Source organism: Rhopalosiphum maidis, chromosome 2 (assembly GCF_003676215.2).
Source record: "Rhopalosiphum maidis isolate BTI-1 chromosome 2, ASM367621v3, whole genome shotgun sequence".
NCBI lineage: Eukaryota > Metazoa > Arthropoda > Insecta > Hemiptera > Aphididae > Rhopalosiphum > Rhopalosiphum maidis.
Genome location: NC_040878.1, coordinates 72,071,301 through 72,215,479, shown reverse-complemented (window position 1 = coordinate 72,215,479; position 144,179 = coordinate 72,071,301). Strand labels below are relative to the sequence as shown.

Genomic DNA, 144,179 nt, shown 5'->3' with positions numbered 1-144,179 from the left:
TCCAAATTATAATTTTTTAGCTGCAATAGTCTTGACTTGTGTATTTTATATATTTGTATAACATCGCATATAATAATATAGTAATACTGATTATTAGTATTTCATTATTATGATAATATAATATGTTTGTGCATATCAACAAAATGTATACCTAATAAGTTTCCATGAATAATATATATTTTTGGATTAATATACTATAATATTCTTCGTTAAAATATCTAATTTTGTTTAAATTTTATTTTTGAATGTCTATATTTATTATATACAAAAAAATTGTAATATATTTTTTAGAATTTAAAATTTTAGTAAGAACTATTTATGAGAATCTTATCCTAATAATAATATCATGCATTAGGTGTAAAAATTTAAATTGTATAAGTATTTATTTACCAGATAATTTGTAAGCTTTTGTGATTTTTTTGAATTTTGTCATATTTGAACTACAAAATCATAAGAAGATGTATGTGTTGTCTTCGTCTTACTAATGTAAAATATATTCATGTTTGTTTAGTATAACCCAGCTTATACTGTAAGATATAATAAAAGAGACAATTTATTTTTCATAAAACCCAAAGGTAAAAATATTATCTATTATGGTATCATAACTGAGTTATAGCTATGTAAAATATTAAAACTTTAAAATGATTATTACAACTCTCTTTAAAATGTTAATATCAATGAAATATAAAATTATATTATTAAAATTGGTAATTGTTAAAATGGACCTATGACATATTGGTGCAGGTGTCCATGCCAGACAATGTAAATTTCTGGACAATTAACTTTGCAGTCGTTATAAAATTGCTCAGTTAACCAGGTAGATCTAGAGAATAATAGCTTTCTTTATCGAATACAATGAGGTAATTCAGAACGGAATATTTTTAGGTTTTAAATTGAATCCACGTATAGTTTAATACATCTTTGTTAACTTGTTGACATATTAATATTTTAGTTGAATCCGATAATGTGCGTAAATCAAGGGTATATGGACTATCGAGAACCATTAATACAGCTCATCTTGAGCGTTTGATTAGCGTAAGTATTGTAATTTTTAGTTCAGAGTAAATGTTCAAACTTATCAATAAATCATGAAATTTTGATTTATTTCAAACATTTTAGATTTCAATTTGTTACAATAAAATAATTAAATTAGGATTTTCTTTTAGATGTTTAATTAAGACCAAAATTATTCTAATTCAAATGTATATTTTAATTTTAATAACTTTTTAACTGATTTTAATCATTCAATATTCAATTAAAATTATAACTTTTAGATACAATATTTTTGCTTGATATACTCGTACTTTATATATTTATGTAACATTGCATGTAGTAATAGCGATATTTTTATATTGATTAATCGTAAATTATAATTAGTATAAGTGCAGCTGTTGTAATTCATAGTATTTACCGTGTTATCTATATAGATCAATGCATATGCTCTGCAGACACACATAAATAAACGGAATCGCTGACTAAAAATGAAAAACACAATATCTTTTTGCACAAGAATTTATTTACAAGAAAAACTATTTTTTTTAAATCTATTTGATCACGTGTTTGCATAAAGTGTTCGGTTTTGTCTATTTACTTGAATTGAACAATTGTTATTTTATTTTCATGAACTATGCAATATTAATTTATCATTCGATTTTTTACAAATAAGAAAATTATATGAACTGTAAACGCTCGAATAATACTCCATATCAAAAAATAAACTTTATATATTTGAAATGTATAGCAATATAATGAATTATGAATTATGATACTGATCATAATATTTTTTATATTATATGTAATAAATGAATAGGTAAACTACTTAGTATATACTTAGTATACTTATCAATCATAAATCAAAATCAATTATTATTGTTAATTTTACAGTTATTAAAAAACAAATTTATATTATTAAAAAGTTAGCCAAGTGGATACCGCACTGAACGCACTGCTTTATATTAGGTGGTATGTCGTGTGGGTCACTATTATAGATCTGTGAAGTTATATTCAATTAATATATTTTCATTGTAATCAAAAACGATTCTGAGCGGAAACGTTCTATTAGCTTATGATATCAAGTGATACATAATATTTTTTTAGATATAGCTAATTAAATAAGTAAATTATTTTACTTTTAGTAGGTTGATATAATTTTTTCGAAAATATTGCTTTTATTATATTATTACTATTTAATTATTATAATAATATAATATGTTTGTACAATATCATATCAACTTATATTACTCAATATTTAATATTATCTTTCTGTAAGTATTGTAAAACAGTAAAAATAGATTCATAGTACCTATAAATAGATAATATTTTTAAATAAATCAAAAATGGTAATGTGTATAATTAAATTTATAATAATATAAAATACACAAAAGTTTAAGTTCCATGAATAATGTTTTAAATCATAATATTTGATGCACCGTATTCATGAGAATGTATTTATATTCTTTATAAATTATTGCTTGAATAAAAATAGAATTAAAATTCTATCGTTTTTATGAAAAACGGAACAATCTCATAAATGCTTTTTTCAAAAAATCACCGCTCTTATGTGGCGAATAACCTCAAAACAGAAACTTATGCAAGTACCTATATTAATTATTATTTCAAATACATATACGACCATCGTAAAACTATTATCTACTTATTAGTCTACTTACGTTACACCTCACGACTAGTTAAAAATTAATATCAAATCAAATTAAACTATCTTATCAATTAAAATTGAACCAAAACACCGTACTAATGAAAACAAAACCATTAGGAAGCCAATTAAGCGAATCCAATGGGGTCGATGTTTTCAATTAAAATTTCATCGAAGTTATCTTACCTAAGCTTCATAAACGTTTAAGTTCAAACGAATAAACGCCTCTATCTAAAACTATTAAAATTAATAAAACATACAATTTTCAACTCATAATAAATACGCCGCTTTATCACAAAATGAAGACGCCGAAATGGAAACCAATGAAGAAAACTAACTAAACTACTACCACCAATATTTATTAAAACCATAATTTAAAACCTACAAGCATTTTTCATAATACTAAATAAAAAAATAGATACAACTGACAAATTTACTTGCAAAAGCTCTTCCGAGTTGTACCACCTCTATAAAGACTATAAAGTCTCAAATATTCAAGATATATAATACTAAACCACATCCTCATCTCAATATCGTCACTCTACTGTCCTTCTGATTAAAAAATCATTCCTTATACATTTTTAGATTTAATAGTTTCAATATGAATTACTTATCAAGAATCTTGTATTCAAATTTTAAAACTCAGATAAAAAAAGAAAAGTTTTTATGAATTTGTAACTACCAAATAGCTTATAATTTTTTGCAATTTTGACGAATTTTGTCAAAATTCTAACTTCAAATACATACAAAATAAAGATTATGCATTTTTAATATTTTTATACAGAAAACGATAATTTTTATGTTTAAGAATTTATTTTGTGGGATCTTTTATTACATTTTCAAGAATTTTAACCCAGCGAATAACTTTTGATCGACATTTATAGAAAAAAACAAATAAATTCTCAAACCAAAAAATCAGCGGTCCCTACTACGTAACCTTTAAAATTAAATTGTACATACTAAAATCCTAAATTCTATAAACAGTGAATAAAATGAACGTCACTTTTTATCTTATATTATTATTTTTATATTTTTAATTGTTATCATTAAAAAAGTACGCGGACCGCAAGTAATTTTCAAAAATTACTAGTAAATACTAGTAAGCACCGCTACTATAAATAATTTAGAGATAAAAAATTTTGAAAATGTTATTGTATAATGAAAATGATAATATAATAAATATAATAAATTATTTTGGTGAAAATTAAAACTATCTATTGTTTTTTTTTAGAAATACAATAAAATATCGATATATAATAAAATATTGAAATCGATTACTTGATTGACTGACGAAGTTTATTTTAAAATTGATTTGATGTCTACAATAATTGTTGAATAAGTTCATTGTTTTTCCATTTCCTAATGACAATTTTAATTACCAATCAACTATCGATAATTATTAATTACATATTTTTTTAGAGTTTAATAAAAAATTATTTTTTATTTTAATATTTATGTTAAAAACACAAAACTGGAACTATTGAACCTAAATATTGATGTGTTATGCTTTAGTAAGACGTAGACAATATAGTATATTTTTGTTCAGCATAATCTATTGATATTATAATTTTAAAGTGAATTATAGCCAGGCATGTAAAAAATTGTAATCTAAAATGGTCATAACTCACTTTTAAATTATAATATTAATAAAAGCCTAATATGAGATGATCTAAATAATATCCTTACCTATAACTTTGATGATAGGTAAGTAAATTTACACTAATATTAAAGCAGCTGACAATATAAAATGGATTCGGTTGAACGCAAACGTGGGGCGAAATTTAAGAACGTACTATTTCCATTTTACATTTTTTTCACAAATCGTGACTTTCTATTTTGAATTACTAAAAACTCGTAGAAATATTGTAAAAATAACAAAAAAATTCATAAAAATCCATTTATTTAATTTATGAATACATTATTTATAACTATATAATTTTAATTTTAATGTAGTAATTCATAATATAAATTACTGAATTGCATACTAACGTCCTATTCCAACAAATAAAGTAATAATACGTTTTAGTCTGATTTATGGATATAGTTTCTATTTTGCTTGATACATTAAGGATCTAGTTATAGATATATACATTTTTATTAGTTAAATTATACTTTTTAAAAATTGTATTATTTTAGAAAGGTGAAAGGTGTTAACAGTCTTCGAAATTAATAATATCAATATGATATCACTGTCCATCGACACTTTTGGCGCAATTCACTATTAATAATCACAATGCTTGGTGTATGATGATAATATTTTAAGATATGGAAATAAATAAATAAACCATTCGAGAGATGGTATTTTGCGCCAAAATATAAAAATATAACATGTATTTTGGGTCATATCTAAAAATTAATTTTAGTTATCTGAACGACATTTGAACTTTTTTTTGGAATTTTAGTATACTTGTATACATTTATTTATAATCATAATATGGCTGACTTTTATACTTTGAAATTATACTTATTTAATACTTTTTTTAATTACTTTTCATAATTTTCTAGCAATGTATGACTATTAAAATGAACTAGATTAATCAACGCTTCAAAATAAAATATGTTAATCTGTAAAAAAAAAAAATGTTTAGTTATTTTATAATTATATACATTTATTTATAATAATTATAATATAATTGATTTTTATATCTTTTTTTAATAACAAGAATTGTACTTATACTTACTTTTTTAAGTAATGTTCTAGAAATGTATAACTATTAAAATGAACTTGATTGATGATTAAAAATACAATATATTCATCAGTAAAAAAAATAGTTTAGTTATTTAAAAGTGGCGCAAATTACAATTGTTGAAGTTACAAGATGGCGCAGACTACATAATGCTCTTTTATTTAGTTTTATGTGGCGCAAACTAAAACCTTAAAAAAGGGGTGCACATTACCAAAATTAAATTTCAAATGTGGCGCAAATTACATAAATATTTTTTTCTCTAGGTTGTTTTTGGCGCAAATTACATATGCCCAACAATTCAAATTAATTTGTATAAATTTATTTATTATTTAAAATCTACAAAAAAAAAGGTTTTATGTATTTTAAAAATACTAGAAACAGTACATTTTGTGTTTATTTTAATTTCGTTTGCTATAATTCTAAGGCCCAAAAGTTCATGCATTCAAAAGTATCAAAATATGCATGCAAATATGATGCGCTAAATATGCAATTAAATTTTTTTTTTACATTAAGTTTTTTTTCGTTTTTGGTGTAAATAATAATTAAATGACGGGGAAAATATGCATAATTTTAATATGATATAATATGTTGTATTTACTTCAAGAATTAAAATTTACAACTATAGGGGCTTTGACAAGTTTTCGAGTACAAATGAACGGTGATTATCATCAGCCAACATATTTTTGTAAAGAGATAAGCTTCGTTCTGCATCAACAGAAAAAATTGGCTATACTTGAAATGTATGAAGTTATTAATTTTAAGATCTTTTGGAAGGCCGTATCATCATCAGGATATAAATTACATAGTATTAAATTATAAAAGTAATACCTTTAATTTTAATCAGGTTATTATTTTATATTGGCACAGTGGCGGTCTATCCCAAAAATGGGCCTATGTGCAAAACTAAAAAAAAAGAAAAATTAATAAATAAATTAATTAATAACTCATTCGGCAACTTTTTGATACACTCGGTAAAAACATCCAAATGCTCAAACTTCTGGGCTTTATTTATAATTAAGAACATGGTACGTTTTAAAGTGAAAGAAAAATAGTTCGTCTTGTAAAAATATGAGGAGTTAGTGCGTTTTTTGCACCTATTTAATTTTTAAACAACTATTCATCACGGAAAATAGAACGTTTTGATTTTTTATAAGGCATGGAAATAATACATTATGCCACAATAACCTATTATTATATTTAAATTAATATGGGCACGTTTTGGTTCAATTTGACCACGCCCATGCCATTCGATTCCTTATTCATTTTTCCCACGAATCCATGTATTTATAACTCAATTCATGACATTTTGGAAATAGTAGGTACGTTTTGAAATGTCGCCCCTCACTGATCTGCTATGTTGTACGCATATAAGACGGAGGCATCACATGCTGGTGTAGCGTCCTCTTAATAGTAACATATTTGGTATAAACACGTATTGTTATACATCGATAAAATTCATGTAATTTCGAAGAAATATTCTTATTTACTTTGAATTGATGTGTACGTTTCACCGAATTCTATTAATTATATAAATATAAGAAACACTTCCCAGAATAGTCTTATTAATTTTAATTATTTCATGACAATTCAAAATTGTTTATGAATATTCAAATGTGTCCGTTGCAGTTCGAAATTTTACCTATAGATACATTAATTCAGGTATGGCTTTTTCATCTAAGATGAACATTATATAACTTAAACAATATTTATCTAGGTGAGATAATATACATGCAGTTATTATATTGATAATTTCATGATTGAACATTATCCTCTAAAATGATAAATGTCGTCAATAACTAATGAGCTTAATAGCATTTGGAGATATTTTTTTACAATGTCCTTAGTTTTTTTGATCAAAATTAAGTATTCTTTTGTTTTAACTTTTCCCCTTACTTAGGCCTCAAATTGTGTACATACCAACGGCTTATCTTTTACTAAAACAAAATTGTTTTAGTGACGTAGTGGTATTACCACATAAATAATATTCATCATATGTTTCTTATAAAGATATTAATTTATATGTATAAAATACGATTTAGAACATATAATCATTTTTATGTTGTTATTATTATTAATTATTATTATCTGTTTTCTACAAATTTTTACCATACACAATCGGGAACCTGTTTTCAAGCTATAGCGTTAGACGTACTAAAATCATATTAGTCGACCGGTTTTGAACAAAGCGAATTGGAGGTGGGATTTGCAACTGCTGATGAGTATATGAATTTTAATTATTTATCAAATTACCTTATTTTATTAGTATCTCTTTTGGCGTTCTACTGATCACTCGTTCATTGTTTATTGTTCCTACTTATCGTACAAGGTACAAATAAATTAAGTCAGACAAATACACTGATTATTGTGGTAGTTACTAGTTTATTCTATCAATAAACTAACGTCAAAATAATAGAAGCCATCAACAAATTAACAGGTAATATAACTGCACATTTTTTTCATTTAAATTATTTCCACGAGTTTTTTTATTTCTATACATATTAATAAATTATACATATTTATTTTTCTATAATATTATTTAGAAATATAAATAATACATATTTTAACTATAGTTTACTTGTCTGCTTATCAAATACATTTTACCTTGAAATCATGACCTAGACCTTCAGTATAACATATCGATTCTCACTATTTTTATAAGTAATTTTCAGGATGTAATCTAGAGTCGTAATTTAACTTTTTGGGGGATGTTGTTTAGTATAACTGGTCAATTATAACATTAACTGGCCAATTATAAAAATGAAACAATGTTATCCCCCTCCATTTCATAGTTATATTTTTTCCAAAAACAATTTTAACATCATTTTAATATTGCATAAAATATTAAAGTATACATTTGGTTCCATTATTCGTTAGGTTAATGATGTAATTTGTTTTCAAATTTTACTAGAAAATTATTTCTGCATTGAAATATAATTAGTGTATTATAAATACTTATATAGATATTTTTATATTGTATACCTGTCTAATTACATAAACTAAAAATGAAATTAATTAATTTTAAATTTGAATTAAATTTCAATAAAATTACAAATGTTTTATCTTATCTAGATAATATCTGGTAAGTGATCAACTTTATGGATAAATAATGTATATTTAGTATTAGTTATAAATATAATAGATCCCTTCTTCTAGTTTTTAAATGACGTGAATAATAAAGTTAAAATTGTAAGTACCAAAACAACTTGTAAAATACCATAGGTACCATACATGTAACTAAATAATACCAATGGTAGATAAGCAATATTTTGAAAAATGTACGTTTAAATGAATCAAGATGGAAAGTTATTGACGAACATAGCTGGTAACCATATACATATTAATTAATCATTATTTTCTCATAATTATTGATTGTTTTTTACAACATGATTGATAAGATATCTAGAAATAAATCTATAAAATCGAACAATTATAACAACTAATTTCTTACGCATTATATTATATTTGGTATGTCAATTTTAATTTTTAAATATTTCACATAACGTATTCTTGTGTATTCTAATTGAAGTATTATGGATAAAAGTAACAAACAAATTGAAATTGTATTTTGTTGCTTTATTATTATTATTATGTTTCTATAAGTAACTAAGTGCATTTATTATTCCATTTTAATATGCCTGAAATATGATTATCGGATAAATAAATAATAATAAATTTAAAAATCATTATTTTAGGGTAGATTAAAGATGATGTATTTCATAATCACCATTTAGAGTATTTAGACAGTCGATCAATAAAACATATTTATAAATTGTATTATATATATAAAGTTGTTATTAATATACAATATATACCTATATGAATTATGATTATAAGACTAAAAGCCATCGATTGATTTTTATATAGAATTACTATTGACGATAGGTATAATAATCAATGGTACCTAATCAGTTTGACCTATTGTAATGCTCTTAGGACACTATTTTAGACGTATATCTATATATTTAATATTAATACTGTATAATTGTATGGGTGTATAAATGTTATTAAATTAATGAAAAACATTATAGGGATTCATCAGTTGACGAAGGCTAGGCCACGTTTATTATATATTGTAAACATTGATTACCTTCGATCAGAAATAATCAATGTCCATGAACATATTTATCACGTAATTATAATCAAAACTGCAGCATAATCAAGAAGTAATCACAGAAGGTAATATATATTTTCGATAATTGAGTAGACTTTAACATGTTGTGTGTTATTAATTTATACAATTGTGTCTTACATTTTTGTGTTTAGGTACACGGTTTGGTTTTCTTAATTGAACATGGACAAATCTAAATTTATTATTTGTATAGTATTCGTGTTCAGTCAGGAGATTGGTAGAAGAGTAGAGGCACAATCCAATAATGGTGTGTTGCATTTCCTAATTATTTAATACTATTGTTTAATCAATGTATATAAAAAGCAATGTGTGTGTAGTTCTACTTTATACTCAAAAAATACTTGATAAATTTTAACGTCAACTTCAGCGATTGTAGATACCTACCAGAAAAATGTAAAGAATAGTTTGCTCCAGATCTATAGGTGGTTCTGAACACTGTTTTTTTAAAATAATTTTATTGAATATATGCAATTTAAATAACTATACCTGTTAACAGTAATAAAAATTGTTTGTTTTTTAATTGTTTATTTTCACGGATGGAATTACGATTAAATTGTTTAGCTTATGCAGTTATTATAATTAAATCAAAAGGCGCTTAGCATTATAATATGCAATTCAATGAATTGCTTGTCCTTGTTAGATTTACTTTAAAACAAGTCAGTATTAATAGTGATTAAACTATCATGATTTTGAATTGAGTATGATAGATTGGACTATTAATGAATAAAGAGAACTAAAAGACTATTGTATTTTTAAAATTAAAATTATTATTTAAAAATTAATAAGTGTTTTATACATGTCAAACTGATAATATTTTTTAAAAATTTGACGAAGTTTTGAGCTATGTGTATAATTTTTTTAAATTATTAGTTTTCGTGTTATATACGATTTAATTTTTTTGTTATATTTACTATTAAGTTAACAAATCTAGGGTTTTCATTAGATATCTAAATATTTTAAAATATTATTTAAGTTTGTTAAATGTCATCACAGTTTATATTACAATTTACATTAGAAAAATAAATGATCATATAATAAACGCTTTTTTTGATGGTTTTAATGTATAACTCTATAGAATACCTCGGAGTTATTTTTTTCCATGTTAATATATACATTTCATCGTATTCATTTTAAAAATAGAATAATTCATAGAAATAACGGAGAGGGCAGTATAATAGGTGTTGACCATACCTTATGATTGAGTAGCTTACTGTAATTTATATGTTATATTTATTTATTGATAAATCGTTACATACGAAAAATAATTTTGAACGAATAAGGTCTATCAGCTTATATTAATCTTTTTTCCTTTTAGTTAAATAATTGTAATTACAAAATTATATTATTTATTAAGACTGGACATATTTTTCAGTCACACGTTTATTATTAATATTAATAAATAGCGATGTAAACGTCCTATGCTTATTCATATACTTAAATTATTTGTGGTTTATCAATATCGAGTTAATAGTTCTATACGATTAATATTATTTTAAGTTCTTTAAACTGATGAAAAAGTAAACGTTTAATTTTCAAACAATTACTATTTTGCTATAACTATTATTTTCAGTTAATCATCCTAAATTAAATTATAATAGGTATTGCTACTTCATTGAATTTAAGCAATTTAACCATTACTTATTTGTTATAATAAAAATAATGTATTACCTTATTGTTTTTTAGAATGTTTCACGCCAAATGATCTCAACGGCTCTTGTATTAACATAAAATCATGTCCACCACTACGAATACTATTAGAAACTCAGAGAAAAAATGCTACTGTTGTCACTTTTCTTAGAAACTCTATGTGTGGATATGAGGGTAAAGATCCTAAGGTATGTTGTCCATTGGAAAATGAACCTCTTTCCAATAACCCTGATACCACTCAAAGGATAACTACTCCAAGACCTAATCCGTCCGGATCAACAGTTTACGAAACCGTTACGTCGATCAAATTGCCTTCTCAAAAGACTTGTGGTCGGACTAATGCTAGCCACATTCGAATAGTCGGAGGAAATCCAGCTGAATTAGGTAAATTAAATCATATTTAATTTTTGAAAAATTTTACAAAATATGTAGTAGTTCTTATTAAGTTTATATAAATTACTCGTTGAATTAAATATATTGATTTTTCAACACATATTTAGGCGCATGGCCCTGGATGACAGCCCTTGGATATCGAGATCTCAGTAGGCCAAGTCCTGATTATCAGTGGTTGTGTGGAGGTACTTTAATATCAGAAAGATACGTAATAACAGCTGCCCACTGCACCGTCGGTATTGGAAATCGAAAATTGTAAGTGTTTTTAATAATACGTCCATTAAGTTTATAAATTAGATTAAAATTCTTTCATTTTATTTACACAATTTGACATAATGAGTATCATATTATGTTCTTAATGTTTTTATGACGGGGTATAATATGTGTAAATGTTGTTAAAAAAAATATGTTATATAGACACTTGGTGAACTTGCAATCATCTATTTTAAAAATATATTTATTATTGCTGTTCATGACAAAATACACACGTTGACAAGTATTTACTAATATAAATATTATCAAAATGTGTACATATGATCCTTGATTATATTATTTTATATTACTAACAAAACAAACACCAACTATACTTCGTGATAAACTGTTTCATCAGCTACTCTATTACCACTTTGTGTTCAGAATTCCAGATTGAAAAGTGGGGTGAATGTAATTTCCTATACGGTAAAAAATAGATACATAATATGTAAGTTCCTAAACGGTAACAACAAGGTACATATGTGATATGTAAGGTTTACACAATAGTACGTAAGTACGTATGTAATTTCCTACACGCCATATAGAATTTAAATCTTTTCTCTTATAAGATATATATTAATTTGTTATAATTTTAAAGTTTCATCACTTGCATGACTATGGGACATTTGTCCTAGGCCCCGCACCATATTTTATAAGAATTCCATATTATTACATAGTTATTTATATTGAAAAAAATATTTCAGTTACATAAATAAGACAAATATTTTAAAAGAACAATATTATAACATATTACAACATCGGGAATAAATCTAAACCATTCACAGCTATGAGCAACGGCGATCTTATTAACATTATTATAAATTATTAGTTTTTAATTGAATAGCTAAACACTTGATACCACTACCACGTATACACGAATCAGCGTCGTCTGTCAACGATTGTAGTCGCCAGACTATTTTAGTTGGTAGATTTCCGATTGTAGTCGCCATTTATGACAAGGGTATGCTAAGAGGAAACCGATACGAACTTTCGATTAACATATTTTTCCGGATTAAACAAAATATATTAATAGCGTTATGGAAGTTATGGTCAAAAATAATATGCATAGCCTACTATAATAGTATTATTCCTGCTGCTGGCTAATTGCATGTTGCGAGTTATTCGGTTTTGTTTTTATTCTTTGTAGATGACATGTGTATACGATACTATATACTTACTATATTATACATGCTAGCCACCAATTTTTTACTTTTATTAGATGTTGATTGAAGAATATAAACTGCTGATGTCACCTGGTGGTAAATATTTTTATTATATTTAAATTTATTATGATTAAACGATAAAATTGTTTCTTTACATTTTATATTATTATTTAAGACCCTTGCAGGCCCAACAATGCGGTGAGACACGCGCATCATCCCTACGTCACAATGTTTATTTTAATTAGAGTTATTGAATTAAATTAATTGTTTTTATTTTTTGTACAACCTTATTAATGACCAACTTTACGTTGGTATCTTGATGAAAAATAAAAACATTTTAATTTTCGTTCAAACCTACCTATTGGAAAAAGAGCCCCGCAAAATTATTTTGTTCAGGGCCCCGCAAAAGCTAGGGTTGGCTCTATACTTTTTCACTATACTTATTTATAACACTCAGTCATGTGTTTTCATTATTTTTTTTAGATATAATATTATGATGTTTAAAAAATTGAAAATCATTTAAAACTAGTAAGTGTTTGGCTTTTTCACTAAACATAAGGATACGTGATTTTTGCTCATCGTCACTTCGTAACAAATATGCACACTACTAATGTTTCGAATAATACTAACATAATTGTTATTATCCAATGTGGTAATGTAAATTGTTCGGTATTGTTTTCTATAATATTTTTATCGGTAATGAAAAGTCATAAATATTTTGTCGAAAAATCGAATTAATATGTCATGTTATATCGATTAGTTAGATATCGTTATAATAAATAACGTATAGTATAGGCACCACGCATAATGATCGAAGCGAGTGCAATTATATTATTACATCATTTACACCTACTTTGCACTGTTATATTTTTTTCATTTAATCAGTTTGATAATTGTTTATATACGAGTACATACCTTTTTCCGTCGTGTAGGAAGTAACATACGTATTTTTTTTACCTATAAATCTCATTTTTATATTCGTGTCGGGATTTATACATCACACACAAACACACACATACACACATATATATATATATATATATATATATATATATATATATAGGATTAACGTATGTCATTTTTTACCTTCTACTCTGGTGTACAAACTTACGATCCCTCGAAAAATATTTGTAGATTTGGGTAATATATATGTATTTTTTTACGTTATTGCTATATAAAAATATGAAAAAATTTTTAGGCACGTATCTACAAACGTATTGTTAAAAAATATGTTCTGGATATTTATTTTAACTGTAAACGTTCATTATTTCATATGCTATTTCGACATTATTACTGTTTCTATTTTTAAATTAATTTTTTTTGATTAAAATAAATCGTTGAAAATAAAAAAAGACAGCTTAAATTTCCAATTATGAGCTGAGCGATGAGATTCATTTTAAAATTACGTGTGCATTTATTTTTATGTTTGTTATCATCTTAGGGCCAGTGTAGGAAAAAATTCGTTGAGTTATAACTCTGAGTGTGGTTTCTGGAAAAAAATTTGATTTTGTTATTATTTTGAAGGGTTAAAAGTAAAATAAAATATACTTAATACAATAATAAAATAATAACTTGATTATAAAACACGGTTACAAAAAATAAATATATTAATTTTAAATAGATTTTAAGCAGTGAGTTGATTCTATAACTTACTATACCATATACCTAATATAAATTATGTCATTGATTTAATTACCGACTATTGTCAAAGGTGATTCAAACAATATATCAAACATTTTTTATACTAAATTAATTTTTAAAAATCATAAATAAATAATATCGTAGCTTCAAACTATTTATTTTTTCAGAGCTGTTGCACATTTAGGTGATTTGAACTTAGATCCTAAGACGAATGACGGAGCTCAACCAATAGATATTCCAATTTCACGTGTCATAACACATGAAAAATATAACGCACAAGAATATACCAATGACATTGCATTATTAAAATTAGAAAATAATGTTAGATTCGATCGTAAGTATTAATTATTAAGCAGTATTTAAGACAATATATTTTTTAAATAATATATTATTATATAACCCGGTCAACGTTGACTCTTCTGTCGGTCGTTCTCCTTTGCATCTTGAAATTTAATATTTGTAATTTAAAATACTTACAAATAAGTTATGTAGAATATAAAACGCTCTAAACTTTTTTAATTAATGTATATTATTATATTATTATTATTATTTAATGCGTACCGTTATTATAAATATGTAAAAAGACATAGATAATTATTTAACTATAAAAAAGTATTTTGTAAATATTGGCGTCTCTATTTTCAAATACATAAACTCTTTTGTTTTTATTACCTATGTATTAGTATCTATATTAAATACAATTGATTTAATATCTGACATTGATTTATAGTATACACTTTTTTCTTTTAGAATTTATTCAACCTATCTGTTTACCCATCTTGTCGCATCATAGAGCCAATAAGTTAGTTAAATCTGTACCGTTTGTTGCTGGATGGGGTGCCACGTCATTTCGTAAGTAAATAAATATAGAGTACATTTACCGTACATTATAAATAGGTATATTAAATATATTTTGTTTTATTAATATTATATGTATTCTGTAGGGGGGCCTAGTACTACAACTCTAATGGAAATTCAGATACCCGTGTTAGATAATGCAGAGTGTAAACGAGCATTTGCTAATAAAAAAGCCGTTATTGATGACAGAATATTGTGCGCTGGATCTTTAGCAGGCGGAAAAGACGCTTGTCAGGTGCTGATTAAAATTATTATATTTTATTATATTATGTATTTATAATATATTTAAAATTTTCATGGTTATTTTAGGGAGATTCCGGAGGCCCCTTGATGTGGCCAAATGGTAATCAATATTATTTAGTGGGTGTTGTGTCTTTTGGATTTAAGTGTGCTGAACCGGGCTATCCGGGTGTATATACTAGAGTGACATCATTTGTTGAATGGATCGCAGATAACATGAATTACAGTTAAATTGAATATTTGTACTGTTTAATATGAATTTTACCTTAGAACGAAACGAAAAAAAACAGACAACTCCATGTAATCGGTTTATTTATTTTTAATCAGTTATCTACTTAATATTAACCTTAATTATTTTAAAAATGATATTATTTGTATTAAAATTATAATTGATTATTTTATAATATTATAACAGATATAAGTGTTTCACGTTAAAATGAAAAAATACTTAATACCTACTTTTATTATTTAATATTATAAATTATGATTTGTGATTTGTGATTTATTGAACCTAAAATAATTAGTTCTTTAATTGAATTTTTATACATACTTCATAGCATGTTGATAACATTCAACTACCTACTTGGTGACGGAGATTATGTTAAGTGGAAAAATAGCTAATGCAAAAAGAATAAAATTATAGGTTTTATAAAAATTCATATTTTAATTTTATGTTTATATATCTGCCGAGAAAGAGACACTTAAAAGTTAAATAGGTACATGTGACTATATACAGAGTAATATTTGTATTGTATGCTATGAGTTATAGTGATACAAAATTTTTTAATCAAATGAAAACCTACCTTTACTTTAAATTATTATGTAGGTGATTTTTTTGATAAGTTTGGTGTTTATATATCGAAATTTAAACGAGTTATTTTTGAGTTATTAAAATGTATTTACCAAGGATAATAATCCTTAAAAATGGTCTTATAAATCTATAAATTATGATATATAATATTAAATTTTGATGAATTAATATAAAAATTTTTTAATTTTAAAATTATCATAGCTCTTTAGTTCCCAAAATTAAATAACTCAAAAACTAATCGTATAAATTTCTGTTTGGATACATTAACATTACAAAAAAAGAAGCCATCCGCTTTACAATTTACAGAAAAATAAAAAACTATTTCTCTATTTAAAATATAATTTTGTATCACAATAGAGAACACTGTTCATTATAAACAATAATTTAAGGATGAACATCTTTTTTATCCAGTTGTATATATTTATCTATAAGTATCTCTTTCTCAACACGTGATACATTATGTTGTATTCGATAATAATTATTGCCTTTATATTTAATAGTTAATAACTTGTACAGTACGGTGTGAATATCACTCTGTATAATATGACCGGGCAAACGGCCAAAACTAATGGTGTTTATAATTATTTATACAACATATTTTATTGTTGGACAGTGGACAACGGAAATATCCCCACTTTTTTACTCCACAAATTATTGTAATTATACATATACCATATAGTATTATACAAATTTACACACACGACACGCATGTATCTGATTCTGCAGAGGCGATTTATTATTATTATTATTATTATTATTATAACTAGTATTCTTTGTCATTGCTATATTAAATAAATACGATTGAAACACTGTTATATGAGTGAATAAAAAACGGTCAGTCGTTCGCCGGCTACCACGTGCGTCGTTTGTCCTATCGTTATTCTAACCTGTCCCAGCGCTAACTAAACAATAATAATATCATGTCTCTGTTATTAATGTCTTGGTATTTTGTATGTTTCGTTACAGTCATTCTGTTTTTGATCGCTCTCCGTACGTGTAGGAAACCAAAAAACTATCCACCAGGTAAAGTCTAAATTTTCAGAATTATTTTTATTTCAACAATGACTTGCTTTAAAATTGGCTAATAAAGTTAGTAGGTATGTAGATAAGTAACATATATCTTGAATCGCATCGTAGTATTCAAATAATTAATTTATTATTAGCTACTGGAGTTTGGTATGCAAGAATCCATGTGGATATATTGTAAAAAAGATCTGTTAGTACTTTCAAAACTATTTTACAAAGAAATAAACTAGTATTGTGAAATTAATAAATTATACTCGTAAATTATAGTTAAAATGTTATGTTTATGTAAATTCTTTTAAAATAAGAATTATAATTTTTCATTTTATATTTACTCGTTTATTTTCTACATTTTAAACACTGTTGCGTATTGTATAATACTATAATATTATAATATGCTTTTATAAATATATGGTGTGAGACTGTCCCAAAATATGTGACATGTACTTTGTAATTTTGTTATTACGTATTTTATTGTTTTACGTAATAAACACATTTTAGTATTTCACATAATATTACTTGAGTTACCTAATAAACAAGTAACAATACACACACTATAATATAATATATTATAGTATGAAAAATTATTAGATACATTATTACAGTTATAGAGTTTTGAAGTTATAAATTTTCTGATTAATGGTTACATAATAATTAGGATAGTTATTATGATGATTAAAATATATTTACAAATACTAATTATAATTATAATACCATATAACCAATTATTAGAGTAGATGGGTACTTGGGTTTTTTTTAGTATGGTTAAATTATAACATGAAATTATTTAGTATTATCGTCATTATTCACTGTAATAATAAAATAATACATTACTATAATATCGTATACCTATTTTTATATATACTTATGAAATTTTGGTATATATTGTAGTATGTATTTACATTACTATATAAAGGTTGCAATATTGTACTCTATAATTACAAATTGGTAGTACTGATTGCGTGTAACTAGCTTACCTATTATATTTTCTAAATCTTATAGAATTCTATGAGAAAAATTGATAAAAGTATTACTACATATTATAATTGATTTATTTTATGATTGTCACAGTGTTATTCATACACTAATTAAAATGTTAATGATATTTTTAATATTTTGTACATCATTTTTTTTATATATATATTTTAAAACATTTAAAATATTATTTTAAACAAATGTATTTAAGAGTATTTAAGTATTTATTGAAAAATACAACATTACTATTATTTTTATCTCCATCAAATTATAGTTGGTAAATAGTTATCAGTTATAGTATAAAAATATTTAATTATAGAAACGGGTCAAAAATATTAAAACGGCCGGTTTGAAATTTGAAGGTCATGTTGTGATAAAAATGTGTGAACAAAAATATGGAATTCAGTTTTCTTTATGGTTTTTTGGCCAAAATGATAATTCACTATTTAATCGGGAACTAACATTTGAATAGTTTTGATAGAACTAGTTTGTCTATATATATATATACAAGGTGATTCAAATTATGCTATAGCCATTTCATCATATAAATATTTATAATAAAGAAAAATTATTAATACGAAGTTTTTTTATTTAGAAATATCTAAAATGATAAGTAATTTTTATAAATTTTTACAATATTTTAACATGGGTTTTGTGGGTCACCTATAGAATTTTAAATGGAAATCTATACTTTTTTACAATCCTAACATGAAGAATTTTTTTTGTAGAATTTCGATACATAAAAATAAAAATTCAAATAGGTAGTAAGTTTAAGAGTTATAAGCATTAAAAGTTTAGATGAGTGGAGTGGTTATTGAAATGCCCCGAAACATGTTGGTTAACATAACTCTGTTCATATAATTTTAAATACTTATAACTCATAAACTGCTCGTCTGAATTTCGATTTTTATATATCAAAATACTACGAAAAAAGTTCCTCACATTATGATTGTAAAAAAAGTGTTTTATGTTTCCATAAAATTGACCCCCAAAAGTATTGTAAAAAAAAATATAAAAATAAATAATCATTTTAGATAATTCTGAATAAAAAAACTTTCATACCAACAATTTTTCTCTATCATGAATATTTTATACTTGTATGATAAAATGGCTGTAACTAGGGCCGCCCTCATAATCAGCCGCCTGGGGCAATATCCCCCTGTTCACCCCCTAAATACGGCCCTGGCTGTAACAAATATTTTGAATCACCGTGTAGGTATACACATTTATAGTTATTTAGTATATGATGTTCAAATGTGTATACCTTTTATTATTATGAATATGTGGGGTTGGGCGTACGAAATTAAAAAATTAAAACTATCTATTATATTTTAGTATCTATGTATTCAAAAAAGATTTAATTTTAGTTATAAATATTTTTTTAATCATTTAGTTAGAATATTATTACACATACTTTTTACACAAACATTGAATTCTGAATAAATATTTTTACTTTGAAATTCTTTTTCCGATAAGTTATTTATATGATAAATTGATAACATTTTTTGGTAGGTATTCTACAATTTTTTAAGGTTAAAACTTTTTTATATATATTTATATATATTAACACTACGTAATATTGTAGTATAATGATTTTCAATTGGATTAGTTTTTTTTTTATAATCATTCCATTTATAACATAACTTTCTTTACATGCCCGTATTTAAGTACTGAAAGTCTGAAACTATACATTTTCATTTTATACTACAGACTACAATATTATATTAATATTATTCAATTATCACTAAATTTAGAAAACCCCGTGAACATTTTTTTACGGGATTTGAATAACAAATTTTAAAATTCTTTGTACAATTTTAGGAGGATTCTGTAGAGATGTAAACTCTAATTTTTTTAAATGATAACTTCCATTTTTTATTGTAAATAATTTAGCAGATAATTTTTCTGAAAAATTTGAAGCATCATGGTCATGATGGTATCTTACAAGTTATTTTTGATTTACACTATTTCGTGTATTAAGGATACCAGTTTCATAATTATGGGTTTGGAAGATGCAAGAATAATAGGAGTTATGGTGATTTGGAAATTTTACTAATTAATATTAACCTATCATAATTTATAATTTGTAAAATTATCGAAGTATATAGTAAGTACTAGATCCAATAAATCTAATTTCTTAAAAAAAAATCAATTTTCTATTTTTATAAAAGCATTTTCATTTTAATATTATGTTATTAAATCATATTTTTTATTTTATTTATACATATCCAAATAATATTATACTTAAAATAAACATTTTAATAATTAAAAACCTACTCGTTCACATTTTTATTAGGTCTATTAGAAATTTCAAAATAATTATCCACTAAATAATTTACATGAGAATCGAGGTACTCATTTTAAACAAAAACACAAAATACTCCTTAGCTCTTAAGTAGTACAAAAGCATTTAAGAATTTGAAAATATGGCCTTTGAATATATTTAAATGTCCCAAAAAGTTAGGATTTCAAATAATTCATTATTAAAGGAAAACATCGGAGTAATAATGCTTAATGGATTTCTTTGTATACAAGTATTAAGTATATACGTTTAGTAATGTATATTAATGTTTGTTTTATTATTTTATTTTTATACATACTTAGGGCCAAAATGGATACCGTTTGTGGGAAATACGTATCAATTAGCTAAACTATCGTCTATCAAAAACGGCCAATATTTAGCTTTAGAGGAACTTCGTCAAAGATATAATTCTGATATTATTGGGTTGAAATTAGGACGTGAATACGTCGTTATTGTGTTTGGAAACGATCTATTGAGTGAAACGTTTCATAGAGACGAATTTCAAGGTCGACCTGATAATTTTTTTATGAGACTCCGGACAATGGGTAAACGTAGAGGTAAATACATAATTAGTTATCACATTAAATGTCGAACTTATAAAATATTTTTTTACTTTATTGAAAAATGTATAAATGCAATTTGAAAATAAAATAGTTAACACAATATTGTTAAAAATAATAATTGCAAGTTCTAGTAATAAATTACTAATAATTAATAAGGTTTTGCCAACAATTTTGATCTTTATACTTGCATTTTTTGAAAATATTTTTTTATGAATTATCCTTTTTATTGAATCTCCTTATACTTACACTCATTATCAATATTTTGGTTTTTTGTACTATACAATTTATAGTATGGGAATACAATATAAAAATATTATCTTAAGTGTAATTTAAAACAAGTCAACGACTAAGATCTCGTGATCTTGTTGAAATTTTTCTTTTGAAATATTATCAATTACTATGTGTCAAACGAATAATTAAAAAACTATGTATATTTTATTAGCATTTTACAATAATATTGTTATTATTATTAATATTTTTTAATAAGATTTTATGCATTCAAATAAGAATTCAAAAATAAAGATTTTTTTAAATTATTAAATATTTTAACGTTTATAGTAAGATACGAACTTAAAAACAAATGATTAAACGTGAAAAATAAAGCTTAAAATCTTGATAATTTAAAATATATTTTAATTGTTCATAAATATATTGCATTTTACAAAAAAATAAAGTAGGAATTGCTATAGGAGCCCATTGATCCTAATTATTCATTATATACGTGGTATGCATTAAACTAGGTATAACAATGACCGACGGAGATCTTTGGAAAGTACACAGATCGTTTGCGGTCAGACATTTGAAGTTACTTGGTTTAGGACAAAGAAGGGCGGACGAATTGATTTATGATGAATATCAACACATGGTACAACGTCTAATTGATACGACAGAAAGTGTAACACCAACTTTACACTTGCAATCAGCTGTAATGAATGTTTTATGGGAGCTAACAGCGGGCACCAAGTTTGAAGACCCTAAGTTGTTAGCGTTGATGAGGAAACGAAGTTCAGCATTCGATATGGCTGGTGGGCTGCTTAACCAGATGCCGTGGCTACGGCATTTGGCACCTATCAGGACGGGTTACTCACTCATAACTGATATCAATCAGCAACTTTATTCCTTGATATCTGTAAGATCTCATTAAAATCGTTATATTTTTTATAATTTCTTATATGATTTAAACTTAGCAAATATTCATGATTCTGTATTTTGTTTTGTCTATCCCTGCGTTTTGCATAATATTTTGACACTTATAAGTGTTTTATTAAAAAAAAAAATAAATACCTAACAGTAAAATATTTTCTCTTGTATTGATTAATTAAGAGATAGGTGTGCAATAAACACAAATATCGTAATTTAGAGGTTTTTAATATTAAGTAAGTACCTAATATTATATTTGTGATTTTTCTATGTTAAGCATCCTACTCTCAGAATGAAATTTCCTAAAAATGACAACATCTATTTATTTATTTTGTGTTAATAAATTATTTTATAAAGGTTAATCCGTAAAATACATACAATATTGAACAATACATATATATATATATATTTAATATAGAATAATATTGCGGATCACAAGAAAACGATAACTGACACTACCAGGGACTTTATAGACGCATATTTACATCAAATGAAAAAAGAAGATATACACAATACAATGTTTACTGGTTTGTAGTATGATATATTTAATTGCATGATTAATTATTCAGCATAAATTTAATTTGAAGTATTGTAATTTATAAATATAATTACTCTAATACATTTAAATAATATTATCTTTTTTCATAATTAGTGATTTAAAATCTATGGCATTTAAGTAAAATCTATTAAATCTTAATTATAATTGTATACATCCTCGGAATTGCATATAACAAATAATAATAACAATATAATATCATACATTCGATATTATTATTATATGTTCATTCTAATACATTTTAAAATAATTAATTATTTCAGAAGAACAATTGATAGCTGTTTGTTTGGACTTATTTATTGCTGGATCATCAACAACTAGTAGTACATTGGATTTTGCTATATTGGCTATGGCTCGGTGGCCAGATGTCCAGACTAAAGTTCAATCTATTCTGGATGAGATCCAACCTCCGGGAACGTATATTACAGCCGAACAAATTCTTAAGTAAAATAAATTGAATGGGCATCTTTAAATTATTTATTAATTATATAATTGTTTTCGTATTAAATCTATTTTTAAATATAGAAATCGATATGTGGAAGCGGTGCTTTTAGAGACGAAGAGACTGAATCATGTGACACCAATTATAGGTCCTAGACGTGTGTTAAGAAATACAAATCTTAATGGATATAGTATACCTAAGGTATAATGTGTCTTCAATGCTTATATTTAGTTATAATCAGTTTATATCATGTTATAGTGAAGCATTTTTGAAATAGTTTCCCTTTTATGAATATTTTATTTGCATGAATTTTACCCTGTCCATAAAATATTAAATGTATTTGATGTTTTGAATTTTGATTTTAATATTTTGTAAATAAAATGTTTAGCGATTCAAAAAAAATATAATAAAGTTTTAATTTTTATTCATAGAATACAACACTTTTGATGAGTTTATATTCAGTACACCACAATCCGTTGAAATGGGATGACCCTGAAGTATTTCGCCCAGAGAGGTTTATGGATACAAACGAAAAACTCAATACAATTGAAGACATGTATTTTTTTGGATTTGGTAAATAGTTTAATTTATACGTCTGCATTATGATGTAATTATGCTTAATAAATAATAATAATGCCATTGTTTATTTGTTGTAGGAAAAAGACGATGTCCTGGTGAAGCGTTAGCACAGCGGTTTGTTAGCTTAGTATTTGCCAACTTAATACATGATTTTATTATCGAAATCGATCGGTTACCCGATGGATTAAATTGTGGTATACTTATGACACCAAAGCCTTACAAAATAAAAATGTCTAAAAGAAAATGAACATTTTTAGTGTATTTTGTTTTAACGTTATTTCCTAATTCCCATGGCAATAGCCCAATGGCGGTGATACCGATTTCTGTAATTATGATAAGACAAAAATCAACGCAGATTTTTAAATTATAACTTAATAATAATTGCTACGTATAATCTCCACGTACTTAAATTTTTTTTGAATGTAAATATTTTAGACAGATACATTATTTTCTACAATTTCTATGAATACATATAGTTTATGCATTGTTGAAACGATGTTTTATATTCTGAGTGGAGTGATAAATGTATTTGTTTTAGAATGATATATATATTTTTCGTATGTTCTCATCACCTTTAACATTAAAAATGTTTCGATTTTTAAAGGTGGTTTCTGTTAGGAAATTGGATCTTGTTGGATGTTTAGTGTATCAAAAGTGAAAATAAAAACTGACATTTGTATGCAAGTACAATCATTGAAATGATAAATTTTATTTTTTTCGTTGCGTAAATCAAAGATTAATATTTTAATAACCTTAGATTTAAAATATTTTCCAAATATTTATATTAGAATTTGCTATATATGATATAATTTTGAATATATTTTGACTATTTTGAAATTTTTATAGACATTTGAAATTTACATATTTTTTTGATTTATTCCGATGAAAAAGTATTATAAACAAATAGAAACAATTTTATTCAAAATCTCTAGTAATAATACAAATTTATGATATAAATATGTAACTATTTTGTAGTTCATTAAAATTAAAATTCATAAATTTTTATTTTTAATACTAAGTATTGAAAATATAATACATAATTATTAAATCTAGTTTTTGTATTCAATATTAGAATTCAGAAAAATGTAATCATTAAGCCGTTATTATAAGTGATTGAAGTTAAATTTTTAACTATTTAAAAAATATTCATCATAGAAATTTTTAACATTCAATTATTACTTTAATTTATTATCAATATTTATTCACACTTATTTTTTTAAATAAAATTTTCAATTTGTTTTAATAAAACTATGTAGGGTTTTTAAAAAAAATCTTGAATATTAAATATAATATCACATTTAAGTTATTCTTGTATCAATTTAGAAAATTTAAAAATACAAAAAAATTAATCAAAGTTGTTAAAATCGTGAAATGTTGCGAATTATTTTTGTTTTTAAAAATTTATAAGATATCCAATTTCAAAAATTAAGCCTTCTGAAATGTAACGAAAGGTCTTTTATATTAAGTTGTCCTTACTGTAATGATATACATTATAACATGTATATCATTAAGGATTACATTTAATACTATATTTTTATTAGATTAAATTTTGACTTAAGAAAATAAATTAAATACCTACTATAAAATTATATCAATAAATTTAAATACTCCAATCATTACCTGTACATTAAATATCATATTCTATCACAATAGAATACCCCCCAATAGTTATAATGTGATACATATTCCAGACAAATATTTTGAGTAATGCCACAATCTATGGCTTTATTAACATGATAACATCATCTATAAAAACTCTTACGATATATAAAAACTGGCTTAGTCGCTCACTTAGTTTCCATTCAATTATTGTAAACTTTCAAAATTCATGTTTTTTCTATCATAATTGAATGTTAAAATATTATTTCAATATATTCTCTTATATTTTATTAACTCTTAAAAAATGAACTAATTCGACATCCAATAAGATAATTCCGAAGTGCAAGTTCTACACAAGGTAAGGCGACATCTGATTCAACACCTGTCACGCTTTGTTCTATGAAAAAAGAAAAAACTCTAGTATTTATACCCCTACTAAAATATCACATTATAAGGCAATATTATTTAAATAATGAGTTAAGGTTATCAAATCAAATATTATATATTAAAATGTTTTTATACAAATATAATAATAATCTCAAATTATAACTATTACTTAATGTCTAATTCTTAAATTAACCGACCATTCACCATTATCATGTCCATTACCTTATCTTTATTTCATCATATTATAAAAATCTTAGTATCTCAAAAATACATTTGCCTAATCTACAGTAGACGAATATAATGTATATCATATACAAGTCACAAAATATATTATCTTATTTTATTATTATTATTTCTTTTAGCGTTCTACTGATCACTCGTTCATTGTTCATTGGTACTTATCGTAAAGGTGCAAATAAATTAAGCCAGATAAACTACACTGATTATTGTGGTAGGTAGCAATATATTACCACAATAAACAGAAACTTCAGAATAATATAAGTTATGGGAAAATCAACAAGTAACAATTTTACTTCTTTATTATATAAATTATTTATTTATATGTGCTTTTTATTTCGATACGTGATATAGTTTTTATTTTTCTATAATATTATTTAGATATATAAATCAAACTTATTTTTAACTATAGTTTACTTGTCTGATTATCAAGTACATTTTACCTTGAAATTGTGACCTAGACCTTAAGTATATTTATCAATTCTCATTTCTCACTATGTTAATAAGTAATTTGCAGGATGTTATCTAGAGTCATAATTTAACTTTTCTGGGGATGTCGTTTAGTATACCTGGTCAATTTTAACATTAACTGGCTAATTATAAAAATAAAACAATGTTATCCCCTCCATTTCATAGTTATATTTTTTTGAAAAACAATTTTAAAATCATTTTAATATTACATAAAATATTAAAGTATGCATTTGGTCCCATTATTCGTTAGGTTAATGATGTAATACTATTTTGTTTTAAAATTTTACTAGAAAATTATTTCTTCGTTGAAGTATAAATAATATATAAGTTGGTATTCATGTAGGTATTTTTTATGTGTAGCTATCTAATTACATAAACTAAAAATGAAATTAATTAATTTTAATTCGACTTTGACAAATTAATAGACATTTAGTCTTATCTATAATAGCTGTTAAGTGATTAACGTTATGGATAAAAAAAAAAATGAATATTTAGTATTAATTAGTTATAATTGATACCTTTTTCTAATTTTTAAATGACGTGAATAATAAAATTAAAATTGTAAATACTTGAATAACTTATAAAATACAATACCATACCCATAGTAGATAGGCAATATTTTGAAAAAAATTACGTTTAAATAAACCAAGATGGAACGCATAATAATTGACAAATATATCTAGCAGTAAACTTGTACGTATTAATTATTAATCATTATTTTTTCATATTAATTGATTGTTTTTTACTACATGGTTTAAAAGTAAGGTTCAGAACTTCTTGCATCTGTATGTTTTTTTTGTAGTGGTCGTAGATTATTCTAGGTGAGTTATAAATTTTTTTTATGAAATGGCAAAACTAAATACTAAGTTTAAATTTGCATATTTTGCCATATTTTATTTCGTAGGAAAAGTGCATATTTGAGCAATTTTTAGCACATTTGTGCATATTTCACATTTTTTAAATTTATATTTACGTAAAATCATATTTGGAAAACATTCAAACATTTTTTTTTAATAAATTAAGGTCATAGTCTATTATACCTGACTCGTATGTCTGTTTACGATAGTTTCTTTGTCGCTTAAGAATCAACCTTTTTATTGACAATATTGACAATTGTATCGTTGTGGTAAAACCTAATGACATCTAGATTCTAAATTATACGACGAAATTAAAAGCATTACATGTTCGTTCGTTAATCACGGTTAACTGATTTCATACCAATCATGTCACTCATTTACATTATTTCTTAACTCAGTATAGGTTATTATGATATGTGCCAGTTAATACTATAATCAATTTGTTTTTTTCCACGATTTTTATTATGTACCTACTTAATTTTTTTAATTTTAATATGTGTTTTTAAAAACAAAATTAAAAAATAGCTGCATATTTTTAAGTATATTTCGATAATTTTAAACACAACAAGTCCCGAACATTATTGATAAGATATCTAAAAATAAATCTATTTTGGTAACCAAGTCACCAAGTGTATTATTAATATAATTTTAATATGTTTGAAATATTATTGTTGGATAAATAAATCATAAAATATTTAAAAATTATTATTTTAGAGTGGGTAGATTATAAATTATGTATTTTATAATCACCATGCAAAATTAGCATAGCCTTTTATCACTAAATAACCGGTTCCCTTTTATTCGCATAGCTGTTTTTTACCAAAATGTAATTTTTCAATGAGACGTTTTCGCTAAATATTGTTTAAGAACTATTTATCTAAAGTAATACTTTCTAGTAATAACAATATAAGTCGTTATAAGTAGTAATATTAATAAAATGATATTAGTTTTAAAATCTCATAATAATATACATGTAATTTAAATGTTTTATAAATGTATAGAAAAAACATATTTAATATAATTTGTAATTATTATTACAAATCGTCGTATTAAAAATAGTTATAAGTCATTACAGTAATATAAGTCAATAATAAAACAATTATTTCATTAGATTTTTTTTTTTATTGTATCGGTACTAAGTACTATCAATATAATAAATACATTATTTTCGTAAAAAATACATTAACCTACCATTTTACTAAAAGTAAAATAAATTACTTTAATAGCTATATGAAAAATTATAATATCATGAAATATATTATTTGGTAGAGACTGATAGACTGTTTCCGCTCAGAATTGTTTTTCATTTATAATGATATTAGTATATCGTTGTATTTATATTTAATACACCCATAACAGTGATCCTCTCGAATCCTAATGTACAGCAGACCAGTACCCACTTGCCTATCTTCTATTATATGTATTTGTCTGTATTGTGTCTTAATATTTTTATAAACGTATTATACGTTTATACACTACGTATACACTATATCTCACAATAATTAACTTATCCAAAAAGCTATTAGATGTTACTAATACATTTAAAAGTATACATTTATGGTAACCGACTACTGTATCTATAACTACTTGTACTACAATATTATCTCGTCTGTTGAGCTTTTAAGAAAATAAGTGTAAAAACTTAACTATTATCTATAGAATAATTATATTATGATGATAATTATTTGCCGAGATTTTTGTCGTTAGTCGTCACGGCATAGGCGCCATGTACACGGGTGCCCGGGGGCTAAGGTACCCATTGAAATTATTTTGGGGGGCTGGGCACCCATTAGAATATTGGATATTTATAACGTGTATTTATATTCAAGTTTCAATAATTTTCAAAGAATATCTTTAAGTTTTCAAGAAGCACAATTTAAAATTGAAAACAATCATATCTTTTTTTGTTTAACTTATTATTATTTATAAAGAAGCTATCAATTTGATATACATTTATTTTGTTGTATGGTTATTAATTAATATAATATTTTATAATTAATGATGAAATTGCATTTTTCAGTGTACAGCATGGTTAATATTATCATATTGTATAATTTATATATGTTTATATATTTATGTATACAATGATAAAATCCATAAGAAAATGTTAACGTTTTTAGTTAAGTAGTAAAATCATAAATACATATATTTATGTACACTAATAGGCGCAATTTGGAGAGCCAAAATTAAAATATTAGAAAATTGGATTGTAACTAGCCTTCATGGCGAGTCCGTGCATTTTTTAAATTTTACAGGGAAATTGTTATAGACCAGGGGCTAAGCCCCATCCCCCAAATTGTGCATTTATGTTTATGATACCAAGACTGGGCAAGGCACCCATTTAGTTTTTTAAGCTTGGCGTCTATGCGTCACGGTCTTCTTCGTAAAAAAAATAAAGTGTTTTTTTAAAAACTCTAAAAATGGTACAATATAATATTATAACCACATACAATATGATGATACACGGTAACTACTCTGCAATATTAAATTTACGCATTGTATAATATGTATAATATATACCAACATAATACTAACACACAACACATATGTCCCCATCATGTTGACGTGAGTGTGTGTGTTATTGTAAAGCACAATATTATACGAGTTTACATTATTATATAGCCGATATAGATAGGTACAATAATAATAATAATATATACAAAAACGTCACGCAGTAGTTTCGTAATTCTATTGAATCAACGCGTGTACACGGAACACACAAAACACATACCGTGTCGGCGACGTTAACATAATAAAGGTCTTCGTGGGGAAATTGAAAACACTCGAAATAACAATAATAAAGCCACACCACCACCACCTTGTGTATATATATTATATTATATTATTGAATGTTATAATATACGTGAATAATATAAATAATGAAATATATATGCGTGAAAATTGTTGATGATTATGAGGGGGTGGGTGGTCAGAGCTGTTGACGGAGTAGCCGAAATAATAATAATAATAATAACAACAACAACAACAACAACACCGCACGCGCGGTCCTTTTTCGATCATAATATAATAATATAAAACGTAGGGATTTTCTGCGTGTTCGGTCGGACAAGAGGTGTTTGGAAATAAATACGCACGCCACTCGTCCACTGTATTAAATTCGAGTATCAATACGACGATGTTATAATTGTCGGTATACGTGAACATGGTTTCAGAGGTTCGGTATATTGCTTATAATTACAATACGCGAGGGTATAGGGCGCAGACACCGCCGAACACCGTAAATATAAAGTAATGTGTGTGTGTGTGTGTGTATGCTATTGAGAATAGGAGAGGGAGAGAGAAAGGAGTACGAGTGAGGAAAATAGTGTGAACAGGACGATTTATGATTTAAGCTCGATACTTATTATAACACTATAAACATATTATAATATGTGTGACCCTACTCCCACGCCACTGCGTTACTGCGTTCTACATACTATGGCGCGAGTATATAGGCATGAGACTGCGATGGCGGGGGGGGATTCGGTTCGACATTTTCCAATACACGTGACTGTACACCTATTATATACATATTATATACTTATATATACCTACGGCATAATACGTAATAATTATTATGCATTGTGTTATTACCATTATTGCGCACAATGGTCGAAAGTTTTCGATGGCCGCCCGCGGAATAAAGATGATAAATAATCATAATTAAACGGCGCTACACTGCACGCGCGGCACCGACGATGACTATTCGTCGGATAATCTGCGCGACACGCGTTGTTTATTGCAGTTGCAACACTACTTAAGAACACAACCTGTGTATATATGATATAATACATTGTTCTATATTATAGGTGCCGATTTCCATCCAACGGGGAACAACTCCCGACACACAAAATATCTCGTTTCAAACTTCTATATTCACAACAATATAATAGTATTATTAATTGTAAACACCATAATGTTATTATTAAACCGCATATGCGTATCATGTGTGAATATTGTGTATTATGCATGTGGCCTAAGACACAATTATATTATAACATTAAAATATATTAAAATTATGCAGTATAAACTTGGTATAGGGGTAGAGGGGAATTGGAAAGTAAGTTTACTGCTCTGCTTTTACAGCTTGTACAGTTATATGTGTCAAATCTCGTGTGTATCTCGTAACTAATAACTACTGTAATGTGTCATGTGTGTTAAATATGAATTCAATGATATACGAAATATGATTCTGAAAAAAGACGGTCTGTTAGTTCACATTACTAAGTATATTTCATGATACTTATATACTTGTATTGCTATACGTAGTAATTTATTTTACTATTGGCAATATTGTAGGTTGAATTAAATTTTGCCGAAAACATTGCATTTTAAAATATCATTGTGAGTATAAAATATAATATGATATATAGATATGTTAAAAATTTCAATCATCCACAAATAATATTTTAAATTACAACAATTTAATTAAAATCATAATTATTCGTTTAAATATCCAATTTTGTCTAAATTAAACTTAAAATATTTATAAAAAATATTATGCTTATATAAATTGTAATGTCAGTAATAGTATGAGCTACTTAAAAGGAGCATTTATTTGAATTTCCAACTATAAACATTGGACATTTCGTATATTTTTAATTATAAAATAATTTACAGGTTTCGCAATGAAGATCGAAGAGATAATGAATGAAATTTATTTTATCGATATTTAAAGAGAAAAAATTTAAAAAAATTCGAAGGTTAAATGTTTATAAGTAATCTAAAAAGAGACTAATTAATTTGAAAATACTACCATGTATACAATTCCACTATATTCCACATTATTAGGTGATAATTTTAAATATCTTTTATAATTGCTCGTAAAAATTCCACTTTTCCTCAACTTTTTTTTTTGTTTTTCCGGATTATTTCGAAAATCATTAAAGTACATTTCACTTTTGATCTCCAAAAATACCAACTAAATTTATTTTGATATAAAAATACAACTTCACTACTTCCATCTAATGTGTAAAGAAAATAAACAAAAAATAGGAATTTTTATGTTAAACCAATTTTTCACTAAATTTATTTTCTTATTTTGGGTTATAGGCAATTCAAAAACGAATTACCAAAATAACTTGAAATTTTTACGTAGTGTTTATGAGTATACTATCATTTTTCGTTTATATTACATAATATATTTTTCGAAATATTTTGACTTCCCAAACTATTTATATAGAGAATTGCAATTTTCGATTTTTTTTTCACAAATGTCGATATAAAATGTATGCATGCGTAAAAATGATTGAAAGTTAATTACAAAGCTCCTAATAAGTAGTGCATTTCTCAGTTAAAAAATATCGAAAACTTAAATTAAACTTAAAATTATAAAAACCAAGTATTTTGTATTAAAGAGTTTATAAAACTTTTAATTTTTTATAGCTTAAGTTTGAAAATATAATATCATACCTATTCCACATAAGTATTTCATATAGGTATTAACAAACTGAAAAAAACACATTCAATTATATTTTATAGACATTCGAAGAAGTTCAAATTTAAACAAGATTACGTATTTTAACGATAAATATCGATGTTAATTATTTTTTTATAAAATAAAAACATTGTTCGTGGATACTTAAGACTTTTACGTATATTTTATTATTATGAATTTTACGGTAACCGCCCAAAAAGCGAAAAAAAAATAGCGAATGGAAAAATAGCAAAATAAAAATATTAAAGATAAAAATAACGAAACTAAATTATGGCAAAAAATAATATATCGAATGTTTAGGGGAAAACTCTTGTTTTTATAGTAAATATTAAATAGAGAATAGGGAAAAACTATAGATAATAATATAATCTTTATTTGTCTGTCATTATTATTGTGACTCAAGGTAATATCCATCATCGCCTTTTATCGTGAATAGTGTACATCGTATATCTATACTATATGGACATCAAATAGTTTTGTGCGACTTTTGACATCGTGACAATCGTTGACCAAGTGTTGTGCTTATAATTTTATTTGAACTGTATTTTTTAAATTTGATTTTTGAGTTATGGAATTTATTATATCTAATAAAAATAAACTTTTACTCGTGTATAATAGTTACACTTATAGAAAGGAAAAAATGTACAAGGAATCGAAGTATTGGAAATGTATAGATATACAATGTAAAGGTCGGTTAACAACTACAAGTAATAATAAAATTAAAAAAGAGCCTTCAGAGCATAATCACGTTCCAGATATATGCAAGTTAGAAGTAAAAAAAGAAGTCGAGAGAATGAAATCCCAACAAATAATCGCTTCATCGCAATTAAATCCAGTGATATCAGGTGCATTACCAGATATATCTATTTTAAAACTCACGTTAAGAAGAGTACGCCAACGTAATCATTGTGCACCGCCGAATCCTCAGTCACTTTTTAACCTCTAAATATCTGAAAGGTATACTTTAACTAAATATGGAAGGCAATTCATGCAGTACAATAGCGGCCCATCAGATGAACGTCTTTTAATATTTTTTACCAAAGAAAATCTAGAATTAATGGGAAAATGTAATAATTGGTTCGTTGATGGTACATCTAAGTGCACTCCGACACTTTTTACTCAAATGTACACAATACATGTATTGACAACAAATTCGTTGATACCTACTGTTTACGCTTTATTACCAAACAAATCACAAAACACATATGTACACCTCCTTAATCAATTAAAAAAAAAAATAAATCAACTTTATCACCAAAATTAATTATGTCAGATTTTGAAATGGCACCAATTAATGCATTTAAAGAAGTATTTCCAACTTTAAAACAAAAAGGATGTCATTTCCATTTTTCCCAATGTATTTGGCGTAAAATACAACAAATTCAATATATGGCCCAAAAATATATATCAGATTCAACATTTGCATTACAGATACGGCTTTTATTAGCATAAGCATATGTACCAGAAAATCATGAGATAGATGTGTTTGAAGAATTAATAGATTCACAATACTACACAGATAACGAAAACATTTTATAAGACACCTGGGTAGACCGCCCAATGTGTCAAAAAAAAGGTCGTAGATTACCAAAGTATTCAATAAGTTTACGGAATTGTTACGAATCGGCAAGTACTTTATTGTCAGGAACTAACAATGCAGTAGATGGTTGGCATAGAGGTTTCAGTTCATTACTTGGTTAGTTTTTTAAAAATATTGTTAAAAATATTTTATTAAATTTATAATTTAATTCAATATAATGTATAATGTAATATTACATTTTTAAGGTGCATATCATCCAACATTATGGACATTTATCGATGTGTTGAAAGATTTGAGGACCATTAAACAGGAAAGTTCGTTGCTGGTGCCAAAAAACATAAAAACAAAAAAAATATAAAGATTGTTCAGAAAAAATACGTAATTTAACCTTATCTTACAATACTGACGACAACATTAATTATTTAAAAGGTATCGCTTAACTCTACAAATGTAACTTTGATTTTGTGAATATTTTTTTCTATTATATTTTTATACTTGTACTTATTATAAAATATTTTTTCGCTATTTTTCTTTTAGCTTTTATTTTTTTGATATTTTGGCCTATAATTGAATTTTACTATATCGACGCAATGATATTTTTGATTTTTTTTTAAATATTATCTATTTATACTATTAACCTATTTTTACTGCTTTATGATATTTAAGAAAAATGTTATTAAATCTAGTTAAAACCACGATGAAGTATCTTTTCAATGAGCAAGAACAATTTTCAGAAAATATTAAAAAAATTAACGATGGATCTGAACGTTCTTCGATATGAATGATTCTTAAAATGTGATTATTTATCATTAATTTCAATTTGAAAAATTTAACACACCATTATTTTATATTTAGAAAACAGTGAAAAGAAAAACTTCAGACCTTCATATCCAGCTGGCTATATATAGTAGAATTGGAAAAAATTTGGAAATAAATTTTATTCAATATAACAATTTCAATAAATTTAAAATATATTTTAAGTAGTTGCTTACTAAATTTAAACAAATACAAATATATAATGTATACAAATTATATCGTAGTGCCTATTATAAGTGCCATCATTATAATTAAACTAAATATATTAAGTATATGCAAATACATATTTATCACATAGATAAATCTTTAATAATTTAAAAAAAACAATTTAGTCCCTACTTATTAATTTAGTAGGTATAGCGAACTTACCTGAAATCAGAGAAATATGGGGTGTTTACAATGAAAATCAGATCTCGTCTGCAGTTATAGATCGGGGAGTAAAGACTATAATGATTGACAGCGTAACCTATCGTTATGATACAACGGAATAATATTATAGTTTACTTGATATAAGTTAAGTTGAATGGAAATTAATATTATTACAATATTATTCATTTATTATTATTATTTATTAGACATAACAAGTTTCCGTCATGAAATAACCTTCGTATTATTTTATATTTATCTTGTATTCTGAATAAAACTATTATGTATTAAATAAATATATATGCGATTACCTATACTTTAAAATAAATGTAGTAACACACTTAATTGCATTATTATATTATTAATAGTTTTTTATTTTTTCATATTAATGTACAAAGAATGTCAGTTACAGATTTTAACGTAAAGTGTGTTGTAATTAATTTATATTGAGTATAATTCTTACATATATATATATTACATATAGGTGCATCACGTGTGGTGTGTTTTGCACAATTATGTTAACTATAATAATTTATACATTTTAACATACTTATAAAAAATAATGAACAACAAACCTATTAATACGATGTTCTTTGCATCAGTCATTTACGTTTTATTTTATTTTTAGTTTTGTGTTAGAAATACATAGGTATTAAATAACTAATTAATAAATCAAATTACTTAAAACCAAAAAATGTTCAATGTTTATTATTCATATTATATGTATTTTTCTATTTATTAATACTATAAAGTATAATACTGTGATATTTTAAATCGAAAAATATTTTTATAGTTTTTATAATATAATAGTTTTTGGGTAATTGTATTTTTAGCCGTTATAATAAGTATGATGTTATTCATATTTCATGGACAACTACAATGTACACCTAGTATTTATTGTGTAGTAATGTAATATACATTATATACAAAATAGTTTTTATTTAGTTTTGTGATACATAGGTTGGTTTAATTTTTTCGATATTTTTGGTACTTAAAGTATTAAATAACATGTACATGTAGTTTATAGTCATTACAAACTCGAAAGTCGTGAAATGTTGCACTATAAGAAATGTTTTAAAACCAGTTCGATCATAATATTTTTCAATATTAATCTAGCAGCTGTAGGTAATTTACATAGCCATAAATTCTAAGTACCTAATATATATCCCTATATATCTACTCAAATGCATACGATATTTCAAAAACACTTAATACTTCTTAAATTGTAATCTATACATTTTAAAAATTGGATGAAGTGCACGCCATAATTCTCACAAAAATCGCTCAATTATTGTTTTATTTTACACACAGAGAAGCAATATATTATACTAGAGAACGTATTATGCGTTTAAATTTCAAAAATCAAAACTCATTATCTATGGACAAACTCCCCCTTTTTAAATATTTATGTATTTACAAGAGAATGACCATAATAGTCAAAAATTAAAAATTAAAAAAAAAAATTTAAGTGGTAGGAATCGTGTTTTTATTTTTAGAATAGCATCTTACATAAATCAATTTTCAATTCTAAGTTTATAAACCATTGTTGAATTTTTTCTTTTAATTATAGTCTATAAGAAATATGAATTAATTAACTACTTAAAATCATTAAAAGGCACAATAAATAATTGTATATGATGTTTTCTAAAAAATTTTTATATTTCAAACAACTACATAAATCATTTGATCGGAGTTTTAATGAAGAACAAAGGAAAATACTTATACAGTACTTCTATACATCAAACTGAAAATTTAAAACATTATAATATTGTACTTAACACATAATTTATTGTATACAAAATTATGATATTACTCTTGATTCCTAGGTAGAATGGATTTAACAATGAATAATGATATATATTTTTCTTATAAATATACCTATATAGGTATTTATATAATTTTCTACAAATATTGGTAAAAAATGTATATTAAGTCAAAAATCTTGAACATTTTGAATAAAGTTTCTCATAAGTTTTACATATAAAATTTAACAAAAAAATCTCAGCGTAGAAATTTACAATAATACTATTATGAGCTTTTCTTTTATCAAAATTGGAAGAATTTGTAAAATTATTTTGAAATTAATTCAGCTTGCCATATTATGAATAATAAAATAAATATTTTTAATCGTAATAATATATAAATACATACATAATGTTAATTTAATTTGGCTGACAAAAAAAATCTATACTTAAGAATTAAGATTTTTATGTATAATGATTTATCATTTAATTCAAGTTTAAATACATCCATTATAATGAGGTACTGAATGACCAAATATACTTGCAGACATACAGTATCGACATTTACTGTATAGCAGAGCAATTAATTACTTGCCCACGTTTTGATATTGTTTTTATTTTTAAAAAATCGAGAAGTCACATCATTTTTAGATTATTTTTATATTTATCGTTTATTTTTAAAAGTATTATACAATTTTACCTTCTAAAATACAAACTAGATCAAATTTTTTACTAGAAAAATACCCAAAGTTGAACTGAAAGTATTTTTACTGTTTTAAAAAGTTATGATTGCTCGAATAAGAATAAAATAAAAACAAAACACACATCATTGTAATACATATACTCTATTCAAAAACTATAATTTATATAATTCTATAAATTTTTTATTCTACTCGATACAACAAATCTACAATTCAAGTATCAATATTTACTAGGGATTTTTAAATATATGTAATAAATGATAATATGCAGTTAAAAATTGTAATGCTTATAATTTGTATAATTATTTTCATAAATTAATCCATATAACTAATGTAAGTACGCTTAAGTAGTTCTAGAATATACCTATATGTAGCTATGTGTCTTTAAAACAAAATAAAAATTGTAAATTTATAATCAATATTAATTATAGTACGTTGTGAGAGACGCTAAAAGTAGTTAACGTAACTATGATATACAAATTATTTAACCAATTTTCGTGGTTTTCAAGAGTAACTAAAGTATTATACACAAAGAAAAAATTTGTAATTAAATTTATTGAATTTGCACCTGTCGTGTCGTACGAGTTTTATTTTTATAAAATAATGATCAATTTTTGTTATAATAATTATTATTTATGGTTTAATTATCAATTTAATTTGGACTATTTCCGTGTTTTAGTTTCTAATTTATTATATACTGAAATAATTAAATACCTTGCATGATACTTGCAATACTTTGCACGTGTTTGTCCATCATATCATTTGTTATCAGTATTAAAATCTAATATTGGTTTTATAAAATAATATTTTAATACATTTTATAGGAGGATGACATTCCTATATAGGAAGTTAAAGTTATTACTCAAATGTCACCTTGTTTCTTGTAGATCACGTGATCAGTGTTAGAATTTTTTTTATTATTTATAAAATTAAATAATATTATTCGGGAATTAAGTGATTTTTCAAACAAAAAATAATTAATGAAGATATTTAATAACTACATAACTACGTGAGGAGTGGAGCAACTGAATGTTTTCATCTATTTGGTATATTGAACATGAACCAATTGCGCCTAAAACAAAGTTTTTGTTTAGGGCCAGTGTACCAATTGTGGTCCTTAAATTTTAGGGTCAGTATACCAATTTTATGAAACGTTATTATTATTACGCAACTTAATCACGCAAGTTAAGTACCTTGTATAGGTACAATGTGAAAAAAAATGTATTTATTTATTTATAATATATTATATAATAATACTCGCAAAAAAAAATTGGAGTGTGTTAATATTATAGTAAAAATGTTTAAAAATAAATTATTATCATAATGTAAATAGTTAACCTTTGATTTCGAATAATTAACGGTCAATTAGTACCATGTTAAATGCAAAGAAAAGAAATTATAAATTTTTTTATATTAGATTATGTATTAATATTCGGTTAGTGTATTCATTTATTATATAATTATAACTAACTAATAAGTTTTCCTTATGTAATATACTAATATGTATTGTAAAATGTTTTGAGCGTAATTGGTAAACTGCCGGTATATCATGGGTAACGTGTTAATTGCACGGTTTATGTGGAAAATAGTGACAGTATTAGTATATATATATATATACAGAGACTATATTACTAGTATAGTAGTATCTTAATAGAAATCAACATAATCTTTAACGAATTTTACACACACACACACACACACACACACACACACACATAAACATTATATATATATTAAAATGAAAAGAAAATACAATGAATAAGTAATAGATAAATAAAAAAAAAATACAAATATATATAAGCTATGTACAATGTATTGTAAAGTTAAAAAAAACTTCAATGAAATAGCATTTCAAATATAGTTTCTTGGTTAAGTTGATTAAATTTTTACTAGACATTCTGTTTAAAGGAGTCTGTACAGTATACACTATTTTTACATATTTACACAATAGTAATTCCAATTTAATTATAGTAATACTATAAATTATACATGTATATATTTTTTTTTAATTTCAAGTTACCCACGGAATCTATGACTAAATAGTGACTATGAAGCATAAATAAATAATATTATTATTAAAGATTACTTATATAATTTATTTGTGACACATAAACTACGTACTACGTATAAAAACCATGGACATAATAAATAATATATTATTTAAAGTAGTATAGAAATATACGTATCATCTTGAAATATTTTTTCTTTAGGTGCTTGTGAATTATACAGGAACATTTAAAAATATAGCTTACTAATACAATCATGTAAAACAAACAATATTATTACTAGGTTTCAAAAATGTTGGAACCTAGGTTATAGCTAATGAATGACAAATTACTTAATGATTCAACAAAACGATTTTAACCTTTAATGAAATTCTATTATAATATTGTAGATATTTATTGGGTGTTTAAAGACTTGTTAAAAGTACTTCATTGAAATAATTTTACAATAAAAGCAGTCGTAATGTATTCAATTTAATTATATTAGTATACTAATAATGGTTTTAATAATGTGTATGTTTATTATCTATAGTATACTGCTATAGTAAAGTTTTTAAAATTTTTAAAACTTTTCAGCTTGTATTGATTTTAATATTGTGATATTTTCGTATATATATGTTAAATTAATAAATATAAATAGACTATAATACAGTAACCATTGTGCACATATTTATTTCAAATTATAAGTTTGTTAAAAATTATAATTGTTATAATATATATATATATTTTGTTAAATATTAGTTTAATTATTCAATATTATATTATTTATATTATGATACATTTTATTATTCAATTAAATTATAATTGTGTCAAACTTATTAGTACAACCATCTAAGTGGCTCAATTAAAACAGCTTTTGAATATTATACAAAAGAAAACCCATTATTGTAAGTACTTATAAATGAATTTACATCTATATTTATACTACGATTATATATTATGTTTATAAATAGTGAATATGTTATATTATTATATTTGAATTAAATACTAAAATCGGTAAAATCTACTGATATTTATTTTAATATAATAATAATATAAATATACTGCACATTTTTATATTATGTACCTATGCCAGGCTATAAGTACTGTAGTGCAAATCATGTTTTACTAATTTGTTTATTTCTATACTAGTATTTCTATTCTCTGTTAATTTTATTAGATAAAATAATGGTTAGATTTAGTTGAGGTCAATGAACATTATTTTCCTGTTCGTTCATCAAAGACTGGTTACTCGATCCTTTATTCATCTTGCAATTATAAAATAAAACAATTAAACTATTTCAATATTAACCTTTTTAAAACATACTATACTGTCTATATTTGAATACAGTCGATTAATGTGTAATTATATATAATATATATATATATATATATTAATTGATTTTCATTTAATTATAACGAATTTAAATAGTTCAACTATGTGAACTATAAGTACCTATACTTATTAACTTCCCGTTTGCTATTTATGTATTGATATTATACTATACAGACATAAAATAATATTTATTCAGACGTTTTGATGTAGTCCACTTATTGAGAAAATTCGATTTTACTGATGCTCCCATGGCACAATCGTTTCTATCTAATAGCGGAAAGACATTTTTAACAGTAGCATATCGCATGTTCTAACATGATTTGTAACACACAATAAAATATGAACCTTTTTGTGATATCACATTTCATAATTTGTAAATCATCAGTTTCATAAATTTACTTTTTTCAGCGAGTACACCTTATACTTACCTTACTATTCCTATATACTCACATCACACGTCGTATATATATATATATATATATATTTAAAACAGATTATTACCTTTAGTATTATTTACGTGCTACAACGGTAGAATACGTATAAATCAATTTATGTCTATAAAAATACAAACACACAAGGACGATTATTTCCGACAGCGACAGGAAATGCGATCAACGGAATTGGTCGAGGGATTTAATTTTAATATGTCCACGGCCGGTAAATAGTAACGGGAGAACGCATATTATAATACAATATCTAGTTGTGGGATGCTTATATTATGTACGAGTATATACATATATTATACAAATGAGTATAAGTACCTACAGAACCTATACTGCCGATATCAGTGTATATAGTAGATATACATATTATACTTGGTTGATGGTAATGTGACACCTCCGCAGTCAAAGGATGAGAAAAAACCCGCTCACACACTAATAAGTATGTACATGCGCCTGTGTGCCTATGCCACAGGTAGTATTATTATTTTACACGACGTTCGGTTTTGCGTGTCGTGTCGCTGTAATAATAACACTTTTTAATAATAATCGGGTCGGCGAAAGCGATACGGCAGTAGCAGAGAAAAACGGAACTGCCGTATAATGAACAAAAGGGGCTAAATTCATATGAGGTAATACGAGTAATGATAATATTATAATAACGACAAACTACGCGGGTAAGTCGTATACTCGTTGTAGTCCGCCTGCAGAGCCACGTCGCGCGTCGCCGAGAACTAAATGATATCCGGTCTAGGTCGGCTTGATGTCGCCGTTAATAAATCCGATTAAGCGACTGTAGTACACTTACATGACTTATGTATACATGATGACTCGTTGTGCACGCTCGTCCCCTTTTGTGATGCTTTAATAATAATAATAATAATAATGTACATATACATATGTGGGAAATATAGATTCATAGACCTCCTACATAGTTGTATTATATTATTATATTATATATTTTTCCTATTATTCCTTTCGCTCCATATAATATACACAGTATAAGTAGATATCGTGTAAATGGTGATATTATTATAAATATAATATGCGATGTCTGGAAGTATATTTCCACAGGTATAGTGTGGACGATTTGTATGATATTAAATACCTATTTAATACTGACATTCTTGTCCTGTGCGTATATATTATAAACCTTGTATCCTTATTATTTTTAATCGTATTATTATTATTTTATTGAGAATGACTTGGTCTTAGAATAACGAACTTTTTCATTTGTACCTATGCATAGCTTGCGCCTAAGTACCTACTATAATGATTCTATATAATCTCGTGAATTCTGTATGAATGTACCTATAATATAATAGAATATTTCTTACTTTGACCGCAAACAAATATAGCAAAAATTTATTAAAGTTTCTCTAATAATAAATTCATAAATGTATTTATTTATTTATTGTTTTTTTTAAATTTAATTTAATAATTAGCAAGTTAGACAGTAGTGACGTTATAGTTAAATTTTAAATTATTTATGTAGCGTAATTTATTTAATGTGATACCTATGTATTTGTTGGTCGTTAGTTCGTTATTTCTGCTTATGATTTTTAAGTTACATACTTTTTTTTGTAGAAATACTTTTATATTTGTATGAGATTTTTTGATTTTAAAATATTTCAGAAAAATTAACCAATATTGTTTGTAAAGAGGTTTTACAACTAATGTACTTACTACATGATAGGTATTTATTATAAAACAAATATTTTTTTGTGCGTTTAATGTGTATACAATACAGTTATCTATAGACAAGTTACTCTTTATCAAATATCTGTAGGGCACAACTACAAATAAAAGTAAATTAAATAAATGTATTGACAAACGCCCTAGCGTAGTAGCATGAATGACGAGACTGATGATACTTATTACGGTCACGAATTTAATAGACGATTGAGCAAGCCTCGGGTTCATATCAAATTTCAAAATGTTTCGTCAACGCATAAATCAGGTAATATGTAATAATTTCTTAGCATTACATACCAACTATCTTTTTGTATTAGTATTACTTTATAAACTTAATAATTTAAATAACTGTGTAATGATATTAATTATTATTTAGTATATATTTAAACCTAAAATAGGTAAGCTGATTGTCGAACTTTTTTATACAATGCGGTAAAGAAATATTTGAAACATTTGAACATGAACTTATTTATTTAATATTTAAACGATTTTTATTGTCATCGAAAATCCATAATCAAATAAATCGTAATGCATAAAAAATAAATACATGATTTATAATACCTTAACCTGAAGTTTCAAACATATTACTATTCTTTATGTATTACATAATATCGTATTGCGTCGTCTACACGCGGCATACGATATACGATGTGTATTATCCGGTCAAAAATAGACTCTAACAATCAAATAATACTCCAAGTATATGCTTTATGGGTAACCGTGTAAAAATCAGAAAACCGTGTTACAAAGTTCCGGCAGGACAGACATACGAGTGTCGTGCGACTCGGAAACGCGCACTGACTTACGTACATAATATTATACTATTACTGGATAACGCGCGTCTCGGTCGACGGATTCTTCGACCACATCCTCTGCCACAGTCGCGTACAGTTGCAGTTGAGACCGGCCTCGCGCGTTTCGCTCCTCCAAACTCCCGGCTAACGTGCGATAAATATAAGACAATATTGTATTATTATTATTATAATATGGCTGATTGTGTTACTACTGCGAAACAATAGGCATGTTCTTATTCGGTTGTTACCGCGTGTCGGTGCATTGAAATTAATACCAACGAAGATGACTGTACATAATAATAATAATAATAATATGGACAATATGGTATACAATATACATAATAATATATTATATATACTCCAGGGTTCTTGTATTCAAATTGTGAACTTAGAAGAAATAGGTACTTTATAAAAATTTTCTATTACCTTTGAATTGCGTGAAGACTGTAGAGGTGAAGTGCACGTTTATTTATTATTTTTTACTCGTTATTTGACAAGATATCATAGGATTATTACTTTTAATAATTCTTCGCACAAAATATTATATCATAGATACTACTATTTGACTTGCAATACTAATTTATTAATATATTTTGTAATTTAAAAAAATACTAATGTTCTGTATAATTTTTATACCTACCTAAAAATACATTTTACTTAAATATATTTTATTTTTTTATAAAAAAATATTTATTTTTTCACTTGTAGAAATTATTGTATATTATCAAACAAACAATATATACTCTCACATATTATCTTTGGTTTATGATATTTCAGTTATGTAGTGTACTTTACTATTATTGTACTCCGTAATATAAAATATTTTCATAAAAACAATTAAGTAAATAAATAATTTGTTGGCGATGAACCGAAATATAGTTAATTTTTAATAAAAATATACGAGTATCAGCATGGTAAATCTGAGGTTTGGTATGCCTATTAACTCTATTATAAACTCGTTACGATTGCCGTCTATAATTGACAACATTGACATCGTAAATTTTCTACTTTGGTAGGGCACGGTTAATATGTTAAGTCTGTGGAATGACAAGCGAGCCCGACTGCTGACTTAAGGTTTTCCAGCACGCAACGTGGTAATATGCTATAACGACCGATTCGTGCTTGGCAGGGGTGTGTGACAAGAACAAAAATATGACAATGGAGAAGACTCTGTGACGATCAGTAGAACACCCACACTTACGGTATGTCGGCACACTATAACCAGATTGATATAACCTTCATATTCTTTTTACCTTATCTGTTGTGTATTTTATAAATATACGATATATCTATTATTTATATATTAAATATATATACATCAAGAATCGAGTACTTAACTTTCAATAAGGTAACGCTGATCTAAAGATCGTTAATATTACATACCGAGGTCAAGTCTCCGAGATAGACATAACTTCGCCATAGGGAACACGTCGAACGGTAGCGACCGGTGAAGAGGGGAAGTTACAAACATTATAGTAGTATTGTGGCATAGGTTATAGTGTTAAAATCGGACCCATTATGGTAATTATATATCGTATCGTGTCGTTCAGTCTGTTTGGAGTTTAATATTTATGATATTTAACTTGTATAGTTGGTAGCTTATTGTTACTATCATTTTAGAACCATGAATGTATTAAAGTAAAAATTATGTTTATCTTTATTTTTATGTCAATCGTCACCTTTTGTAACACATTTTTAGATTTTCAATTTCAATATTTTTTCTGGCATAAAAGTAAATCTAGTTGGTAGCTACCTACTTTGGCCAAAAGTAAAAAATTCTCTGTACTTTACTTAATAATTGGGAAAAATAAAAATTAGACATAAACCGGCATTTTTACGAATTTTCATTAATTGTAATAAAATAATTTTGCATTTTAGTGCACTTAAACACTGCGCGATAATAGTTCATATTTGATATAAAGGATTATCTATGTACAAAAATAATATATTTATGAATAGATAATTAAACACTATAAAATATATTATTAATTTTATAAAAACGTTAACTTTTCTGTACTCCAATAATACAATTAAATGGTTCAAAATTCAAAAGAATTACAATTTTTTAATACAGTTTTTACTGACTGGTCTAATAACGCGTTTTATCTTATTATTATTATATTTATAAGATTATAATTAATTTTTAGAACAGTATACTATGGTTACTTATCTACATTGTTTTCACGCGTTGTCGCTGATCGCTGGGAGTGCGGTGGCGGTATTATTAAAAATGTTTGAAAACCGGTTGGTCGAGAATCGAATTAAACACGCGCGTTTTGATAATCAACTGACGTGACGTTATTATTGGACTATAGAATATTATTATCCCTCGACGACCGCGCATCGAACCCGTGGTCGATTGCACACCGTCAAAATAGTTAGCCCCCGTTCTGCAGACAATGCCGAGATTACGCGTGTGCAATGTATACATGTATACAGAAGTGATGTACGGTACGTCGTTATACAATAAAAATAATAATAACAGTGGTAACAAGTAACAACAACGCTGTGCATCGGCGGACCGGTGGTCTGAACGAATGAATGGGCATGAATATTTTGGGGTGCCACTTTTCCTCTGAAATTGACTTTTAATTTGAAGCCGTCAGACCGTGATAAGCCTCTATATACTCGACACTCGGTGGGCTCATCGCGCCTCGAGACCTCCATACAGAGGTGTATACTTGGCTCTGAACAAGGAAATTGGATGTATGGATGATAAAAGAAGAGTGAGAAAAAACAACATTTATGGTGTGGCGAGGAATTTAAATGACAATTTTCCGGTGAAAGCGCATCAATGCTATGTTAACTGCTGCGTGTTTATATTATATGCAATACCACAAACCACTTGAATGTGACCGGTGTACATTATAAACGTTATATTATTTTCGTATGAATAAAAAAAAAATGTAAATCCCTATAGTCAGTCTCTATTGAATATAAAAAAAACGTGGTTTATTTATTCGATATACAATATGTATACCGATATAAATAATCTATACACAACAGTATATTGTACAAGTATTACAGTACCATATTATACGTACCTATGTGAACTGTATAAGTTATAATAAATTATTTATTAAAAATTATTAAAAATAATGTGGTTGTATAATATAGTATATACTTTCAAATATTGTTTGTTAAATGTATAAAGTATAAATAGGTGTCATTAGCAACTATTGAGGCTATTTGAAATTCGAAGGCCTACCTAGTTAATATAACATAAGCTAAGATATTTTTAAATTTAATATTTTTTTAGTGTTTGATTTCAGAATTTTATCGTGTCATTATCGTCATACTGATATTTGATATAATGTAAAATCGATATCCTATTAAGGTGTATTAATTATAATAGTTATAGTATAAACTATAAAGTAGTGTAAACTATATAGTGCATATTATATTTACTTAAATGTTTTTTTAAATGCTACTGAGGTATTTTATTACCTATCTCATAATTTGCTTTTAATTTAAAAAATATTAGTACCTATTAGCCCTAATGTTTATATATATTATCAGGATCTTTTATAAAATAATTCAAATTTTTGTTTTTGTTCTACTGAAACCTTTTTAAATAGAACTTATTGAAATTCATTGAATAAGTATACATGAATAACTATCGAAATTAATAAATATAAACATATAGAAAACATTAGTTACCTAAACAAATATTAGACAACAACTTATTTAACTGCACTAAACATAATGTCATATAAGACATATTGCATAGAAAATTATGGAATGAAATAAGAGAAATTCAATATAATAAAATTTATAAACTAGACAGTAAGAAATGTATAATTTTCTTTCCGTATAAAGCTATTATACGAAGAAACACGTTTAAATAGTGTCGTAATTAGTCAATCCTTAATATTTTAAATTAAACAATTTATTGTAATAGGAAATTAAATTATCATTATAATATTGTGTTTCTATGTTCTTTTGTATGGATGTCGTATTTTTTAATTGATTTTACCAAAATTTAAAAATCAAGTATATATTTTTTATTTTACTATACGTCAATTTAAATGATTACATAAACTTAGAAAGATTTTATGATGAAAATGTAGCATAAAGAATAAATACAAGTGTCATATGCAGTATTACGTTCGTCATCGAAAGATACTTCTAATGTAAAATTAAAAAGGAAATGTAAATATATAATTGTATTGGCAATCTCACTACATCGGTAGTATAGAAACAGTTTTAAATAGGTAAAACAAAAAAGTTAAATTATCTATTGGTAATTATAAACCAAGTCAAAGTTTTGCTGAGGCAGTTAGTGATCCTCTAGATGAAGTTTTAATCAACATACCAAACGAAAGTTCTGTTAAATGCGTTATACAACAGCAAAATAGTAATTCTAATCCTTCTAAACTTGCTTATTTCTTAGAATATTTGAAATTTGAATATCGAAGGTAACCGTAATCGATTAGTTGAATAATAATAATATTATTAATAACAACTTATATGAACCTTATATTAAATTAAACTTTTAATTGCATTTTAAATTTAATTTAAAATTTGAATTTGAATTATAAAATTATACAAACATTTTTATTACTGCTTTGTTAGAACTAATATATATATACATATATATGTATATGTTTATGTTTAAAACTATTCTAAAAAAAGTGAACGACAAAATTTGTTCCCTAATTCCGAGTTTTTAAATGTTGATTTTGAAAAAAAAACCAGTAAATTCAGTAACTAGTTATGTTGGTGGTACCAAATTACTAACAATTAGAGGGTGCTTTGCCAGGGTACATTCCACAGAATTCAGGAGTTAGGTTTACAAACTAATAATATAAATGGCGACACATTTATAGTCATTTTTATTCAATGATAAAAAGCCGCAAGCATTCATTTTTATTCCCTTGAATAGGTTCACGAGGAAAGGATGTTTTTAAACAAATAAGTATTCCTAAAGCGAATGAATTATTAAATTACTTTGACACCACATGTGTAAATGGTCTGTATTAGGGAATTTGTGATAGTACGCATATACAATTAATAGAAAATCAAAACCCTTATTTCTATTATAAACGTAGAGTAGTAGAATATGTTATTGAAGCAACTTAAAATAATAAAAATTCTGCAGAACTCTAACAATGTGGGTATTAATTCGTAAATTAAACTCGAGGTTAGAGCTGATAGGTCAAAAATAGTATTGAGTAACACTGGACAAATAAAAAAAAACCCTATAAAAACATCAAAAATAAATTTATAACAGATTAGACTCCAAACATTATACAAACGTACTAATAACTTCGAGTTATAAGTGTAGAAACATTTTTTAATTTTAAGTGAAAAATAATATAACGACACGGTAAAAGTTATAAAGCTAAGGGTATATTTTTTATTTTGGGTTATCATATTTTTAATATGTTTCCAATGTAAGTAATATTTGTTTTCGTTTATTGTATAATATTGTTGTAAATACAATATATACGGGTTGGTATAAATGTATAAAATATATAATCTATATATTTATATTGAAATGTATTATTATTATATTATGATTAATTATTATTGATTGTATTTATTTGTATGCATAAAAGTATATTAAATACCAATAATATTTAATATAAAGATTTATCAGACTTTTTTTACCGAACTTTTAGATGGAATACTGGGTAGATCAGGACGACCCTTCCCCTTGGAAAGTGTTAATTAATTTTAATAATGTATAATACTTAGAAAAAATTTAATCGGTAGTAAGACATTATAAAGTTTTCGTCTTTCGTCTTTCGACAAAAAAAAAAAAAAATCAATCAATTAAAAAAAAAAAAACAGTTTTAATTATTGTATATTTTTTGTACTATAGTATACTATAAATTCATTCTTTTCTCACTCGAAGTCTTTTCGAAACGATCATACTGAAGTATGAAATACATAAAATAATGTATTATTTATCCTATATTATATTATATTAGTAGGTTAGGTAATACAATTAGGTATACACATTACAATCATTAATAGTGTACCTATATAGGCTATGATATATAGTAGTTACATTTCGTAAATCGTCATTAGAGTAATTATTATTGTGTACACATTATCTTTACATATCCATCTATATTAGGTTTATTTTATAGAGATAGATAGTTAATAATATACACGTGCCAAAGACCGTTTTCAGAGATGACGAAGACTTCGCTATCGGTGTGTATATATTATATTATATACACGGCTGTGGCTGTGTGGTACTTAGATAATAACATTATGATATTATCGTAATATGCAGAACGCGCATGTGTATTTTGATGGGTAGGTAGTGGTAGTCGGGCGCGGAAGGGGGCGACGGAAGCAGGCGAAGGGTTCGGCCGCCAGAAAGCCAGTCCTCCCCACACTCACCGCATCCACACCGAACCAACCACCCCGGAACGGAAACGAGGGGAGCGAAGGACGAGAGGCGACGTGCCGCCGTCACTCACCCAATGGCGCAGGTCTAGCGGCGGATTGGGGGGCGTGGCCTGCGGGCAGTCCGTCGCGTACACGCCCGTTCGGCGAACTACAGGACCCGCGGCACAGCCGTCTTCCGCAGGACAACGTCGCCGTGTCGGCCAGTCGATCGCGCGCAACACGTCCGGTTGACGACCGATCCCAATGCACACACGTCCACATGTATACGCGCAGATGTAATGTTATAATAATATTGTGACGCGATACCGTAATATTATATATTATATTCCGTCAGCACATCGCCCCGGTAATCGCGGTCCGCTCCGCGCTCGTGTGTGTGTCTGTGTATATGTGTGTGGAACGATGACGACGATATTATAAGGCCGTCGTCGTAATATAATAAAGTGCATAAACCTCATTAATTGTTTCCGTTCGGAGCACACAGCTCGGAAAACGGATTTTTCGCATCGGTCCGCGACAAACTGCTATTAACGGTGTTAACCGCGGTGTGGACGGCGTCCCGGAGCGCGATCGGACTTGGTTTATCTTTTCTAATATTGTACACACATAGGCCTATACCGACGGGGGTACTATGATGATGTTGCAGAACCCGCTGTTCCAGGAGTACAACACCGCTCTGTCGCAGTTGCTCGAACTGCACCAACAGCAACACCGGTACCACCATCACCAGCAGCACCAGCACCAACAACATCACATCACCAGCAGACAGCTGCAGCTGCACCGCGCGGCCGGCAACGGATCGTCCGCCGCAGCAGCCGTCGCCGCCACGGCCGCCGGAGTGTTCCAGAGTTACGCGGGTGGCGCGAGGACGGCCAGCCGGGACAGCGCCGAGTCGGACGGGCTGAGCTCTTCGTCGCCCAGACCCTCCAAGCCGTTCACCATCGACGCGATACTCGGACTTCAAGCGGGCGCCGTGGGCCAGTCCGCCGCGGCGACCGCGATCGACCCGTCGAACGCGGGCCCGGTCACCGCGCTCGATTTTTCCACCGGTTCGGCGGCGGCTCACGGCAAAAAACTCCGTGAAGGTAATACTAATTAATATTATACGTCTTTATTGTATCCACACTATATATTATATATATATATATATATTGTTTTGTAACGAATTATTAGTTCGGCTATAGGTGTTATTGATATCCCTATATAGGTATACAAAAGGAGAACAGCCGTTTTTTATAATCCAATTTTATGACGACACTATTTGACTTTTTCAAATTTTTTTCACAGAGATGTTCCGAATCCTCGTCTGATTGTCACTTGATTTTCCATTTTTTTTTTATCTGTGGGGAGGGGTGGGGTGGGTTGCATTTAAAAGTTCCTGGTTTTTCAGCGTGTTATTTAAATAATCTAACGATTTCTTTTTCATAAGGGTATACCACTGTATCAAACGATAACGAATAAATCACTCTAATTATTTTTAATTTAATTTTATTTGTCATTTCAGTTATAAACATCATGAATCAAGTTAAATTATAAAAAATATTATATATTACGTTGCTAGACTTTAAAAAGTTTAATTATAATAAAAAAACCAATTTATATACGAATCGACTATTTAACACACGAGCGAAGGCCGGTTATTCAGTTATTATAGTTACTTATAATTATTTACTGTAATATTATACATAATATACCTATATATTATTTGTAGACTCGAAAGCTGAAGGAGTTTCGTGTTTTATATTTAATATCCTCTCGATTAAAACTAAAAATCTATATTTCGAACAGCTTAAAAAACAAAAATATATATATTATTCATATTTTGTCAAATTCAGGAAGAAGTAGGTATTCGTAACTAGGCATTTTTTTAAAAAAAAAAATTTATCTTTTTATTTTGAGACTTAAATATTTTATAATAAAACCTTTACAAGTACTGAATTTATATTTTTATTAATACTATTTAGGTACCGATAATATTTTCCAGTTCAATAATTTACATTGCTTACACGTTAGATGTTTAATATATTAATTTAAACAATTTTAAATATACTAATAAACTAACGATACAAAATTGTTAGTTAATAATAATTGGTCCATACTTTAGAGTTGTTATGCGTATTTTGTATATTTCAGCTTCTATAACTTATGATATTTAAACTTAAGTATTATCATATAGATCGTTACATGCCAGATCCAAACGAAAACCTTCAACTCATCATATCACAGAGTGACACACTATCTAAACATTCTAAACTGTGTTTATTAAATGAAAAACTCTTTTGTTTTAGTTTTATTGTCTCTATATAGACTCACCCTAAATATATCTATAAATATTAATGTGAATTATATTTTATATATTAATATAACACACTGCAATTATTTAAGACAACAAGTAACTATATAATTTTATAATGATATTTTTTTAAATGTTCGACTAGTTGTTTATGCAATTTGTCAACGCATGATTACACACTAAGTAGGAAAAATCTAAATAATATTTACTCTTTTCATTGTATAGTATATAAATTCTTTCAACAGTTACACGCTCTATTGTAACAACAATATTAGAAAATGAAGTAACATTAATTTAAATAAAATACACGTTTTAATACGATACCGAAATATTTTGCACACAACGTAATTATAACATTGAATCAGTAAAAATGTAGTATCCTTTGATCTTGATTAATTCAACACCAATCGCTTTTATTGGTCGAAATAATTATTTGTGTACATAAAACTTACGTGACGTACATGTTGCGTACGCAATATTATAATATATAAATAATACAATTATTCCATGCATGAAAATGTTGGCTAATGAAATATTATTGTGTACAAATTTTGATATAACACATAAATATAAATTACACTAGTTTTTTATGTTATAAAATATCTTAAGCATAGAAGATGAGTCCTTCTTTGTATTATTTTCCGTCAATTTCTACTAGAATTACGGTATTTATATTATTAAAATTTATATAGGTACGCATTAAAAAGGTTTTTTTACACTCAGCCATATGGTTGCAAAACTTATAGTTATTTGCGTTACGTTACAATACGTTAATATATTATATTAAGTTGCTTTGTATTATAATTAATATTAAATCTTCTAATATTTAAATCTTAACAAAGATATTTTAAAAATAACTTTTTACTAATTATATATTAATTGGATATTATAACTGTTTTTGCGACTATGATATGTACAAAACAGGTAAGCATTATGATATTCGCAATGATTGATTATATGTAATAATGTAAATGAAAATAGCTGCTATATGAATATTTTTATAATTATAAATATATGCAGAGATATTTAATTGACAATGACAATGAATCGGGAAACTGTTACTACATAGTACAATATAATACATCATTTATATTATAGATTATTTATTTATAAACAGTAACTAAGTACACAATTTATTAAATTAAAATTGTATAAGTTTTTTCAGCCAACTCATTAATTATAACTAAAATAATTATACCTATAATACGAGCAAACTACGATTTTATCGTTAAATATAGTTTATTGATATACACAATTAAGTTAACTATTAACTGTTGCGAGACTACGTCCAGCTAGTAATTTTGTATATATCTACTAGTCATATATATTCCGTTAATCATTATTTATATTTTATGTGAATTTTACAAAATCAGTTATAAGTAAATACCTACATATAATTATATTTTACTTGATATGAATCGCATATTAGCTCTTATATATTTATGTGGATATTTTTTATTATCATAATATTCCAACTATAATCAGCTAATATTGTTTAATAAATTATAAACAACTATAATACCAGCATAATTTACATAAAAATATCGTTTAACATCAATAAACTTTGTACAGTAGTCAGTCGCAATAAATTTTAATAACAACACGACGTTGAGTGAAATGTTTCGTGATACATACATTTTATTGACTAGATTCATCATTATAATACGAAACTATTCGTAATTTAACATACGAAAACGTTAAACGCTCTTAAGAATATTGCTAAGTTCTAACTAATATAATATAATATATATATAGGTACACAATTACATACTATTATTTGAAATATTTATTAAGATAATCCTTCGTTTCAATATAACTTTTATATCAAAACTTAATACTAATAATTTTTTAACGTACTCACAGGTATCGATTAAAAATCTATATAAATTATAAATGTATGCTTAATTTATATAGTATTATAACTGTATAAAATAATAGAATAATACAATTTAAAACTTATGAAATCAACTTTAACTTTTAACTGAGTATAAACTATGTCATTTCCACTATAAACTCTTTTCCGGTTGCATTAATATTACATGACATAATTGGTAAAGAACGTTAAAACTTAAAATGTATGACTATTTTTAAACATTTTTGTACTCGAGGCTAGGTTGGGTTTTTCCGATTTTTTTAAATAAATAATATTATATATTATTATTTACATTTACAATAAAAACAAATTAACATGAATAAAAAAAGAAATAGGCACCTCTTTTGTTAATAGGCTAATTATAATATATGCCAGTATTCTATATTTCACTGCACAACGAGTATCAAAACTAAAAAAAATATGACTAATATATAAATATGATAATATCATTACTTAAGTCATTTACATTTACAATATTCAAGTTGTAAAATTATTTTTAATTGTCCATTCTAGTTATAACATAGATAATATATTATGTACTTAATTTTAAACTATGCTTCTGTAGCTTATTATAATATAGGTACCTACTTTATAATGTTTTTTAATATTATGGTAAGTATACTTCGTTATAGGCGTGTAATATATTTTTATCGCATTGCGTTGGTCTACTTAAAACTCATTCGTCATTCAATCTCTTATTTATTATTTACCCCTTCGAAATATAATGAAAGAGGGAAAAGATAAACCTATCAATGTAGATTAAATTAATAACATAAAACGGTATTACCTATATAATATGTGTACAAAACGATTTATATTAAAATATTTATACTAGAATCTTTTTAATTAAAAGATTCCTTGACATTAAGAAATCTAAATTTAGGTACATAGATTTGCAATTTTTAACATTTATATGTATATCAGAATACTAGTAGAATACAACATATTTTCTGGTGAATTATTAGTTAAACAGTTTAAACGTTTTTTTCTAAAAGGCTAATCAAATTATTTGTTATTTAACTTATAATACATTTATTATGTATACGATTTATTTAATTAGAAATAGAATCATAACATATATTATTATGATATTATATAATATAAAAACAATAAGGAATAAGAAAAACATTTTTTTTTTTTTTTTTTTAATAACATCGGATGAAAATTCTATTCATTATAATAAACTCCTCATTAAGTTTATTATGAGTGAATTTATTACATAGTGTAGGTTTAAAAAAATTATTTAACATTTATTATAATATTTAATTTCAATGTATATTTAAAATTCAGTTAATATAAAATAATAACAGTTTATTCTTAGTTTTTATACAACAAATTTCCAAAATATTTGAAACAAAAAACATTAATTTCATTTATTTAAAATAATATTTAGAGATAATTTAATTAAAATATACATATACTATGATTTTATTAATTTGATCAGTTATTAATCTCCCAACTATTTAATTTCTTATACATTATTAAATAATTCTAACAGCGAATAATTTACCACTCTACCAGAGGAGAATAGCCGGGAAATTTTAGGAAAAGTTGATTTTTATGTCCAGTGGTTCTAGAACAGTGAAAAAAGGCTAAATTTCTACCGAAAATATTTTTAAGAAAATTAAGAATACAATAAATGGTTAAAAAAAGATATTATAATAAAGTGTATTATATTTCTCTAGTCAAAATAAAAGTTAATGCAAAGACAATTTCAATAAAAAAAAAATACTGCAATGCACAATTCACACAATTTTTAAGTATAATTATTTACACGGAGATGCATTATTTTAGATAAAATAATAATGGTATGATAAATAATTAATTATTAAATTAAAAAAGTGGAGGGATACACATTCTTCTTTCCTCTACTACCATTGTTTATTATATTAAGTCGGTTATAGAATATGTTTTTGCATAGATTAAAATATTAGTACTTACAAATTATATAATTTTTGATATATTATAAATACATATTTTTTTATTAGTCAAAACCTGAATATATATTTAGAATGTATGACCAGGATTTCGAAATAAGAATGAAGGAAGAAATCGTTGACGTACCAGAAGATACTAATATTTATAACATAAATTACTATAGCTCTAGAAAAGTAATAATTATCAATCTTAATGATGTCGTTGATTTTATTAGTTAATACTCACCAATAGCCATTATAGATTAGTTTGCCATACATACATTCGCCATCAAATAATACAGTTATTTAATACGTTAAGAATTCATAAGTACCTTTTTATAGGAAGTATTTAAAGTTTTTTTCTTTTGAAAAACTAACATTTTGCTTTCTTTCTTTTCTTTGAACTATGTATTTGATATTTATATAATATGCAGTATTAGAATAGATATTTCAGATATTTGCGTAGGTATTTATTTAATATTCGTATATATAGTTACTACAACTCATGGTTTTATTTAATAAAAATTACTCTAACCTATTTCTAAATATTTTAACCTTTATTATAATGCTATTATCAATTATGGTAGTTATGAGAAAACATTTTACTAACATACTTACTCTATTTGCGGTATTCAGTTCTCCATTAAACGGCTTTACCCCACAAAGTAGGTAGGTAAGTACTAAAGCTAACTACATCACCTCAAAGTGGGCAAAGTGAACACGTTACTTTGATATTGTTTTTTCAATTTTTATCAAATATCTTTACTATCTATAACATAGTGTAATCTAGCTTAATTAAATGCCTATATAGTTTGTATATTAAAATCTGCCTTATTAAAATAGACCAGTTAATTAATTATCATTAATCAGTTTATTAAAATATCCGTGTACATCATACGACATTCCGATCACCGTTGGTAATAATTCCTCAATTTAAATTTCAATGTGTACTTCTATAATTATATTGGGTATCTGAAATTTAATCGTTTACATTCCTCCAAAACTCAATGACGCTATAATATTAATTGTATGGTGTTAAGCTCTTCGAATGGGTAAATCTGAAATGATGACTCAAAATACCGCGTCTCCATTCCAAAGGACACCACAAAATGTTCACAAATTCCTCTCGACCAAATACCATTAACTACTCGGTTACAGGATGACAACCTACCCATAATCATCTTAATTCATGGTACATCATTATAAATTTACGTTATTACTTATTAGCATTAAACAACATGCATTGCTAAATATTTGAGCATATTATAGAAATAATATTATTATATCAGATGATATATTAAAGTTTGTGTATATTCCTATAATATATAAAATTTCAAAATAATATTTTAATAAATTTAATTAAATAAGCTACTTCTAATGAAATAAAACGTGAGTTTAAAACGCTTTTAATTAATGATAAAAGTTTAAAGTTTAAATAAATATTTTAATTTAAAGAATATGTAAAAAATAACTATTATTCTCTGTAAATAATACATTTAATTTTACCAGGTACCGGGTTTTTATTCCGTGATACTCATTCACAAATTAAATTAATTGTTAATAAATATAGATAATGCAATATATAATATAAGAAATGTATTGCATATATTTATTTTAATGATGCAATTAAATTATAGTACAGAATGACAATTTGATAAATATTTTAATTGAATATCTCTGTTTATTATTTATAAATATTAGATTAATTTTAAAATAAAATATTTTAATTTAAAATACAAATTACTTTTTAACTTTCTGAGTACATTTTTTCATGTTTTAATTAATATGATTTATTTTTGCGGTTTAAAATTTCTATTTATATTGTAATCAATTATAGTTGATAAAGTCGGGGACAACAAAAGCCAGACGAGCAAAGCGAATCGAGTACGGTGGAAAGGGATTACACGCCCTTGTTGAAAAACTATCCTTGTTGGTTGTTGACAAAGGCACCTGTTTGTCAAATTTTGTGGGGTGATTTATTTAATATTGTATCCTTAGTGTTTACGATATTTATGAAAGTTATTGTTTAGAACGATTTTGTTGTACACAATCCTAAGTATGAGTTCGTCGTGTGATGACGTGGTATATTATGTGACTAATAAAACGACTACATATTTTCATAAAAATATTGAAATTTTAACGCTTAATTAGCTAAAAAAATCCATTAACGTACCTCGATGTGGTTATCATACATTTTATGTACTTAGGTATATTTAATCGATTATAAACCATCACGAGTGTTTATGCGAATATTCAATTAATAAAATATGCAATCCTGTCATTAGGTTTCACTCAAAAGTTCATATTATTTTTTCCGATATCGCACTTATGCAATACAATATACGCACCTAGTATAGGTATTTAGTATAATATTGTAATATTATGTATATAATGTACATCCTATAATATGTATTGTGTAGTACCTGTAATTGTACACAGATTATTGTATTATAATTATGTGCGATATATTTTTATGGTTTGATGATATTATACACAACGATTTAATCCTTTATGAAAATTATCACAATACACGCAATATATATTATTATTATTATGAAATTTTATATGAAGCGTGTATTTACCGCCCGTGTGTTAACAGTTGCTATATCTTTGATGTGAATTTTCTCATAAATGGTTTTGATGGATAATCTCATCGTTACACAGTACACATTTGTATATATATATATACATACATAATACATATACATTGTGTATATTATTAATACATATCATGTATGTACATTTTAAGCGCGTAAAAGTTTACCACACGTGTTATTATAATAATATTGTAAGCAACTTTTCGACGTGTTGAGTGCAAAGAATATATACGCCTGCAGGAATCTGCGTCGCATACATGCATACACACGTACGCACACAGAGATCTCGTTTTTACCTCATCACCCTGCCACGGCCCGTCGCCGGTCCATTGTACACCGTCCTCCACGCGCGGGCTTAGTCGTATCTCATATTATTATTATGCGGTCGTAAACTTAAAGGACAAAGTCAAAGGGCGGTCGGGTGGCGGCGGGGAGGGGGGGGGAGTCGAGTGCCGTTGGTGGGCATCGGGGCGGCGGCAAAGTTGTTAATTACTCTTGACGTCCCGCGTGTATATATAAACATTATACAGTATATATACACACAAACGGCGCGGCGGCGGCGGCAACAACAACAACAATAATGGAGCTGCCTCGGCGTCCCGGGTTATTATAATGATGTCGTAATAATTTCGTATATAATAATTATAATATAATATCCGACGTGCCCCGAGTCTTCGCCGAAAATCTGCGTGCTAAACCACATAGCGCAATGGTACTACGGTCGAGCGCGTCCTTATGAAATATTATAATAGGTATGTTCATCATTGAATACATAATAATTTACACGACAGGGTCGTAATGTTATGTTAGGTTTTTTTGTGACAATCGCATCACAGTTGTAGCTAGTGTCGTAATTAGGGGGGGGAGCATCCTCCAGGGATTGATGATTTAGCAAACACAAACAGAAACATAGATTTCATTTTATAATTTGACTATATTTATACATAAAATATACAAATATATAATGTAATTAACTTTTCACCCCTACTGCCCTTCAAAACATATAAGTTGTAAATAAGTCATTGGTTGTAGTAAATCTTCAGTTCTCGCGTGTATTGTAGGTTGGTTTAATTTTTACGACCACGAATTATAAATCATTAATATCTATATTTATCTACACACACTATAATTATAATTTCAAATCCTTCTAAGATGCCATAAATGCATAGATATTTTTTTTAGCTTTTAGCGCGTGAACTTCGGAAAATTGATTATGACAAAATCGGGGAATTATTAAATTGTTTCGAATATTGTCTGAGTGGTGTGGGTGCCTTAAATATCATAATATTGCGTAGTAGCAGTGGGGCGGCGAATAGCGATGACTTTAAATCGACCGACGATTATGTTTCCAGTCGGTTGAACGAGTGGCAAATTCTAAAAAAAAAAAACACAACCCATAAAGCTTATGATATATATATTAATTACGATGCGTTTTGTATTGGTTTCTCAGAGGGTGCATCGTTTTTATTTAGACAAAAGTATAATATTATACATGTCTAAACCCACGTACGCTCCCTGCAATTTAACAACAACAATTCCACGGATAGTTTGCTCACCCTTTTTTGTCAAAGGGTTCACTCAGTGCCCTTTGCAACTTTTTCATAATATGTGTATATGCGTATTACATATTTTTTAATACGTTCCCTATCAACCATAAATCACCAGAGGAGGACCGGTTATTATGCACATACACACAGACACACACACACACACACACACACACACATACATAATATATATGGATATGGTTGCGGTTTTATAATTTTTTTTTTTTCATTCAGCAAGTGTGAATTTATTTATTTGTGGCCGAGTTCAGTATGGTTTTGGCAGGACAAATTATTGTTCTAATTATTATAATACATATGTATGTTATTAATGCTTCAGTGATTCGACGTTGAAGAGCAAATTTATTGAATGTTACGAGTGTCAGTGGATTGACGTCATGCTAATTCGATTGTTTGATTACAATAATAGTTGTATAATTACATCGAGAGGGAGGGAGCCAGTTGTAATAATAATAAAGATCATTGTTATAAGTTGGACACGAAATGTTCGCAAAATAAAAACCACGTGCCGTGAATTATGTATATCTATAATATTATATAGATGAGTGGATACAGTATTGATAACCGTAATATTGCTGTTGTATAATAGGCGGTCAATTCATAATGAAATACAATATTATTATATCATACTTTCAGATGTATATATATTTTTATTTTGTAATCTATTACTAAAAATAACGGTTTGGTTTTGCTTTTAGTTTATTTATAATATTGCATGCTCAATTTCTTGAAACATCCGTTTTATATAGTTTATTAATTCCCTATTGTCAATTTAACATAAAACGATTGTTTTATAAAAATAACATAGGTACATAAAGTTAAACCGATGTCTTGAAATTGAAATTTTAGAGTTAGTATATATAATAATAATATGTAATTAACATGCTTTACACATGACTCACATTATTGTGCTTAGTCAAAACTATACGAGTATGTGATTAAGAACTGTACATAATTAATTAATGTGTTTAATACAAAATCAATTAATTAACATATTTAACTAAATCTATATTGCATGCAATACCGCATATTTATCAAATTTAAATATTCGATTATTTTTGAAGTTTTTTTAACAAAAATATTATATTAAATACAATTATAAAAAAATTTAAAAATCTAAGTAATTCAAATTTTATTAACTTAATCATAAATCGTGAAAACATTAAATTTCACAGTAAACATTTCAAAATATAGTTAAGTCTTTATGAACAAAATCTTTGTAGATAAGTATTTAGACTAAACATTATCCAAGTTATTTGAATATTATAAGCTTAAACATAATCACTTGTAACATTTTAAAATATACAATTCATTGGTTAAAATGTTTAATATTATTATTTCATTCAGAATAATATGTTATAACCTATAAGGTTTATGAAAATCAGCACACACTATAAGATCGATATAAATGTGATTACTGATTATGAATTCATATTATTGTGATACTTCAAATGGTTGTTTCAAAAACACTATTATTTACTTTTCAAATCTTGCTTCACAACGTTAGCATAGTTGTCTGATATTATTGTAAAATTAACTTTGATGGTATTTTTAAGAAACTGATCTTAAACATAAATATTTAACATAAAATAAATGATTTAAAACTATATATTCCTATTGAATTTTTCTTTGAATCTACGAGTTATATTTTACCATAGTTGTAAATCATAATTAAATTAAAATTATGATATTACAAAATATTATATCTCTATGTATTCGACTAAAAGGTTGATTTTTTTTTTTTAGACAAAATTGAAGGTTCCAGTAAAAAACATGGTTGTTCTGGAAAATCTAAAAGAGTACGAACAATATTCACTCCAGAACAATTAGAGAGGTTAGAGATGGAATTCGAACGTCAACAATACATGGTGGGTCCAGAAAGATTATATTTGGCTCACACTTTACAGCTAACGGAAGCACAAGTAAGTACGAGACTAAAAATGTTGACTAAATATCCAACGTTGATATTATTGTCTAAGTACGATAATATATTTGCAGTAATAAAAATTAAATTCTTTATTAAGCATTGTTGGGTCATAATGTCATAAACTTTAAAATGTATTCATTTAATGCCAATTTTTCGGCATATATTTTAATATATATTTTTTTTAGAACAAATTATATGATAATAATCTATTTGATTTAGGTTAAAGTTTGGTTTCAAAATCGTAGAATAAAATGGAGAAAACAACACCTAGAAATACAGCAACAGAGGTTGGCTAATATACATCAACGGAGTACGCAGGGAATGGTTCAAGAGTGTGAAGAAGATGAAGATTCAGAAACAGAAGCAAATAATTGTTCATATTACTCATAAAAATTGTAAGGAAAATAATATGTAGTTTTTCATAATTTGTGTTTGATATTGAAATGTAGCAAATCCATCCATTGTAATTTTAAGAAATACGTGAAAACTATTATAATATTATTAAATCGCATTTCTCGAAAAAAAAAAATCGTTATACCATAATATCAGACAAATTGAAAAATGAGAAACTTTTTTTTTCGTGAGAACTTTTCCTGTTATTTGTATTTTTACAAGGCATTAATTTTAATATGCTTAAATAACTGTAATATTATACAAAATTACTGAGAATCATAAAAATTGCTTTATAACTAAAACTAATAAAGATCTAACAGAATTTTGATGATAGCTTTAAACTCTACAAATTGATGAAAATCTATATACACTTAAACTGGTGTGTTTAATACTGCAAGATCGTTAATAATTAGCATTTTAGAATATAATATATAGGTTAGATGTTCCATTATTATTATTTATTAAATATTACCTATGTTGATGAAATGTAAATATATATTCTATAATGTTGTAAATAAATAACAAAACGTGTTTAATAAATATTATTAAAAATAATAATGGTGTGATTTTTTTTTTGATTTTAATTTACGTTATTGAAAATCAATAATACAGTTTAAATTTAAACATTTGTAATACAGTTTCTTATATGTTTTAAAAAACTATTTCAGCATCCTTAAGTCAAATATGATGAACAGTTTAGTAAGCAAATCAGTATTCTCAAAATAATATATAACATGTTTATATTATATTTGGAATGAAGGTAAAAATACTATAATATATTAAGTTCACACAAATTTTTGAAAGAAATATTTTACTTAATATTATGTAGAAACATTTCACGATGATTTAACTCCAGTAGGTACTCATCAACTTATTGTAGTAAATAAATTATATTTAAAATTTAAACAGTTCAACAATGTCTATACTCTAATTATAGGTACAGTTTCTTAGAAATACTATGGTTCAAAGTTTTAAATAAATATGAAATTATTTATATGTATTTACTTGCAAGTAAATTGTTGAATGTTCAGCTGTTTAAGTATTTTAATGTTATATACGAAAACAGAAATACTAATAAAGATTACACAAAAGTGTAAACAAAAAAAGGTAAGAATGGAAAACTAAAAAAAAAAAAATATTTAAAAAGAACCTTAAGGAATGTTTAAAAACCACTGGTAGTAAAAGAATTTTGCTTAAAATAGCTTAACTTCTAAAAAAATAAATAAATAAATAAACTTGTATATTAAAAACAATACCTACTTACTGAATATATTAAAAATGTATTCCAAACTAATTTAATATTTATTCAGTGCTCAATTATAGAACATTGTTCAAACTGAAAGGCTGCAAGCCGAATTTTGGTATTTATTTGTTGGTTATGAATTAATAAAATAGTACTGAATCGTACGGCCACACGATATTTACTATCTTAGCATTCAGAAATATATTTATCAGCAAGTTGGAAAGTTGGATATGTTCACTTAGCTCAACACGAGATAATATTATAGTAAATATTATTATAGTGGTTTTTAATTTAGATTAGAATTGAATGAATCTAAGTTAAAATTTTACATTTTTGAGTTTTTTTAAACATTTTTCGTCAATATTTCAATTTTATTATTTTCTTTTACTTAATTTTTTTTTATAAAAACTTTTATATGATATGATTTTTTACAATCAGTAATATTTTTAGCTATATAATGTAAAAGAGATTTGAAGACGTTTCACATTAAAAACGCCTAAACACAAGTCGTTAATTAGATGTAGCATCAAAGATTTAGTGGGTATCTATGTGTCATTTGCGTTAATAGTACTGGAATTTATGGAAGATGGTTGGAGTGAAGTTAAGCGAGAGGCTAAGGGACCATGGTCCGTTTTAAAGTGGAGGTGAATATTGAATTTGACCCCTATTTGATTGATACAGTAGCGATTTTTAGCTCGTTGTGTAGACTGACAAGTGAAAATAGTAAGTACCAAGGAGCAGTTTGATTAGTTGGATGGTTATGTGTTTACATTTAGGTAATATTAATTGACATTAAATCAATCAATATTGTCCCAATTTTCTCAGTTTATTTAATTTTAATTTATAAATATTCACTATAATATATAAGATTATACCATATTATTATACCTAAATCGATTAGTTAATGATATTTTGGAATCGAGAGAAAATTCAAGTAACCTTTAAAAAAAAAAAAATTTGGGAGGCAATTCGTATGCGCCTGTTAAAAAGGTACGGTTTACATAGATAACGGTATGCACTCGGGCAACGCTCTAAGTAAAATATTAAGTCTTATTCACTAGAAACGTTATTAAAAAATATTAGGTCGATTGATACTATATAAGACATATGTATAACTTTAGTATAAAATGATTAATTATTATTTCATAGTCAATATAAATGATTCATTTTGAAGTATTAAAATGTATAATTGATTCACGTGGAAAAGTAAGATATAATATAGCTACGAAAGTAAATCGCAATCATTTGTACATAACATTATAGGTAAACCAGCTAGAAAATACATTTAAAGTATAGATAGGACTATTTATATGTGTAGGTATAGATTTTGTTTTATTTTAAGATCAAAAGATGTTTTGAATAAGAATTAAAAACATATCGTTAATAGGGTTTTAAAATATTATTTATATTGTGAATTTTCATCAATGATGACTCATCGACCTTAATTTATGTGTGAAGTGCAAAGTGAGTGAATGAGCTAATATAGGTCTACAAGGTTGTTTGATTTTTTGATAAAGTTAAACAAAACCAAACTTAACATAAACTATTTTAAGATCCTATAATTGTTTTTCTGAAACTGTGATTGTTATGAGGTTTAAAATTTAAAACAGCAGTGTTCCAGTAATTTTCATACTATCCATTTAACATTGTTACATAACATATAAAGAGGGGAGTGTCGTTGACGAGTATCCAAGACCTTATATCTACATATATTTTGCATTATTTTAGATTCGATATTGAGCTTGCCTTTTTCTATTAGATAGCTATTGGATTAAAAATGGTAAAAAATACTACGAGATAATAAATATGTTAAAAAGTATGAAAATTTCACATATTGATTGCACACGCAATGTTTAGCATTCAGTAACAATTTTTAATAAAATAAAAATGAATACACATATGTGATAAACAGCAACGAAATGTTGAAGGAATACAATAATATATCTACTATTAATTAAAATCGAACACATTCGTTTCACAAAACATTTTATCATTACATGATTTGACTTAGAACAAATTTTCAATCACATATTAACTTGACTGATGTTAATAAGAACGATTGTCGTTCATACGAACGTTTTAAAGTTTATTTAGATCGAATAGTTATAATTCGGTCGTCGTATACAACTTCATAGTCGAACGATATTCGATAAGCTTGTGTATAATATGATGTATAAATAGGTAAACCAATATATGTTAAAAATGGATATGATTATTATTTACTGAGTACAATTCACAGATTCACAGTTATTGTGCCGGTGGCAAAATAAATGAAAACCCGACAGCGTGCGGTTACCATGTGTCTATGCTTGAATTCAATATTATTTTATGGCTACACGACAAAATAAATGTTTATAACGCAATAAAAAGCACGAGTGTTTACCCTCGGGATCAAAGAGAAAAGTATTGCCGTAGTGTACCTGTAATCGCGTATACATAACATATATAATATATATATTGCGTATATATTATTATTTTATTATTCGTTAGAGTTAAAGCATTTTGCCGAGAATCCGTGGTAGTCGGTCGTCTAAATGTAATCGTACCTGTGAGTCGCAATAAAAGGCAATTTTGAATTTTATATCATTTACATTTATATATTGCGTGTATTTAGGTGTATAAAAGTCATGTCTGGAAGGCGTGTGGAACTGAGTGCGCGCGACGGGGCGAAAAGAAGCAATTTTCTCCGTATAACTTCGCATAAAGACGTTTCGTCGTTTTTAAGTGGTCGTCTGCGGGAAAAGACCTCGGTTTTTACTTTTTTTTCTCGTCCTTCTACACGCTCTCATCTGAAGAGGGGACTTTTTTTTGTTACTATCGTTTCACGAACGAGTTTTTTTATATATATTTTTTATTCTCTGATATTAAATACGGCTCTTAAAAATATGTATATATTTATATATAGGTATATTATACAATATTACATAGATTTTTCATATAGATACAGGATGATTATTTTGATTAAGTTAATCTAATTATTCTAATTTCAAATTTATTCTGTCATTTAAATACTTTCTTTAGTACTCATGTACTAATTTCCAAACATAAATAGTTTAAACATTTTTTAATGTTGTTTCTTGGAGTTTCTAAATGGTAGACTATTTTATTTGAATACTATACTGTAGAAGAATAAGTAGAATATGATTTTCTTTGAAAGATTCATCGTATAAAATAATATTCATTGTTATAGAACGAACGGTATACTTTATAAGAATTAAAAAAGCTTTTATGTGCGGGGAGTAGTTTCGACAGTACGGTAGACAACTCTACTTCTCGTTTAAACTTTAAAAAATATTAACTACTGATCTCGGTGATTTTTCCAGATGGTTAATGAAATTCTCAACTGATGAATATTACATAATATGCCAACAATTACGATACCACTGTGCACACCATTTGTGCCGATTAAGAAACAATCAAAATTTCAATTTTTAGCACATTACAGTTTTCACGTCGAACGGTTCGAAATTAAAAATAAATACGTTAGAACCACCCTGTGTATCATCCATAATAATTTACATAAAACGCACACATTATACACATAATATTATTATATAATAAAACCGTATTACACGCAGTATATAATAATAATAATATGTGCTGTACACGTGCTGCATACACGCAAATACGACGCGAAGTGTCGAGTGGCGGTGTGGTGGATGGCGGGAAAACTATTATACCCCTCGGAAACCTCTACCCCCGTGACCGTTATACAGCCGCCATTATTACATCGTTTATGTTATTAAATCACTGCCGCCGAACACCCAACCGCAGCTTTTAGCCGCCATATTTCACGGCGACCGCTGTCGTTATTCCGCCGTTGCGGGAACGCACGAGAGCGCGCGCGCAATAAGCCACCGCCAGTGATTTCAGGCGGGGTCGGGCGAAATCGGAGGCAAAGGATTTCTGCGGTGTCGTCCGCCGGCCGCGTGGGCTGGGTGTACAAAAATGAAAAACGCGTCTTTTAAAGTCTATAATCTTTCCGGTTAAGATGTGTGTGTGTGTGTGCCTGTGTGTGGGTGTGTCTGTGTTCGCTACACGTATATTATATTATATGCCCGTGCACTGTATTTTGCGTTTTTGCCTCGTCTCAGTGTACACGACGACGACGGCGACGACAATGTTATATTATTATGTAGTAAACGTTCTTTGAATAATATACCCGTAATATAACCACCAGCACCGTAAACCTATCAAATACAAACCGCGATTATAATTAATGCATGCGGTATGATTCAACAAGCATGCTAAATCCCATTTTTTCATTTAATAATATAATATTATTCAAGTGCCGATTTTCAGAATTCTTAAGCACGTCTTAAGACCATATTTTCGAATTTTTGAGATTTTGTATACCTTATTCTATACCTTATACAAACATTAACTATATTAAAATTTTAAAATCACTAAAGCCTCCAAATCTTCTAAACCCAATATCATGGACCTATTTTTCTTAGTACACAAAGTTGAATAATTCAAAAACTATAACTATTTAAATTTTGCTTTTGTACGTCAAGATGTTCAGAAAATTATGTCATTTTCGTTTGTATCTCCACAAGACACTTATTAAATACTCTGTAAAAAAACTTTCAATTATCTTAAAATATGGGTTTTTAGTATATTTATTAAAGTTTCCAAAATATCAGATTTCAAATAACTGCATTATAAAAAAGGGGGTGAACATACTTGATGGATCATTCTGTATAATTCGAGTAGAGTATTATACCTTGTATAATTACGGTTGTCGAGAATTTATATTAGATTTCTCTAAATGTAAAGTAAAACATCTTTTTAAATTTTGAGTTCAAGTAATGAATATACTTATAATGCAATCCTCACACAGATTGCTTGTAACAGATGATATACAGATGTTGAAATTTCTATTTTCAGTGGTTTAAGTGGAAAAAATGTTGAGGTGTGACTAAAGTCACCAAAAATTGAGGAGCGTTCCCGAGTTCTTCTTCCAAAGTTTTTATCTAACCAAACTTTTTGAAGAAACACACTAGGTATAAACTTCCATAATTTTTTTCTTTCACACACCTTTGTTCATAAAAAGTTTAAGTTAATAGTATGTAAAATAATATTTTCTCCATAAAAAATTATTTTAAACATATAATGCTTGCTAAATAAAAAATAAATTGCTATACATTACCTGAAATGTTAAAAAAAATGTATTTACATTCAAGTTTTAAACATTTCATTAAAAAAACAAATAAAAATAATTTATAATAAATATCACTATTCTTATTCTTTCAGCTTAATAATTTGTTTAAATTATAATTATTATATCACATATTATCTTAAGCTATATAAATATTATTTAACCTTTCCGTACAGCACTACAGCCCGTTACGTGTTATCAGGATATCTACACAAGCGACCCGGTATCTATAATTAGATACAGCGTAAATGTGGATTACACATTTCCATAGAGCATGTCTAGTTCTATGATACTATTGAACTATAATTATTATCGCTTATCGCACGCGTCTTCATCTTCAGAAATTTGGTGATTATCGATGTGTGTGTGTGCGTAAGCCATTTAATTAATAAATTATTAAAATTAAAACGCAGCATAAATTTACAATACATTTATTTTTAAGCGTCCCCTCGGACTTTGGAGGCTTAAATTAAAGGGGACGTAGAATCTTACCGTAAATAAGAAGAAGGACTCCGTCCCCCCCGTCCATCACCACTTTAACCACTGTCTATCTTCCAATTCGGATAATTAACCTTAAAAAAAATTTTTTAATGAATAAAATGAAAAAAATATCTACAAAAACGTCAATAATTTTCTAATTATAATTACCTATTTTTTGTTGTTATTAGAAAAAAAAAGGTTAAAAAGCTGTGCTAATAATAGTATGCATATACTTTTATAGAACTATGAATTACTTTTATTGACATTTCAGACTTAATACTACTTGGTCTTCAATATATTGGATACAAATAAGAATGTTTTTTGGCTATTATAGATTGCCTGCACTTGAGATGGCTTTATAAGGTCGAAGTTAATATTAAATAAACAAAAAGAAACACGTATTATATAATTTATTATAAATATATTATTATTACATTTTAATAACTCAATTTTGGACAAATATTGGTGTTTATTATTACATGATAAAAATGAGATAAAGCTAAAATTAAATCATATATCAAAATGTTAAACTTTTTGCATATATAGTAATGTACCTATAAACAATTAATAGATGTACGATGTTTATTAAAGCTCAAAACCTTAAATTCAAAATATTTTTGTTTTTAATTAATATTAAGTTAAAATATTATGATGTATTCTGATCAAAAAATAGTAGTATAAAAATATTTTACAGTAACTAAAAATCCCGTGGTTATATTAATACACTTAAATATATTTTATAATATGTATTATATTTACTTCCTATATAATAAAAATAGGTAACAAAATATAAGAAAATAATTATATTTTATTGATTTTTTTGATACTATCTCAATTAAAATAACCTAAAAAGATTTACACTAAATAGGCGTGAACGGTACATTTTATAACTTGTTTAATATAATATGCATTATATTATTATAATAACTATAATAAAAATATTTCCAAACTAGCATCAAAGTATGGTTAATGTTGTTGTTATTCGTAGAAGTTGGTATTTTCTAATGCGAATACGTTAAGACGCCAACCTATATTAATTATTAACTATATTATTATTAAATTTCTAGCCTAGTTCGAAGTCAAATAAAAGTACCTACCTATATTCCCCTAGTATACCTATAATACCTCGTGTTTTTCTTTTTTTTTAGAATGCTGATAAGTTTTTTACACACCATCTTATTTAATTCATTATGTTATTGTAAAATAATCATATCGAAGATAAATTAATCTTAGTCTTGCTTAGTTTTAATTATATTTTATTTAATAGATTATTGCAGACTACTGATGATAATATGTAATACACTAACATATATATCGTATATCTACTATATTCATCAAGGGCATTCTAAGTATTTTATTTTTTTTAAATAAAGAAAATTATTTCTTATAAAAATAAACTTCATTTTTTTATTAAACCAAATGTTTCTAAAGCATAAAAAAAATATTTAAAATTAAAACGAAGTACCAATAAAGTATTTACTATTTATAAATTAAATTTATGAAAACCATTATATTGGGAACTAATATAGTGTTAAGGGATTGTTTAGACCTTAATTATAAATGATCAAGTCAAAGTGTTCTGTTTTGGGTAAATGCACCCAAACGTATTTCCTCCCTCTATTTCAATTATTTTTAATTTATTATTTGACACAAATTGTTGATATATGTAATTAAATTTAAAGTAAGTAAGAAAAACACTTTATTGCTTAGATAGATACGTATATTATCCTATATTTCAATAATATAAAGTTGTTTTTATTTTATCACGTTTCATTGTTTATTATTTTCAGTTATATTGATTTTATACTCATCAAAAATAAATTATTTTACTCAAAAAATGTTTGCCATGTATTTTAAGAAATATTCTTATATTATTTTGTTAAAAGTACATAATATGATTAATTAGTCTTAAATTATAAAATTTGTGATTTTAGGTGTAGAGCAATTATGATTTATACCTAATACTTCAGTATAATGTTTAATTTCTTCATACAGTTTTTAAAGATTTTCTCTTGAGAAATTAAGCACAACTAAAATATATTTAATTTATATTATATTCAGCTTAAATGATTTACTGTAGAATAACCAACGTTTATATTAATAGTTGTTCTACAATTTCACAGTTTTTTTTTGTTTTTTGTTAACTCGGTACTTTTTGTTGATTTTGGGAAAGCTACTTTGACTTTGAAATTTTAAAGGACCAATTTTATGGAATTTCTGATCTAGAAATCCACATCTTAATTAGTGAATACAAGTATGAAAAAGGCATTCAAAAATATAAGACATAAGGATAGATACTTATTAAATTTAAACTATCTTCCTTTTAATATATATATAAAAAAAAAAAACGAATCGCTTCGATATGATATATATTATTATATAAATGGTATAGTGGTACACGTTTTATCCGAGAGAAGTTTGGTGAATAACCGAATTATTATTTATCGACAAACATTAATCGCGAGCAAGATCGGTGGAGATCTGGTAATATATATATATATATATATATATATATATACAACGTTACAATCGACGTTAAGTGTCAACAATGTCCAAAATGTTTCGGCCACGGTAAATCGGAATACAATAGGGGAACACGTTATATTATATATATTTATATTATACAGCATGTACAGTTGGCTGAGCTTTAAAAATCTGCGCGACGTCCCGGAGAACGGGTTAAGTGTTTTAATTACACGGGAGATTTTATCACGGCAAAAACGAAACTGTAAACAAGCTTCCGCGTGCGCGAGGACGTCGGGCTAATTAAATTTGTCAAGTTAACAAATACACGACCGGAAGAGTATACACCATGGGGTGGTTTTTAGGGGGGAAGGAGGGGGTGAGTCGTCCTTTCTGTCTATGGACGGAGGAGGATTGGATGAGTGGCGGCTGTTCCATCGGGATTCCTGTAGTATAAGCGCGCGCATTTATGTACAGTATATAATATATATATAGTAAGTATATATTTACTGCAGCTGTATATCTATAGCCGAGCAAACCAAAATCGTCATCCCTTTTACGCTAAAGGCCCGTTTTAAAAGGCATTCCTGGTTTTTATTACATCATCCGCGGAGATCGCGCGCACTACTGTGTGGCATCGGGTAAGCGCGGGGATCGGCGACCGAGGGGTTTATTGGATTTCCTTCTTGCGGCCCCCCCCCCACCCACCCCGTCCACCACATACCCGTACCGTCAGCACCCCAATCCCCGTGGATGTGTATTATTGTAGCTAATAATATCGTGTCCTCTATACGTATCGTTCTTTCTCGTTTCTACCGCCCGAAACCGCCCACCCCACATTCTGTGCTCGTGCGGTGGTCCTTTTTTTTTCCACCGCACCACCGCCGTTAACCCCTGAAGCTACACCTCTCCAATACCGCCACTCCTCGTGAAAGTGCGCTCGTTTAAATGTCCCACAGACGATATTTACCGACCAACCCATATCTATTCACGACCGGAATCAGCGGAATCGATAAAATGAAAAAAAAAACCGAAAATGTTTAGACGACAGTGTGTAGTCTGTACCTACCTATAAATACTTGTACGTCCGAGTTCCTGCAGTTCCGATTATACGACGTATAAGGAAGACCGTCACCGGTTGGTATTTGTATATGTATATTTTTTTTTTCCAAATTGTATTAATTTTCTTTCGCTTACAGCAAACTTGGAAAATGGCCAAATGATCGGATTTAATGCTTTTATTTATTTATTTATTTATTCGAGGAAAACGACAAATGTAAATAAAACACTTTCCAACAAACAGAAACAGTATTGATGTTGAAATTTCGTTATTTTGGTGGTTATTTACACGTATTTTATGATAATGTGTGTTCCTATTACTGGTGTTCATAATAGGTTAAGTTACAAGCTACAATTGTTTGTCAATAATCGTATAATTTGGCTTTAACTACATAGGCCAGTAATTTATAAATCAAGTGTTCAAGCAACTGCCATAGTATCATAATTGAGAAAACAAATACGCCATACTATACATATTATATGCAATACATTGTATAAGTAGATTAGAAAACTATTCATACATCTAATTAACAAGTAGGTTTATTGGTGGTGAGAAATTAAGAATTATTTTATTTATTATACTATGATGTATGTTAATTTTAATATCACTATATTATTATTACGACTTTCGTACATCGAAAACTTTTTTCTACAGTGTAATACTAACAATTTTTAATTTTTAAAAAAGAGTCAAACTTAGTATTTTAAATACTCAACTAATAAGACTGAAAACTAAACAGTTATTTATTTATAGATTTAATTTTAAAATACATTTTTTTCATAAAAAAAAAAATAAAACTACTACTGAAATTACGTTTTTTAAATTCCACGTAATTTTACTTATACTTGTCTTATACTTTATTTCTCTACTATAGCGTATTTTAATATATTTTAACATACTATATCTATAAAAACCAAGAAATTAGTTTTGTGATCATATAGCTACTCATAAAACCACGTTACATAATACAATTTGCATTATTCAAGTACATCAAACTTAAAATAATATTATATACATTTTAATATTAAAACTTTACTTTTCACTTTTTAGATAAATAAAAATCTCAGTAACAAAAAATTGATATTTATATTAGTTTATGTATTATAACATTTGTTTAAATGTTAAGTCGAATAAGACTTATTATAGATAAATATACATTATTTAGGTTTAACAATAGGTAATATTGTGGAAAAACAATAAATATTGCTTGAAAACAAAACTTATATATATTGTATTGCTATTAAATGTTTTCATATTAAAAATTGAAATAAAGTTATGAATTCATGCTTTATGTTTCAGTGTTATTTGTGGTGTAGAATTCATAGTTTTTGTTACGTTCCCTGTTTTAAATATGCATGTATTTAATTATAAGTTTATCTACCTCGACATTAATTAAACTGTCAGTTTGTATAGCAGTTTTATTGTGTTAAATTAGTTAAACAATAAAAAAAATACAATCTTTTTTTGATGCCATATTTGAATCATTTGAAAATAGTGACCATTGAATTAAATTAATTTAACAAAACAGGGGAATTCGCTATGCTGTATAATATGTTTTGAATGTACCTCATCATTGAGGTCATTGTAATGGATATGTTAAATTATGAACTCAATAATAAATCATTGTATAAAAAAAAAACAGTTCTCAACAAAATGACGGGTGGGGATCATCATATATTATATGAATAGAATATGTTATATTATATTTTTTATATTATTAGTATTTTCTTAGTTTGGTTGGTTGAATACATTTATCAAAAATATTGGATATAATTTATAAGTCAAACGTCAATACTCATTCATAATACCATGGAATGGTATGAATATCTTCATGGTAAAATATTAGATTAAAATTAAAGTTTAAAAAATTGAAAAATGTTATTGTGCTTAAAAAACAATCATACATATTACATATATTACATGTAAGTAATGACAAAAAGTCTCAAGTCCTTACAGTAATTAATTTTTTTTGAATTACTAGGTTTACAAAATAAATAAAATCATTATTTTTATTTAAATATTCAATTTCGTAAAAACTCATATTTTTTTTTATTCTTTAAATGATAAGTACGAGTAGTAGTGTCTATGCATTTTCGACGATTAAAGACGAGAAGAAAAACTATTGAAGAACCTTGAATTTAATTTTCAATATTTTTTTTTTTTAAATCAATATACCTATTAAGGCATAATAAGCAAATTGGAAAATAATATAATATACACAAAATACAACGTGAAAAGGTGGAACTTAATATTATTTATGTACATTTTTTTTTCTTACTAATAATAATAAATTAATTTACCAATTTAATTTCCAACAGAATCCAATGTAATTTTCTTTGGAGTTCACGAGGAGAATTTTCAAGAATTAAAGTGGATACAAATTCAGCAATTAAAGGTTTGAATGAATCAACAATAATAAGCAATGTATTTTTTATGTTAAGTAGATAAGTAATTTACTGATTTTATTTTAAAGTCATTTTGAAGTATTCAATCATATACCATGGGAGTCGATTAAAAAGTGATAATACAGAGTTGTAAATTGGAAGGCTTATAATAAGGTACAAATTTAGGGTGGCTTATTAACATATCTCCAAATTTAAAATTTATTTTAGTCCTAAATAGATCTTAATAGGTATTTGGATATGGTGATTTTCGTGTGAAAGACAAGTTTTGATTTAAGTACTGACCAAAGTAAATGTATTACTATTGAGAATTCTTCTTTTAGATTTTATGTGGAAAATTCAAGTAAATATTTCATTACATAACATACCAAATATACTGTAAGAATTAGCTATAAATATTAAATTTGAAAATTTATTTTAATTTTAACCACAAAATAATTTGCAACATTTTACATTTTTGTAAACATTTTAACTTTAAACACTTATAAAAAAAATTATTTACATAATGTATTATAAATATTCTTTAATTACCCTAAGAATAACTTAAGACAAACGTTAAAGGTACTTATTGTATTTTAAAGCTTTTTTTTTTACTTATAAACAATATAAACAATACTTTTTAGCAATGTATTGTATTGTGCATAAATCGAAAATTTATATAATTTTAAGAAGATACATTTATAAATGTTTCGCAAACATATTAAGTCTCTATACAGTTATTGGTTTTGAAATTACAATAATAAATAAAAATACTTTAATGTCCAAAACTAGTTAGACATAACTATTTTATAGTATAATTTTAATTAATAAATAATTGTTTTATTGCCGTATTTTTTATTTTCCATATTTTTTCTTATTTTTCTTAGTTTCTTTAGTTTAGAATTCTGAATTCCTAAATCAATATTTCAGTTTATGAAAATTATTCGGAATTAATACCACTATCGTTTACTTACTGCTATAGCGTATAATTTCTACTATAACAATCTCCATTATGCACCAATTTCATACATTCCAAGACCGAAGTATAATCAACATCGTTATTACTTCTCAATTATATAGGAACTTCTGAGAAATAAGTGGTGTATTAGTTTAGTTTGCTTCATTGCTTGTACTTTATACATATAGTATACGATAGTTAAGACAATAACATGTTGCTAAAATAATAATTTTAACAATAACCAGACGAGATTATTAACTTAACTGGTTAAATTAAATTATTTAGAATTCCTAATTATCATATCAGTACAAAAAGTTTAATTGGCTGACGTTTAAGAACTATTAATTATAATTAATACCTAATAAATATCTAAGTATCCTAAGTAAATAGTTTTTGTGTAATTAAAAATAAATAATAATAGGATTATTCCAGATCTCAAGTATAGTCGAATGATAATATTTATATTCATTTTAGTTCTACAGTACGAACTACGAATAATTTAATATTATAATGTGTTTATCCACCGTAAATACGATTAGTTGGTTATATTTCAATTTTTAAATATTGTAACTATGTGTCATATTTTAAATTATAACTATATTATATACCTATACCTATTTAATATTATTATTTAAAAAATATATTAGTAATAGGTTCTATATGACTTATAATGATATTTTATTTCAGAAATATTATAAATTTTAATTTATAACACTTAACAAACTTAATTTAAGACTAAAGATATTTAAAATGGTGATGTGAATAAACGTGAAGTTGAAGTTATTACAAAGTTTAGTCATGTGATACCCACCTACGAAGAGATTCAATGCAAAGCATTTAAAATACCAAGAAATTAAATAAAAATAATTGTGAACACTAATGAACAACTGTTTAAATTTATTATCTACTCGTGTACTGTTTTAATTTAAAACGTTTCATATGCAGCCGCGGATTCTGTTTCCGTGGGACCGATATCATCAAAATTGTCGAGGTATACATTATATTTAATCTGTTGTTTTGAAGATCCAAAGATCGTACATGGACATAATATATATATTATTATTTTATACTAATAATGTGCCCTTTGAAGTTTTCACTTGTATTTTAAATACACGTAAATCCCGTCTAAATCGGTCGGTCAAACGCATATTATTACATTATACGTATGCTACACGATTCCCGAGGTCTATCAGTGCACTGGGATTGGAATTTTGATGATACTACCGAGTTCAAAAGAGAAGGGAGAAAAAAGAAAAAAACCGACGTTATACCTACACCGCTCTGTCGTCGGGTAATTTGTGACATTTAATAACGATCATCCCCCGTTGCCTATACGTCAGCGGCGGAGGACGTACGTCAAAACCACCCCTAAAACGCGCTGCACCCAAGTGGCCACTTCACGAGCACCCGGCCTTCCGAGCCCTATAAAACGCGACCCCTTCGCTACTAGCCTACCCCATTGATGCAGCAGTGTATATTGTACGTGCATGCATATAATAATAAGTGCATTGGTGGCGTGTCGTCGTGTCGTATAATATTACGCGTAATGGTATCATACACTGTAATATATTGTTTGCGTAAGCGATAGGCTTACACTGTCATGGTGCACCTATACATTATTGCTCACAGCGTACAATTAACGCGCTAATTATACATCAATGCAGACGTTAATGAGGACGAGGCAAACGTGGTTTTTCCCTCCCCTTAGTCAGCGCCGAGAAATGTATTGCAGACTTCCAGCGATATTTTTATTTATTTCAATCTTTCGCAATAATAATATGCATGGACGTGCGGCAGCAGATTTTCCCGCAATCCACGAGCCGCATTACATCTCGGTGAATCGTTTTTTTTTCCGAACGCCATTGCTTATACTTTGACGTTTCAAGGGAATTAACACAACCCGCCCCTCTTGGTTTTTTTTTTTTCATATAATACTACACAATTTATTATGTGCGTAATGTTTTCGGAATATTAAAGAGAAGAGCCCATAAAATAATATACATTTTCGTTCTGGGTGCACGCAAACATTCGAAAACATGGGTTATGGGTGTGCGGATGTTGCGCGCGTATAAAATAATATCTATACCATAAAGTGGCGGCGTAGCAGGAGGAAGCGCAGAGATTAGCAACGGCCAGTAAAAAAAAAAAAAAAAAAAAAAATCATTACTACCATTATATTATTGTTGTGCGTTATTATATTATTAAATAACAAACGACGACGACGACGACGAACAATACATACTCTCGAAACCTGCGACCAGCGCGGCAGTGTATACAGGCGGGGGCGGGTTAGCCTTTTATATTATATGTATTATGTGCGCGCGGACGATGACATGCGCCGCCGCGCCCTCTCCGCGGGCAGCGCATAAAAATTCCTACGGCTCGTTACGCGCGCAATATCGCGCACTATCCCGGGCCTGGGGAGGGTTCGGTGGGGTGCGCTCGAAAGTCTTTAATCTGTTGAACACGCGGATCTAATCGTCGTCGTCGTCGTCGTCGTCGCCACTCGAAGCCGTCCCCGCGCACACCACTGCCGGTCACCCTTTTATCATCGCGACTAGTGCGCGCGCAAAGTCGACGGGAATAAACGCTTGTCATTAAAAAAAAAAAAATAATAATAATAATAATGTGACGACAAAAAAAAAAACGTAGAAAAAAATGAACACTGTTCAAAAGCCGCGACGGGTGGATGAGGATTTTTATATTAAAAATAATAATAAACGTTAAGCGGCGCGGGAATTTCATTAGCTTTTGACCGGACGAGAGCGGGCTTAGCGGTGAAACATATGCAAACGCATTTATATATAGTAGATATATGCACATTAGTTTTATATAATATTATGATAGTAGTTATCCTACGCATTATTATATTGTGTACGTGGTCTGATAATATCATATATTGTTTTTTTATTATACGGACTGATTTACCAACCATTTTCGCCCCTTATTTTTCTTTAATATTGCAGTTATTTAAAATTAGATTTTTATAATTTTTAAATATACTTTAAGACTATATTTTTAAATTCTTAAAATATTTTTTACTACTCGAGGAGTATTTAGGGGACAAAATTCTATTTTTCAAAATAGAACCCCCCCATTTTTTCCACTGTAAATTGTTTTGTGGATATGTTTCACGTTAATAAATGAATAATTAGCTAAATGCATTAGAATGAATTTGCGCGACTTATTTCTCCAACCGCGCCAAACATGAATACGTTAATGTATTCCTGTGCCAATATTCAGCACGTAATTAGCACAAATTTGCACGTACGTAAAATTGGACCCTCACCACGACCAACTTATATAAGAATTATGTACCTACTAATTTTTAAATTTATTTGCAAATATTTTTGGTACTATTTTGAAATTTGTAATTCGACAGCTGCTTGAAGTTTCCTTCATACCACACAATCTTTTATGATAGGATCGGAAATGATTTCAAAATTAATTTTAAAATAAGTATATAGGTACTCATAGTTTTCAAATTTTGTCAAGGGTAGAAACATTTCTCCAGTCTCCCCACTGCTATTTTTGTTTTCCGCAAAATCTAAAAACGTGCTAATTGCGAAAATAGTCATGCAAATTGCATGCTTATTATTCGTATAAAAAATTGAAATTAATTAAAAATGCGAAGGGGTGGCATGTAAATGAATGTGAATTATACGAGTAACATATAAGTCCATAATATACAATACATATGTATTATATATAAAAACTTCACACTTCTATAATACTTAATTATACATATCACATATATCATCATATGATAATTGATAGGTAAATTAATAAGTGGAGTCAGTGGAGATTGTAGCGGGAATCGTTTTTAATTTTTAGATAACGCCAAGGGGTTTCATTTTGTACTGATTATTGTAGATTTTTTATGGTCTGGAAATAGTAAGGAACATATTATACAAAATAATCATATAATAAATGCTGTCCACGGGAATTTTTTAGGGAATATTTATAATTTATTCATTATTAATATTATGATTTTATTTTTTATATAAAACTATATATTAATATAATATAAAAAAAACTAACAAAAAAAAAAATAATTTGAAATTTAGTCAAAGTAATAAATAAACGAAATGTACTTGAATAGATAACATAAAAATACAAACTTATTTTTTTAATTTTAATATACCTATGATTTAATTTGTACAAAATAAGTCATAAATTTAATATATGTTTATATTTATATGCATTTTGATTTTAAAAACAACAAACATTTTGAGACCTAAATTATGTTTAATGCATAACTCATGTAAATTGATCTTTTTAAATTAATCACGTATTGAACGGGCTAGTATTGATGGTTAGATAGTTTTCTTTTTGGATTTTAAGCTGATCGAAAACTTGATCTTTAGCGTGTGTAAATATTTACTTGCTTTTACTTTTTAAGATAATATAAAGCTCAACAATTTTAGTATATTTAGGAGCGCTGAAAATTTTAAAGGTAACATTAAAATATCTCAGAAACTGTTGAAGTAAACAACCCAAATGAGTTATAACAGAAGATAAATGTCTCTTGCGTCGAAAAAATTGTTAGGAAAATCTAAACTGCAGTTGGGCAGAAGTAGTCCAGAAACTTTAAACCTATATATAATATATAAATATTACATATAGGCACATTACAGTTGTAAGACAAAGAAAACAAATTATACCACCCTATACAATATACGAGCAAGGTAATAAACCAAATAAAGTTAAGTTAACGAAGATAGTATATGTAATAAGAAAGTTAAAGTTTATATTTAATATGTATTTATTTTAAAAGTTTTATGTTATACGAAGGAAAATTTTTAATTTAACTCAGTTAAAAATAAGTAACTTATTTTTTTTTTACGGTTCTTTACATATGTATAGTCATTGTGTAACTTTAAATTATTTTCAAATAAGAACTTAACATTATGTTAAAATATATCTTATTAATATCTTAAATTTGGATAGTGTATATATAGATATAATTGAATATAACACACTTGTATAGTTGTTTCAATACAATAATTATTAAATCGAGAATATTGATTTGTTTATTTATGGGTAGTTATTTAAAATAATTGAATACCTAATCATTGAGATTAAAATTTAAAAAAATAATGAACAAGTTGTAACCGTATCTAGGTATAATTATTCTAGGAATAAGAACGAAAAATAAAATTTTAACTAAATGCGTACATACCTATTTTTTCAATTTAATTGGAAAAATGTAATTATTCTAATGGATATTATTTAAATATGAATTTAATTTTTTTTTAACTAAATAAAGATCATTGCTCACCTTTTCACTCGATAAATTATACTATATTATACCAATATATTGTTTGCAATTAATTATCTCATCGTTTGCAATTCGCGGGTATAATATTATGAACCTTGAGACGACCCTTTTAGGACTTGGAACTTAGAGCGCGTATAATCGGGCGTGATAATGTTGCTGTTATTGGGTGTCCTACGACTATAATATACGTACAATATACATATTATTATTATTATTATTATATATATACATTACCCACTCCACGTACTATCGTCGCAGTAACTCTCGAAAGATATTGAAACGATACATCAAACCCTCCCACCACCGCTCATCCGTGCATATATATACGAGGTCTAATCAAAAAGTATCGAGACTGATACGATTAATCGTAAACCAGTTTGAGTATGAACTTGCATGTGCTATATTAATCTAACTTTATATGTTGGGAAAATATATTAGACATAGATTAGATTAAAATTGTTTCAGTCGGCTTCTAGGTGCGATTAAGTCAAGTATGTTTTTACGTCCCGTCGGATTTCATAATGAGCGAAAATACAGAACAACGAGTGTGCATTAAATTTTGCCATAAACTGGGAAAAACGGCTACTGAAACCTACCAAATGTTATTGTTAGCTTATGGAGATGAAACCATGTCCCGTGCTCGCGTTTTTGAATGGTTTAAACGATTTAAAGAGGGTAGAACAACTGTTGAAAGTGATGAACGTGAAGGACGCCCATCAACAAGCCGCAATGAGGAAATGATACAAAAAATACGAACAGCAATACGAGGTAACCGTCGTTTGACAATTATGGAACTTAGTAATGAGTTTCAAATTTCATTTGGATCAGTTCAAACCATATTGACGACTGATTTAGACATGAGAAGAGTTGCAGCCAAATTTGTACCAAAACTGCTCTCAGGTGAGCAAAAAGAAAATCGAAAACAGATCGCCACTGATTTGCTAGAGTGTTCCGAATCTGATGATTTTTTTTTAAAATCAATTATAACTGGTGACGAGACTTGGGTATATGACTACGATCCAGAAACAAAGGTACAATCTTCGCAGTGGAAGACACTTGATTCACCACGACCAAAAAAGCTCGTCAAGTTCGGAGTCAAGTGAAGGTCATGTTGACCGTTTTTTTTGACTACCAAGGTGTTGTTCATCATGAGTATGCTCCTAAAGGACAGACTATAACAAAGGAGTACTACATTGATGTTCTTCGCCGTTTACGAGACGCTGTACGAAGAAAAAGACCCGAGTTTAAAGAGTCTGGTAGTTGGAAATTGCATCACGATAATGCACCAGCCCATTCAGCCCATGTTGTGCAGCAGTTTTTGGCTAAACATGGTATCCCAGTTGTTTCTCAACCCCCCTATTCACCAGACCTAGCTCCATGTGATTTTTTTTTATTCCCAAAAATAAAAATGGCGCTTAAGGGTAAACGTTTTCAAGATGTAGATGAAATAAAACAAAATGCGACGGAGCAGCTACGAGGAGTTTCTAAAAATGACTTCCACAGGTGTTTTCAAAAATGGCAGGAACGTTGGAGAACATGTATGGACTCAGAAGGAGCATACTTTGAAGGAGATTGAATGTAAATAACTTTATCTAATATATTTTTTTTTTTTTTTAAACAGTCTCGATACTTTTTGATTAGACCTCGTATATACAAGACGATTCGTGTATCCAAAAATTAAAAGTCAATGTACATAAATCACACCGTCGGAGAGCGAACAAATGTTGTAGCCGTGTATGGGAGCAGAACAGAAGGAGCAGTCCTGATATAGTATCAATAAAATATATAATGATGTGCAGTGGCGTATTAATGACTTTGTATTGGGGAATGTGAGGCATTATACCTATGTATTTAAACAAAGTTCGCTTACTTGAGGGGCGCTCCGCTCTCTCACTCTCAAAACTGACGTGAGAACAGAAAACTCGTTAGTTAATAATATTATTATAAACACACAATTGTTGATTTTTACTATACCTATTATTGGTAATTCATACCAAAGCCGTTACCTGTGAGGTTAAATATTTGTTTGTAAAATAAAATCCATCCCTCATATCCTTAGATACTCCTCGTAAATAGGCTATACTCGAACTGATTATGTATAATATACTTTGTTATAATAAAGTGTCGCAATAGCTACAGCACCTACATTGTGTTGTTTCCGTCTTTATCCCACATGCATGACACAATATATTATTATTATACATACATACATACATATATATACAATGATTTATTAGTTTGGATTTATATTCAATAGACAAATGTTGTACCATCAGTAATAAAATTACTTACAGACATTTAAAGTTTAATGAACGAAAAGAAATATGCTGTCATTTCGCGCAATGTGTCTATTCCTGTCACTCAACTCTTGTTACATATAGGTATCTAAAATTTAAATATTCATAGGTACTTAACATTAAAAAAAAAAAAAAATATATTAAATTTCAATCTCATTTCATCACCTATACGGCTATACACTACTACACGTCTGCACATAATGTTTTCAAAATAAATTTAAAATATTATGTAAGCTGCTATTAAAGAAGCAATAAAAAAATTTAAGTAAGTCATTAGAATAAAAAAATTATTTTTTTAGAAAAATCCTTCAAACTCTATTGAAATATGTATAATATACAAATAGATTGACTGTTTTAATGAGTTAATGTAAATCACCCTGCACTCGTCTATCTAAAACTGAACCCGAGAGTCGTTAATCACGGAATTAAAGAACGTGATTCGTGGCAATGGTAAGCGCTGTGCTTTTCATGCAAAACAGATCGAAAAAACGAATTAGGTTTCGTGTTCTACTACAGACCGACATTAATTTATCACCAAAGAGCGTGTGGTTTTCTACGTTTACTTATGTAGGTATTTATATTATGCGTATTATAAACACCGTTTTTCGTTTAGGCAGTGTCCAAAATGTATTGTCTCTAGTTATAGGTTAAGTAGTTAAGTGGAGATCCTATTAAATATTGAATGAGATGAATGATGAATGTTGAAAATATTTGATAGCATATAGAAGTATAGAACCAATAAAGCGAAGCTACCATACAGAATCGGCCAGGACAGGAAGGCCGAGATTCCTGGGCCCTTGCTGTATTATAGTTCCTGGGCCATTGTACTGTATTACCCTAAAATACAGTATAAAATTATTGGGCCCCAGAAAATAATTTCTGCCTGGACTCTCGGGTTTGGGCAGGCCGACCTTGCTACTATATCTCCAATAAATTTACTATTCAAAATATTTTTAACAGAAACACTACGTACAACTTACTTACCTGTAACTGTTATTACAAAAAATAAAATAATACACCAAATATATTATATTATATTTAGTACTAAGAAAATATAATTAAACTATTTACTTGCAGCCCTTTTTAACCTATACTCATGGTGAATTTGAATTCAACAGTACTAACCTCGTGTAACTAGCTCTAGCTAGTATCCAAGTGAATTGAAGTGAATTTAACCTAAAGTTAGGAATATTAGCTGTGTTTACATGTTGGCTTATTTTAAGACATTTCAATTTTTATGATAATTATAAGTTTATAAATGATAACACTTCAAAAAATACTTATATCTCACTTTAAAATTTCGTAGAAAAGCCAACGTACAAAATACAGATAATATTCCTAACTTTAAGTTTCATAATAGGTCGATCACTCGAATACTAAAACTAATTGCACGAGGTTGGTACTAATAAACGCAAATTCACATTCACTATGTTGCACGTGAGTCAGAGATAGGAAAACAATAGTGTGCCGAGTGCTGACATCCTCTTAAGTAGGTAAAATGTATTATAAGTTATAACATAAATAAGTATTACTATAGACAATACTTTTGTGGCAAAAATGTTATTAGTTATAACTCTATAAATGGGTAGACTAATCCATCAGATTTGTTTCGATAGTCTTATGCTATTGCCTATTACTTATTAGTGTACTAATTTAAACCTAGTTTTATAAGTAGATAATAGAATCACGAGGATAATAGTTTAACGTAAAAACAATATTATTCAACAAGCAGTAATATATTACTTTTAATTTGTAAAAATATAGTTTGGTTCAGAATAAAACATTTGAGAAGGTTAAGCCCCTTAAGTGCCCTCTCTTATATCCGCCTATATGATTCTAGGCAACACAACCGTATACTATTGATACTATGTAGAAATAAAAAAAATAAAAATCCAAAAACAACGCGAGGTGAGCAGGTACCCGGGAACATAATATTAATATATTATACAAAAACTATAAAGCGCGTTTTCTTTGGAATTCAAAATTTACCCCGTACGACTGATTCATATATTATATTATTCGAATTATTATTATTATTTTACATGTGCGGCGTATCTACTACAGTGCACGCCTTTGCCATTTATGATGTTTGACCGACCGGAAGTTATTTTAATATTCAGTATCGCTCAGGAATGCCTTTGTACCGCACGGAATTACACGCGATTCGGTTCCTTGTTTGTCAAATTGTATCATAACCGCTACAGCTCTGCTGCGTATTGTTATGTATTATTATTATTATTATTATTATTATACTGTTGTAATAATAATATTATTATTATTTCGTTGAGTATGAAGGCTAACCGAAAGTTTATCCACACAATCGCAGTGGACCGCCACCGCAGCCGTCACTGGTCATCAGCGACGGACGGACAACGACTATATATAATAATAATATAATATGTATGCGTGTGTATACGGTGTGTGCTACAGTGATTAATGTCTTTTCGGCTATCCTTTTAATAACACGTCACGCGGAGGATAGGACGACATTATTGTATTCGTGTAAGAGTTGACATTTGTAAAAGGGCTTTTCTGCTGGTTTACGGTAACGGTGTAGAAAAAAAAACACTAGAAAATGTCCCTTTCGATTTTTAATAACAGAATAAAAGTAATTTATCAAGATACCAATAATAAACAAAAAAATAATAATAGGTGTAAAAAATGTTTTGATTGATAATTCATATAAAAAAAAATATAATAATAATACACATTATTATTTTTATAAAACGGACAAAACATTGTGAACGGTGTACCTATAGTACCTATGTATAGCGGGGAAAAAAATCATATCGCGATTGTTATCCTCGTTTGGGCGTGTGGGTCATTGGCTATGGAAGGTACGGACGGATATATCTGTATGGGTAAATCCCACACCATTGTCTCGATGTCTACGTGTTCCGGGCCTGTCCAGCAAGTGCCCTCCTTGGTTTCGTCCAATCGTTCGCCGGAAGTTTTCGTACTGGTCACGAATTCAAAGTGAAGCCTCCATTTCACACATACTACAAATTATATATTTTCTATCATAATTCGTAATATAATAATTATTTTACAAGCAGCGCGCGAAATTAATCAATTTCCCTACCAATATTTACGGACTTAATCAGAAGCTATATGGTTATATTTCGGGAAGTAATTGCTTATTGCATACACACAGATCAGTATGGCATAAAAACCTACCCTTACCTACAGTTGAATATATGCAGTCATGTAGGTATCTATAATAATACAGAGTACATGCTATAATAGGCGTATGCGAGAATGAATGACCACCATTGTACGTCTACCTATATACCTATTCATTGTAGAGCTGCTGTATTATACTGGAGAGTATAAAAGTATTTTTCTATTGGAATATTATTAAAAACACGTTACTTAGAGAACTTTTCCTGTGTAAATATAGACAGATATAAATCAATTTTTTGTTTTTGGAAATATTATTTATCTCGAAACTGTTTTCTCTTAGGTTTAGACAATCAGGTGGGGTTAGCTCTTAGCTTCTCTTACTTACTTAATAACTCGATTCGGCAATGTGCGCATCAAAAAATGCGGATATTACTTAATTATTCAATATTTAATTACCTAGGAGTGTACTAAAGGCCGGTGTTACGTTCAGTGGTATAGCCAACTGCAGAAATGATTTCAAAGTATTGGCACAGAATTGATGTTGAGTGTTATATGAAACGATAGATACGTTATCTTTCCTGGGTCTTGGGCTGGCTGTAATAAAGTCTTTATTGACGGCCTCTTCGCATTGCAAGCTCACTGTGAACTGTATAAACAACATTATATTATAATATTATCATGGTTGTTTAAAACTTTTTAATCATAATAAGTAATATTTTTTTACATGGAAACCGTCACGTGACTAATTTAAGTTGTGCACATTAGAAATACGAGTGAACGTTGTATTATAGAAGGCATTTACATTATCTTTATCCAATATTAGGGAAAATAGTAGATAACGAGGAAGGGTGAGTGATATCATTCTTATAACAATCCAATTTCGAACAAAGCGAGACAATTAAAATACATAATATTCAAATACATACACGATATACACATTTAAAAAATAAATTTTATTGTTCTTATACTTGTAACACTATAAAAGATGTATGGTACATTTCCATGTTTTAAACACGAATATTAAACGATATCTAGATAAATATAATATAGATAATATAAAGACGAGAGTCAAGAATAACATTAAACATACATAATATATTTTTTATATCCATAAAACAACTCTTAATTACTCTTTAAAATTATGATAATTACGTCAACATTTTGATAATTAATATTGCAAACTAGATTTTTTTTATACTTACGATATGATTAAGTAGTAAAATAAACAATGATTTTTTTTTAAAAAAGCTATTAGTTAATGTCATATCTTGTACATTAATTTAACGGATTACAAAGATAATACTTAATAAAATTAATAACTACATTATTACGAACAACTAAAAAAAAATTAAAACATTATGAACAAGTTAATAAGAAATTTATTGGTTTTATAATTATGTGGGTCTTCATATTTTCTATAGTTAGTATTTCAGTGAATGCTTTTTTGAAATGAAGAAAATATTCCATAATTAGTTTTATTTATATAAACACGAAATTAAGTAGGTAGATAATATGTACTTATTATAATATGGTACGTAATTTTAACAAATTTCTAATAATTTTCTAGACTGCAAAAAACAATCAAACTGACACAATTTAAGTTATAACATGCTAGTTTTCTTACTAAATATATTGCGTTTTAATTTTCAGACTATTGGGCATCCATCATTAAGTGTTGTTCTAAGTTAATAACTCATCTGTTTTTCAGTAAAATGTGTTTCTAGTCATCGACTCTTTAAATGTTAATAGGTTATAAAAAATAAACTATTTATAACAATATTTTATATTTCAAAATTGAGAATATTATATACTCTTATTAAAACTCACTCGCGCAAACATAAATATAAATGTTAAGACATTTTATTCTTTGGGTTTGATTATAACTTCAAACTGTTTACAAAATGTTTAGTTAAATAGGTTCGATATATCTTATGTTAATATAATCTCATTTTATACATAATAGTTAATTCAGTAATGTTATATTACATAATATAGGTACATATTTATTTATAGGTAGGTACATTATAATTTTATATTTTTATTATTTAAGTAAGTTTCAAAATAAATATAAATATTTAAATTTATAATTAAATTACTTAATATTAATTATGAAATAATATTGATGTATGAATTTTAGTATAATACGGTCAACTAAATTTAAATATTTTCATGATCTCGTGAATATTTTGTTGCATTTGTTACAAAAATAATGACCGCGGCATAATTTGTCGAAAATGTGTTTAAATAGGGTTTAGGAGATGAAAAATTGTTGGAAAGGGAATAATAATACGGTCGTATTCATAAAAGAGCCATTTACAAAACTGTCAAGAACCAAATTAAATAATAAAATTATTTTATGGTTTTAGTGAATATATGAAGGTTGTTGAAAATTGAAAATCAATAATGTACATAATTATAACCAAAATGTAAAGCAATGTACCCAAAATTAATGGCTTTTATTAAACTATTATAATCACTTTACATTATTATAGATATTTAATCACGAATCAGATAAGCTACATAATACGCGTTTGATAGCATTGAAACCAAAAGTTCAACAAATCCTATTATATGCCTATAGTTGGCTTTAAAGTCAACCTTATTAGTGAATGTCATTAGTGTGCAATCTCTATTTGTAATAATATAATATTTGTATGTTCAGTTTAAATTGTTAGAATTAATAATATTATAAATAGATATATAAAATTCAGAAACTTGGTGTGGGTTATGACTTATGATTAAGGCTAGGGACTTCATACCTTAAAAAAGCTTAAAATATGCATATATTTATACACTAAATTATCATTAAATATGTCCTTAGAATAAACACAATTACTTAAATATGTAATAAAAACAAAACAATTTTAATTACGATATATATTAGAAAAACATTAATTTATGTTGTTTAAAATGTACATAAATTACTTGTATGTATTATAAAAAAATAATGTTGCGGGCTATTTAGCTTATATTTAGGTTAATCTACCTAATTTGCTTTTTGACTAACTTTAACTTAACAAAATAACAGAGTCTAAAAAATAATATTGATTTATCAATTAAAATAACTGATTTTCCGAACTCTGAAACATGGTATGCGTATGGGTGTATGATATTTAAAAAAAAAAAACAACCGATGACAACAAGTCGACATCGAAGCATGTAAAACTAATTAAAGTTTTCCATACTAAACTACTTATGAGTACATGTAGTCTATCGTCTATGTATTAATATAGATAAAATAATATCGGGGGTTTATAATTTTAACTAAAAGTAGTAACACAGACAAGGAAAATACATGGCCTACATTATTTTCATCAAATATTCTTTCACGTTTATAATTAAATAATTTTTTGATCAATTTAAAGAAAAAATTAAAAATTATATATATAAAATGGGTACAAATAACGTACACTAACAAACAATTACTATAGATACTCCTGGTACCTATTATGAAACAAATTTCCATATCACTAAACCATGTTTTAAATAAATTTTAAAAAACGTGCAAAATTATAGTTATTAGTCCTATTTATGATCGTTAAAAACTCTATCGTAATATTATTGTTAATTTGAAATAAATGATAAATCATATAATTTAAAAACAATTTCGAATTTATTAATTATTATTAGATGTTCGGCACATATTGAGTGTTTATAAATATATATATTTGTTTCAAAATTTCAAAATGAATCTATAATTACATTTTTAAATTATCGTATGTAAATGAGGGTATAGATAAGTAATCTACTTGCTCTATCTAGTGGTTGAGTATAATTCCCAAAAAAATAATTCAAACACTATTTGATGACATTCAATTTTTTAACTACCTATTTGTTTTTATGTTATTTGAAAACAAAAATATTAGAAATAATAGATTTAAACCCGATTGATTTTAATGAAACAAAAGAAACAAATGTCAGTCCTTTTACAATTAAGTGAAGATCCATATATTGTACCAATTTTTGGTTTATTCCTATCACTATGACTATTTATTACTCAAGATGTTGATAACAAACCATTTATAGTAGGTATGCAATATGTTTGTGTGTAATTATTTTAATGAACATCTTAAATCGCATAATGTAACTTTAACAAATAAATTAGTATGTTGCTGTATTGAAATTTAAATAATGTACATCCAACTGTATGTGTAAAATTGAATGGTTTATATTATATACCTAAGTAGTAATGTTTTTTTTTTAAATATCTGTTTTCAATATTATAAAATATAAACTTAATTTAGTTACTATTTGTTGTATAACTTACAAATAATTATTATATATCTTTTTGATTTAATAATATTATAAATTATTATAAATATGTTAATAAAAACAGTTTTTTTTACTTACTTTGTTTTTATTTACTTTTACTACATATTTTACTGAATTATTTTAGAGCATTGACTATAATTGTATAATAAGGTAACTAAAATTGTATTTCCTAATGCAACTATATATTTTAATGCAATCAGTATTTTTATTTGGCAGTTACATCTAATTTAATTAAGCTAAATAACTAATTATGAGGTCAAATTGATAAACAATTGTAGTTATTTTACTTATATAATTCAGTTAGAATGCATTAAAAAAATAGTCGTCTAAAACTATATGAAATAGTTGAAATGTAACTAACCAATAATTAGTTGTGGTGACTATAATCTTCTAACTATAAAATAATAGTATCCAGAACTAAAAATATAGATAAGCCATAGGGAACTATAATTAACAGTTAATGTACCTAAAATTGAAGTTAGATCAACCAAATATTTTTTCCCTGTAATTTGTTCTCTGTACTTGAAGATACATACACAAAATAATTTTTTTAAGTTTATTATCAAAGATTTTACTATTAAATGTGTTTTTATTTTTTGAGCCTAAATATTCTGAAGCTTTCAAATATTAATGATAATTAACTACACTTGATTTTTAACCTCATAAATAAAAGAAAAAAAATGAAAAATATTAAATACATATTTGCGTAACTTGAGAATTAATTGATATTGAAGCACAGTGGATTTTAATCTTTTTAAAAAGACACCATATATTATTTTTTACAAATTAAATATTTAGGACACAAAAAATCTAGCAATGTATAACGTTTATTCATACTAAAAAATTAAAAATGTTCCAAGCTTCCAGCACACAGATTAAAAACTTCTACTGTCTTAACTTCAAGCAACATAAAATATACTGATCCTGATCTACTAATATTTAACCAATTAGTGAGTTGTATCGTTACTCGTGTAGTATGCTACCTATCAGAATCTGTATTATATTATATCTACTAACTAATTACAATTTATTAAATTGAGTATCATTGTCAAGTATTTTAAAATTATGTATATTAGGTATATTATTAGACATAATATTATGTAGTTTATACGTCATCTCCAAAAAGTAAGGCATTGTTGCCCTAGTAAATTTTTATTAGTTATTGTAATGATTAAGAGGACATTATACCTCCATGTGTTGTCTCTGTCTTACTAATGTAGATTATAGCAAATTTTCGTTCAGCAAAACACATTTTGTGATGTCAGCTTTAATATTAGAGTAAATTTACTTATTATCAAACTTGGAGGCAATAATGTTACCTAGGGTATCTCATAGGCTTTTATTGATATTTTAATTTTTAAGCGAGTTACGAGCATTTTAAACCATAAAAAATATGTCATTGCATTTAAATTTAACACATCCATTATAGTGACCTACTTTCCATCTCTACTATACAGCAGAGCAATACCCACTTACCATATATTTTATTAATTTTTTTTTAATATTTTATATTATTATACTTAAATATTAGTTTTATTTACTTCTGGGACAAAATTGTAAATGTATACACTTGCAGCTAAAATTCATTTTTTCTGCAGTTAAAATTTAACAAAATTAGTCTTATTTTCCTGAAATTGTTTATACATAATATATAAGGCATTAAATTATTGGTTAGTTTAATAAAATTTTAGTTTTAGTGATGGAAAAATAAAAACCATTATCAAGCCCTGTTTTCTATAAAGTTAGTCATAATCATTTCAAAATGTTGTTGATCTTATAACTTATAAAAAATAGTTAACTTAAGATTTAGTTAAGTAAAAACATTTAGCACATACCTAATGAATACATAAAAATATTTTTTAATAAAATAATAATAAATATGAATATATGATACCTCAATACAAGATACATCAGTTTGTTCAAAATCAAAGGTTCCAACTATATCTTCGCCAAGTCTGTAAGCTTGTTTGAATAAACAAAACCGAGCTACTTTCCCTCGAGAGTTTGTTATATTGTAAAAATTGGGACTTCGTTTAGCAGTTAAATTCTACAAAAATTAAATACATAATACAAAAATGTTGATAAAAGTAATTTATTTATTTTAGTTTTGTATTTGATTTTAATTATCATCGCTTTTAAGTGATATATTTATATTTATTCTTAAATACATACTTGGAGCATTTGCAGAGCCATATCACATTCTTCATGTTTAAATTGAGACTCTAAAAATGGGTTACTTGGAGATAAATCAATACTATTTTCACATGTCACTCCTTCAGTAAGTCCTAAGACACAAAATAAACAAATTAATGAATAAGTCACAAATAAATATTTATTTATCTTATAAAAATTACCATGTATGACTACAACACGTATTGGTACTCTCAATAATTTAATTGGGCTATTTAAACGTTGCATACCAACTGTAATTTTGTAAGCATATTTAACTAAATGTCCTTTATATGACGGTGGTGCATCATTAGGCAATGTTTCGCTGTATAAATCTAAAAACAAAATTTTAGCATTAAACAAAATGGTTACTTTAAAAGTAATTATACAGAATAGGATTAACTTTTTTTGAGAATTTAAGTGGTAAATAATTTAAATTTTATCTTGCCCTAAATATATTCATAAATATATGACGATTCACTCAATTTTTAAATATCAAAAGTATTTATTTTTATTTTTTTTTTTTGAAGTAAAGTATTTTTTTTAAAATGTTGATGTAAACTAACACAAACAATAAGTATTAAAAATATATAATAGAAATTAACATTATATAATACTATACTAAACTCAACATTGATATTTATATGTTTATAAGAGTTAGATTAAAAAATATTACTTAAGTAAACTAATATTAGTAATTTGGAAAATAGGTCATAGTTATTCAATTATTTCAACTGAAAATTAATGAACACAACAACAGGCTTTTAGTTCAATCATTAAATGTCTACAATATTTTATTACTTACATGATTTATTTTCACCAGGAGACAGTCCAACATCACAAAATAAAATTTTTGGTTTTGTAGATAAAACAACATGACCATTATCTGTTAAACATGGTGCAAATGAAGTTTCAGAATTTCCTAAAAATTTCTCATCTTTGGTAACACGCATTACTGATGGGAAATTAATGTTATCGTTGGTTAAACACAAACAATTGATTTGCACACTGGCCCATGCTAAGTTTTCCAAAACATCACTGAAAATGTAGTGTGATTAATAAAAACAAAAGAAAAAAAAGTGTTATAAATAATATTTTAATGACATGGAAAATAAACTTATTACTAAATTGTCATATTATTCTTATAAGTAAATAATTAATAAGGATTATTTAAGTACCTATAAGGCTATAAATGTGATAAATTAGTTTTAATTATAAAATAATATTACATTAAATGTTAATATCTAAATACCTACTCTACTTCATGCTATTTATAAATTAAGCAAAAATAATATAACAATTATAAATTCTTACCTATTACTTTGGCTTCGAGAATCTGATGGCAACGGTGGATGAGTAAATGTTATACAACATCCAATTTTACTACCTGGCATAAATATAGGGCCACCAATAAGTTTGGCTGATACCTCAATCATTCCACTGTCTTGTGCCGGATTAAATAAGCTAAAATAAACTAAAATTGTATCAAGATTTTAAGTGTTAATTGTGTTTATAATAAATGATTGTATAAAAGATCATTTGTAAATCTAATAATTATATTTGTAGATTGAAGAATTATCACTTTAAAAAAAAATTATAATTATAATAATTTATTATATAGTTTTCAAAAAATGTAAAATAAACATTAAATTCAAAACATTTTCTTGACACGAATTTACTATCACATATTTATCATTTAATATGTTATCAATCTTTCGTTTGGTTGATACGAGTTATCAGAAATCAGAATTTCCTCGAATGGTGTAACTGTGAAAGCTAGAAAACTGACAAATACCTATCTTGTAATTTAATTTAAATTTGAATTCAAATGACTTTAATTATTATATTTTAAAATTTGATTACAAAGTGGTATTTGAATCTCGACTTTTGTTAGTTTAATTAAAGTGAATTTTATTACAATATTTTTAAATTTTGTATTGTAAAATTTGAAGTATGTTAAGTCTAAGTAAATGTTTATGTGGTATAGGTACAAAGATGAGTCCCAATTTAACAATTGGCAAAGTAATGCATGGTTATGTTAAATTTTTTATACTGTTTAGTTTAAGAAATATTTGGATTTATTATGTTGTAGACATTGCTATTAAAATCCAAACAACTATCCATCACTCATCAACCATCAATTCACAAAACATCAATATCGTCAAATTTAAATGTAAATACAACATGATTATGATAACTATTTAATTTATTTTATAAAACTTTAGTCTATGAGATGGAGAAAGATTAGTTTATTCTGTTTGTTAATAGTTGTACAAGTTGTATTACAAAAATATATAATTATGAACTATTAGATTATACTAATTTCTTTATCGTGATTTATTACATTACAGTTGAATTTGTGGAAAAAATCTTTTAGTAACGTTCAAAAAGTAGAAGCTGATCCAAAATATGTTGGTTATTGGTTTCTTGGTTGCAGTGGAATGGTTTTTGTAGCTGTTGCTTTGGGTGGAATCACCAGGTTGACAGAATCTGGTCTATCTATGGTTAGTTGGAGACTTTTGGGTGAAAAACTACCTACTACTCAAACTCAGTGGTTGGAAGAATTCAATAAATATCAACAGTATCCTGAATTTAAAATGTCAGTAAAATTATCCAGACTATTTGAAAAAAATTTGACTATGAAATTTATTTTAGGAAAAATGCTTCTATGACTATAGACGAGTTCAAATGGATATGGTGGATGGAGTATGCACACAGGACTTGGGGACGATGCATAGGTGCTGCATTTTTTATTCCTATGGCCGGATTTTGGTTAACTCGCAAATTTAGCCGTACTACTAAAATACATTCTATGATTTGTTCCGTATTGTTAGCAGGACAAGTATGAAATTAATACATTATTCTAAAAATATTTAACTTAATTAAATTTAAACTAGAGATTTAAATCTATTTATTAAAATAATATTAAAACTAACTATTAAATAAGTTTAGTCTTACTTAAATGTTAAAAAAATTGAAATTTTTTTATTAAAACCGTTAGTAGTTACATACTTAAAATGTATTCAAATAGTTGCTAGCATCATATTCAAAAATCCAATGACAAGCTCCAAAAAAAAATGTAGTTATTGTAAACAATTAATACATAGCAAGGTTATTATAAATATATATATATATATGTATTTATACAATTTAGAATGAAATATAGTCTTTGGATTCATTAAACTATTTTACAGACATTTGATGTAGAGAGATCTCATAAAACACAATCGTATTTGAAAATAGGTTGTACTAACATATAATATAAAGCCTTATAAATTCTTTATGTTTGAAGTCACAAGATGTGTGAAGTATAAGACCAAGCAGTTTGAAAACCTTACAACATATTTTTATACACATCTTATATATAAAAGGTTGTGTGTGAAGGTAAATCCAAGATCACTGATTGTTATTGTTATATGTAATGGATATATAAATATTTTTGTAAGTAAAGATACAGGAGAGTATAGGTAAGTGAAAGTGAATAAAGAGCATTTAAAAATGTTTAAGAATAGCTTAAGTGACTTACCCATGGCAAATCAATCTGTTGAGATCCTCTTGAAGAAGGTGATAGTCGATGATTAAGTTGATAAAGCTTCATATTATCGGCAAAAATTAGGAGTTTGGCATGATGGAACATTGAAGGGGCAGACTTCATAAATAAAGCGAACAAGAGAAGATAGCTGAGCACTTTGAGGGACATTTAATGTCTGGGTAAACATAGTCAATGATAAATCATGGTCCAATACATAAAGAGATCTATTTATAATGTAAAAGTGGGTGATCAAGAGGTTACTTCAGTTATTGGTTTGAAATGATTGTTAAGTCAATAATACTTTTAAATTGTGGTTTAATAATTTAATTTAAGTATACAAGTGCATGTGGTGATATGTGGCGTAAAGATGCTTTAGATTCAATGGTTCTTGTACATCTGCTTGTGCTGTGCTGTGCTGGTGGCTCCCATATAATAAGTGGCATCGCCGTTAGTTTCTTCTCGATCTTAGGTCCATAACTTATCACGGCAAATTGTGAAAACCCGGTTTATAATAATTAAACTCTTGTTTACATATTTAATACATTAAGATTTATAACAAGCCCAAGGATTCCCAGTGTATTTCCCCATTATATATATTTCTTAAAATCTGGTAGCCCAACCAAAACACATTAATCAACAAGCATGATGCAGTAAAATGATAGTACAGTAAAATCTGCATGATTAGGACACAGCGGTTGGTGGTCTATCCATGAGCCGTCCTCATTATCCAACTATCCTAATAAGCCAATGTATAATGCAACAAATACATTTGTTTATTTGTTTGAGACTCAGCTTATTTGTCCCTATTAAGCAGATTCTACTGCATAAATAATTTAAAACTGTTTTGATGTATAACAAAATAATAAACCAAAATATTATTATATAATATATATTCGTTACTACAATAAAAAATATAAATTAAATCTATAAGAAGGTTCAACATGTATAAATTGTGGCTGTAAATATACATACCTATTATTCTGCAAGTACGCCTAGGTACTTAGTGTTAAAAATTTTTAAATTAATCATTAAAAGTTGTAATGTTATAATTGCTGAATTTAAGGTATAAAATAATTTAATTAAATAAGTCATTTATAATATTATATAATTATACTTACTATACTTTTAAACCTGTTTTATTTTTTTACTCTATTAATTAAAAATAGTTGTTGTTGATTTCTAAATATACTTTTATTTTAGGGTTTGATGGGATGGTATATGGTTAAATCTGGTCTAGAAGATAGATTTGACAAGCCCACAGATGTTCCAAGAGTATCTCAGTATAGATTGGCTTCTCATTTGGGTTTAGCATTTGTGTTGTATTCATTTCTTCTAACAAACTCATTACGCATCCTTCTGCCAGTTACAGTAACTGGATTTGTTACTAAAAAGTTTGTGGGACTGGCAATGGCAGCTAAAGGATTAGTCTTTTTAACCGCTATGTCAGGTATGTGAAATGAGTAATTTAAATCTGTTTACTACTAAGTTGGAGAATATTTATTAAAAGAGGATTATTAATACTACTTTATAATCATATAATTGTAAAATGCATATATTTTAAGCTTATAAATACTGTATTTTATTAATACATTATTGTATAAAAATGTTTATAATATACAGAGTAAGAAATTACTAAAATAAAATAATCAATTCTATTCATTTAATTTTTAGGTGCATTTGTTGCTGGATTAGATGCTGGATTGGTTTATAATTCTTTTCCAAAAATGGGTGACAAATGGATACCCGATGATATATTGCAAATAGAACCTGTACTTAAAAATATTACAGAGAATCCTACTACAGTACAATTTGACCATAGAATATTGGTAAATTATAACATATTTATAAAGAAATAATTAACTTGTTATTTTGATATCACATTGTAGGGAATAAGTACTGTTTCAATTCTGTCAGCTTTATATGTTATGTCTCGTAAAAGTAAGCTACCTCCAAGAGCTAAAGCGGCTGCCACTGCTTTAGCAGTATTTTCATGGTGCCAAGTAATAATTAATTTAAAAATTATAAAATTATGCTAACATATTAGAATTGTTGATTAAAATCATTAAAATTTTGTTTCTTAGATGGGGTTAGGAATTTCTACACTTCTTACTTATGTTCCGGTTTCACTAGCTGCTGCTCATCAGTCAGGTTCACTTACACTACTTTCACTTGCTCTATGGCTTGTACACGAACTTAAAAAATTACCTAAAATATAAACTATTAGATTATTTTTTGTATAATATAAGATTAAAATAAAATATAGAGTAATTATTTATAAATGGTTAATTATTTGTTTTAATAAAAGTATTTATCAGTATCTATATTATTTATTTTCAAAAATTGTTGTGTTTGTTTATAGAAATAATTTATTTTAATACTATTTAATTTTCAAAAACGGTATAAATAATTTACCATTTATTTTTTTTAAAGATTAAAAATTGTTTGTGTTAGGGTAACAGGAATACAGAAAAGAGGAATCAATTAATTAAAAATTTACAAATTTACAAATTAGTACATGGGTCAAATACTCTAATTATATAAAATGTCCCATATAATTTGATTTAACTAATTTGTTATGTGATAAAAAAAGTAAGTCAGTTAACATATTAAAAATAAATAGTGGTCAAAAAATATGTGTATGTACCTATATCATGTAACGTTGGAAATATAAATAATTTAAATAATAATAAACATTTTTGTTACTTATTATTTTACAATTTTAAAAAATGAAAAAAACTAAAAGAATGAAAATGGGAAAGGTAAGAAAATATTACAATTAAAAATATTATTAGTGTGTATTAAAAAATAACCTTTAGAAAAAAGGTGTAAAGAAAAGTACTAAGAAATCTAAAAAGGCACGACGTGTGAAACGAAAAGTAGTTAAACCAGAACTGCCTCCACCACTACCACCACCACCACCACCACCACCACCATCACAAGGTGAGTTCATATGGATTCATATTGGGCAAGCTGGTGTTCAAGTGGGATTATCATGCTGGGAATTGTTTTGTCTTGAACATGGAATCAATCTAGATGGAACAGTTAGAGAACTAACAACAAATTCTACATCAATGTTTTCTTTGTTGGAAGACAATTCCTATGTGCCTAGGGTTCTGATTGTAGACACTGAACCTTCAGTTATAGGTTAGTAATTAATCATAAAGGATTCTGGTGCATTTTTAATAAAGTTTCATACTTGTTTATTTTCAGATGTTTTAAAACGTGGAAGTTTTCGAAAGTTGTTTGCTGATGAGAATATAATATCTGGAAAGGAAAGTGCAGCAAGTAACTATGCTGTTGGATTTTATGGAGTCGGCAAGACACTTGCATCTAAAGTTATGGATCAACTGGCACGTTTAGCAGAAGATTGTAATTCATTACAGGGTATTGCTGTATTTAGATCAATAAGTGGTGGTACTGGATCTGGAATGGGTTCAAGGATCATCGAAACCATTAAAAACACATATCCTAACAAAACAATTATTGACTTAAACATTTGCTCTTCATCAGAAGTTTGTTTTCATTATTGTCTTTAGTAAAATATTTTTGTAAACATTATTACTTAATTGAATTTTTACAGTTTTCAAATATTACTGTGGAACCATATAACACTGCCTTGGCAACTCATCATGTCTTAGATTTAGTAAATTGTTCTTTGCTCTTTGATAACAAGTCAATCTATGATATATGTGGTTCTAAATTAGATTTGCCTAAACCTACTTATGCAAACATAAATAGTATTGTAGCATTAGTATGTATTGTAATTATGTAAACAAAAATTGATTACTAAATATTATAATATTAGGTTACGTCAGGAGTTACTTCATCACTTCGTTTTGAAGGTTCAATGACAAGTAACATTTCAAAATTGTTAAACCAGTTAATACCACAGCCCCGATTGCATTTTCCGTTAATTTCATACGCTCCCATTACCAGTTGTGCCAGAAGTATTTCATCAGCTAGTACACAATCAGCTGTAATGAGCTTTGATAGTGATTATCAAATGATCAAAATTGATCCCACACTAGGCAAATATTTGTCAATTTGTATGATGTTCCGAGGTAATTTAAGACCCACAAATATCAATACAACCATTGCTTTTCTTCAAAGAGATCATTCTATTCCTGTAACACACAATTTGAACTCTCCACTATTCAAGGTGAGCGTAATCAATTTTAATATTAATTGAGTGTTATAAATGTAAATTGTTTTTTTTTTTTTAGTTTGGGCTATGCAACCTACTTCCTATCACTATGCCAGGTAGTGGAATTATTGCGGCCTCTACAGCAACGACAACATTGTGTAACAATACAGTTATAAAACAGTATTGGATGAACACAATGAAAAATTACAATAAATTGTTGACAAAAAGAGTTTTTTTACATCATTATACAGGAGAAGGCATGGATGAAGCAACTTTTGATACAACTAATGGAAACATTTCAAAATTAATAACAGAATATGAAGAAATTGAAAATTCTTAGTATTTGAACAAGGTTGTTTTGTAAATGCAATGTTTGTATAATATGTTGTAAATAATACCCATTAAATGTATTTATTATAATTTAGATACATTTTATCTATCACTCAACACCAAGTATATTTTTTATTGTGTATAAGTATTTTTAAACTGTAATATGTTAATAATATTATAGAATAGATCATCTAACCTGAAAGCACAGATTTTATCAAATAATATGATCAATTCATTCTAATACTAAATATAAATATACTCTGTTTAGTGAGAGAACATGCTGTTAATCAACATAATTTTGTTCTACAATACATTCTTAAACGATAGGTAACCTACCATAGTGGAACCAGTATGATAGCAGGTTATCGTATGGGCATACTCAGAATTGGCATGTTCTCTTGTTCGATTGAGTACTCAATACATAAGAATGGTATTGTTGGATGTACAATTATTGCAGCTGTGTAAGAAAAAAAAAATAATGTGATATTGTAAATGTTATTTTAAATTAAATAGGTAGTTAAATATTTTACAATTTGATAGTTATTAGTTAAAATAAAAATGCATAAGCAATAAGTAAAAATTATGTAATAACAGATTTGGGTTTTATTTTAGTTTTTTAATTTTTTTTTCATACAAATAATTATATTATTTACTGATTTATTAGTTTAATCAACACTTAATTATTGTTTTTATATAAGGTACATATCTGTAAAATTATTCTATTGGCTTAATAGACCAAAATTCTCTATTAATAAATTTATTAAATCAGTCTATATCTTAATAATTAAAATAATATAATGGATGTGTTTTTTTACAGTTTCTTTTAAAATAATAAATATTAATATGAATTTAAATTATAGTTGCTTAAAATGTGTTTAATAACTATCTCATTCTAGACTTAACAAAGTTAAGTCTATTGTTATTATGAAAATATGATGCTAATCAGTAATCACTGTTGTTATTGTTTGTAAACATTTACATTTTTGATAGTTTAATAGGTATTTTGTTTATGTGCATTGTTCATATAAAGTACCTACCTATTTAACTAAGTAAATATTGTATAATAAACAAAATATTGTGAAATTTTTAGGATCTTAAAATGAATTGAAAAACATAATATACCTAGATACTAGGATTTTTGGTAAACTATTATCTTCTAGATATTTACAACATTAAATGGTAATATTTAAAAAAAAAACTATTTTTATTTGATTAGATTTTTATAAGTATATAGGTACTATCTAAAGCTGTTTTTAAACAATAATTGACAGATATTTCTGACTAATTCGAGGACTAATTACAATACTAGTATAATGTTACTGTATATGTAATGATAAATACCTACCTACTAATTAGTAACTACTTATAGTAGATAAATTAGGTACTCGAGATAATATTTAAATTAATTGTATTTAATTATTAAATGTATACCTATATATATACCTAGGTACCTATATGATTGTGTTTCAACAGTTGTGCATTACATAATATGAATAATCAGATAACTTTTCGTTTAACATACCTAGTTATTATAATAATAGGTACCTAATTTTCTGTATGTAGGTATGCAGGGCTCCCACAAGGGAGGGGGCTGATGGACTTCGAGTACAAGGGCCCGCTGGCTCGTTGAAATTTATTCGTGATTTTTGAAATGGGCTCGGACAAACGTTTAGTACAGGAGCCCGAGATTGTATGTGGGGGCCCTGTAGGTATGTATAACTTACTATAGTAGTGGTGTATGGGATAAGTTCTTAACTTTCATTTTATTTACCATCATAAGTAGAATCACATTAGTGATTTATGCGAATATTAGTAAATTGGTAATACCTAACGATAGATGATGAATTATTATCTTATTAGTAAGTACCTACCTAACTATTATAATAACTAATTTTGAATGTAACAACAGTTTATTTGTTTCTTAGCTATATTTTGAAGTTCACAGGGTTGCTTCACTACACCTTTATTCAGTGGTGTAGTGGAGGGTATACGGCGTATATCCAAAATGCTAAAATTCTTAAATGCGTATAGGAAAGAAAATAAAACAAATACGCGGGTATACGGTCGTAGCCTTTTGGATGATAACTATATTACCACAATTTATTAATAATATACATATAATTTGAACATTTCTGATTTTTTTTATTCTCATAATTCCAAGAGAATTTTTGTATCAGAATAATTAATTATGATTAAAAATAAAATTATATGAAATAGGAAAATTTAAAATTGTCCTAACGTCATAGCTTCTCAAATTACTCGTGGTTTATTTATTTATCATCAGAAATCAATAAGTTTGCATTGAATACTACGTAAACATAATAAATTAGGTAAGTAGTAGATACTAGGGTAATAGATACTAATAAGTGATAATACAATATGCTTGTCATTTATTACATTTAATTTAATAAAACAAATATTTAAAATTAAATTAATATTATGAGTTATGTCGACGGCAATATGGTATATATAAGACATGGGGAAAATTAAATACAACAATTGGGCCGTAGATTTTTATTAAATATATCTGCACTAGTACAAGGAATGAGAAACTTTATTCATAAATTCATAATAATATAATTAATGAAGACATACAGGAATTAAATATACTAATGTGAACGGGGATTTAATTTAATGTTTAATGAACATAATATGTTCAGATCTAAGATCTAAATTGACAATAAAAAATATAACAAATCTTATGTTCATCAATATAAATGGGTGACCTCCTCTTAATATAGGGAACCCAACCAAATATGTTGGAAGCTGGCTGTTGCAGCACAGATCGGCCGATAATAACCGTCCAAGAAAAGTGGAGCCATTAGAAAAACAAAGTGGAAAATTTTATAAATTATAAATAATAAATAAATACATTTACTATAATGGAATTATATATTATTATGTATTTAAATATATTTATAATAATAGATAAATTTAAGTTAATTAGTATACGGGGGGTGTGAGGGGCAGAGCTCCCACGTATTATATATTTCTCAATTTAGGCGTATACCCCAAAAAATATTTACTACTACACCACTGCCTTTATTATAATAGATAATTATGTTTTTATTTTTATCAGATTCAAGGCAAATTGAAATTTTATTATCAAATAGCTCGGGCTCATTGGACTTGTCCTTGGCTAGTACATACTTATTGTTATTTATCTGTTTGGTTGAGATTAGTTTAGTATTATTAGTAGTTAGTACCAATAGTACTTACCTAACACATAATATTGCTATATTAGTACATACACTCGTAGCTTTTATATTGATGGGTACTACCTAATCTGTTAAAAATATATAGTAGGTACTAGGTACCATATTTTGAATGAATAATAAATCCCACTTAGTAATAATACAATGTTTAATATGTTATATTATAATCTTATGTATTTGATTGTTTTCAAGGCATTCTTTAATATTTTTGGGACATATTAAGTACATATTGTATTTTTTTTAAAGTTTATAAATTAATAATTATAACTAAGTCATAAATATCATAGCTTTAGTTAGATATACCTAGGTAATCTTTATAACTTAACACTCAATTACAAGATATTATATTATGCAGGAGCATGCACGAAGGAGAGACTCATGTGGTTGAAGGTTGAACTCTTCCCTTTTTATCAGTAACTGATTGTAATTCATAATGTGATGTAATTTTATAATTTATTGACAAATTATGTTTTTTTCTTCTTTTAATTATCCATGAAATTTCAATTTTGGAGTCATTGTTAACTGATAAGTTTGAATATCCAATGATAGCTAGACAGTTATTAATTTATTATTTCCACTAAAATAATTTTTGTGTAAATACTAAATAAATAATAATGAATGTACCACATACTTAATTATGGTAAACCTGAGGAAGTTTTTCTAATACGCAACGTCCAAAATCCTCGTAAAATAGGTAGACTTTATACTTTAATAACGAAAAATTGGATAAAAATAAATAAATAGGCAGGGTCGAACTGGCGTCAAAAGGCCCAATCTGTAATTTGATCAAAGGTCCTTAGGTTGTACTAAAAATTGTTAGCTCCGCTCTTTACTTGTTAATTGTTGTATTTAATTAAGATAACAATTAAATGTAATGAAAAAAAAATACATAAATTATATAATTATAAAAATTATAGAAAAAAAATGTAATACTTTATATAGGTATACCGTGCACTTTCAATAATACATATAGGTTGAATAAAACTATTATTTATAAATAAAACAATTTATAAAATTTTTTTTGACCTTAACAAACATGAAACAATTAAAACAAAAAACGTAAATAAATAGCTAATTAAAATTTTAAATTAATTTTTTTTTTCATAATTCAAATTTAAAACAACTAGTATTAAGATAATTCACTAGAACTCTTTCCAACAGTATCAATTACACTTTCTTTATCAATTTTAAAATTTCTTTCAATATTCATCAATAACAATGCTTTCATTGTTTCTTGGGAAATAGCTGATCTTAATTTTGTTTTAATATTTTTTGATTTCGAAAATATTCTTTCACAAGTAACTTGGGTACATGGTAATGTTAATATAAATTTATATGCATAATAATATAATATATATTGTTAAAGCAACATGAGTGTTTAACTATTTTATGTAATGCATTGAAGGCACACCGTAAACATGCGGTTATTGCATGTTTTACAATTAATAATTATTGCCTATTGGATGAATCAACAAATGATGCTTGGTCTTGGTCTAAATCTAGTTCATCTTCATAAATAGGAGGTTGGGACTCTTCAGTTAAAAATATGAATTTGTCTTTTAAAGTTTTAGTAATAGAATTAAACTGTAAAACGAATTGTTGTACCTAATTAATATACCAAATGCTAGTGTATTTCTATCAATAGTTGTTAGAAGTGTAACTAGTGTAAGTTCTAGTAATTTGCATTTTGCAGGTACTTCATTTTTTATAGAACTAAAATTTTTGAATTCAAGCAAATGCAATCACTAAGTAACTTTGAATTACTTATAAATCTTTTTTTTTAATCTACTAGGTGCTGGTGAAACTCGATTCCGGTGTGTAGAAACTGCCTTCAAGGTGGTTGAAAGAATCGGTAGGGAATGGTGATCGGGTGTCTAGAAATTGGTCACTAAAAATATAATAAAATCGATAACCTTATTTGCGAGTTTACAGTTTTTCTATAACTTATCAGTTATCATTTATCATTCGGTGTAAAAGTTTGAAAATTGTAATTGAGTGTCTAGCTATCAGTCATCAATCGGTGTTATACCATGTCCTGTCGCATGCCCAGTTTATTTTTGATATGATTTAATTATATATATAATTTATTATTTGATATGATTTAGCAATTTAAATTTGAGACAGTGAAACGATTTGCGATGACGCCGATCATATGCATCGGTCGCGCTCACACTACTGAACTGAACTAACTATATATTAATAATAATAATAGTGGAGAATGCAGGCTGGCTCTTGCTGAAATATTACTACATTACTAAATCAATGGTACCTAATATATTTAATTTTAAAATATGAACATGAAGTCTGAGGGCCCAAACTAGCCAGAGGCCCAGTCCGCGATCGTGGACCTGCGGTCCGAGCTATTCCGACCCTGTAAATAGATAATAATAAATACATAATTATGAATTCTATACATTCTTTATACAAAAAATGTAATAATACTTATATTATATGAATTTATATATTTTAGTTTTCCCCGTCTTTTTGACAATATTTTTCTTAAAAAATATAGGTAGTAATAAACATAATATTATTGAAATATAAATTTTATAGAGTTAAATGTATTTGCAAAGGATTTTGCTAGCGAAGCAAATGGCTTTTTTTAGTTAAATGGGTTAGTCAAAACTTTTGTTTGCCCCGTTTAAAAACTGAAATGATGCCATTATGCCATCTTCCAAGTATCTAATAAAATATTTTATTATCCTCTTGATTCTTATTGAATTTCCAGAGCACGCAACTGTGTAATTGAGAAAATAATAATTATAAACATGACATTTTTATCTATGTTTTCACACTAATTACTAATGCATATTTTATAATATATAGAAATATTTATCCAGAAAATCGTTTTGTTATCTGGTATCAACAGTCAATTCTGATTATGTTTAACATTGTTCGAATACTGAAAACACATTGGACTCTGTCCCCCAAATTTATCTAGAAGGATTCACAAATCAATTTATGGAAGAAGTATAATAGATTTTCATAAAGTAAACAATGAGTTATTGTAATTGAGTAGTTACCACAACTGCATAATAGATTGAATTTCTAGATTTTTAATAATTATTTTTCTCAATCCAATAGCTGATGACGCCTTATGTAAGCTTTTTTCGAATCTATTTGTATTTATCACGAATAATTTATTGACCATTGGGCATTGAAACATTGTTGACTAAAAATTATTGTATGCACTTTTAAATTTCAACAAATATATTATACAATATAATATAATATAAAGGATAGGTCCCCATAATATTGTCATAACGGCGTCGTTGTTCGAAGATGTGTAATCTTACGAATTTTTTCAGTAGTTTTCGAAATGTATTAAACAATACCGTCGTATTAAGACTAAAAATACTTATAAGTAGTAAAAGCACATAGCTGGTGCTACGTATATAGCACATATTTCCAACAAAGAATGTTGACCATTGTTTATTGTTCTATGAACTGTATTCTCAAAGACTAAAAAAACAGAATTTTGTATAAAACTATCACAATACCACCTTGTGGTAGGTACTTATTATACTTATTTAGTTATTTACAATAGGTAACTCATTGTTTACTTAATGAAAATCTGTTATACTTCTTCCGTAAACTGATTTGTAAATTTTTCTAGATGAATATTGGGGACAGAGTCCAATATGTTTTCAGTAATCAAACAATGTTAAACATAATCAGAATTGACTGTTAATACCAGATAACAAAACGATTTTCTGGTTAAATATTTCTATGTATTATAAAATATGCATTAGTATGAAAATAAAGATAAAAATTAAAAATATCATGTTTATAATGATTGTTATAATTATTATTTTCTCAATTACCTAAAATAACTAAAATCGATTTATTTTTCATATTTACCTATCTACCTAGATTTAGTGGTTGCGATAAATTAACAAAATAACTTTAGTATTCAACAGTGCCAAATGAGTCAATATTCCAACTTGATTATTTCCCCGTCAAGAGTTTTAACATTATAAGTCTAATAAGCATACTAAAATGTTTTACTTTTTAAACTTTGATAAGTATTTTTTGTGGATGAATTTACTATCTTCTAAAGTATTTTATTTTGCTTATTGAAGTTATTTTCTTTTACAAAAAATAGTTTAATAACTATGTTTGTAAATAATATATTTGGAAATTTTTAATTATTTTTAGCTTTCTAAGTTTTATTTAAATTTTACTATTTTGAATTTCGTAACTTTTTATGTATTTTTGAGGTGTCCATTATGCATTTTATTTTTATAACTAAATATATTGTATTGAAATTAATTATTTTTTTATACTATTATTATTTATCTATAATTATTAACTAGGCATCTATTTTAGAATATACTTATTTAATTAAGTATAAGATTATTGAAAATAAGTATGATCAAAATCTTTTACAACAGTATAGCTTTATTTTTTATGATTACATATTATAACAAAATAAATAATAACAGTAGATATATTAAAAAAGATTACATAATTTAAATTTGGGGTAAGTAGTTTATCGTTTATCAAGATTAAGTGTATAATATAGTAAGTATTAGAATTTAGAGCGAGTACCAGTAGTACCACGCCATTGAATTGATTTAAATTTGAATTCAATAATAAAATATGCCTACCTAGATGAAAAAATATAATTCTAAGTGTTTGTTAGACTTTACTTCTACGGACATTTTATATTATTTTATTTATACCACTATACGTAATTTATTTGTATAATATTAGGAATGGGTTAGGTTAACACTAGTTAGTTACTAAATTAGTCATTCGCGATTGCAACGTTTGAATTGTTTTCGACTTTTCTTGCTAACATAATATTTTGTAAATTAATCCAACATGAACTGAGGACCACCCATTTAAAGTTAGGTATATTAATAGTTTCTTTTGATTTTTTTTCATTAAGTTAAGTGGTTCAGTTTTGGGGTTTTTTTAACCCCTGTATAATTTGAGTATATTTAATTATATATTCTTGAAAATACATTATTTTCTTTTTCAAACTTAGGTATTTACTATTTAAGTTACCTATACTAATATTATAGTATGATATATAATGTGTAATATTATTGACAACACGGCAACCTTAATACCTAATGTATGGATTTACGTCACACAGCCGTCAGGTGACATATTAAATTATTAAATTAAAAATGTCGGTTCATTATCTCGTACAAACGCAGTAGATAGCATATTCACATATCAGCATATTTTTCCTTTGGAAATGGATGCGCGCGATAATAATGATTGTAGAGCAAAGATCCATTTCAATCTGCAAACTAAGGAGGTGTACTAGTGCTTGCAAGAAATATAAGAAATCAAATCAAATCATTTTGTATATTTATTATAAGTACTCGTGAGGTTAGGGTATATTGGTATATACTTCGTAGATTATTACGTCATATATTCTTTTATTTTTTTTTAAAACATTAAGGAGTTTTAATTTTTTTTATTATTATTTGTCATTTGGTTGTTGGTACAGTTGTTACAATATGATTCCAATATTGTAGCTATGACCGTATTGAAATAATAAGTCTCTTATTTCTAATATTAAGAGGATGCTATGTGTTTTCTCTGTCTTATACACGCGTAACATCTTTACGCGGGACAACTTTACTCCCTCGATATTTATATCAAAATTGCCAAAATTTTAAATCGCATTGAGAAGAAATTTATCTGTGTTGTAGCGTTTTAATTTTTTTGATAGTGGTAACCAATAATTTTTAATAATTAAAACCTAAAGTTCTCAAACCGATAACGTTAATTTCATTCATATTATCAAAAAAATTAAAACGCTACGTCATAGGTAAAGTTCTTCCCAATGGGATTTATAATTTTGGTTGTTTGGATTAAAATATCGAGGGAGTAAAGTTGTCTCATGTAAAACAGTTTTTCACTATGTTATGCGTGTATAAGACACATGTGGGTATAGCGTTCTCTTAAAGATATTTAGAATTTTTTGTGTTGAATTGAGATTCGAGATCACGTATAATAAAAATGTATATAATATTATATGAACGAACACGTGATAGAAAATTTAATATTTTTTATTTTTGTTTCATACGAATTTTAAGAATCATCATAATAGACGTAATATATTGCAGCGAGTGGTACTGCCAGCGATTTAGATAATATAGTGCAGTGAACTAGCTTAAAAAATTTTCAGTTGAAATCAAAATTGTTTATTAAAATAAAAAATACAAGTTGAAAATGTTATCGTAAAAGTCATTTAAGTTAAAGTAGATGCTCTGGACTTAACAACTATGGTAAGTACTTATCTACATTCGAAAATGTTATACTGTAGACACTCTCGACCTAAATATATGGTGTTTCTGTTATTATTTTTCTAGACCAAAAGTTTTACAAGTGGGCCAATGGCCCTTACAGTACTCTTTACGTATCACAATATGTAAATGTTGTTTTAGTATTTGCGAATAGATATGGCAGAAATGTATGATGCGCACAGTACACTGAGCCGCTCACTCAGAATTGCAAATTAACTTATATTGTTTCTATGATAAACAACTTTTTAATACATTTTCTTGGTAACTAATATAACATTTTGTTTTTGTAGATTGCAAATTCTTAAAACATAAATGGGTAAATGTGATATATATATAAACTATATAGACTATATGGCCCCTGACCATTAAGTCAACTATAGTTAAACCACACCTAGTTTAAAACAGTACAACAAAGTATCTCTACCTACATCCTTGATGACATTCTACAGTAATTCGTATTGTGGAACAACATATTTAAGTACCTTGTAATAAATTTGCTTGCTGTATTAGTCCGTAACAATATATTATATAATTATGTAGTTGCAATTTATTACTGAGTTGAGTATTTTTTAACATTCCATGTAAATACATTTATAAAAATTACCTTAACATTTTTTAGAAATTTAAAGAACTTATTGTAAAAGAATTTCGTAGTATATATAATGCATTGATAATGTATGTAATTTTAAACTCCAATAATCATAATTAATCAATTCTCGTAAATGTAATGAATCGAGGAAATCTTGTTTATATTACAATTATATAATTATTAACCGATTACGACTGTTCAATGACCTGTCCATAGCAATCGATATTGAATAGGTACAATATATTAGTATGTATATTATTTTCAGATAGGCGTATATACTGAGCCAGTCGAAAAAAGTTTTTCCAAATCCAAATAGCTTACGTTCTATTGTATTATCCAAAAATACTACCTGATTAAGTATTACTTACTAACAGAAGCGGCTTGTTAGGTTAGGTTACTAGGAGCGACTACTCCTGCTCTGAAAATGGGGGGAAAAATTAGTTAAACACGTCTTTTCGATTTTATTTCGAATTCTCTGGTCAGGCGTTCATATCTCAGTAATTTTTTTTCATTTTATCTTCTCAGTCTATAGGCGGACATTAAGTTGAAGTTTTAGGGGGCTATAATAATTTAATGTACAGTGACCTTGCACCTCCTTTCTATACACAAGTATAAAATATGACATTCGATTTTTGGAGGGGCTTATTGAAATACTTGAGGGGCTTAATCCTCCTAAGCCCCCCACCGATGTCCACCTATGCAGTTATCACGTCATAAATAATGAGTATTTTTTATTTGATCCACACTAATACTCTGCATTAAGTACCTACACAATAATTTACCTTGTTGTAGTCGCTTACAACTAAACTACTTTTCACTACGTATAATTGACACTAGGTATATTAGTAGGTACGCAAAACAGGAAATACATATGTCCTATATTACGAATTATTTTCATCTCTAAAATTAAATTTTAATATCAGTATAGGTATTCAAATATTGGTTTCCTATTAATGTATGATTTGGGTACGAAAAGAATGAAAATAATGTGTTTTTTTTGTTATTGACTAACGTTCTATACTACTATAATATAGTGATGACAATTTTATTTTACATTTCAGACTGTATCTTCAATATATTTTAAATTTCGTTCATTTTAAACTATGTATTATTTTAAACTTACATGTACAAACAAGACTTTGGTAACTTTTGTAATATTGAAGATAATAGGTATTGAAAGAAACAAAAATACCTTCTATAGAAAATATTGTCAATGTATAGACTGATAAAAGTATGTTATGCTATTTTCATCATTGGAAAAAAAAACGAGTGAATTGTAAAAATGAGTTTCATATAGTTTCAAAGCCTAAAAAAAATACATTTTTTAACATTTTCGCAAATAGTTGTAACTTTTGTTTTATGAAACTATATAATATAAATACATTTTTAGATTTTAATATATATTAATAATTGCCAATTTAATTAGTTAAAACTTACAAAAATAAACGAATTTTCAGTCTCATAAAATTGTCTAAAATGTTCTGTGATCTATAATTATATAAATATTTTTTGTCCCTATAAGAAATAGTTTAACTTATAAAATACGTCTTACTATTAAATCAAACGCTTTGTCATATTGTATTTTACTATAAATACAGATTGTAGGTACTAAATACATTTATTTTTGTTCACTTCAAATTATTTAATAGCAATATGTTTAACGATTATCAGTGAACATTTCTAAAATATATTATAAATATAAAATATAAAATATTTATTTATGTATATATATATAAACATGATAAACCGATGAATATTAAAAAATACTACATACATATTTGTGTGCGTGCGGAGAATTATTCATATTTATGCCATAATAGTTTCAGTAGATTGGAGTTTTGATTTTTTAGACTTGGTATTAATTTTAAAATGTTTGAAACGATCAAACCTGGTATGGAAATATTATTTGCATCTTACTTGAGATTTTAAATTCTGTGTGAAGTACAAGAAATTTTTTAATTGTTAAGTTATTTTTTTTTATAAATTAATGTTTATTAAATTTTTTTTGGAAAGTTTTTTAGACGGAAGGATAAGCGTCTGTACGGGATAGACAAGGTAGACTATATTCTGTGAACTTTTATTATTTATGGGTAATATGATGTATCTATTTGAATACTAAATAAATCGTTAGGGTTTAGTTTTGAAAAAAAAATAGCAGTTATATATATATAACTACTAATTAGTGTATTGTGTGTATATATATATTGTTTTTATTCACATAAGTTATAAACTTTGACAATAGTAGCCATTAAGATAATTTTTACATATAATTTAGTTTTATTGATAAATATTGATGCAGATTACACGAGAGTCAATAAATAATTAACAAATACGACAGTATACGAAATTATTATATTATATATAATTTATTCACGGAAATTTTAAATTTAGTTGAGTAGATTGATGGCAACGACGAATTAAATGGTTGTTGAGATAAAGCCCAGTTATAATTAATAAATATCTTAATATGATTCATTGATTTATTATTATATTTTATTAATATTATTTATTATCTTATTGGTATTGAATGATGTCCATAGGCAAAGAACTAGTTACTCGTGGATCGTGTGCTAATATTATAAATACAATTATTTTATTATATGGGATATTTTCGCGATTACTTATTTAGTTATCTCTCGTGCAGTTTAAATTATGTACGTTCAAAGGTAAGAGTAATATTATAATGGTTAGTGGTTGTTACCACAGATAGAGAAGATAGTAGCTCAAAAGATCTTTCAACCTTTTTATACACAGGCAATCGAAACTTTGAATGTTTATATTTAATCCTCTCTGTATTACTATACTCTTATTCTAGCAATTATATAGAACCTATATACATATATATATATATAATAATAATTAATATGTTTACTTGTATTGCTAAATATATGTATATCATATTATTTCTAATGAATCAAATTTCAAATGGGTGATAGGTACAAGGGTACAACTGAAGTTTTATTATTCTACTATAGATATATGGACTATGGATACAAACGAATACATCATTTTAGCATACAACCTGTATGGCTGTATATTTTTGTACATAGATGATAGATATCTATATATTGTATAGGTATAACTACCTAATATAGATAATAAAATGTAATAATCATTGTGTTATCTTATTTTAACAGGTCACTTGAAAGTTTAAATTATGTAATATTTATTGTGTATTCTGTTCTGGATTGATAATCTTACCAATTGTAAGTATAATCACTATAATATAATAATTAATAATTATTATAGCTACTATAAATTAGCTGATTATATGTTTTATTTAGAATTAGATTAAAGTTAACTATTATATATAGATATAACTAAATTAATTATTTGTATATGTTGGTAAAATTTAAAATAATAATTGCACATTGATGATGGTTATGAATTACAATTTTCAAATTACATTTTTTTTAATTATAATAAAACTTTTAAATTTTAGATCGATGATGTCAATTTAGAGATTTAAAAATTCTTTGTTTAAACTATTATTTTAATAATATTAATGTCATAGTATAGTATTGAATAATGTCTAACGATGAATTTAATATAAAATTAAATCTTAAAAATTATTTTAAAGTATAGTAAATATATTTAAGGTTAGTCAGGAAAAATATTAGTACATTTAATGTATTAATAATTATTCATTAAAACAGAAAAAAAATACTCATATAAATATATGGTTTATATTTATTTTTTAAATATCAATATATAAGTCTATAATTTATTGTACTTATACAAGTACCTATTTAGTGTATATTATTAAATATTTACTGATTCCAGTTCTTTTTATTTTATTACAAGAAACATTATATTCATAGTATCTAATAAATATGTTTAAATACATAAACACTTTTGTAAATAAGAAAAAACACTTGTAAGAAGTTTATTAATTACAAGGTTTATTCAGGTATTCCTGAGTGAAATTAGGTTCATCATTATTATATTATTTATGTGTTGTACGAGGAAGAGCTTTGTTGAATGTATTCCATATATAGTTATATGTATGAGGAGAGAAAAATGTGATGTTGATGGGAAACTGTGCAAATCTAGAAAATAATGATGTGTGTCATGATATAATAATTACATGACAATTATTTTTGTCTAATAAATTCATTTTCAGCGTAATGTTCTATATGTTACAGTCACAATACTTATTACTGTGAAGGTTAAAGTAGGTAATAAAATTAAATCAAATTCTGTCACTTAAAGTCTGAAGTGATATCAAAATAAAAAAAACTGATTTCTGAAAATTCAGAGTTATAAAATTAAATGCCTATACAAAGACACATTAGAATTTTATTTTGAGCACAATGTTACTATTAAATATATCTAATATTATTAGAGTACCAGCTACTTCTAATTAATTAATTTACTATTACTTAATATGATTTTGTTATTTTGAGGAGTGTAAGAAATAGAATACAATACGTACATAATGAATAAACTAATTTAACAATGTAATATTGTGCATATTACATTACGTTAATACTTTCCGTAGTACCTATGCAGTATACTCGAGATTTATTAAAATATACTCAAATGTTGATGGATTTTTTTTATGAACAACTGTAGTTTTAAAGAGTTTTTTTTTATTACTATAAAAAGTGTGATATGTAAACAGCATACTAAGTTATCTAAATACTAATCGTGTAAATTGGTATTATCGTATAGCCCTTATTAGTTAATTAAATACAAATTAAAACATAAAAGATATATATTAAAAAAATCAATATTATTATTTTAAATGTTAAGCATTTAATTTTCTATATTTTTGATTATTGAATTTGTCACGAAAGTAAATAGTCAATTTTTTTTGTGACTTAGATATTACCACATACCTATAACATTTTTTGATTGATTATTTTAGTACCTCTTCATATATGACGATATCATCACCTTAAGTATTTTTTTTTTAAACTTATTATATGGTAGACGATAATATTATAATGAGTATGATTCTTTAATCCATATCCCATACTATGATAGTATGATTAACGGGTGTAAATTTTTAAATAAACAATTAAATAATGACGTTAGTATTCCACCTCAGTATTAAAATAGTGAAAATCAATATTTTGTTCAGAATATACTATTGTTAATTAAATTTTTCATTGTATAAAGTGTAAATACCTATCATTATTATTAAACATACGTTTTAATGTTACTTTATCAAAGTGGTGTATTAATAAAACCTATTTGTTTTTATAGGAATTTAATGTGTTTTGATTTTAAATTTTGAATAAATACTGAAATAGTCAATTTGTTGTTTTTTCAAGGAGATTGTACAGTCATAAATCAATTTTCTTAACTATGCACTTTAAATAAACCCCGTATTTTTGAAAAATTATAGAAAATAAGTAGTTAATTGACGTTTGTTAGTTGTGTGATAACTAGTGACTATTGAGACCAGAAAAGCCAATGAAATCGTACATAACGTCAAGTTCAATTTGTTTGATTGCTTTTGATATTCGTAGTTTTATAGCATAAATAAGTAATATTATTTAACATTTAGATATGAAATCTTGTTTTATAGTATTAAGATAATAAATAAACAAAATCCATAGCTCGTTAAGTTAAAAAAAAATTGAAAGTATTCGCGTTAAATACATAGGCGTTATATTATTAAATGTTTAAATGTATATTATCTCGAGTTACATTTGATGTGTTGGATAGTATTTTTTTTACTATCATTATTATATTTGGTGTAGAAAATTGAAATTATTATGTAAACACTTGATTTAAAAACAATATTTTTTTAAATACCTATACAATACAGATAGGTACTATTATTATTTATTAGTATTATTTAATTATTATAAATTTATAAAATTCTAAGTTCTAAGTATATCTATATATTTTATCGGTAGTTTTAGATGATCCAGTTTAGTATACTGACTTAGGACAATAATGAATAATTCGGATTAAGATGGATTTATGGGTACAGGGGCTGAAACATGTTTGAAAGATCCTGCTAATGGAAAAGTATATTTCTATTCTTATTATTTGAACATTATACAGTGAAAACTCTAAATAGCGGACACTCCGACAACAAAATTTCGTACAATATTCAGAAATGTTTGCTACTCAGATGTGGTAAGTTCTTAAAATTTATATTGTATGTGTAAACGGAAAAAAACATGCGTAAGGTTAAATAATTAGTAATAATATATAAATATGTATAGTTAAATTTGGTGTGAAAAATCAGTTTTTGAGCGAGTTCGTTGTCGTTATGCTAGTGTAAGTGTTTTACGCCTTTTTTTTTTGTTATTATTTTTAAATTACGAATAAGTCTACATAATAATATTATCTGTTATGTACAAATAATTAATGATATTGCTATTATTTTACATTATTATTTTTTATAAACCAAACCAAGCCTTATAAAAATCCATTATTATTTCCATTAATAAATTGAATATTAATATTACTTAAGTGTAATAACTAGGGGTTATGGAGCAGATTTTTATTTAATTAAAAGTTAATGTGTACAAATATTTATATTATCTAAATCAAAATATGTAAGCAATATGATATATTTAGCATTTATTTTTAAAATTTGGAATATATATAGAAATAAAAATATTAAAAAGAAAAACAAATTAACGAATTATAGCAACTAGTCACTTAAGGTATAAATTGTATAACAGTTATATTGATATCAAAAATAGTTATTTTATATTTTATTACGAACGTAATAATATTATAAATATATTTGATTTTAAATGTTGTTAATAGATTTAGAGATTTTTATAAATTGTTTTGTTATTCGTCGGGTTTGGACCAAGAGATGTATCAAGGTTTACTGATGTATTTATGCTTTATCTTTCGGTTTGGTATTGTTAGTGGGACTTGGCTAGTATAATACGTATTTAATTAAATGGGTTCAATTTATAGAATTCACACAAGGAGATTTTTCTTTGGACATTCGGAATCCATGGGTTATATTATGATTTTCCTATTCGAAAATAGTTTATTGTAATTTTATACTTTATTACAAATTTTGTCATAAACGAATATTGATAAATTTGAAATAAAATTGGACAATGTTTTTAATAATTTAAATGTAGAATGTTTCCTTATATACCTGAAAGTATAATTTATATTGTTTTTAAATGATCAATAAGTTTTTATGAATGAAAATAAATATTGCTTATACTTAACAATTATTTTTAATTTATTTTTGTTAATTTTAAATTAAGAAATTGTATAAGTATTAACTCAAACACTATTTTTTCTTTAATCCGTATTTATTTTCCAATAAATGAAAATAATCTGAAAACAAGTTTTTACATGTTCAAAAATATATCATGTGTTAACCAATACACAAATATTATATTATTGTAAACCAAATAGTTACAAGTTTGCTTTCATTTAAAATCTAAAATAGGGTGTGATAAAAAGGTTTACGAATCTTCTATTATGCATAGTAAACTTGTTTAGAGTTTTTTTTTCTAAGCACCTAATAACTAATTTAATATATTATATATAAAAAACAATAATAAATATTGATCATAGCTTACTTGTTATTATTATTAATTACGTGTTTATAATAATTATAGGTTAATGTTTTTATATTATTGATTGAATATTTTTGTGTTATGAAAATGTGTCGATAGGTCATTGATATATATATACCATAATATCATAACGGGAATAAAAACATATAGTTACATATTTATTATGATATATTTTCGTGCTTGAAAAAATAAAAAATATATAAAACAATCAATTGTAATATCCATGTCAAAATTGATAAATTTATTTGAATTTTATTTAAGGTACTTAATAGTTAGTATTATAAATAATCATACTAGGTATATTTTTTTTCCACGTAACTAAATATCATTTTATGATAACAAAAAATAAAAGACAATAAGATAAAGTGATTTAAAATTTAAATAACGATTCATTGATATAATTTACATATATTTTGAAAAAAATTGAATGACGGGACATTTGATAATAGATAAATAAAATCACGGAAAAAATGTCGATATAATGTGATGATTAATTTAAAATATGTCATTTGAGAATAATTTTTAACATACAATTCATACTTTGTGTAGTTAAATGGATAATAATAAATTTTTTAAAGTATTTAATATTGAAGAACAAAAAATGCGTATATAATAATACATGATGTTTGATAAGAAGCAATTATTATCTTTAAAGGAAACGAAGTTTTGTACCTGAATCGTGTTGTGAAATGTGTAATCCAGGGAAGGAGTAGTCGTATAATTTTGCAATATCGGAGCACCGACCTTGCATTAAAGTGGCCTGTTTCAAACAAAAGTACATATATATTATTTATTAATCGTATCTATTAGTTTATGTTAATCAATATTATGTATTTATATTGATTTCTTACCAAATTCGATCAAATGAGAAAATAAAGTCCAACCAAAACAAGAAATGATAAGAAACAAGAAATACGGCAAAGGTGAGGAGGAATTGTTGTTATTATCTGTAATTCTGATAGTAAAGTGTCCAGGGTTCAATTATAAACATTAGCTAGACTCACAACGTAAGAGTAGGCAAATCAGTAACGTATAGACTATCAAGCTACCATTCCGGCCACTTCAACATCTCGTTCAGGTTAGTTCGTACAAAATATAATTAATATATACACTGCTAATTTATAAATTTTAGTATTTTATAACGCTTATATAAAATTTGAAAAACATAATATTCAACTGATTTTATTTCGATCATTGATGTAATAATAGGTAATTCAAGTAAAAATGACATAAATATTTTACAAATTAAACAAACACATATGACTTTAAATCGAAAAACAAAGCATGTAGGACCATCGGCGTTATTGACAAGATACATTTTTTATTATTATTTTCATTCGCTTCAACTGCTATCGTTACATTTAATATTGTACTTGAGCTTTAGTACAGCATTAACGGACTCTTAATCGATTTGATCATCACAAAAATAAAGACTCATTTCTTTGAATTGCAACTTATTAAGTTTCATAATTTATATTTAACTTTTCATTAAATTGATAATATAATTTACAATAATACTCTTCTTGGACAAGTTAAGTTGAAAACGCTATTGATCAAGACTTCATGTTAAAAAAACAAAACTATTAAAAATTGACTTATCTATAAGATCATATTACTGTCAATAAAACGTATTGTTTATTAATAAATATCACCTCAATTGTATGTGGTAATACATTTTATAGTGGCAATAGATATTTTGTTCAGTTAAAATCAAAAGTTTTCAGATCTGTGAATATTAAATTGTGCACATAATATTATGTAGTTTTATTTTGAACCAACAATATATAACAGTTTATGCAGTTTGTATATTACACATTACAAACTCAATAATACGGAAATGAATATAGTAGACGATAGACACTTTTTTGTTACATTACAACATGGGATTCCAATTGTAAATTAGTTCACGATTTCTAATTAAATAACTGTAATTCAAATTAAAATCAACCATATTCTATTTTATGAAAAAATTGATGTTTGTTGTAATAGTTTACAAATTACTGTCTTAGTTAACAGCAAATAATTTGTGCTATAAAAAGTAGGAAAGTGTATTAATTCAGTACTCAAACGCAACTTTAATATGTTTACAAGTGTACAATGTACATTGTATTATAATTTATATATCATAAATAAAATAAAGCTTACCTAATAGATTGACGTAGACATAATTTTATTGTCTCATTAAATTTGATGAGTGTTGATTTTGAATTTAAAAATAATATAATCGTAACCTACAAAATATCACTGCTATAATTTATTGTTTTAATTATTTTTTTGATAAATTGCACATGAATTTATTTTATAACCCAGTAATTATTATTATTATTTTTTAATTTAAAAAAAAAACTTTACTGAGTATAATATTTTAAATATTAAACAGTTATACATCTCTATGTTGTGCATAATTAATTTAGTACCTATAAAATAACTTTAAAAATGTAAATAATTGATGATATCATGTACGCATTTATTTAGGTACTGAAGTTAATTTTTTTTCGAAAATATCTTGTATATAATAAACGATTATTATATCTGTATCTAAGAAAATATTTTTGATATAAATTGGTTTTACATTATATAGCCGTATTTGACAAAGATCTTGATACTCTTGATACTTAGTGTTTTATTTATTTATTTTTTTTTACTATTTTTAAAAGTTTCTACGTAATATTAATTAGTAATTAATTATTTTTGTTATTTATTACTGTGTATGATTTCATTAAAAAAAAAAAAAACAAAATATAAAAAAATTAAAATTTCTTGTTTACAATTAGCTGGTAATCGTTCGAATACAATTCAGAAAATTATTTTAGCTGAATTTATTTTGACTCCTTTAAATTTATCTACATGCTTAAGCGAACAATTTGTTAGTCTGTCAAGTAGTTCTGTAAGGGATATGTGTTATAATCTATGAAGACATATTTTGAAAACCGGGAATAGTATTATATTATTCATCAATCCAACAAGTTGATGAGTATGATATGTCTTCTAGAAAACTTAAACATATTTTGTTATCCTCCGAAAACAATCTAAAGAATCCTCCAAAATAGATAGTGATTTAATTGTTATTCTCGAGTATATACGATTACGACATACTCGTTTTTTAGTATATTTGATATGGTTTTAATTTGTTGCAAATCTAAATTCGTATAGCAAGGAAATAGATATTATTTTATAATTGACCTTAAACTTAGGTACGATGCATGTTGTTTGATTTGATAACTTTTAAAGATTACAATATATTTATTTCATTATATAATATCTTAATAAATAAAATATAGGTAATTTTTATTGTTAAATGTTGTTATGAATAATTTATTTGATATATTTATTTTTCAGTTGTTTAATATTACACTACTACAAATGGTATAAATAATAATATGGGGTATAAATATTTAAATTTTCGTAATTTATAAAAGTACGATAGTATATTGTCTTTAAAGAAACACTTAATTTATCTATAAGTATAGTATGTTTTTATTATTATATTTCAGAATTTATATGAAAATATTATGGCATTAATTGTACGAATTATTTTTTTTTAATTTTATAGAAATATCCTTGGAACCTATTGTTGTATATTATGTAATATTAGACAATTAGACGTTAAAGGTTAAAATTATGTTTTTAATATTTAATTTTTGAAAAAATAATAAATTGTAAGACCAGGTATGTTCGTAGCAGAGTTCTATATTAGAAATCTATTTGTAAAAAAATGTTCGGTAAATTTTACTTACAATTATTTAAAATAATTGGTATATTTGTATTTTTTATTTAAATAATGAAGAACTTCGATTATTATTTTTTAATTAACAATTAACGTTATATAGTCGTATATAGTGGTATGAAAAGCTTTGTATTAGTATAAATCGATACCTTAATAAAAGTTATTACGTTAATTACATTGTAATTTAATTTTATTAAAATTAAAAAAATATTCATACATTTTAAGTAAATTCACCTCATCAGTAAGATGTATTTGCTGATTATTTATATTATATTTTAATGCATAGTTTATAAGTAACATATTTTCTTTTTCGTATGTAGCATCATGATTTTGGGACGTCAACATCGTAGGATGGCAGTTATGTATAATAGTATTCGGGTTTGTAGATGTTTGAGAGCATACCCATCCACCATTCGACAATGTGGTGTAAGGAGATCTTATAGCCAATTATCTGTAAATAATTTTATGACAAATTTGTCAAAAATTATTGTTATATTTGATTTATTGTTATCTGGTCATTTTAGAGTATGCAATTGGACCTGAAACGAGCATTACAATCAGCTGATTCGCAATCAGTAAATGGATCCTCGTTTTCAGATAGATCACAATTAAAGTATGCAAGACGACTGGTAGTAAAATTGGGTAGTGCCGTAATCACGAGAGAAGATGAACACGGAATTGCCCTTGGCCGGTTAGCATCAATTGTTGAACAAGTAAGTATTGGAGATTGATAAGTAATCGTCTTATGAAGTCGATGGGAATGTAGCTAAACTTATTTTATTAGTAAATTGTATTACAAATAATACTTTACGATATATATTTTTTTAATTTATACTTAATCAATTTTAAAAATAAGCAAGTATGTGGTAAAAAAAATTGTTTTTTAATAACAAATAATATTGAAAATTAACTTAAAATATTAATTATAGTTAGATTCAATTCAATGTTAATAGTTATGTGGTACTTATAATACAAATGGCATCACGATATTAATTAAAACAATTTATAAGTTTAGTGTTGTATATTATTAAATTGTATAATAACTTATTGTTGTTCAATTATTATTGTAAATTGCAATTGTATTATAGCAAGAAAAGGTATTTTAGTAATTAATTTTTATAGTTACCTTATTTGACAACTATAATAGTACTTCGATTTCCGGTCTTGTTGATTTATTATATTATATTTTATAGTACTTTATTTCCTTCGATTTTTTTAAAACCCAAAATATTGATGATTTGATTTCAAATGTATTAAACAATTTTTCTTAAAAATGTATATTATTATAATTTTAAAATTTGAATAAGCTAAAAGTAATAGTGTTTGAAATTTTTATTTATTAATTTTTTTTTTTTGAACAAATCTATTAAAAAATAAACGATATTAACAACAAACAAATGTTTGCATAAAAAATAAAATTATAAAATACGTTTTTAGGTAGCCGAGTGTCACCTGGAGGGTCGTGAATGTATTATGGTTACCAGTGGAGCAGTCGCATTTGGGAAACAAAAGTTAACCCACGAATTATTAATGTCGTTGAGTATGCGAGAGACACTATCGGCTAACGACCATGCTAGAAAAGATGTTAGAACATTGCTGAAGGCTAGAGCAGCTGCGGCTGTGGGTCAATCTGGTCTTATGTCTTTGTACGATGCCATGTTTTCACAATATGGTGTTAAGATCGCTCAGGTTTTAGTTACTAAGCCTGATTTCTATAACGACGAGACACGGAAAAACCTATTCAGCACGTTGTCAGAACTTATCAGTATGAATATTGTGCCTATTATCAATACAAATGACGCAGTGACACCACCGCCACAGGACGACGACCTCATTAAATCTAAAGGAAAGAAGGTCGGTGAATTATAAATGTTTAAACAACTATTATAATGTAGTAGATATATTAATTAATACTCGTGTTTAGAAAATTATGCAGTTATCATCAATGTTTAAAATTCGCATTACACAAGCTATTATTAGACTTAATACAATAATAGCTATTTGTGTTCAACAATTTTTTTTTTATAGGTTATCAGCATCAAGGATAATGATAGTTTGGCTGCTATGTTAGCTGCCGAAGTTAGCGCAGACTTACTCATTTTAATGTCGGACGTAGACGGTATCTTTACACGACCGCCAAAACAGGAAGGGGCAAAAATGATTTGGACATACAACAGCGATATGGTGGACATAATACAGTTCGGCAAAAAGTCAACTGTGGGTACAGGGGGCATGGATTCCAAGGTGAATTGACTTCATTTAAATCACTTTAAAAACATTTAATAACCATATAGGCCAAAGTATACAATAATTGATTTTACAACGTTAATTATTATTGGTTTAATTAGTTCCGTTTGTTTATAGTAGAGGGATAACAATATTTTATATAATATTAATTATGCATGGAATATATGATTTGTTTACAGTTTACATTATTTGAAGGGGAAACCATTAGTCTGATCATTAAATTTAAACAGTCTATTTGTAAATAATGAGTCACGCGAATTATCATTTTAGGTACAAGCGGCCACGTGGGCGTTAAATAGAGGAGTTTCTGTAGTTATCTGTAATGGTATGCAAGAAAAAGCTATTAAGTCTATTATGGCTGGTAGAAAAATTGGCACATTTTTCACCAATGCTCCAACTGCTAATACCACTCCAGTTGAAACACTAGCTGAAAATGGTACGTTCAATTTTTTTCTCAAACAGAAAAAATAATTTATTATTAATTTAATTTATACGATATTAAGCTTTATATTTGACTATAAGCTATATATGGTAACTGCTAACCGTTAAGTAGCAGTTTTTAAGATTTAATTACATGTTATATTATTTTGTATTAACTTACCCTACCCACTTTATATTTTGATGATAAATAGTTATCAGAATAATGAAATGGTATAATAAAATTATTGAATTACTTTTTATGCTAATATTAAGTTTTATCTAATTACCGTCCAAATCATTGAGTGAATATTTTTGTGTCTAAGCATCTTATTAAATTAACAGTAAATAAATAGAGTATAACTATATCTAGGAGAATCGATTATCACCTATCAATTTTGAATTTGCTTCGATAGGCATAAAAAGTATAAAGTATATTAATTTATATCCTAGTGATTTCTCAGTAGTAGATGATAAAATAAATAAATTGATATTCCACTTACTATACGTGATAGTTTTATGTTCAAAAATATTTCTTTCATTAATTAAGCATTATTAGAGCTGCAGTTATATATAAATAGGTAGCAATAAAAATCGAAGTATCAACTTACAATGTTTATGTTTTAATTTAGAATATTACCTATATTATTATTATTTTATATAACATGGTATAAAAACAATGTTATCTTATTTAAATAGTGTTATACACAAAATATTTGATATCCATGAGTGCGGAATTCTAGAAAAGTCAGCGGGTAATCGAAATATGAGGCGTTTAGGAATAGATGAGTAAAGGGAGTAGTGCGTGAAACTAATCAGATTATACATGGTATTCAAAAGTTGGAATGAGATTATGAAACATAAATATTTATTTTGTCTTATAAATATCACACTATACAATTGCACGATTAAATTATATTACAGTTAAAATATATTTATATGATTTATTGATTCTATAGCACGTTATGGAAGTCGTGTCTTACAAAAGTTACCAGCTGTAGATCGTGCGAGTGCAATATATGCATTAGCTGAATTGTTAATAAGTAAACAGGCAACTATTTTGGACGCCAATGAAAAAGATATAGCGATAGCTACCAAGGAAGGAACAGCTGCTCCTTTGATCAGCCGATTATCTTTGACACCGGCTAAACTTAAGAGTCTGGCCACAGGTAAGATTTATTTCACAGTAAAATATAATAACATAATATATATTATTAAAATTAATAAATATTATTGCAGGCCTTAGACAAATTGCCGAAACTAGTCACACAAATGTTGGTAAGGTATTAAAGAGAACTAAGATTTCAGAAAATTTAAATTTAACTCAAGTCACAGTTCCCATTGGTGTTCTTCTTGTCATTTTTGAATCTCGACCTGACTGTTTGCCTCAGGTAAATATATTTAAAGTTTAAGAACAACAATATTATATAATGTGCGTGTGTGAAAGAGAGAGAGAGAGAGATAAATATTATCCATGTCGTTTTCGTTTATTTTTATTCTAACAAAATAGAAAACCTACAATAATAATGCTTAATTTTGCATAATAAATAGAGTAGATACAATTAACATAAAAAAATATGATAAAAACATATTATAAATAAAATAATATAAACGTAAAGTGAAGAATAAGATAAATTTCTTGTTAAATGCTTTTAGCGTTATCAAATACAGCTTAATAAATTAAAGTTGGTTTAAATGCAAGTTGTGATGAAATATTATTTTATAACAAATGTTGATGATTTATAAAAATAAAAAATCTTATAAAAATCCATATAAATTATATTAAACACAAGTTTAGCTAAGTAAAGAAATCTTATTTGATTTTTATTTTGTATTAGTTGCTAAACTGTTTCGAAGAAAATTAATTTTATAACCAATATTCAAATCAGCTTTTAAGAAACATATTTTTCAATATTTTGTATTTATATGTATACATATAGTATGAATTGATTCATTAGCTTAGTTATTTTCTATACGATATTTGTGTTACCTTCAAATTTCAACATGATTTTTCACGACTTAAGATTCAACTATATTTGAAGAGAAAAAGTTATGTTTAAAAAAAAAGGTGAATTCGTTTGTATGCATTTTTTTTAACACTAGTAAGCCCTTAAAATTTCTGGTAATCATTAAAAATCTATTTTAACATAAAAAAAATATTTAGTTATTATTCAATGACGAGTTTCACATCCCTCTGTATATAACGTAATTGTTACCAACACGACAATAAGGTTATTCGGGTATTATGTTTTTATAAATAAAAATACATATTTTTATGTGTTTTTCTCACAACATAAAATAAAATATGACAGATTCAAACGACGGAGGAAGATTAATTAATGAAAAAATCCCAATGGAAAAGGTCAAACATCCATATGTATTGGTATATATATATTATTTATATAAGTTTGTATTTTCAATTTTCAATTTTCAATTGTTCATATTTCACATAGAATGAATGTATTTATATATTATATTTTCTTTTGTTTTTGAATATTTATTGAAATCAATGACATCTTTTATTTTTTAAAAATATTTATTTCAAATTTACACATTACATAATATTATATATTACATATAAGCCTTTTGAATGTTTAGTATTGAATTTTACGATACTTTTTACAAGTTTAACCTAAAATTATGAATTTCTCGAAAACGAGGTATTATTTAATACTTTACTGCGTATTATGAACGGCTGTATAAAATATGTTATTGTAATAAGAATAATAAGCTTCTTCTCTTGCTCACACTAAGTAGGGCGATGTATGGGTGTCTTGCGTTTAATGGCTAATGTGTAAATTTTAGAGCACTAAACAATAATAATATATTATATAATGTTGCAACCTCATTTGTGTGTTACACATTCGAATAATGTAAAATCTTATTATGAATGACTTTTGTGGTCCCACAGGTAGCTGCTTTGGCGTTGAGTTCGGCAAATGGACTTTTATTGAAAGGAGGCAAAGAGGCGTCGCATAGTAACAAAGCACTCATGGATGTAGTCAAAGAAGCATTGGCCACAGTCGGTGCCCAGGACGCCATATCGTTGGTAAATTATTCACAGTTGTGTTTCTTGACATGTCACTACGGAAAATATGACTAATAGTATACCGAAATGGACTTTTGTGAATTTAGTAAAACTTAATAATATAGAAGAAGTCATTGGGGCAAATAGTGGTGTGGGTCACTTATTCAATCGTTTTAGTGGGCTGTTTATAACTGAGGTCATTTTTTCCAACAGATTCAACATTTGTTGTTATTTTATAATTATTATGTTATACATATTTTCCACATGTATTTTACGAATAAAATTGAGTTCATATAAATACCTACACATAATATGATATTTGAAAATCTTTGGTTAGGTATTAAATTTATCACAATGTACTGATATTTACAATCAAATTATAAAAATAGACACTAAACATATTATTTTATAATTTAATTTTCTTTGTTTTACACTACATGCGCCTATTTTTTTTTTTAATAGTCGGAATATTATATGAAATTTTAAAACACATTATATTTAGAATATAAAATAATCTAGTTTTCTAACGAGTCGTAATAATCACACAATTCATCTGAAGCAAGTATTTGGTAAACACTTATTAATAATTAATAACCTTCAACAAATCAGTCAAACATGAAAGTTTGCGAAAGCTTGTTTACTTTGCTTATTTCAGATTTAAGGAATTGAAATTCCACGTACTCAAGTAATGTTTTGAAACTCACAAACCAAGTTTTGACATTGACATTTTTCAATTCTAAACATGACAAATAATATTTTGAAGTAGATTTGGTTTTGGTTTGAGAAAAATGGTTATAAGACATTTTTTTTTTTATCGAGCTTGTACCTAATATCAACAGTGTAAATTATTTAGAAAACTTAAAAAATATATATAAAATATAGATAATAAAAAAATTTCAACTAGGAATAATATTATATCTAATAAGTCAGCTAAATAAAAGTTTGAAATAGAAATACAGATTAAGGGTAAATAAAAAAGTCGTGCATACTAATAACGGAATTAATATATTTAAGTAAAATAAAGCCGATTAAAAATAATTCAAAATATAGTGTATTTATGTATAATTCTTCAGAATAGTTAAGATTATCTTATACATAAATACATAAATACATAATTTATTATTTTTTAATAATTATAAGTTAATGTATTCGTCATACATTTCAACATATTATTTATAACTTTTGCGACGGGAATAAACTATTGTAAATCGTAATAGTAATTAACTTTTTTCGTGTAATGTTGCTAATCATTTATATGAAATAGGTATCGACCCGAGAAGAAATCAGCGATTTATTATCAATGGAGAACCACATTGATCTTATTATTCCCCGCGGATCCAGTGACTTGGTCCGTAGTATTCAGGATCAGAGTGCACACATCCCCGTTTTAGGGCACGCTGAAGGAATATGCCACGTATACGTGGACAAGGATGCCAACCTGGATAAAGCTCTGACTATTAGTAAGTGGTTTTTTCTATGAATTATTTTATGTTAACAACAATTATATTTAAAATTAAATGTATACAATTTTAGTTCGTGATTCTAAGTGTGATTACCCAGCCGCATGTAACGCTATGGAAACCCTCCTAATCCACGAAGATTTATTTACATCACCGTTCTTTAATGAAGTCTGTGATATGTTAAAGAGAGAGAATGTAAGTGTAAAATAATAATTTAATCCTTGTAGTTTAAATGATTATATTATATGATAGACATACAATAACGTATTATATATTTTGTATGGATTGTATTTCATTATATTAAAATCAACACGATTAGGAAATAGTATAATAATAACAATATAAAAAATAATATTTTTGTATGATATCTTAAAAAGTATAGATATTATGGTAAGATATTGAATAAGTGTATTTTAGAATAATTAGAATATTAATAGTCTAATTTATATAATTTTCAATAAATGTTTAAAAAACTTAAACACTTCCACTTAGATTTCTATTAAATTAAAATATTAAATAATGTACAGTGTTATGTGTGTTTATAACATAAATTAATAATTATATTTATACACATATTTCGACTATTAACTCTACCAAAAAATAGTTGTTATTTTTATATTATTTAAACATGTTTTAATCAATAGTATTTTATATATTTTTTAATTTTTCAAGTGAAAATTGTATACACATTATTTAAAGTCATATTTTAAACTAATTTATTTACTACAGTTAATTTTTATATCCACCTATTTATTAATGTTTAAAATTTTTTTATTATTATTTAGTGTTGTTTATTTCCTTAAGTATTAGCTATTTATAGGTTTTAGATTATAATATATTTTAATAATTTTTTTTTTATTCTATGAACTCAAAGATAGTATAATTTATGAAATATATAACATATATTAAAATGCTTAATAAATTATGTATTCATTAAAATATTCATTTATGCTCGTTTGAATTGTTAACAACACGTTAGTAAATAATAAAACAATTTTAATTTAAAACTACTACTCAGGTCAGGTAAAAATTATACATTTTTATAAGATTTATTTTAGAGATTTATTATATGATACCCATTTTGTTATTTTACAGGTACAGCTTTTTTCTGGTCCAAAATTATCATCTCGTTTAACGTTTGGGCCACCTCAAGCTAAATCCCTAAAACACGAATACGGTGAACTGGCTTGTGCTATTGAATTGGTCTCTGGACTGGACTCTGCTATCAATCATATACATACATATGGAAGTGGTCATACAGAAGTTATAATTACTGAAAACGGTATGTTTCAGAATATTTATATTAATTAACTATAAATAGTAATGACTAATAACAAATATTTTTTTGATAATTAGACGATGCCGCTAAGAAATTCCAAAGAGATGTTGATAGTGCCTGTGTTTTCCATAATGCTAGTTCAAGGTTTGCAGATGGATTTAGATTCGGTTTAGGTAAGTGTTGTTTTGAATTTCATTATTTTTTGAAAAATACAATTTAATAACTAAAGTATAAACGTAGATAAAACTATATTTTAATTTAATTTGAATTTTAAGCATACATTTTTATCATACTTGTTTTACTAAAATAAAAAATATATTATTGTATAATATATTATATTTACCCATTATTGAGGTTATATAAATGTAGTAAAAATTGTTATATTGTATAAAAAACTAAATTTAATAATAATTAAATTAACTTAAAACCCGAAGCCACATATTTAACAATGATGTGAAGACCAATAAATTGTCAATGATATTATTACACAATGCGGGATTTTTTTGATTCAATGAAAAAACAATTATGTTGATGGACGCTGAAGCGATGCCTTAGCGTAATAGATTAAAAAGGGTTTTGGTTGTTCAAATAACATTCCTCTTAGTAGAATTTGTCAAACAGTAACTTTGTTAGAAAGGGTTTCATTATATTTCTAAAAACGAGTGTGTAGAAGATCTAGTAAGAAAAGCTCACGTTTGAAAACATTTTTAAGTTTGTACAAAAGATATAAGTATAGGATGTGTTACAGACCTGAAACAGTGTCAATCCCTCAAATAGACCATTAAAATGACGACATATCTTTAAACAGTTTGTTCTCTTTGTTAGTGTCAAAGAAATATTAAAAAAAACAATAAAATACGTGGTTACAATTGGTATAATGTCATAGTAAATTAAATTAGTTCAAACACGCGGTTTACATTTTCTCTTATGTTAAATTTATTAGGACTTTCAGATTGATTTTTTAGTGGAATCTTTAATAACTTCATAGTATTTATTTTGAATATTTTATTTGTCTATCTTATTATTGATAATAAATATGGTATTTTAAATCATAATACTTTAAAAATGAGTAACGACAACTATAATAGTAAGCTCCTATGTTTTTATTAAAAATAATATTATCATTTAAATGTATTCGATGTAAAAATATTATACCATCAAAAATAAATAAATAAATAAATAAATAGTAAGAAAAAAAATAAAAATTACAAATAATATATACGGGAAATGCATTTTATTATTTAATTTAAAGTTTAATATTATGTTATTTATAATAAAATTAAAAGTCAGGGTTTATTTAGTTATAAAGTACACAAATCACATAGATAACAATAATTTATCGGTTAATTTTTGTATTTCAGCTCGATTGTTAAATATGATTTTTTTAAAAATTACTTTTTCAGTGTCCGTAGCAAAATACTAATTTATCTTATAAATATATATTTCATTTTTAATGTATGTAAAAGTATAATATTATAGATTAATTAGGTGATTCTTTGGTATTACGTAACTTTATTCAAATGTGTAAGAAGTTTAAAAAAATTCAAATAAAATAAAGAAACTGTTTGATAAAATAAATGTTTGCAAATTGCAGTCATCCTGAAAATCGGGATTTCGTATTTATAGTGTTTTGGAAGATTTAAAAAAACAAAATATACTGTATGGAAGATATACCCTGGGACCGATAAAAGTCCCTCGAGAAAATTGAATTTATTATTGCATTTATAAAAATTGGTATATTTTACTTTTCGTGAAATTATTAAGTTTTTATTTTTATTTTTATCTTATTGTCCGTTTTCAATATTTGTATATTTTTTTTAGATTTTTGAACCCCCTACGGATCACGGGGTTAAGAATTATTAACAATTCCACAAAACGTTTATAAAGCTAAAGTTTTCAAATGTAAATGTATTATGCGTAATAATATATACATTGCATGTGTATTGTACAGTCGTATATTTGTATACGATGCGTGTAGCTTAGGGATATTTTGTAAACATATAAACGATAAATAGCGCATTACGTAAATCCGTCATATTATGCTGTATGCAATATAATATTAATATTTATATGTTTATCGGGCGATACGTTACAGATTGTGTGGAGTGTCTCGTGTATGGATGTTATTCAACTATAAAAATTACAAAAAGTAAAAATTGTATAGATAGAAGTACATAATTTAACTACAATATGTTTTTCAATTTGTATACTATGTATTTAAATAATGTCCATTTACTTTAAAAACCGTCAGTTATTGATTAAATAATAAAATCAATCAAAAAAAAAAAAATTTTGTTATGTTCATAAAAATAAAAATAATTATTCTAAAACGATATATTATAAAACAGAAAACGAAATTATTCTTATCGAAGAAAAAATATTTTTGCATGGGAAAAAAACACAGAAGTTACAAATGTACTTATAATACAACACATTTAAAAGAATTACAGTTCAACAGATAGATGAATACTTTATTTGTGAAGTATCATATTTTTTATTATAACGTTTAAAATATTAAACATTTTATATTTGAAAAAAGCTTTTATTGAAATTTCATTAAATAAAATATTATAACACAAGTACTTTGTGTTGACACAAAAAAAAAAAAAAAACAAATTAAAAAAATATAGCTCTGATATACAAACAAGGTTTCCATTTATTTCGTGTAGACAATTTATTGGTGTCTTACTGTTTAGACTACCTTTTACGTGCAGTATTTAAGATTCATTGCCGAAATCATTTTTCTGTATAATTTTGTAATCAAATCAATAATGATATCGATTCGGAATCACTTGTTGATATTAATAATCACATTGAAATTGTATAGAACTAAAAGACTTTTTTTATTATTTAGTTCAATTCTGTAGAATGTAGTAAGTTATAGTAAATCTAGTAGTTGTATCTTGTATGCGGGCGTAGTTGCTTTTGATTAAACAATACATTTTCTTAAAAATAAAACAATAATATTTATAATTATTGCTTAGAAGCTGTAAGAGTTAAATATTTTTTATATGCTCTCGATTTTAGCAGACTTAGTTAGAAATCCATTCTATTAAATTACGAGTTTAAAAACGATAATTAATAAGCATATTTACTGAATGAAAAAAAATAACATTTTTCTTAGTTATTATCAGTATTACATAATATTATTTTTGTGCACCATTTAATATATTTTTTTATTATTATCTAATTATTTTTTATTAAATCATTAACATAAGTATTTTATTTTTCTAAAGATTTGTACAACTACCCAAAAAAACCTAACTAACTAACCTAACCAATTTGTCAACTTCCTAACATGATACGATTTTCTTATGACCAGACGTTAAACGCTACGACAATTTAATTTCTACAACTTAAGAACTAAGGGAATTAGATACCCGGCGTATCCGTAATTATTTTTTGACATTCCTACACGTAGACTTATATGTTAATAATGCGTATCACTTTATTTTATTTTATTATTTTTTTGTTTAAAGTATTAATCTTTTGCTTTTTCTGTTTATTTATCTAGTTATCCGATAAAATGTGTAAACAAATATTTTAATTCGTTATAATTCATGAACTTTAATGAAATCGTCTTTCTTACATATTATTGAATTAATTAATCAAATATTATTAAAATTTTAAAATTTATAGTACCTATTTAAAATTTAAAAATCTAATTATGAAGGGTTTTTGAGTTTAATTTAAAAAAAAAAAAAAAACTAAAATATAATTTTCAAGTAAACTATAGATGACAAATTCAAATATTTTTTACAAAGCTATTACAATAAATTTGATTTTCATGATAGTCTACAAAATTAGCATAAGATAATATTATTTTGGTAAAAACCCTGCCGAGGGGTTGAATATTTTTACTAGTAGATATTATAGTTAAGCGCATTCGATTTAACATCATAGCAGGTGGATTTACCGCGAGAATTTTAATATTTTATTAATTATTATAATATTAATGTATGCGATTTCTTCTTTTAATTTAAGGCGCCGAGGTGGGCATCAGCACGGCAAGAATACACGCACGTGGTCCTGTAGGCGTCGAAGGACTCCTGACAACCAAGTGGATACTGAACGGCGACGGTCACGCGGCAGCCGAGTTCGCAGAAGGTGGCAGCCGGACATACACGCACGAACACTTGCCCGTCGATAACTAGCAATCACACGTAAACACGACGCGCAAACTGTGCGAGCTCTTATATGCTATTGCCGCAAAGATGGGCAAAATGTTTATCGTCCGAAAACTTTGAAAATCAGACGATTAACCGATCATCATCATTCCATTACAAATGGAATGGTTTGCCAATAAATTATTATTATGTTTTATTATTTCAAACATAATACAATACTATATTTTTGTGTACGGTAGTTTATATTGATATTATGTTTTTTAGAAATTAGATTTTTAAATGTTTGCATAATAATATGTATATAATTATGTAGCAACAACTTTCTTAATTATTGTATTGTATAATATCTTGTCACAACGCAGTTTATATATTAATTTTATCATTAAATTATTGTAATTTTTAGGAAAAAAGTGAAGTCAAATATCTTCTTTCTCTAAACCACAGTCTTAAGAATTTTTTCAATCAGTGGCGTGGTTTTAATTTAACCTTAGGCGTTTTTGTGCACATCTCAGGTTTTTAATTTTTTTTTTTTTTAGTAATCCAAGATTTTTGTCTACTTTTTCATTTTACGCAATCATTTATACGTAATTGAATTATTAACTCTCTTGACAATTACAAATTTAGTATTATAATATTGTATTTCACGTTTCAAATATGCACTTTTTGAGAAAAAAAGTTTGTTTTTATGTGTGGTAAATTATTAATTTATGCGTGAACATTTTAATTTTCTATAGATCAGTTGTTTTTTTTTTTACACCAAAGGTGAGCGTTTATTTTATGTATAATGTATATATATTTTAAAACTTTATAGTTTTCAAAATTAATTATTATAGCCCAACAACCAAAAAGTTGTATTCCATTTATTCCTGTTTATTAATAGCAAAATAACATACAACAATTTATAGTTAAAATATTCAGAAAAACAATGAATGAAAAATAATAATAATGATACAAATATTTATTATATTGTATAACTAAATAAATAAAGTACTAAATAGGTATTCAAATTAATTAAAAGATACGTATAATTTTAAATATATAGAAATAAGTATCTAAATACTTATATTAATATATAAATATACAATTTTAATAAGCCTTTAATAAGCTAATAAATGATCGCAGACTCCATTTTTTTTTATTTATAAAAGTTTAGTTCTAAACGCTCTAAAATTATATTTTGTATTTTTATTCTGATATAAACAAATTTCAAAAAACATGTTATTTGCTTTTAAACAGTTATTAAATCATTCAATATTACAGTTTTAAATTTATAATTGCTCTTCTGGATAATTTAATACTTTAAGATAACAGCTTTTGGTTCTGTGCCCATGAAATGTTCTTATAATTTCAATCTTAAGGCTTTAAAACATTTTAAATAACTTTAGATCTTATCAGTCCAAAGCGTAAATCGCTCTAAGAACGACTGAAATTAAATTCTGATCACGAATCCACTTACAATATAATATACTGAAATAAAGTTATATTTTTAGTTGTTATTATTTCTATTTACTATAGTCGTCTATAATAAATATAAATAATAACAGTAAATAATAAGCTTTCGAAAAAAAAGTTCAAGATATTTATAAAATATCCTGAAATATTTTACACTGGAAATAATTTTCATACATATTAATTTATACGAATTTTAAATTTATGTTATTATTTTCCGTTGAACTTTCTCAATCAAATTAATGAAATAATTATTCCACACAATTTAATATTGAATATTGTTTTACTTAATAAGAGAGCATTTTTCTTGATGTTGTAATTATACCTAATATAGTAACATTTTTTCATTTAAGTAATTACTAAATATTTTTAGATATTAATCATTTTATTTTTAATGTAATAAAAATGGCTTTAATATATTATTTCAAATAACAAATTAAAAATATGTATTTTTTACAATATTTTGTTTGACTTGATGGCTGAAATTATTACCTATAGTAATAATAATAAATTAAATTAAAAAATAATAATAACGATAATAATAAGTAAAAATAAAACCTTAGGTAACAATGAATAACCTATGACATAATATTGTAGTAGGAAAAAATAATACGTATATTATTTATTACCTATGCACATGCACTCGTATATACCTATTTTAAACAGTGAATAATATAATTTATACGGAGTTAGTTATATATTATTTTAAGATAAAAAATTAGGATATTAAATTACTGCAGTCAATCTTAATTTCTGTATTTTTTCTTTAGTATTATGTTACAATAATAAATTGCACTAAATTATACGATAATAATATTTGTATTGTTAAAAAATACTTAAAAAGACAATACAGTTGATTAAGGAAAATTATTTTTTTGATTTAAATAATTTCAATAAGTATTTTTATAAGCTCTTGTCTCATTAGTTTCGTTTGAACTTCATAATGCATATAAAAATGGAATTTCCGCATAACGTTAAACAATTTTTAAATCCATTTATATAATATTTCCTCGTGTACACTAATATACTATGCAAGTTCATACATTTCAAACAATGGGATTTTTGAAAATTTGACTGTCTTAAGAAGTTTTTATGTTTGTCCATATCATAAATCCGCTTTCGGATTTTTTTCTCATCGAGTCTAAATAAAAATTATACTTTAACATTTTACAGTATTAATAAATCACGTTTATTACATGCGCTTCTAAAACAAATGTCTATAATAACTGTACACTAAAACTTATTGCAGAAATGGCCGTCAAAAATATCTGCGCGTTAAATTATTAAAAAACATATACATTTCCATGATGTGTAAATAATTATACATCAATCGATACTAAGCAACATGAAATAACTTAAATTAGTTAGTAATCAATATACCCCATTAATTATGCATCACATACCTAAATACCTAATGTTACCGGAACAGTAGTTTTTATTCGTGAAAAAAAAATCAATAATTGTTTGTTCACGAGAGACAATATAATAGGTATTATATTATTATCTAGTCTAGTGTTATGATGCGTCACGTAATTTTTTTCCAGTCTTCTTGTATATGATCCCCAACTATCCCAATTCAATAGCCATAAGACAAAAATGATTAATTTGATATTATTCCTTCACACGTTAGCGAAAAAAACTTACAATAGTTATACATGGGACGAAAAACACCAAGTTTTTATCATAAATCTATTAAACATAGCTAGCGGACCCAAATTATCTGCAGATTATATTATTTTTTTTTGTATTTTGAGTTCAGCTACTTCCCTAAAATTGTCATTTAAAACAATACCATATCAGAAATACGACAAAAAAATCGTGTCTTACCTATGCACAGAACACATTGTTTCATTTGGCATCATGACAATATCTATTTAATATCTGTATTTTGTAGGTAGTGTTTGAAGTTAAAAAATGGGAAACATTAAACTTTTTAACAGTTAATTTATTTATTACGTAACTATTATCACTATATTTAAATATAAACATATATGATATGCTTATGTAATATGAGTATTCTGTAATTCTGTATGATATTGTATTATTTAAATATGTTTGGTATATTTTTTGATTTGTTGTCCATATAAAAAAATTATAAATACTTACTAATATTCAGAATAATAACCACTATAAAGACAGATATATGTACGAAAAAATAAAAATATTGAATTATTTTATAATTTTTATGGTACATGATATTTTTGGAAACTACATATTATTATCTGCGTTTTACTTTAGTTATACTATATTTTTTCTTCTACTTACTCTAACCATTCAGTAAAAATGTATCTATCCAAATCGACTAAACTCTATAAGAATTATACACCAGGATTAACGTGTATAACTCATTTAACATTCCGTATGCGCAAATAGAACGATTTAGTTTGTGAAACGTGCATCATTAGTGTTGTCTACTTTGCCTCTTTGCACATAGTTTTGACTCAACCCCCGGTAAGTCTTCGGAAGTGCTATTATATTATTATTTAATCTACACGAATGTACAGTTCTATAATAACGGGTTAGTGGATAGTCATTTGTTACACTTTATGACTTCAGTCTATTTTATATTAAACTTCAATCATCGGCGTTGCAAAATATAATCGTGAATACGCTAAACGTACTAATAATATGTGATAATATATATGTAAGTTAAACAGTGTAATTTACTGCATTCGAGTTCAGTTGATACGTCTTATCTATTCAACATCACACACGTTCCTCTGAAGCTGTGATATGTGCTATTTATACTCACATACATTTTAAATTAATTTTAATTTAAATTTATTTCATTATGTATTTATTATAAGTTTTAATCCGTAATGTTTTAGTATAATTTACAAACAAACATTATTATAATACGCTACGAGTAATATCTTAATCGTTTATTCGTTTCTATATTATTTTCTTCACAAACAATGTCGTTAATCAAACAAATACAAATTTTTATATTTTTTATAGTATATAATTTATTAATTTATTATAAATTGTACATTTTGACAAGGTTTTAGGTTCTTTTATATAATTTATCAATACATGTCATGGATATTTTTAGTTACGTTATTTACTGGAAAAATGTACATAATCATTTTTCTTGGACCTGTCTTTCTAATACATTTGACGCCTCATTAACTTTATCGAATTTTAATGATGGCTCTTGAGGTTGCCAGCTTTCATCAATATATTTCCATTAGTGTCTATACTAGGAAAAATGATACATTTTAATAGTCTCTAGTTCTATGAGTCGTTTTAATAACTTTTTAAACAAAATAAACACGTATTGGGAATTACGATACTCTATATGTGACATAAATTAGTATATACGATCACAAATTAAAAATAAAGAGATAGATTTTAGTTTTCATATTAGGTATATTTTATGTACTATTGATTAGTCAAACAATATTATTAATATAATTACGTTTTCACTAGTGATTGAACCTATTACACACAATTGTGCCCGGGTTAATTATTTTTTTTTTTAAATTAAATTATCGATAATAAATTAAATTAAAAATTCCACATCAAAAATCTTATTGCTTAATAAGGTATTTCCTATATAGTATTACTGTATTACTATATACTTGATTTATCATGTCGATTTATTACTATGTGTTAATTTGATTACACTAAAAATCTAAAATGCTAGTAACTTTAGTATAGCTTTCATTTACTTGTCATTTGTCTTGAAATTTAATAATAGATTAGCCTACAAAATTCTAATACACTAATCAATATTAATCAGCTTGTATTGACTTGTTAAGGACACAAATATCGGAATTTCGAACATTAGGCTACTAGGTAAGTATTCAAGCAATTACTATAAGGAAAATTACAAATGGTCTATAATCGTAAAAAGCATTTTTTTTTTTTAAATTAACGACCTATATTTTTTATTTTCAAGCTTTAGTTGAAGTTATAGTGGTAGAATCCATTAAAATCAATTCCATGCTTATAGTCAGTAATCTGCAACCTTAAGCCTTAGGTACTTGAAAACATTCCTTAGTCTAAATAAAAAGGTAATTATAAGTTAAATTGAAAAAAAAATACTTTTAGGAATATTATTTATGAATAATGTCTTAAATTACTAATTTGAATACACTATATATTTAGTTTTACTATTTTGATTAATTGATTTAATTTAATTAAAATAATTAATTACTGAAAGCATTATTTAAAACTATTGTATAATAAATTTAATTAGTGATACCTACTTATGTTTAATAATTATTAAGATTATTACTTATAGATAAATATATAATATACTTTTTTTAATACAATTTTTAAATTAACAACTATCAACATTTAAATTTTCATTATACATATAGTTAATACGTTGATAACAGATTTTTATATCGATTGGTTAACATTGTATTCTATTAAATATTAACAAAATATTATGTCGAGTGTGTAACATATTTTATTATTTAAATTTATTAATACTTTTTATGATCTGTGGAAAAAAGACGAGTTATCAATATACTTAGAAAAAAAAATGTACCTACTATTTTTAACAAAAGAACTAGGTACGTTATTTGTGTAAAATGTATATAAAAACAGTGTATTAGTAGTTTTAAGTTTTGAAAGGTAAACCAATAATGTGATCTAGTCTCAAATAAATTAGTAATATATTTTTCAAATAATTAAACAACTGAACATACATTTTACCATCGAATTTTTAGTTATCACTCAATAAAAACAACAGTCAACAGTCCTATAGACTTGACAATTTGACATTCTTATCGTTACACAATTTTACTGTTATTTAGACCATTTATTTTATTTTAATTATATTTTATTATAGTGAATATGTTTTGATTCGAGTTCTTATACAGAGACATTTCTTGTCAAAATTGGAATCATATTCTATGTAAACTTTAGTCTACCTCATCTGTCAAATAATAATTATGATCTTTTAAAGAACATTGACGGAATGTATAATAGTACAACAACACAATGATGAATTTTTAACGAGTAAAAACATTTTAGTTTACTTACTCTGAATTTTTTTTTATTAATTATTGCTTTTGAATTAATTACAAGTTTAACTTCCATTACGATATAATTAATAACTAATTATTCCAAAGATATTTCAGAAATTAATTAAATACATAAAAAATATTTAAATAATATAAATATTTCCATTTTAATATAAATAATTACAAAAAATATTAATTTAAATTGTAATTATCTGTGTTGGTATATAATATATTGAATTCATTATTATTAGGTCAGTAGGTTATTAGTTTGATGTAGAATTTAATTTCAGATACCCATTAGTTCTCAATTTAATATATTTTTATAAATTCAAATTATTTTATCCAGATTATAATGTATATTTTATTGATGAACTTAAAGTATAAATTAATTTTGTATAGGTACTTAATCCATCACTAAACGACTAATTCGCTTCAGTTTCCCAGAATTTTCAATCACTGTTCAAAATACTCTTTATTTATATATTGAAATGTTATGTAATTATATATATACTTGTTTTAGTTTTTATATTTTTAAATACATTTCATATAACCTTAACTTTTTTATAAATAAATGTCATACGTGTAGTAACAATGTTACAATGCCACATTAATTTAAATGTATAGATTAAAAATACTGATAAAATGTTTTGAGCATAATTATAAAAATGTATTAATTATTTAAGTACTATTCAAATATTATGACTAAATAAACATTGGAATAAATAATTAAAAATAATATAATAATAATAATAATAATAATAATAATAATAATAATTAAATTATTATTTACTAATATGCACAGTGCCATTTAAAAAATAATTAGATTAATCATAAGTTTTTTTACCACAAATTTATTTACGTTCTACAGTACATTGATATCGACTTAGAAGCTAACAACAATAATAAATAATATCATTATAATTTATTAATACAATAATAAACACAATTTTTTGTGATTTAATTTACTGTATTATAAATAAAGTAATATAAACAAATTGTTAAATATACTTAGAAATAGAGACTGATACATCATATTATCTTATTAGAATCATTTATTGATACTATGTTAAAACAATACATCTTATTTAGGTAAACGATAAAATTAATTATATTGTCAAAATATAAATTTTAATGAATATATATATGTCGTAAGCATAAAATATTAGTTTTTTTTTGCAAAAAGATTAGGTTCTTTGCAATGAGGTAGCCCGTTTGCGAACTACTTATTATTTTTCCAAACAGTCTGCTGTTTTCAGGCTCATTGCATATAGACTAACAGCAGTTAGGCCTTTTAAGAACTATAATCATTTTATGGTAAAAAACATTTTAATTATTTTATTTTAAGAGAGTTATTGATAATAACACAGTACAATATAATGTAGCGTGTAACGTTATTATTTATTACTTATTACTTATTAATTTTGTACAGTTGTTGACTATTGAATTACTAGTTTTATTATTTATTACTAACAAAAAAAATTATGTAAAATATTAAATTAAATAAAATTGGAATATTACAAAAAATATTAAAATATTACATTAATATATTAAATATTATATAAAGGTGTTTATTTATCGTTGCATGTGGTTTTTTCGTG

The 144,179-nt window shown here is 26.1% G+C and overlaps 8 protein-coding genes across 10 annotated transcripts; 7 read left to right on the top strand and 1 right to left on the bottom strand.

The window, feature by feature from the left end:
- Positions 1 to 7,531: 7,531 nt before the first annotated feature.
- LOC113550897 (venom protease-like) lies at positions 7,532 to 16,014 on the top strand. The gene is made up of 9 exons (XM_026952849.1): positions 7,532 to 7,774; positions 9,369 to 9,516; positions 9,604 to 9,716; positions 11,153 to 11,500; positions 11,617 to 11,764; positions 14,733 to 14,899; positions 15,316 to 15,417; positions 15,510 to 15,658; positions 15,733 to 16,014. Exons 3-9 carry the CDS (start codon positions 9,632 to 9,634, stop codon positions 15,892 to 15,894), a joined length of 1,161 nt encoding a protein of 386 aa, XP_026808650.1. The 5' UTR covers positions 7,532 to 7,774; positions 9,369 to 9,516; positions 9,604 to 9,631; the 3' UTR covers positions 15,895 to 16,014.
- A 25-nt stretch (positions 16,015 to 16,039) lies between these two features.
- LOC113550896 (probable cytochrome P450 305a1) lies at positions 16,040 to 24,304 on the top strand. Its single transcript, XM_026952848.1, has 8 exons — positions 16,040 to 17,497; positions 21,077 to 21,331; positions 22,078 to 22,466; positions 22,896 to 23,004; positions 23,297 to 23,477; positions 23,559 to 23,676; positions 23,907 to 24,048; positions 24,132 to 24,304. The coding sequence occupies exons 1-8, from the start codon at positions 17,395 to 17,397 to the stop codon at positions 24,299 to 24,301; spliced, it is 1,467 nt and encodes a 488-aa protein (XP_026808649.1). The 5' UTR covers positions 16,040 to 17,394; the 3' UTR covers positions 24,302 to 24,304.
- A 26,721-nt stretch (positions 24,305 to 51,025) lies between these two features.
- On the top strand, positions 51,026 to 63,579 carry LOC113554108 (homeobox protein engrailed-like ceh-16). The gene is made up of 3 exons (XM_026957800.1): positions 51,026 to 51,905; positions 62,811 to 62,986; positions 63,211 to 63,579. Exons 1-3 carry the CDS (start codon positions 51,452 to 51,454, stop codon positions 63,379 to 63,381), a joined length of 801 nt encoding a protein of 266 aa, XP_026813601.1. The 5' UTR covers positions 51,026 to 51,451; the 3' UTR covers positions 63,382 to 63,579.
- Positions 63,580 to 82,902: 19,323 nt separating this feature from the next.
- Positions 82,903 to 83,514, top strand: LOC113553670 (protein GVQW3-like). The gene is made up of 2 exons (XM_026957132.1): positions 82,903 to 83,179; positions 83,240 to 83,514. Exons 1-2 carry the CDS (start codon positions 82,933 to 82,935, stop codon positions 83,512 to 83,514), a joined length of 522 nt encoding a protein of 173 aa, XP_026812933.1. The 5' UTR covers positions 82,903 to 82,932.
- A 3,816-nt stretch (positions 83,515 to 87,330) lies between these two features.
- On the bottom strand, positions 87,331 to 95,957 carry LOC113553309 (RAB6A-GEF complex partner protein 2). 2 transcript variants are annotated; one of them, XM_026956576.1, is made up of 7 exons: positions 95,587 to 95,957; positions 95,078 to 95,310; positions 94,458 to 94,607; positions 94,276 to 94,388; positions 93,998 to 94,150; positions 88,288 to 88,477; positions 87,331 to 87,707 (listed from the first exon to the last, which is right to left on the bottom strand). In XM_026956576.1, the coding sequence occupies exons 1-7, from the start codon at positions 95,706 to 95,708 to the stop codon at positions 87,493 to 87,495; spliced, it is 1,176 nt and encodes a 391-aa protein (XP_026812377.1). In that variant the 5' UTR covers positions 95,709 to 95,957; the 3' UTR covers positions 87,331 to 87,492. The 2 variants fall into 2 exon arrangements, with proteins under 2 accessions (XP_026812377.1, XP_026812376.1); XM_026956575.1 differs by having other exon boundaries at positions 94,276 to 94,607.
- Positions 95,958 to 96,051: 94 nt separating this feature from the next.
- On the top strand, positions 96,052 to 100,090 carry LOC113551848 (cytochrome c oxidase assembly protein COX15 homolog). Its single transcript, XM_026954382.1, has 8 exons — positions 96,052 to 96,294; positions 96,365 to 96,445; positions 96,624 to 96,871; positions 96,928 to 97,114; positions 99,005 to 99,251; positions 99,476 to 99,630; positions 99,691 to 99,804; positions 99,886 to 100,090. The coding sequence occupies exons 1-8, from the start codon at positions 96,226 to 96,228 to the stop codon at positions 100,018 to 100,020; spliced, it is 1,236 nt and encodes a 411-aa protein (XP_026810183.1). The 5' UTR covers positions 96,052 to 96,225; the 3' UTR covers positions 100,021 to 100,090.
- Positions 100,091 to 100,554: 464 nt separating this feature from the next.
- Positions 100,555 to 102,288, top strand: LOC113552577 (tubulin alpha-2 chain-like). Its single transcript, XM_026955435.1, has 6 exons — positions 100,555 to 100,563; positions 100,621 to 100,948; positions 101,015 to 101,316; positions 101,385 to 101,555; positions 101,610 to 101,963; positions 102,028 to 102,288. The coding sequence occupies exons 1-6, from the start codon at positions 100,555 to 100,557 to the stop codon at positions 102,286 to 102,288; spliced, it is 1,425 nt and encodes a 474-aa protein (XP_026811236.1).
- Positions 102,289 to 120,807: 18,519 nt separating this feature from the next.
- Positions 120,808 to 136,377, top strand: LOC113554081 (delta-1-pyrroline-5-carboxylate synthase). 2 transcript variants are annotated; one of them, XM_026957764.1, is made up of 14 exons: positions 120,808 to 120,949; positions 123,919 to 124,051; positions 124,123 to 124,311; positions 125,036 to 125,452; positions 125,627 to 125,842; positions 126,116 to 126,281; positions 127,222 to 127,431; positions 127,502 to 127,653; positions 129,174 to 129,311; positions 130,555 to 130,750; positions 130,824 to 130,945; positions 131,846 to 132,032; positions 132,107 to 132,202; positions 136,014 to 136,183. In XM_026957764.1, exons 2-14 carry the CDS (start codon positions 123,923 to 123,925, stop codon positions 136,181 to 136,183), a joined length of 2,388 nt encoding a protein of 795 aa, XP_026813565.1. In that variant the 5' UTR covers positions 120,808 to 120,949; positions 123,919 to 123,922. The 2 variants fall into 2 exon arrangements, with proteins under 2 accessions (XP_026813565.1, XP_026813566.1); XM_026957765.1 differs by lacking the exon at positions 120,808 to 120,949 and having other exon boundaries at positions 123,923 to 124,051; positions 136,014 to 136,377.
- The last annotated feature ends 7,802 nt before the right edge of the window (positions 136,378 to 144,179 follow it).

Bases quoted from the DNA above. Each gene is read 5' to 3' on its own strand.
- LOC113551848 (XM_026954382.1), top strand. From the start codon at position 96,226: ATGTTAAGTCTAAGTAAATGTTTATGTGGTATAGGTACAAAGATGAGT. The intron at 96,872-96,927 runs GTCAGTAAAATT...AATTTATTTTAG, and splicing joins CAGTATCCTGAATTTAAAAT to GAAAAATGCTTCTATGACTA. The intron at 99,252-99,475 runs GTATGTGAAATG...TTTAATTTTTAG, and splicing joins CTTTTTAACCGCTATGTCAG to GTGCATTTGTTGCTGGATTA.
- LOC113553670 (XM_026957132.1), top strand. From the start codon at position 82,933: ATGAGCGAAAATACAGAACAACGAGTGTGCATTAAATTTTGCCATAAA. The intron at 83,180-83,239 runs GTAACCGTCGTT...CATTTGGATCAG, and splicing joins AATACGAACAGCAATACGAG to TTCAAACCATATTGACGACT.
- LOC113553309 (XM_026956575.1), bottom strand. From the start codon at position 95,708: ATGATTGAGGTATCAGCCAAACTTATTGGTGGCCCTATATTTATGCCA. The intron at 95,311-95,586 runs GTAAGAATTTAT...CTACATTTTCAG, and splicing joins TCTCGAAGCCAAAGTAATAG to TGATGTTTTGGAAAACTTAG. The intron at 94,151-94,275 runs GTATGTATTTAA...TAATTTTTGTAG, and splicing joins TGGCTCTGCAAATGCTCCAA to AATTTAACTGCTAAACGAAG.
- LOC113550896 (XM_026952848.1), top strand. From the start codon at position 17,395: ATGTCTCTGTTATTAATGTCTTGGTATTTTGTATGTTTCGTTACAGTC. The intron at 21,332-22,077 runs GTAAATACATAA...GCATTAAACTAG, and splicing joins GACAATGGGTAAACGTAGAG to GTATAACAATGACCGACGGA. The intron at 22,467-22,895 runs GTAAGATCTCAT...TATTTAATATAG, and splicing joins AACTTTATTCCTTGATATCT to AATAATATTGCGGATCACAA.
- LOC113550897 (XM_026952849.1), top strand. From the start codon at position 9,632: ATGGACAAATCTAAATTTATTATTTGTATAGTATTCGTGTTCAGTCAG. The intron at 14,900-15,315 runs GTAAGTATTAAT...TTTTTCTTTTAG, and splicing joins AAATAATGTTAGATTCGATC to AATTTATTCAACCTATCTGT. The intron at 15,418-15,509 runs GTAAGTAAATAA...TGTATTCTGTAG, and splicing joins ATGGGGTGCCACGTCATTTC to GGGGGCCTAGTACTACAACT.
- LOC113552577 (XM_026955435.1), top strand. The intron at 101,317-101,384 runs GTTTGTTTTCAT...GAATTTTTACAG, and splicing joins ACATTTGCTCTTCATCAGAA to TTTTCAAATATTACTGTGGA. The intron at 101,964-102,027 runs GTGAGCGTAATC...TTTTTTTTTTAG, and splicing joins TGAACTCTCCACTATTCAAG to TTTGGGCTATGCAACCTACT.
- LOC113554108 (XM_026957800.1), top strand. From the start codon at position 51,452: ATGATGATGTTGCAGAACCCGCTGTTCCAGGAGTACAACACCGCTCTG. The intron at 51,906-62,810 runs GTAATACTAATT...TTTTTTTTTTAG, and splicing joins CGGCAAAAAACTCCGTGAAG to ACAAAATTGAAGGTTCCAGT. The intron at 62,987-63,210 runs GTAAGTACGAGA...TATTTGATTTAG, and splicing joins TACAGCTAACGGAAGCACAA to GTTAAAGTTTGGTTTCAAAA.
- LOC113554081 (XM_026957765.1), top strand. From the start codon at position 123,923: ATGATTTTGGGACGTCAACATCGTAGGATGGCAGTTATGTATAATAGT. The intron at 126,282-127,221 runs GTACGTTCAATT...TTGATTCTATAG, and splicing joins TGAAACACTAGCTGAAAATG to CACGTTATGGAAGTCGTGTC. The intron at 130,751-130,823 runs GTAAGTGGTTTT...ATACAATTTTAG, and splicing joins GGATAAAGCTCTGACTATTA to TTCGTGATTCTAAGTGTGAT.